The 132380-nt window shown below is 39.7% G+C and overlaps 4 protein-coding genes across 5 annotated transcripts; 3 read left to right on the forward strand and 1 right to left on the reverse strand.

Moving 5' to 3' along the window:
- The first annotated feature begins 13707 nt into the window (after positions 1-13707).
- On the forward strand, positions 13708-19687 carry ankmy2a (ankyrin repeat and MYND domain containing 2a). The gene is made up of 10 exons (XM_031758589.2): positions 13708-14113; positions 14549-14613; positions 15413-15551; positions 15654-15752; positions 16201-16361; positions 16747-16961; positions 17314-17449; positions 17640-17768; positions 17954-18083; positions 18725-19687. The coding sequence occupies exons 1-10, from the start codon at positions 14047-14049 to the stop codon at positions 18862-18864; spliced, it is 1281 nt and encodes a 426-aa protein (XP_031614449.1). The 5' UTR covers positions 13708-14046; the 3' UTR covers positions 18865-19687.
- A 131-nt stretch (positions 19688-19818) lies between these two features.
- LOC116334983 (leucine-rich repeat-containing protein 72) lies at positions 19819-29666 on the reverse strand. The gene is made up of 9 exons (XM_031758551.2): positions 29572-29666; positions 24634-24818; positions 22493-22554; positions 22326-22399; positions 22179-22248; positions 22022-22103; positions 21194-21307; positions 20978-21067; positions 19819-20895 (listed from the first exon to the last, which is right to left on the reverse strand). The coding sequence occupies exons 3-9, from the start codon at positions 22505-22507 to the stop codon at positions 20798-20800; spliced, it is 543 nt and encodes a 180-aa protein (XP_031614411.1). The 5' UTR covers positions 22508-22554; positions 24634-24818; positions 29572-29666; the 3' UTR covers positions 19819-20797.
- sostdc1a (sclerostin domain containing 1a) lies at positions 29609-32276 on the forward strand. The gene is made up of 2 exons (XM_031758582.2): positions 29609-29916; positions 31227-32276. Exons 1-2 carry the CDS (start codon positions 29712-29714, stop codon positions 31670-31672), a joined length of 651 nt encoding a protein of 216 aa, XP_031614442.1. The 5' UTR covers positions 29609-29711; the 3' UTR covers positions 31673-32276.
- An 820-nt stretch (positions 32277-33096) lies between these two features.
- Positions 33097-88105, forward strand: crppa (CDP-L-ribitol pyrophosphorylase A). Of its 2 annotated transcripts, XM_031758565.2 has the most exons (10): positions 33097-33501; positions 35427-35700; positions 40509-40658; positions 49908-50012; positions 51256-51301; positions 53334-53431; positions 61505-61582; positions 61680-61772; positions 68455-68580; positions 87387-88105. In XM_031758565.2, exons 1-10 carry the CDS (start codon positions 33266-33268, stop codon positions 87480-87482), a joined length of 1302 nt encoding a protein of 433 aa, XP_031614425.1. In that variant the 5' UTR covers positions 33097-33265; the 3' UTR covers positions 87483-88105. The 2 variants fall into 2 exon arrangements, with proteins under 2 accessions (XP_031614425.1, XP_031614426.1); XM_031758566.2 differs by lacking the exon at positions 49908-50012.
- The last annotated feature ends 44275 nt before the right edge of the window (positions 88106-132380 follow it).

Genomic DNA, 132380 nt, shown 5'->3' on the forward strand with positions numbered 1-132380 from the left:
CATCAGGTCTTGCTGATAGTGTGGACTCCCTCGCAAATAATCAGAGTCTTCACTCTCAGCAACATGAGCTCATTCATTTGTTTTATTTTGTTTTTAGGAAAATAGTTCTTTCTGCTTTTGGACTGGATTGGCTCGCGGCAATCCTTTTAGAGAGGGACTTTCAATCTGATAAGGTCCCCACAGGTAGCCTTTCCTCCACCCATTGAAATCTGGAAAAGTCACCTCATATTTGTTTGTCCGGAAATTTGTCAGCGCTGTTAGTTCACTTTCTTCCAGGCCTGCTTCAGAACAAAAATGGGAAAGAAAGAGAGCTGATTATTAGCTCATCAAAGTACAAAACAAAATCACCTGACAGGTTCTTTTTTTTTCTTCTAAGTGCACTGTTACAAAAACTATGGGCCCTTTTAGATATGTCCATGTTTATCAAAACTCCCTCTATTAAAATGAAAAACAACAGCCCCAAAAAATCTTAAACAATCTTAAATTTCACCCATTCAATGCACTGAAAACCTCGTCAAAAGCTGCACCGTTTTACACACAACCATGTCCCCTTTGACACTTTACCATACTTAGATTCAGCCTAAAATATAAACATGTTATAACAATGTGTCAACACTAAATTATAAATTTCTTGTCCAAATCTGCACCTCTGAACAGTCTACTTTGCTTCCTTTCCTCAAGGCCTCAATCACACACACACAGGAAGCTCCTCTGCGTCACTCACTCGAGCTAATTTGCATACTGAATCATATCTCCACAAGTAAACTTGGCAAGAGAAATACATGTTTAAAACTTATCACATTATTGAATTACTTTCATTTTCTTTCTATACTAATCACTTGCTTTGGTCAATCAGTGCAAGAGCACTCCTAAGTCACCCTTTTAAACTACTTTAATCACTTCTCTTTTGGTTTTGTTTCATAACTCACTCCCTTGTCATACAGCTTCTTTTGAGTTATTCCACACGAATTCGTGATTGAGGTGAGAGACAACGACCTCTGGTCCAAGTGCGTCAAAACAATGATTTTATTAAACACATATGTGGAAAGATACACAGCCCGATATTGTCAATGCAGATCTCCCGTCAAAACATACTTTCAGCAGAGTTTTATTATGTCAGGGTTAACGCCCCTTCTCACGTTAGACAAAACATCACATGCATAGGTTTTAATTAACGACAGTTCAACAAGTTTCCGTGTTCAACAGCGTTTTTCCCTATATGGTTGTCTGGCTCCTCCAGATGCTTCCTGTAGACCCCAGATCACTAGTTGCTAAGCAAAGACAAAGCAAGATGTATTTCACCTTTACCCTACAAATTGTACTTAATGTCTGTGTGTAAGCATGTTATGCATTCATTCACAGCATTCAAGTCATTTCATCAATATATCAGTTCAGACATAACGCTGAACGACGCTTTTAACCTTCATTAGACTGTATGCTTAACTCTATCATGAGCACAAATGCAATGTGTGTAATAACATGATTGAAACTGTATGTTTAATAAATGGAATAAATGTTTAATCAAATGCCACTGCTCAAAGCTTAATAAAAGGATATAAAAATAAACATGATATAGAAATGATATAATCCCCACAGTTCTGTATACACAGATTTCAATATTCGTGACAGACAACAAAACAAGTCATACTCACAACCGGGAGAGGCCATCAGCTAGTACATTTTCTGATCCTTTTATATGCCAATCTCCAAGTTGTACTCTTGCAGCAGCAAGGCCCATCGCATGAGTCGTTGATTGTGGTTAAACATTCAGGCAAGAAATACAAGTGGATTATGATCAGTGTACACTACAATGGGTAATGTGCCGGACCCCAAGTAAACATGGAAGTGCTGAAGAGCTAGCAACAGAGCCAATATCTCCTTCTCAATGGGGGAGTAACTTAACAGATGCTGGTTAAATTTGCAGTGGAAATAACAAATGGGGTGGTCCAATCCCTGCAAGTCTTTTTTGCAACAGTACTGCTCCAGCCCCAACAGCACTGGCATCAACCCCTAAGTTGAATGGACGCGTCAAGTCGGGTGCAGTTAACACGGGAGTGTGGCATAAGAGGGATTTTGTACTTTCAAGGTAACTAAGCAAAAACAAGTAAGTGAGTAAAATTAGTAAGACAAGTACTTTATCACTTCTTCTGAGGTGTCTTTTAAGAGAAGCCTTATCATAAGTGTGTTTCATTTTCCTTTCTGAAATGGCAATGTGCTGCTTAGCCAGGGAATTGGCCTGACCCCAGTCCACACTTCCTGCACCAGGTGGGGACCATTAACGCATTACCACATTCTGTTTTATGAAAAAGGGTTGTTGTTCATAACCAGCTTGATCAGCACTTACCACAAGCTTAAAACAACGCTGCAACGATTCATCAGCCAACTGGGCAGCCGACAGATTTTCTCTGGGTAAAGGCAATGGTATTTCTTTCACAGATGGACCAGGCTTCTCAGGGTTTACCAAGTCTGGGGAAGACAAAACATTGTTTTCGTCAGGTAAAGCAGCACCCTCCTCAGAAAATGAGGTCATCAACATAGAATCAGCGAGGGTAACGTTGCCATCTTTACGGGCCTGGGCACGAGTAACCACACAGGCTGGGTACAGCTTTGGGGTCACAGGAATATTTGGGGCATCACAACTGAGGGGCTTATCCAGCACCTCCAGACATATCATTTCCAATATATCATTTCATATATCCATATATACCATATATCAATATCATTTCCTAGCAACATGGCCACCCCCTCAATGGGTAAGGTGCGACGGGGAAAAATCCCGTGACGAGTTCTGATTTGATATAGACCTGGTGAATGGGTCTGGGAGCATAAACCATCTCTATTCCACGCAGCACAACATTAAACCCGCATGCACTGTCTGCTGAGAAAGGTAAAGCACTAGAAAGGATTAAGGTCTGAGACCCTCCGGTGTCTCTCAGTATGCGCACCGATTTTAGATCAGTGGATGTATCATTTAGTGATACAAAACCATCAAAACAAGGGTCTGGCACCTTACCACCACAATCAAGCACCTCAGGATGGGACGCTGCTTTCACAAAGGCAACACCTTTGGGTTGCTGAGAATTCACTGTTTTGCGTTTCGGGGCCAAACAGTCCGCAATGACATGTCCCGGTTTGTGACAGTAGAAACATTCATGACTCTCTTTAGAACCTAAGGTTTTAGCAGTGCGAGCCTGCTGCGCGGCACTAAGCTGTGACTTCTCGTTAATCAAAAACGAGGACTTATGAGTAAGCACATACTCATCTGCAAGAACACTTGCAGTTGCTAAAGTGGTTACCTTCTGCTCATTCAAGTATAGCACTATACTCTCTGGAAGGCACTTTTTAAAGTCCTCCAGCAACATCAATTCACGCAATGAATCGTAATCATAGACTTTTGATGCACCGCACCACTTGTCAAATAGGATGCCTTTTTCCCTGGCAAACTCCACATACGTTTGGGAGGGAAGTTTACTCTGTAGCCGAAATTTCTGCCTGTACGCTTCAGGGACTAATTCATAGGCCTGCAACACAGCTGATTTAACACTGGAATACTCTAAACTGTCCTTTAAAGGAAGCGCGGCCACCACCTCCTGGGCTTTGCCAATCAGTTTACACTGCAATAAAAGGGGCCAGATCTCACTAGGCCACTGCAAAGCACCAGCAATGCGCTCAAATGCTGCAAAGTAAGAATCCACCTCAGCCTCTTTAAAAGCGGGCACTAAAGAAATGCACTTACTAATGTCATAAGGAGTAGTACACACGGGGGCAGAACCTGGACCATCAGCGGAGACAGATGAGGCTCATGGCTGAGACTCCAGCTCCAGCTTACGCAGCCTCACTGTTTTGTCTGCCTCTATTCCCAGCCTTCTGATCTCAAGCTCTAATTGAGCTCGCCTGACTTGAGCCTTCTCCTCGGCCTCCAACTGGAGCTGTGCCAGTCGCACCTTTGAACTTCTTCTGAACTTCCAGAGGAAAGGGGATCATAGCGAGGGAGCGTGCACGGGGTCTTCCCCCGCTCATCTCCCACATTGTCATGACCAGAACCATCTTTATGGTCCCCCTCAAATGAGGAAGTTTGACTAGGCTCACCAGAGACCACAGGCAGTTCAGGCAGATAAGGGACTTGCACTAGACCAGCCTCCACCAACTTGTCTACTACCCACGCTTTCAGGTCACTCTTACGGAGTGTTTTAGAGACCTGGAGCTTAAGGTGTTCTGCAATTTGCAGCAATTCACACTTGCGGCAGCTATCAAGGAGTACAACAGATGGAGCTTTTAAGAAATCCTCTAAACAAAATGCAGCCGACATGGCGCTCAAAACAAGGAAGAGGGCAGAAGAAGAAAAAAAACAAAATGGAGCAAAACACACGTTCTCTTTTTCACAAATGGGAATTCTCCTTATGGGGAAAAGGAGATCCCGGACGAGCCCCCACTTATGTTACAGTAAAAACATCCACAAGTCCTAGCACACTTGGATTTGCATAAACAAAAGGGCAGTCTCACTTCCTCCAAGGCCCAGGCCCGTAACACTAAGCCTATCGCTGCTGTCACTGGACATGAGAAGCTCAGATATCAAATATCATCAATATCTCAAATATCAGACCATTTTGCTTTTTACTCTAATTTTTTTAAACAAATGACATATTTGATATAAAAGTCTTTACAAACAAAAGGAAAAGTCTAGAAGAAACAGTTGCCATCTTCAGTGAATAATCCTCTTAACTATTGCTTGAGGCCCAAAGCATATAAACTTAACACAAAAAGCAAGGAAATGTATTTTTGTTTGATTATTTCTTTGTTCTGCTCTTTTTGTGCTAAGTTAATTTTCAGAGATAATTTGCTGTTGCATTCCAGGCACAAAATTTTAAGATGTAAAAATAACTAGCTGATCTTATAAACTATATAATTAGTCATTTCAAATTTATACATTTTAAAAGCGAGGGATGTGTCCAGAGGGTATTTATGGATTGGTACTGAGATCGTATCTGGCAATACAGAAGATCAGATTAACGCTTTGAATGTGAGTTTCCATTTAAATGGAGAGGAATAATTTGCAATACTTAAAACAGGATTTCCACAGGCTTTGCATACTGAGGAAGAAACATTTGCACAAATAGGTAAATGTGTCAACCACATACCTATCTTTCTGATCAATCACGTGTGCTGACCACAGACAAAAACCTTGTCAGTATCATATTTCTGTCCAAAGACTGGATCACTTCTAGCATAGTAACAACTGCAGTGCAAACCGCAGAAATTTACGAAACTGACATTTGCTAACAAATGTAATTTTGGGACAGATCATGAAGCAGTTAACATTAGGTAAGACTCTTTTCCATTCTCTTCCTTCATTTTTTTTAACTTTACGTGACTTTTTAACAAACTGCTGGTGACCAATACAAAATGAGAGCAGCCAAAAGTGCTTTAGTTTCACTGAACCTTTAATCCTTAAATGGGGGCAGCTGTGGCTACCAATCGTAAGGTTGGTAGATCAATTCTTCATCTTCTCGCACTGTGCAACCATTTGAGTGTGTGTGAATGATAGATAGAGATAAAGAATGATAGATAGAATGATAGACTGCAACAGATTGGCAGCCTGTCCACCCCTATGACAGCTTGGAAGAAAATGGATGACTGGATTGTAATTGTAATCTGGACTATACATGAGTTAGGAAGATGTGCATATTTCCTAATATCTGATAATTACCATTTTCAATAACAGGTAAATATTTAAGGCAGAATTTAAAAGTTCTGCTCTAAAGGATATTGGATTTTTAACATATGAAGAAATAAATGTTCTTACATTATTCTTATGAATGTCTTTACAGTCTTCGAAACACACCTAATTCTACTTGCAGGTTAGTGTTACTCCCAGTATCTCTGAAAGCTTTGTTGTCATTTTCTCCTCGTGTAGTACCAAGACTAGCAAATCCCTGTCAAGTTCTGACATGATCAAATTTGCTACAATTATTATTATTATTATCATTATTATTATTATTGTTATTATTATTATTATTATTATTATTATTATTATTTCTGTTGATTTGTTGTCTTAATTGCAGAATTAAGTAGCAATTTGTTATGCTGAAGTAAAATTATGACTTTTCTTCCACAGGGATGTGTTCTCTACCTTTGTGTGCCTACCGGATCAGTTACCTCTTGGTCCAAAGTCCAAAAAGTTGGTATGAGGCACAGAGCTACTGCAGAGAGAAATGCATCGACCTGCTCACCTTCGACAGCATGAAACAGATAGAAACGATCCTTAATTTTGTTGAGGACAAATACGATGATGCTGTGTGGTTTGGGCTTTGGAAAGGCCAAACTCAGAGATGGCACTGGTCTATGCCAAGTAAAGATTTCTACAATTATTTGCCTTGGGGCTCCAAAACAAATTATAACTGTGGTACATATAAAAATGGGAGTTTGTCTTCAGACCCCTGTCATTACACCAAAAATTCAATATGCTTTGACGGTAAGAGAGTGCCACATATGCAACATATTCCACTTTAACACAGACCCAGACACACACAAACACACACCATGACCAATAATAACAACCGCAACAACAAAAACAATTTATCAGAAGTAATGCAAATTTTAACTGCTCTCCCAGGGTGGGGAAGATTTCTGCACATCAAATACATTTAAAGATCTCTTCCAACAGTGTTTATAGGACATTCAAATTCTGCTTTGAATTACAGTTTGAAATGTTCCTTGTCATTTATTCATTGTCATTGTCATGTCATTTAAAGAGGTGCACATTTAAAGCGTGAATCTTAAATACAGACTCAATATGCAACTATTTCTTTGTTTTCAAACATCATCTTTAGTGTTTAGTGCTTAGGTATAGATAAAGCACTGTGTGTGTGAGACTTCACACTAAGTGATTTTCTTTCTTTTTTTGTTTGCTTTTCTGTTTATAGAAAACAAGAAAGGTGCTGAGCAGTACATTCTCACTTCAGCAAGAATGGGTTGGACTGAGGCTCAGGACTACTGCAGAACCAACCACACAGACCTGACCAGTGTGAGGAATGATGCAGAGCATCAGACAATTCAGAGTCTAGCTAATGGCACGGACGTTTGGATTGGACTCTTCAGAGACCCCTGGGAGTGGTCTGACCTTAGTAACTCCTCGCTGAGATACTGGCCAGTAGAGCAGAAAATTTGGAATGAAGGAAGTGAGAGCTGCGGTGCCTTGTTGAAGAATGAATCTGGTAAATGGGGACAACTGCCATGTTCTGATAGATACCCATTCTTGTGTACCTGTAAGGTCAAAGGTAGGTACTTAATTTACAGCATTTCATATTTTTTTTACTGTGTAAATATCTGAACTGAAAACATAGAAGTGAGAAATGAACAGTTATCTGCTTATGTGTGTTTCTTTCCACTTGTAATAGAAACCACAGTCAAAGTGATCAAAGTGAGAATCAGCCTGCAAGACTCTGGGCTGGATCTAAATAACCCTACTGTACAAGACAACATCCTGAAGCAAGTAAGTCTTGCAGATCTTTATTTTAAGTGTGCTGCCTCGTACAGTCTGTTCAGAGAATAAGAAAATACAATATTAATGACCTACTTAAAAAAAACACTTTCCTGATCCTTGATGTCACAGATGCTAAGTTCTACAGACTAAAGATATTGAGGAATGATCAAAAGTTGTATCTAAATCTACAGCCCTGACAACGAGAACCCTAAAAAACAGGACATCCTTTATAATATCTGGGAATAAACCAGGTCAAAACTCACTTCTTTAATGATGATTTACTTGCTATTGTTGTTATTTGGCACAATGGCAAGTTAAATAGTTGATCACAGAAAATTTGGACATGGAATGTATCTATAAGATCTGAAGATCATATTATGTATTTTTGCTTTTTGTTGTTTTTGTTCTTTTAGAACATTTTGTGTAAGATGCCAGATCTAAACTGTTCTTGGTTTTTTGTTTTTTTTGTTTTTTTCTGTTTTCTAGCTGATGGCTGCAACTGGGGCTAACAATTTAAAACTGAAGTGGAGAAAGCAACCCAGTGGAAAGGTTTTTGTCAAAGAGATTCCCTAAAGCAGCAGAGAGTGCAACACCAGTTTGCTGATTTATTGATTGGTTTGATTTGATGATTTTGCCACACATACAGCAGTATGCTGAATCCAAGTAACAATAGAGCCAGAGTAGAACCATAACATACGAGTATCAAACAAATAATCCAATCTGACACTTTTCCCAGGGTTAATACATCAACAATCTTACTTAATTTACATAAGTCACACAGGTATCCAGGTCTGCCAACTTCACAGACTAGTGGAAGGATTTCTGTTTGGAACTCTGTAAATAAAGAGCTCCTCTTCCTGATAAGTTTGGAGTAACACACAGTTCATGACTGCAGTTTTGCTTAAATTGAATGTAAATTTGTAATTTTGGCTTTCATGATATTTCAGTGATTCTTCTTTTGCTAGCTTACAAATAATTATTATTTATGTATTTATTATTTTCAGTTTAATTAACATCTTATAGCTTTATAAATTGTTATATCTTTTATCTTATTTATATAAAAAAGACACATGCACCATAAGTAAAACCTCCAAGATCTTTACATACAGTTGGTCTCCCTGCCAAATCTAACCATCTTCATTTTCAGAGTTCCTAAAAGTCTCTGATTAATAATAAGAAAAAAATATAAGAACAATAAGAAGAAACTCTAACTATGTGAACTGATGTGTATATTACAATGTAAAATCTTTAAAGGCCATTGTCCGGATTACCTTTATTACTTCAAAAAACAGAATGTTTTTTGGTGTGTTTTCTTTTTAGGAACCGTAAAGACAACTGAAGTATTTCTATGCTTCCATAAGACACAATCAGTGGTTTTATTTATAGGAAGTATGTATAGAATTCCTTCTCTAGCAAAGATTTAATTTGTTAGCAAAAGTCCTTTACAATTATTATAACATTAACAAATTTTGCAACAACACATTTACACCTATTTACAGTTACGGTCACGAGTAAATATATAAAATCTGTACAATCAGGAAGCCACAAGAAGTTTTATTGTGTGTGTGTATATGTGTGTGCATTGCCTGGTGTTATGTAACATACTTATCCCTGTGTAAAATAAACAAAAAAAATTGAAAATAAAAATAAACAAGACAAAATTTGTCTCTAAATTTTATTGTATCGTTTTGAAAAATGCCTGAACTCTTTGTAAGTATTTGGACTCAAATTTATTCATATTCATTTCATTCCTAAATACCATATCAGTGTTTTGAAAACTGGAAACAGCGTCTGCAGACACAACTTCACCCACTGCTTCCTGCAGAAGTTCTCTGATGACTCGGCAATACTCGGCCTCATCACTGATGGGGACGACAGGGAGTACAGAGAACTGACCCAGGGTTTTGTGGACTGGTGCGAGCAGAACTACCTCCAGATCAATACTAATAAAACCAAGGAGCTGGTGGTAGACTTCCGCATGTAGAAACATCCTCCACTGCAACCACTAAACATTTAAGGTATGGACATTGAGACTGTGGACAGCTACAGGTACCTTGGTGTTCATCTGAACAATAAACTGGACTGGACTCATAATTCAAATGCCCTCTACAGAAAAAGGCAGAGCAGGCTGTACCTGCTGCGGAGACTCAGGTCTTTTGGAGTGAAGGACCCACTCCTGAAGACGTTTTATGACTCTGTGGTGGCCTCAGCCATCTTTTATTGTGTGGTCTGCTGGGAGGGCAGGATCTCTGCTGGGGACAGGAATAGACTGAACAGGCTGATCCGGAGGGCCAGCTCTGTTCTAGGATGCCCTCTGGACCCAGTTGAGGTGGTGTGTGACAGGAGAGTGGTGGCTAAGCTGTCATCCCTGTTGGACAACAGCACTGAGCAGCTCTTTCAGTGGCAGGCTGCGGCACCCACGGTGTGGGACCCACTGCTGTCAGACTCCACAACAAAGACTTCAACTGACCAAACACACACATCCACACATGTGCAATAGCAATAACACTAAGTGCAATACTCTTTCTGCCATCGTTGTGTTATACTCAATTGTATATAGCATCTGTATTCTATTTTATTCTATTGTATATAGTATTTTATTTTATTTTATTCTATTCTATTGTGTACAGTTGTGTACAGTATCTTGTTTTTATCTTATTCCACTGTTTTTCTAATTTTCCTACGTAACTTTGCACTGTCCACTTTCTGCTGTAACAAAACAAATTTCAAACGTGTGGGACTAATAAAGCTTATCTTATCTTATCTTATTTGGGGCTCTTTACCCATCCTTAACCAAACTTCGTTCCATCTAAGTTTAACCAAACCTACCTAACCTACCATAGCACTGTCACATTTTTATGGGGTCAAATAAACATCAAACTCTTATTAAAAGCCAGCTATACTAATTTATTTGGGTTATTTTTAGAAGAGAAAGTGTTTTGTACAATTCAGTGCAATCCACAAAATAATAAAAATAAAATTATAAATTCTGCTCATTTATGCGCTTGATGACAATGAAACCTTGAACTTACTTCAGCATATGTTTTAAATCAATGTTTTTGACCAAACGTTGATGAATCATTCAAAATGTATTTCAACCTAGCATATTTGCCATTAACATGACTGTGGTTGCTCTGGGGGTCGAGCTACATTAATTTTACTTTCCACTTTGTAGTAGAATTTCAAGGAAATGAAAAACATTGAACACTGGCACAAGGATTACCCTAGAAAACTAAAATGCCTACAGATGTTGACTTTCTGAGATCTTCTTAAAAAACTTTTGCATCACGAGTTCATGCACCATAAACCTCACTACATCAGTAAACACATACATAATAAATTAAAAATTGCATTAAAATAAAATAACTTACATAACAAAGTAGGTCTCCTGTCTTTAGTATCTTTATTCTCACTATTTTGTGATAGATCATTACAAGAACATTAATCTGAAGAGTGGGTGATCTAAGCAGGGTGGAGAATTTCACATCTCAGACAAACAACTCTGCCTCAGCACTTTATCACCTCCAAAATAATCTATTAAATCTCTACCAAAGAAATAAGCAAATCTCTCAGTACTTCCCGAAAAAGAGCTAGGATGTGCCAGGTTTTCTCCTGAATCTCTTTGCATATTAATGTCACAAACCCAAATTCAGACAGCAGAGTTTGCATGTACTCAGGCTTCAATCTCTTCAGAGGAAATTACATTTATTTACTTTCATTCCAGCAGTCTAGCTCCACTTGCCTAAATGTGATCATTAGATTTTAAGACAATATTATTTAATGATCAATATACTACATATAAAGTGAAGTACAAAGGAAATTCTTATTTAAACAGAACAATTCAGTGAAATAGTTCTCGGTACAATCAGACAGAATCTTTGTGGAATTGTTTTGGATCAGTGCCATCTGTTTTCAAATGCCCTTCCTATTATTCGTGTCATTGGTGATCCTTGGAGAATTAATTTACAATATACATAGAGTCAATGGATTAAAGGCTATATGAATGAAATTTTGGTCAACTCAGACACCTCATAGCAAAACCTGCCTTTTTTGTGTGATTTTTAACTATTAAGCTTATGGATTATTATTATTATTATTATTATTATTATTATTATTATTATTATCATTGGCTTATTGTTATTGGTTTATATTTAAACACTGATTCCCTGATGTATTTTGTTTTACTTCTCTTTTTCTGTTTTCTTTTTAATCACAGTACTTTCTTTTGTGTAATTTTGACTTTGTTGAACTCTTTTGTCTTATTTTTTTTATGTCATTGAACTACAGTCTGTATTTTTATTATTTTAAATTGAGTAAGTCCCAAATACACATTTGTAAGGCATTATTTTAATCTTGAAAATACACAGTGCATTAAATAAATGTAACATTAAATAAATGCAACATTATACTCAAAATACTAAATTGATTAAAAGGTTAAACAAGGGTATTTTTTTAATTCATATACCCTAAACAAAGGACAAATCTAATAACTGGTTGCTGCATTCCAAAAGTTCCCCTGTGTAATATGCCTGTGATGCAGTGGCGGTCCTAGCCTGTTTGGCGCCCTGGGCGAACACTCCCTCTGACGCCCCCCCTCCACCACACACACACACACACACAAAACATATTAAGGATCGTACATTAACATAAAACTGTTGTCCACACACACATATGAAGACAGAGAGAGTATGCATAGTATGCAAACGGCTACCAAACAGACATCATAATTCTTCATACAATGAGAACAGGACAAATCAACAACTGACAATGACTAATTAATATTAAAATCTGTAACATAATGTATTGTTTGGAGTTTAATCTGTTAGTGTTACTATTTTTACCATTTCTTCTTGGAGCAGCTGTAACACACGTAATTTCCTTAGGAATTAATAAAGTATTCTGATTCTGACTGTTTCAGGATGACCTGCCATTATCCAATGACACATCTGCTTACCTGTATCTTTTGCTCGTTTCTCCTCCTCTTCTTTTCTATTTTTTCTAAACTGAGCACCTGATGGCTTTGAACTTTTCTTGTCCATCTTCCATTGGTTTTAATTTTGCACTCCAGTATGAACACCCGTCCTTCAACCCGAGGATCACCACAACATATCCTAACAGACCTACACCGTAGTTCACAGATTCACTTTGTCTAGGGTGCATTTCTGAGATTTCACACAACCCAGGATTCAAATCATGAATACATAACAGACTTGGATTTACAACATTAGGAATGAAATGTGCTCGATTTGGAAGCAGCCGGGGCTCCTCCCCTTTCGACGGGTTATGTGTGAGACTTTAAATCATCAAACTGTAAATTTTGAATTGTCATTGATCCCTTTACCCCGAGTCCTAAAGTCTATATTTATTTTCTTACTCTTCTTATATTTATTGTTTGTTTACTTGCACTGCTGTAACTGGAGCCTCGTCGTCTCGTCTCTCTATATACTGGACTGTATGTAGCGGAGATGACAATAAAGTTTACTTTGACTTCAGCAGCGAGCAGGCGCACCGAGGGCTCCCGCGCTCACTTTTCGTGTATAGAATTTTGAAAAAACATCGGTGCAAATTATAAGTCTGTATCATAATGTCTGGTGTTTTCGTGTTTGTTATTTTGTTTTATTTTGCTAGTTGGTTATTAGATGCCGCTCCAGTCAGCCAGAGAATCCCCCGCCGCCCCGCCCTCTCCTCTCTGCGCCGCAAGCAGCAGGCGCACCACGCAAACGGAGGGCGCCCTTACTCCCAGCAAATGGGCGATAGAAAACTGATCGATGCCTGTGCCATTCCCAATATGCGCTGGCTGCCGTAGGGGCAGCATGAGTACGAGCGTTTTTTTTCTTTTTTTGCCGATGCCCGTGATGCCGCCCCCCATCACGATGCCGCCCCGGGCAACCGCCCGTGTCGCCCGTATCTAAAACCGCTACTGCTGTGATGCCTGTGATCTTATGCATGTGTGCAACTTGTTTCACAGTTTCTACAATTTATCTAATATAATCTAATCGACATTAAAAAAAAAGCTCACCTTGCGTTTAAATAAAATAAATAAATAAAAAGTTACGAAATAAAGACAAAAAATAAGCTACAAAAGGTATTACTTTTCAGATAGACACACAGGGAAAATTTAAGCCTGACGATACCGCTTCCAAGCTTTTGACATGTGGTCCACTAATGCGATTTAGCTCTGAATGAACTTTCTAGACTTCCGTGGAACTGATCAGCTTTTTTAAAGGGGGGTTAACTCTTGTACGCCAATGTTGTGACAGACAGTGAGATAATGTAACATTATATCTAATCCTCATATTTCTTAGAGTTTTTTGTTGCATTGTTATAAAAAGTCAAAAAGTCCAGACGGTGGATTAAACGTTGACGTATTTTTGACTGTGACCCATATCCTCCCTACTCGGGGTTGGCAGTGGTACATTCCAGATGACAGCTCGTTCTGAGCTAGCTTTCATGCCTGAGCGTCAGCAGCATACTGTTGGAGCCACAGATAGAGTAGAGTTAATTCATAACTTGGTGGTTTATTTGTGCCATAATTGTCTCATTTGAAACATATATTGACCAGAATGTCTGCTCCAAAGAAGGGAGACTTGTCACCAAGTGAAAAGGAGCTGTTTGAGGTTATTACTGCAGGTAAGCCGGCTAACGCTAATCCCTGAAAACATCATACAGCAGTTGGCTCCTGTTCGTATGAGAAAATATGACTGAATTAAATAACTGACACACACGTAAAGCCGTGATGCATGTTTGCAACTCCTTTATTAATAGCAGTTCACTTTAAAATTAGCTGTGGCAAAGCTTGTGAATAACTGGTGTTAGCTCAAAGCTAATCATTCGGGCTAAAATGTAGTCCCACCTCAGTAATGGCAACTTACAGGATAACATGAGTTTTAAACGTGATCTAAGTGGACCGAACTACATGGCAGATGATAGTGCAGCATATAAAGTGCACTATAGGAGCCTAATTTAGTACAAAGTATTTGAATTTAATTTATGCAGCTGCATAACTGGCTGTAAACCGTAGTGTTGTGTGTACTGAAATAATACTGAGGGTTTTTTTGTCTTTAGGAAACGTTCAAGAGGCCTCAAGGTTGCTGGGCTGTAAGGATGTTCGAGTCAACTGTTTGGATGAGGTAAAAGAGCATTTCTGATCTCAATATCGAGAAAAAAAAAACATGCACATGTAACAAAGCACGTTATCTGTCTCGTCTCTTTTGCGTATTACATCTAATGTTCACCTGAAATGATAATTTTTAATTAGGTTTAATTTATAGTAACAGCGTATGCACTGTTAATTCTTTTCTGAGTACAAAAACTACGTCTGGAGTTACAAATTGACAAGTTACAGGACATTTTTCAAAAGCTCTTCTCTACCTTGTCTACAAGGTGAGGGGGGGCGAGGTTATTATTTCTTGTCTCTTATCCTTTTGACAAAAATAGCATTCATCTCTAATTATTATATAATCATCAGGCCAAAATGTTCAAATGGTAAAATAATAAGTACAGACACTAGCTGTGATTTCTCCTAAAAAGTAAGTCTTTTCATTTCAGGACTGCAGTTTATTTGTTTTAAGGAGTACACATGATGAGCTATTTGAGAGAAGCTTAAACACATGTATTGCTGAATAATTGGACCAATTATAAGGTACCACTTGGAAGGGCTTTAGGGGAAGTTTTTTCTTGTCCACCTGTCAGAACCAGATGGTTGTAGTTTGATGTTTTTTAACTTCACGGTACCTGTAGCAGCTGGTGAAGGTAAATGGAGATGGACAATAAAAACAAGCATTTTTAACTCTGTTTAGTAGCAATTGTAATAACTGTTTGTTTGTTTTTTAAATTTATGAATTATGACTTTTTTTCGGTAAATATTTACTTATTTCTGATCTTTGCTTATATTGGCAGTTTTTCTCAACTTTTTTGTCTCATCCACAGTATGGGATGACTCCTCTCATGCACGCCGCTTACAAGGGAAAAGCAGACATGTGCAAGTTGTTGCTGCAGCACGGTGCAGATGTGAATTGTAATGAGCATGAGCACGGATACACAGCGCTGATGTTTGCTGGCCTGTCAGGTAAAACCTTTAGCATTTTGGTGTTAATCGTTCCAACAGCATCACTGAAGAATCAGTTGTTTTTTATGAAGTGTTGTGACTTTCCTCCTTTTGTGCCTGTAGGAAAGACTGATATCACATGGATGATGCTGGACGCAGGGGCAGAAACGGACGTAGTTAACTCTGTTGGAAGGACTGCTGCACAGATGGCAGCTTTTGTTGGTACGTTTGAAGTAATGGTTCAGTTTCAGGTCTCAGTGGTCTACACACAACGACAAAAAGACGGAGACAAAACATTTTTAGTCAGAAAAAAACATTATAGTAATATTTTTTTCTTCCTTTTGTCTGGAAGAAAAAAGCTAGAGCTTGGCATTAGCTTCAGTTTTTTTTTCTTATTTATTTATTTTTCTTTTTAATAACATCCCTTACCTACATGACCTACATTAGATACATATTATTGGAGCTGACTGATCTTGGGTATGATCACAGTTTTTTTGTTTGTTTGTTTGTTTTGTTATATCACTTCAGGTTTTGCTAACTGGTACATTCCACCATCAGTGGCCTCCATACACACTGAAGAAGTCTTAGAGTTGCCTTTAGTTTTAAGTTCTGTCTGACTGGTTGTACATTTGCTAAAACAAATGAACAAACTCCTTTGTTCTCTCTTTAGGGCAACATGATTGTGTCACAGTGATCAACAACTTCTTCTCTCGTGCCAGACTGGATTACTACACTAAGCCTCAGGGTTTGGAGAAGGAACCCAAGCTACCAGCCAAACTTGCTGGACCTTTGCATAAGGTCATCATGAGCACCAACCTGAACCCTGTCAAGGTAAAGCTTCACTGATTTCTGAAAGCTCATGATATAAAAATATATAATTGATGCAGCTGTTGTTATTACCCACTGGTACAGATTAAAGTGCTGCAGTCTTTTATTTATTCATTTGCAAATATTACTCTGATTTTTTCTGGTTATGGGCATTGTGCAGCAAACTTTCAAATACATTTTGTCACCAAGCAATGGGGTATAGTAAAAACAGTCAGTTACTGGTTTAGCTCTGATTGACTGGTCAGCAGCCGGGATGTCCTATGGTGCACTTGGAGATGTAAACGGAATAGAAAATCAGATTTTCACATTGCAAATTATGGGCAAAGACATTAAATATAAACTGCATTTCTTTCACTAAGTAATTTCTTTTACTTTTCCTGTTTTCCAGATGGTGATGCTGATAAAGGAGAATCCTTTACTGGCGGAGGTGGAGGCTCTGGACAAATGTCGCCGTGTGATGGAGCTCATCTGCGAGAAGTGCATCAAACAGCAGGACATGAATGAGGTGTTGGCCATGAAAATGCACTACATCAGCTGTGTGCTGGGAAAATGTGCCTCCTTCCTCAAAGACCGTGAGGACAAGCTGGATGGTCTCCTTAAGAGGTGTGTGATCTAAAAATTATTTTTGTTAGACCTAAGATTTTTTTTTTTATGTGTGTTAAATAAATGTAAAGGTAACACATATTAGAATGTGTCCTTAATTTCATTTTTTGAATGCTTCTAAAGCAGCTTTTCGTGGTACGGCATTTGTTTTTGTCAGTGTTGACCAACATGGACTGTAACAACACTGATGGTTATTGTACCCAATCTTACACCCAAGCCTGATCCTCAGTGGAGCTCTGTCTGCTAATTAATTTTGATTTTAGATTCCAAAACACAGTGAATTAACTCTGAAATTATTTTTAGGATGACATCTGCTGTACAGTTATAAATACCTCTAATCCTTGTTTTCCAGCTTGCTGAAGGGTCGGGACTCCGATGGTTTCCCTGTGTATCAAGAGAAGTTTATCAGAGAATGCATTCGCAAGTTCCCGTACTGTGACGCTACTCTGCTGCAGCAGCTGGTGCGGAGTATCGCTCCTGTAGAGATTGTGAGTTTGCAAATCCAAATCATCGGAAAGCTAAATGGATCAAAAGGCTAAATTAAGCAATGTGTATCTTTTCATGTAAAAAAAAAAAAAAATCAGAACTTAGTTTTGAATGGGTCTCATTCAAGTTGAATGTGTTTTGTAATTAGCTATGTGTGGTTGATTTGTGTCTTTTTTTTTTCTTTCATTGCAGGGTAACGACCCCACAGCTCTGTCAGTGCTGACTCAGGCCATCACCGGTCAGGTCGGCTTCATGGACGCAGAGTTCTGCACGACCTGTGGAGAGAAGGGAGCTGAGAAGAGATGCTCCATCTGTAAAATGGTGAGCGTCAGGGCTAAAACAGATTGTCAGTTTCACCTCAACAGTGAACCTTGTTGTTGTTTCTTTGTTTTAATTTTAGGTGAAGATATTTCTATTATCTTTTCTGAGAGTCCTAATCTTACTTTAACTGACTGCTTGGATTGTTCACCTATGTTGATATAAATGGTTGTTTATGTCAAAACCAGGTAATCTACTGTGACCAAGCTTGCCAAAAGATGCACTGGTTCACCCACAAGAAAATTTGTAAGAAGCTCCAAGAGCAGAGAGAGAAGCAAGAAGCAGAAGCAGCCAAACTGAGAATGCAACAGAACAAAGGTACTTTCTCCATCATAGAGCTAAAATAAGTCACACAAAATAGTCAAACAAACATTTGTCCCGCAGAGGCATCTAAAGACATTACTAAATGTTTATAATAATGGTGTTCTAGTAAAGTAGCATCAGTTCCATTTTAAGGTCATTTTAACACCAATATCTGACTTTTTTACTTAAAATCGTCTGCTTCAGGATCAGTGTGAATACTGACATCATGTTTCAATATTTTTTTCAATTAAGTTTTTTTTCTTTACTTTTACATTATTTTATGTTATTTATTAATTTACGTTGTTTATTGAGACATAGCTGAGATACAAATTGTCATTTAAAGAAGGAAATTTTTTTTAATTTTCTCTGCTCTTGGCTCTGCATGTTGTCATAGAGGGATATCCTTAGTAGTCATCCCAGCCCACCTGCTGTCAAATCTGATGGGTGTGAGGGTCAGCCAATCAGCAGAAAGTTGCCTTAAAGGAAGGATGGACTAAGGGGCTGCAGTAAAGCCCAGTATGAAATGAATGAGGATTTTTTTTTTTTTTTTTTTTGTAAACCAACTGTCATCAAGAGTTGATCAGGGATAAAACACAGAGCTGCATGTGATTAAAATAGGCCCAGTTTGAATGACTTGTGTCTTGTTTGTCTTTCAGAGGAGAGTAAAGCTGTGCAGGATGCCACAGACTCCATGCAGGAGCTTTCAGTAGAGACTAGCAGTGAGGTCACCCCCTCAAACACTGCAGCAGAAACAGAAACATCAGACCCTGCAAGCACCCCAGCTGCTGACAACTGAGGAACATCTGACAATTAAAGCCAATGACCATCTTCTCTAGGGTCTATCCATACACCACAGATGGAGAGCAAACTGGTCGTAAGACTAAACGCCAGATAAGGACTCGAAGAAGGACTCATATTTATTAACAACCTGAGGCTCTCACCATAATGGCAAGACACATCCAAGGAATGCCGCAGTCTTTGTGTCCTTTTTCTAAGTTAACTTTTCAGATGGAATTGTTATAACATGTGAATGTGAACACTGTGTAGGCTAAAGTGTTTGTGGTAGACGTCACTGGGAGGGATTAGTAATGGCTCACATCCGCTATGGAAAGCAATTCTGCCTTAAACTGTAGCAAACTGTGTGGGAATGAAGTAGCCAATCAGAGTTGTTGTTTGTTTGCAGTTATTTGATTTATTACTTGGGACGTCTTTTGTACTGAAAACATTATGGGAGCTGTGAGCAAATGGCATGGCTGCACAATGTTGACCAAAAATGTATATTTTTAAATATAAATGACATCAGTTTATTTTTCGTGAATGATGAGATGTGACTTTAATTCTCAGGATTTTCCAAATTCTGACTAAATGAAAACATTTCCTCCAGCATCCACTGTTGAACAAGGACATCATGTCAGAAAGCCAAGTGTCAGTTTGTCTTGAAAGATCTCACTGCTGTGGTTTTGATGTTCTTTCATTTGTTGTGCACCAGGAATTATTAGAGAAGCTGAAGTCAAAATATCAAGTTCAATAAGGCTGTTATTGTTCTGAGAGCTGGTGACTTCCAATATGTCTGACAGCTTGATCTTAAATACATAAAACACTGACCAACTTCACTGAAATATGCTGTAGATTTTCATTTTTTAAGTGTATTTATTTATCTTTGTACACTCACTTCTGAAAGCATCCGAGTGTGTTTAGTGCACACACTTGTACGGTCAATGGATAGCCTGTAAATCCTGTGAAACGCACTTACGCCTGATCACAAATGATCACAAACTGCACATTACTTTTGTGTTTCCAGCTGTGCTCGGTGTGCCCTGTTGATTTGTTTTGAGTCTTCCTGAGGGCATGACAAGCGTATTCAGCATAGCTTGCCTTTTTTGTTCAAAATACCAATTAACACTAAACTTTTACCCATAAACATTAAAAGTTACCAAGATGCATTCTGGGACTTGACACCTTTTCATAGCTTAGTAAAGACGTATGGAAAATCATTTTGGCATAAGCATAAATGTCAGCGATGGACCAGAAGGCAGAGCGGTTCTGCTAATCAGAAGGTGGTTTGATTTCTCCAGTATGCATGCCAGAGTTTTCTTGAGCAAGATACTGAAACTCAAATTCCCCCTAATGCATAGATCTGGGTATGAGTCCTTGATGAGGCAAAGACATCCAAGGATTAGAATAAAGGGCTGTATGAATGCAAGCATAAAAACATTGTGCATTTCTGCATCAGTAAACATTGTTTGTGCTGCTGTAACTTTACTGTATGGTTTCCCTTGGTGGTATTTAACATCCAGAACTGACTGCATTTGAAAGAGCATGCATATCTTCTACAAAGAATCTGTAATTTCGAGCATGTTGTCGAGGAAAGAATATGGTGCTTCCTGGTGATTTGAAACAAAGGCTAACTTCAGTAGACACTAAACCACATTCTTCTGTCCACTAACCCAGTCAAATAACATTTTGGGGTCATTTCAGATTTATACGTTTTACGGTCACCTTCTTCCTGTGATTGTTATGGGTTTTGGGGGAAATCTTCAGTTGTAGCTTCTTCTTTTTTTTAATCTTAAACCTTTACTGTTTTGGTTTACTGGTACTGTAGGCTATTCTAATTAACATTTGCAGTGCAGCTCTTGCTCTATTTTGAACATATCACAGAAATAATGAGAGTGGAGGAGAAATCTTTGCACTGTGTAATGACTGAACTCCTTGCATAGGAAGTTAGGAAGCTATGACTGGTGTCTTCCAAAAGCCACAGACTGGAGGACGCGGTGACGATCCTGACTGTAAATCTGGAACGACGTCTTCCTCTCTGCTGGCTTCACTTCTGATAACACAACAGAGACAGTTCCAGTGTTTGTAATGACAAACCATGTGTCAGATATGCCAGAACATCTGAACATCTTTACCTTTTCCATCTAAGATCTGGAGTGAGGGCAAGCGGTGGATCACATGGTGGCGATAGCCAAGTTCATGAGAAATGGGATTGAGGAAAAAAGCTGCATTTTAAAATACACAGTATAGTCAAACCTCCACATTTGCAGATGGATCTTTAAAGCATGAACAGACTTTCTCAGGCTAGGTTGTTGATCTGTGATGGGTGTGGTTGATGGTTGAGGACTCACTGGCATTTTGGAGCTGCTGCATCCTCCTGAGCTCGTGCATCGTATCCTCCAACCCTCTGATCCAGTTGTTGTGAAGAAACAGAATTTGCAGGCAGGTCAGATGACTTAGAGCACCTGTGTGGAAGAGAAGGTTTAAAATATCTGATTCATGACTACATATGTCTTCTTTTCTAGAACTTTTTCTTCAGGTCCCTACAGAATATCTAAATGCACAAATGTGTATGTCGAGGTGAAATAATTACTTTTAATAATTAAAAATAATTTATGCATTAACTCCAGCACATTTTAGAGTAAAATGTTTTTTTTCACCACTTTATATTTATCTGATTTGTGTAGTAACTTTAAAAAAAATCAAATAACTTAATCTAAATATGCATAAGTAAGTATATAAAAGAAAATAAATTGTTAAATGTTAAACCATTAAAAAGATGTGAATGTGTTATAACAGAGGAAACTATGTATTATTTCAAAATAAAAGTACAAAAGTGTTTGCCACAAATGTGTTCTTGCCTCCCCCAGTATTTCAGGGAGTTTCACTATTTAGCTTAATAACGACCTTATATACATGATTTTTTTCTTGTAATTCAGGTGATGCTCTTTCTTAGAAGAAAGACTGCAGCACTTGTTTCAACACCTAAAAATTAAAGTACCTAACTAAATATGCTGCGAACTGTGAGTAAAAAATGAAAAATATATTATATACATATTTTAAAAATCTGCCATTTGACTGTCTTTTGCCACAGTAAAAATCACATTTTTGTTGTTTTTTTGTTTGTTTGTTTGTTTGTTTGTCTCTTTTTTTCATTCAGGGGAGAATGAGAGGTTAACCTGAGACAGACTTGATGTTGTTATTTTGAAGGTAAAGCTCAGTCAAGCAACAGTTGATGGAACGGCAGCTGAGCTCTCTGATCTGTAAGAATTAGAGAGAAATAAATTTAATCGTCTGTTCCATCCTGTATGCAAAAAAAAGCTGTAAGTAGATTACCTTGTTGTTGTTCAGCCACAACGTCCTCAGAAAGTGAAATCTTGATAAATCAGGAACACTGGTGAGTTTTCTGTTTAACACAATGGAAATGTTTCCTCTGTAAGTTAAAGATATACATATTTTTAGAATAGCAAATGCTTTTCTTACTCTGTGGCAAGGCTGAGTTGAGAAACATCGCAGTCCCTTCTTATTCCACGCTTCTTGAGAGAGTCTTCGATAACCTGTGGGTAGTAGGAAAAGGAAAAAAAGGGGTAAAACTTACATTGATGGCTGTGAAATGGTTGTGAGTGGTGTTGGGGTTAAAGCCGATTCACCTTGCCCACTTCCATCGTCTGCTATATTTCCTGACCAAGGCACACCTGTTGCCAGGATACACCTGTTGAAATCACAACAAACACAAAAGTTGCTCTTTATTTCAAAAAAAATATATGATATGTGATATGTGATGTTGTTGGTTTTGCTCTCATAGGGCTGTGGGACTTTTTGTTCATTTTTGCACAGGTTAAAGAGTTTATATTTGTAACATCTGCAGGACAGCCAGAGATCCAGCAGAGGGCAATGCTTCACCAGACCTGAGTGGTAAATTCAGTAGAATTCATTTAGGTTAACACAGTACATGTAGCAACCTAAATGAATAGTCCAATTTTTCTATTATAGCTGGTTGCATTTCAGCCAGTTAGTGCAGTGATTCACATTTAAGTGACAGCAGTTTAAGTCTCCAGATGTGGAAAGTCATGTTTAAAGTACTTTTTTCCCATTTACTTTATCTGAAATTTGATTGTTTGTTTATATTAATGTGCTTGCATGAACTATGTGTGCAACAAGGATGACTTTTAGACCCCAGATACTACCCTCATGTTTAGTGTCTGTTAGTCATAAGTAGAAACTGTCTCTTATGCTCTCAGACACTTAACTGTTATTTCATGTGACTGGGCATGAAACAGAGCACTAGATCCCATTTGTGACACTGACAATGGGAACATTTGCCAGGTTACTTGTTCTACATTTCTTTGTCATGCCTCACTCATCTTCACATTGTTGGAAATTGTTTTACTTGCATAAATGTAAAATCAGGCTACACTGTTACATCTTCAACATTACATAAACATTTGAAATAGAAAATATATGTATGTAAAGTTATAATAGTCATTTTCATTTACAAATATTTACATTATTATTTTATTTAAGTCCTTCATAGGCTTCCATACATTAGACTAAAACTGAAATTATGGCTATTGAGGAACTTGTGTTTGGTCACATCTATTCTAAATCTAATCTTAATTGACTTAATCACTTTTGATTAATCAAAGTACTAATATACTGTAAATAGCCTCAGCTCGGGGTCCATTTGAGGGCTTTTCAATCACATTTCATAATCTTCTTTATCAGTGGGAACAGGCTGATGTGTAAAGTGGTTGCATAAAAATGAAAACTGTCAGTGGGAAGCATGATGATGACAAGAGTGATACCACCCCCCTCTTTGTTTACAGAAGCTGACTAGCTTTGTTTACCACAAATGCCAGAAATGCGAAAACACCTTGTTATAAATGGTAACTTAAGACAGCTAGCAGCATTTCTAAAACTCACAAATAACAACACATTTATTTTCCTTACATTGGCTTTTTCTACTTTTCCTTTTCAGTATAACATTTTGAAAGTGTAAAAAGCAAACTGGCTAAACTCTTTATTGGATTCCACTACGACAGCATGAAATCTTGTTGTTCTAAGCATCTCGGAGGACCTGCCAGTGTTCCTGTGTCGCATTCTCTTTTATCTTTTTGTGTAATCCCAGATTATGATGTTGAAATTTAGGGCTGGATCAGGTGACCCTGAATCCTCCATTAGTTACACTGCATTAGGCCTAGGCTGCTGGGAGTTCCCATGATGGACTGAGTGCTCACTCAACTCTTTTCATTTCAACATCATTTCATTTAATCATTAGTTATTATTCATCTCTTGTCGTCTTCCATAGTGTGTGTTTTATGCTGTCTTCCCAGCTGGTCACGGCAGATGACTGCCCCTCCCTGAGCCTGGGTCTTCTGGCTGTTTCTTCCTTTTGAAAAGGAATTTTTTTCTTCCCAGTGTCGCCAAGTGCTTGCTAATAATAACAGTGTAAATACCAGACAAGAGACAACAGGTAAACTCAGGAGATAACAGCAGTGACTGAGACACCAGCCACGCTTTGTTCAGCTTCTGCTGAGAACTTTTCCAAACTGTGTTGCCACATTGACCCTTCCTTCTTGGCTTTGTTCCAGGTGTTGTGCATACCTTTTGTACCCCTCCGGTTGCCCTTGCCACACCTCTCATTACTGCATACGGGCACTTCCTGGTCATGCACACACTCCTGCTTGTCAATATGCTGTTAACCCGGCCACCTTTAATTTCCCATGAGGGTTGGGGGAAGCACGTTCCTGCTGCTGAGTTAGAGCGTGTGCAGAGAGGGAGTCGCTCTCACCTTTTTTTTTTCTTTTATATGGTGAGGACACAAAAGACAGAGCCTATCATGTTTACCCTTCGGCATTCACCCACTCCCATAAGAAGCTCAGAGGGGCGTCAAAGTGTAAATAGTCCTCTGAGAAGAGTTGGCCACGTTGTCCTTTATTTTCTCTCGGAAGTAGAGTGAATGAGCCCCCGGTGTTCCTGTTTGAGGAAAAACAAAAGAGAGAGGAAACAATAACAGAAGCTCAGTGTCAAGCTTAATGACAGAAACCAATCACCTGCGGAAGGGATAGAAAGGAATTACATTTATTCAGGTGTGGTACTACACTGCAAAAACGCCACTTATGAACGAAGCTTCCAATTTAATGTCCATCTCCAAAGTCATATTAATCTGTCTTGAGAATTGTATGCAGTCAGTTGCATTGATCATGTTACAAAATCCTGAAAGGTGTTGAGCAGGCCAGTCAACGTCTTTCTCACAAACTGGGAAAACCATTTCATTATGAATGTTTCTTTCTCTCCTGCCCAGTTTCATTTTTCTTTTCACTCAAACTTTTTTCTTACTTTCCTCCCTTATTTTGTCTTGTTTCTTTCCTTTATTGTTTTCTCCTTTTATCTTTCCCATTTCTATTTTTCCTTACTTTACACACAATTTGTTTTTCTCAAGTCTCTTGATATTTGTTTCATCCTGCTGATGTTGTTTCTATTTGTTTTTCCTCCTTAATTTCCTTTTTCCTTTCCATTTTTATCATTCTTCTTTCTCTTTCCCTTTTGTTTCTGCCTTTCTGCCTTCTTACATTCATTCATTTGCCCATCCTAACCCACTTCTTTCCTAAATTTTTGACAATTCTTATTCATTTTTAAACAAATTTCTAAAATTTAGATTTTTAACATCATAGTGCATATGAGTATTTCTTCCATCTGACTCAGCAGAAGTATGACATCCTCAGGCTGTCTCTCCTGAAAAGGGAGACCAGCCCTAAAAAGTGTTTGTGTTATAATAAAAGCAAACAGGTAAGAGATCTTGCATATCAACTTTCATTCACATGAGCAACAATTAGTGTCTGTGCATGACACCGCTTTTCATATCTGTAAGACAAACCTGGATTGAGTGTTCCCCACAAAAGTAATTATATCTCTTGTTGTTTTGTACAGCGAACACACAAAGACTCCAGTTAGTCTGGGCACTCGAATCATTAGACGTGTAACTGACAGGAACTGAGGGGTCGGCAGAGGGAGGATACAGCAAATTACCCACACACAGTATCAGCTTTCATCACTGAATTCAAGGCAAGTCCCAACGTGGAGTATGTCTAATGTGACAAACTGAGCAGGAGGTACAGCTTAAACCGGTGTCTTTAACCGTCAGCCTTGCAGACATTTGCAGTAAATTTTCTAGTATCACTACTGAAGACGAGCACTTTCATCTGCACTTATAATTATCATGTTTAGTCATGAGTGATGCATCTTTTTTCCTTTTTTAATAAACTTTCTGTGATTGGTCTGGAACACAGAAAGTCAGACAGGTTAGATTTTTATTTTATTTTGGAGAACATGCTGTAAAATTGTTCATAGCTCAGTCATTTTTACCTTTATTTAGAGTCAAAGAGCCTATTATTATAATTAATCCATTATTTTCATTTCCAGCTCAACTCTATTTTTATTCTTGGACTTCAGTAGGAGTATGAGTCACCATTCTTATGTAGCTTATACTGAACGTTGGTTCAGTCCGTAAGTTCATGCACAGTTTGAAGCCAGCTGTTTTAGCTCGTGTTTTTTTAAGCCCGCCGTTCCTTTAAGCCTGCTTTGGCTACTCCTCACAAAAAAGAAGGTTTGAACAGCAGGTGGATGAGGCTGTGTGCCTGAGGTTACCATATAAGGGACATCCACTCTTTGACGTGATAAATAGCCAAGAGTAATTTTTATTTTTTATTTTTTTTAAGGGTAAAACTGAGTGTTAAGGGCAGTTTGAATCTCGAGATTCTGGCTCACAGGGACTCTGCGCATACATAGACCTCATTATTATGAGGTCCACTTTAAAGACTACCTTTTTCTGGACAGAGTATGTATTTTTCAGCCGTATGCAGTTTGGATTTGTCTTAAGTTTTAAATTTCACTGTAATTTAGAAAATCAAATTCACACACACATGGATAGATGGATGGATGCCACACTGTGAATTATACTGACTTTGCTTTGCTGACTCCTGCTTCTCTCGTGCCACCATTAAGTTCACAATTGAGGTTGTTTGAGTGCCATGAAATAGCATGGAGGTGGTGTGATGGTTCGCACTGTTACCTCACAGCAAGAAGGTTCTGGGTTCAAATCCGGACTGATCCTTTATGTATGGAGCCTGGCCAGCCTGCGTTACCTCTAGTTATTTGAACTTCCTCCTTATACAAAGACATGTAGGTTGAATTAATCAGTGACCCTAAATTTGCTCTAGGTGTAAATGGTTATCTGTCTCTATGTGAAGGTGGTATACCGTGCAACTTGCCCTATGACAGCTGGGATAGGCTCCAGCTTTCCTGTAACCCTGATTTAATATGCAGAGGCGAACGGATTTAGCACAGACATTTATGTTCTTCCCAGGATGAGCCTAAAATTTGATGACCCTAAAACTTTTGCTGTAGTACTATGTGATCAGGTCATATAATTAATTTGTCAAATCAGTAATGATGTTTATAAGCTAATATTTACATTGCCATTGTGCTCACTTGTAATGATCACATTTAGGGGTAATTAGCAAATTTGAGGAAATCACAGGCCATCTTCCCATGAACCTCTACCCAACAGTCTTTTCATGACTAGATGAGCTGCGCCCTGCTGGCGCAATTGGAATCAACTGGAATCCACCTTTTATATGTTTGTGGTGAAAACACAGACGTTCCTGAACCTCACATAGCTACTATCAAACCTGTTGCTTTTTCTCTTCTTCCATCCTTATATAGACCACTTAATGTAACGTACATTACTGTGCTTGGTGAGAATCACCAGGTTTGGCCTGAAGTGAAATCCCGATGGCTTTAGCAGATATCATTTACATTGGGAAGAGGCTCTGCACTGAAGAAATCTACCACTTTCCAAAGAGCTTGGGAAAGCCAATATCAGCTGCCATGACCGCAGTAATGGCACCGTATTGGGAGCTGAAAGTTGACCTGGAGAAGCAATTAAAGTCAAAGTTGGTAAAACAACTCCAAGGTCAGACATGGTGCCCATTTTTTCATGAGGAGGGTTGTTGTTAATGAGCCAGCCATCCACAGGAGCCAGCAGGCAGGGGCCTTTAAGCTGGGTAGTGTGGTGGCAGAGGTTTTGAGGTGGTTCTGGGGAGCCATGAAGCTTTCCAAACACAAGACTGTCTGATGATAAAAGATCTGGAACAACCAATGACCCCAGGAAGCACCATATAAGCTGTACAGGTGCATTAAGAGTTTTATGATTTATTTCTACATCTTTTTCAGCTGACATAAAAAAGCCTCAGAATTTAAGGTATAAGACTTTCACCCAACAAGGACCACTGCTATTGATTGCTTTCCAAGATGCATTTCAGCCAACATAAGCAATTACTAACAGTACACTATTTTTATGTGTTTTAGAACTTATGTAATAATGCTGACACTTAAGCGCATTTAACCAAATTGGGTCTTCACTGCTCTGTTATGTTGTATATCCAGTGCAGGTCTGGAATATTTGAATATTTGTGTTGCTGAGAAAATACTATCTAGTAAATAATATTTAATTAGAGCAAACAGAAATCTGTCACGGTATTCAGAGTTGAAGTAATCTCAAATAAAAATGCAACCACTAATTTAGAAACTATAACTGTACTCTTGTGTGAATAAGCAGCAAATAATTGACTTTGATTGGTCAAAAATGTTTATTTAAATCAATAATTTTTCCTCTCCTTTGGACTTAAAGTGGCCCATAGACCTTTTTAAGCACCTTATGCCCCTTCATGCCACTTATGTTTAAAGCCTAGTGTCATATATACCCATGCAGGAAAAGGATACAATGATACAAACCAGGCGGTGCTTTGCTTTTTTATAATATCAACAGCAGGAGTCACTAAAAGCTAATCTGTTTATTGTGGGACCCCAGTAGCAGCCAGTCTTATAGAATGACACCTCAGTGAAACTATTACTTCAAAACATTGGCACACATTAGAGCCCATTTTTTTTTCTTAAGGAGAGGAACAAATCTGATTTAAGAACGTTTTGGAAGTCAGAACCATTCCTGATCTCTAATAAAGAGGACTACTCAGCTGCCTTTTCTTGAGAATGGAAAAGTTTTATATGATTTATCTGTTTTGACTTATTGTCTGTATTTAAGACGTATAGCTAAACTATTGCATTCAGCCAACTCAAATTCAGACAAAAAGCTGAAATGGACTTCCAGTCTAATCAGCATTTCTTGGCTTTTCTGCCCTCCTGTAGCGGATTAAATTAAAGGTTAAGCTCTCTGATATTTGATTTTGGTACGCCGTCTCCAGAGAATATATGCAAACTTGTAATCTTGTTTCCATTCACTTGATTCTGGTATGACAAATGAGATTATGAAGAATTATTCTGAATCATGATTAAATTTCTTTAAAGAAATCCCAAAGATAGTTTTACCCTCACTGTGCCTGTAATTGCTGTTCTTATTTTGCCAAGTCAGAAATTAGTTTTTATGCTGATAAAGGTCAGGGCTGTGGAAACTTGGGAACATTATATTCCTGTTTACTGCTGTTTGTTAATTTAGCCCAAACTGCATCCGAATGTTTTAAGTGAACCAGCAAAACCTGTTGATATGCCAACTACTCACACACACATAATCCCATCACGCTAATCACCCTTTCTGCATCTAGTATACTGTTTAGTTCTCCAAAATAAAAAAAATTTAAAAAGAAAACTGGGCGGGGTTATGTTACTGGGGTATACTTTTGGCGACCAATCAAAACTTCCCGATGAAACGCACCTGAGAAGCTGCCAAAGCGAGAGGCGGGCGGGCTATATAAAACCACTGCTCTCACATGTGTCCCCCAGCATCGGTTCGCTTATAAGAAGTGACTGCTTCTTGTTTCCAACGCTACACTCTCTCCGTCCCCAAACGCAGCCATGCATCTCAGCGCGCACGAGTCTTGCCATTCCCTCTTCTTGTTTTGCATCCTGCTGAGGAGTTGCCAAGCCTTCAAGAACGACGCAACGGAGCTCCTGTTCTCCCACGTGAGCGCCCCGGTTCCTGAGGTCCAAAGCAACGTCTCCTTGAACCGTCCACGAACCGGCGGGAGAGGAGCGGGCAGCGCGGCGCACGACAGAAGCGGTGAGTGGAGTGAGGGGACGCATCCTGTTTCAGAGGACCAGAGGATGCTCCTCTGCTTTGGTATTTTTGGAGTTTGCAGTGAAGTTTATTCTGCTGTAAACTTACTTTAGAAAAAAAAAAAGTTCTGTTTTGTTTTTTTGTTGCTTATTATAGATTTCTGATGTTTGGAGGTGTTTCGCACGATACTCTATATCCTACCATGTGTGCCTTTCGCACATTGTACACTGTTTCTGCAGTTTTTGCATCCTAAAGAGCTTGAATGTTTTTATCTTATCTCGCTATTCTTCTTTATGAAAAGGTGTTTGCAACTACAACTAAAACCAGTTTATGAAGATCAGGTTTAAATACATAATGCTTTTTACACCACAAAGATCAAATGTTGAGTCTTTTAATCAGGCACTTAATCCCATCATCATCATACTATTCCCATTTACACATTCCTACATTCTTAAAAGGGATTATTTTACCCTAAATCATCATCACCAGTTTGCAGACATGACTGGAAGCTTATCAGAGTGTCTAGACTGGAAGGACATGGAGCAAATTTAGGGGTGTTATAAAAAGGAAAGATAGGCAGTGAACACCACCACCACCACCAAATGATCAGTGTAACACACACCTGGTTGGCTGGGGTCCAGACAGGGATGCGAGGCTCTATCAAGCCAAGCAGCGGACTGGATGAAAGTGTTCTCCCATACCATTGTGGCGGATTACTAAACGGGGGAGGGGGTGAAGTGGCAAACGGGAGGGAGAGATCACGCTGGAGCCTTCCTTCATTCATCAAACACTGTCACTGAGAAGGGAGGGCATTGTATATGGAGTTGTTTCAATGGACTCAAGCTTGGGTTACAGTGACAGAGGGGAGAGCAGTGGGACACTGTTTGTAGCCTACGGGAGAATAATGCTGCTGTACAGAAGTAAAGACCCGCTTCCCAGATTTAAAGAAGAGAGTTTTTCTGTTTCACAGCGCTGTAATTACTGAAGTAGAAATGTCAGGGTGCTCCTCTTGTATCGTGTGACTTGCCAGAGGCTGCAAAAGGGCTTATGACTAGTACAATGGGAGTAATCTTCAATCAGACCAAAAATTAGAGATGCAAAGTTGTTCTGCAAGGAAAGCAAAAACTCTAAATATAGCACTTGATTGGAGCTTTGCAACTGTGAGAATTTCTGCTTTTATTTTTCACTTTCAAAAGTTCATGGAGAAATCTGAGAAGTAACTAATAGTCAAATAATTTGTTGCAGCCCAGTTTCTGTCTAGCTGCCTACATCTCTTTCTTTGTATTCTCAGACCTCTTTGTTTCTGCCTACAGAGCAAAGTCAAATTGGATGCAGAGAACTAAGGTCCACTAAGTACATCTCCGATGGTCACTGCACCAGCATCAACCCCATCAAGGAGCTGGTGTGTGCAGGCGAGTGTCTCCCAGCTCAGATGCTGGAAAACTGGATTGGTGGAACCCATGGCAGAAGGTTGTGGAGTCGACGGAGCAGCAACCAGGACTGGCGGTGCGTCAATGACAAGACCCGTACCCAGCGCATCCAGCTGCAGTGCCAGGATGGCAGCACAAGAACTTACAAGATTACAGTGGTCACCTCCTGCAAGTGCAAGAGGTACTCGAGACAACACAATGAATCCGGAAACAAGTTCGAGGAGTCTGCCCTGTCGCCACCGAGGCTCCTCCACAAACACAAATCTAAGAGCAAGAGAAGGTCGGGGAAGAACAGGCTGAGTGAAAACTGGCACGAGACTGAACCCTGAGAGACACTGAACATGCAGAGTGACTCTAAACCTCAAGAAGTTTTGTCTCAGTGATGTTAAGACACAACATCCAGAAACAGCAGTTGTGGATTATATGTGTGTGATTGGGACTTGATTTATGTGAACTGGTTCCTCACCATGATGAAGAACTCCAAGCAGGACTCTGAGGACTTTTCTTGACATCTTAATCCACATGCTTAAAGCTAATATGACCAGGACTTGTCAGAATGTTCTCCAGCCATGAGTCATGCACAGACTGTCCTCTAGACCTGTGCATGCGTTCATATAGTCATTTGATATGCAGATGGAGATCTTTAACTAACGAAGCGCCAACACCAGTAAACACTACCCAACATCTTAAAAGAATATTGTGTAAATAGATGTACATATATTAAATTCATACTTTTTTAAAGTATGTCCATTTGTATAAAATTTTACCATGTAAGATTTATGATGTAATATATTTTATTTGGCAGCGTACCTGATAAGTGTAGATTAAGTGCAGTCAGCATGTGGGTGAAGTCTCTGGAAAAGCTTTGTCATCAATCAGTCGTGTAATAATAACATTGTATGAAATAAATATCCCTTTTTATCATATGTGTTGTTTCCAGTAGAAATTTTTTGGTTTGATGTGTTTCATCTTCAAGGGGGCTCTCATTAAAACTTAAAAAAGCCTTGGACATAAAATGCACCAATAAATTTATATTTTTCAGCTACAGAAAGCTGGATGAATTCAGCACTGGCATTTAGCAGGATTTCTCCTACAAACACATTTCCACCTACCTGCAGTGTAAATGGTTTTGAAACATCTCAGGAATTAGGACGTCCCAGTCCTGACCAGTGGTCCGGCGAGCAGGAGCTGGCAAATATTTCCCGTAATTTTTTGGGAATTACTCCTTTACTAAAATGGGAAGTTAAACACTGTAACGTTTAAATTATAGTAATACAAACATGAAAGAACAGTACATGAAGCTGATTATGATTTTTCTGGATTCAATTAAATTATTTGAGTATTGTTAACATTAGAAAATTACTGGGGTGTGTTATTAATTGTTATTATGTGTTATTAAAAAGTAAAAAATCCCCTGGACTTTTTTGGAAACCAATAAGATACACGTAGATATGAATGCATGAAATAAAAAGTACATTACAGGTGCACAAATGTATGTATTTCTAAAAGTTCTCACTTTTACATCCTACGTTTTCCTCTTTTTCATGGACTACATATTAAAGGGAAAACTTTGTTTTCTAACTTTTCCTCTAGTCACATAATCTTCACAATCTGAAGTTCACAAACTGTCACCTTTAATCCTCTGTTGTGAAGTGTAGTTAACTTTTTTCAAATCAAAATGAATACTCTACGAGCTGCTTTATTTGCAACTTTCAAACACTTTTATTTTTTATTTTGAAGCGTTCACCGGAAGTGTGCGCCATTGATAATCTGCCCGCTTCACAGCAGTGTTCCCTTCTTTTCCATCCACGTTCTCGGTTTCTTACCTACCCCGCCCATCAGAAGGGAATGGATAGCTTTGGAAAGTAACCTACACTGTAACCCCTCACACCCCTATCGTTAAACATACTGAGGTCAGTAATATGAACACGCAGGGTGATAACTGTGAACCGCACAGGCCCGCTCATCCCGGGATTTTCACAATGCGCGAGGCCGGGAAGAGCGACCACCACTCGGCAGAACGTTGCGTGGACTTCCCTGTATCGGTGGTTCTTCCTGCCGGAGGCACCGGAGAGAGAACGGGACTACAGACACCAAAACAGTTCTGCACGTTTCTTGGCAGACCGCTCATAAGCTACACTATTCAGGCTTTCGAGAGGTAGGAAACAATTACGATAGGAGAGACAACAAGATTCAGTCCCTGTTAGTTATTAGGGAGACACGGAAACAGAAGGAAAGATGCCTCGGCTACTTCCACCATGGCCGTATTAGTGGCTCAGGTAGCCCATGGGCAATAGTTAATCGTTGGGCCCCCACAGTGCACAGTACAGTCAACATCTGATCAGTCATTAATAATCATATTAAAAATATATATAAATACTGAAATCTTGGGGGGGGGGGGGGGGTCCAGGTTTCGATTTAAAAAGAAAACAGCTTTTGGCAATTTGAATATTTATGCTTTGACTTTAGCAAATATGGTGGGCATATTTTCTGTGTTGTGACATTTTATGCACAAAAATCAACTGATTGTTGATCAGTTCTATTTTCAGTACATTTCCTGGCTTGCATTAGTTATGAAAAGAATTTAAAATAGAAAAATAGCTCATTCCCACTCATGCATTTTCAGCCTTTCTACACCAGTCATCCCTGTCCTGTTGAAAAGAAGCTGAACTGAGCCCAAAAATCCAAATCTGGTCACTTGTTTTACACAGTCCTGTATTTGATGTGCAGATGTGGCATGCATACGTGTTATGCTTTGCAGGTGTATGAACCCTAAGATCAGATGTACTGGTGCAATGTGAGGAAAATAATTACTTGGAAATAAGTTGCATAATATTTTTTGTGAGTTATAGTAGATTTTTCTTTGTATGCATATTGTGATTAGCTAAATTTTGCACAACTGGCAGAGGGGTCGAATTAATTACATTTTCTCTGTCATGCTCCTTCAGCTTTTCTAGCATGTTAATTCTACCTTTCTTTTTCAATCTATAACAGTTGGTTAAGCGTTTGTGCCCTTTCACATGCTTTGTCCAATTTGGTGTCTCATTCTGATATACCAGAGACATTTTTTGTGACTTATTAACTTTTCTAGGAGTAAAGTCTGCTTGCTCAATTTTTCTAAAGTTTGAATCCAAGGTTCCTATTTCTCTCACATTACGATTGTCAAAGCATTAGGGTGTTTCTGTTCAGCAGACAAACATATTTTCTACAGATTTTTAGCTCAATAACTAAAGTGATGAAAAGATGGAGCTACTCTGTGTTGTGATCGTTCTTTGACCTCCATTACAACAATACAAAGACAGCTGGTGTTTGAAATCTGATGCGTCTCCTCTTAGCTTGTTGTCAGTTTATGTGCCTGTCAGAAAATTAACAAGCAGAAAAGGCACAGCCTGTGTGGCCCTCCTCGAGGTTATAGGGAGGCTGCCAGGGGTTAGGGGTTGCCAGTGTGCTGGTAAAAACTTGATTATTTGAACCTAGAACTTCTATTTTTCTTTATGTTTTGCATGCTTTTTACAAACAGCTACAGTTGCAGGCAGTACCTTATTAGCTTGCTTTAACATTAAGATCTAAAGCTTTTTTTTCTATAAAAGATGAGAAAATATATTGTACTTATAAAAAAAAGGTGGTGGCTGACAGATTTTTGAACTAGTGGACATCCACATGTCCCCCCACTTCACTTCTTTATGCTAAGCTAACTGTCTCCTGGGCGTACTTTCCTATTTAAGTCACGGATGTGAATTTAATGTAAACTGTTCGCAAGAGAGACAAGTATATTATTTTTACCCAAATGTATATGTTTTACTAAATAATAAGAATACTTTAAGTTAAATAAAACAAAAACAAGCATTTTTAGCGTGTTAATTTTCATATAAATATTATACATATTTATATTATACGTGTTTAGTTTAAGTGGTCAGAAAATGTCGTCCAGTGTTTTGGGAACTTTTCAAATCTTTCCTGACTTTTTCCAGATTACACAGCCTAAAAAAACTAAATATTTGAATACTTGCAGTCCCAATTCTCCATCTGAGGGCTCAGCTTACAAATCAGGCATTTCTGAGCTGATGTTTCTTTTTCTTGCAGTGTGCCATGGATCCAAAGCATTGTGGTTGCTGTTGCCAAAGAAAACATGGACCTGATGATGGACGTCATCCAGCGGTTTAAGCACAGAAAGGTTCGTGTGGTGCCAGGGGGTTCGACACGTCACAGGTCGATATGTAATGGAGTCCTGGCTCTGGGTGAGGAGGAGAGGCCAGCAGTGGGCAGACCGAAGGTTGTCATCATACATGATGCCGTTCGGCCTTTTGTGGAGGAGGATTTTCTGTGCAAGATAGCAATGGCTGCCAAGGAACAAGGGGTTAGTGTGATTAAAATGATTAATATTTAAAAGATTAATCATGTATTGGAATCTAATCTGAAATCCACCCAACATGCGGTTACATTTGCTGCTTATTTTGTGTGTTGTTTGGAACAGTGTTTTCATCCTTAGATTGTCTAACTTGAAAACCCCTGAATTTAAGAACCAAACACAAACTCCAGCACCTCAAATCTGACCTTTCCTGGAGTAATCTGTTACATCGTCATGTAATCGTCCTCTGTGTGTATGTTCCTCTTTTGCTTCTGCCTTGTGATGATTGTTCTTAAAATATCTTCAATGTTAATAGCCAAAAAAAGGGGGGGGGGGGGGACATTGGGGCGACCGTGGCTCAGGGGATTGGGAAGCTCATCTGTAACCGGAAGGTTGCCGGTTCGATCCCCCTGCTCTCTCTGTCCTGGTCGTTGTGTCCTTGGGCAAGACACTTTACCCTACCGCCTACTGGTGTTGGGCAGAGGGGCCCATGGTGCGATATGGCAGCCTCGCTTCTGTCAGTCTGCCCCAGGGCAGCTGTGGCTACAACTGTAGCTTGCCTCCACCAGTGTGTGAATGTGAAAGTGAATGAATAGTGGAACTGTAAAGCGCTTTGGGTGCCTAGAAAAGCGCTATATAAATGCAATCCATTATTATTGGCTGTAATGCCAGTAATGCTTTATTAACAAAAGTAAAAAATAATAAACATGACATCTGAGGAATCAGAGGTATCAGTCATGGCATGGAGGCATGGACAAGTGAAGTGTAAGTGAGGTGGTCTGGGCATCAAAGCAAGAACAACAAATGGAAACCTGGAGGTGTCATTCCTAGGCGGTAGAGAGAGACGATGGTTGGCTCAGGCCTATTTGAGGTATAATGCGAGCCCTGCAGATGAACCCCTGTCAGTGTGATGACTCTGTCCACCACCGGGCCTCTGCAGGAGAAAACCTGGTCGAGCATACAGGAAAGGTACTCGGCCTAACTCTCTCTCTTATCTATAGGGAAAAGAGTACAGAGCTGGGGAGCACACAGTTAGGCAGACAACACAACACAGGAAGACTGTAACAATGTATACATGAGAGGTAATGAGGGAAGGAGAAACAGGTGGGGAACACAGCTGAAAGCAATCTAGACAACAACCAGGGGGATGGTTAAACACAATACAGGAGACGTACACAAGATACAAACAAACCACTATCAAAATAAAACAGGAAATAAAACAACTAAACATGGAAACAGCAAGGCAGTGGAACAGTAAAAGACAAAAGAAAACACAGAGACAAGACTGGAGGAACAGAATGGAAACAGCAACTGTTAAGAATAGCAAAGGAAATACTAACCCAAACATAGAACCACAAACCTAAACTGCACGTCTTGAATAATCAGCTAAACGCAAACAAGAGCCACTGGGAAAGTATAATACATAAAACCAAACATATAAACAATGTTACATTTAAAAATAAACAACAGTCAAACATAAATCACATCAAAAACAATGACAAAAACAGGATATTTGAAGATGCTACCTTGAAGTAGGAAGGAGTCATTATTTAAAGCTAGTTTCTAAAACCAAACTTCCTAATTTTTATATCGTGTTTCCATCTTCTCTACTTGTCCTGCCACCACCACTTTTGAGCCTTACACTGCCATTACATTAATAATAGTGGCATCATTAGTATGGAATGTGAGCCTGGGTTTGTGGTGAAACACAGTGTCTGCTGAGCACACACATTTATTTTCATTACAAGTGTGTTTTCTGTTGTTGTAAACAACACAAGTATAAAAAGGATGAATAGTAGTGTCAGCGATGACTTCGAAGGCCCTGGTTCCGGAGGTGAATTTCCCATTGATTTTCTTCACTGAAATTTCATAAAAACATTTATAAATCTATTAATTTTAAGTCTTAAACCGAAACAACAACAACAACAAAAAAAAGATGCAAGGTATGCAAAGACATATTTATTTTTAACAGTAAAGGAACGACACATCCCATCACTAGTTACAAATCCCAGTGTCCACAACAAACAACTTCCAACCTTGTCAAATGTAATCCTTTTCATTGCTGCAATGTTAATATGGTTAATATTAATGTTGTATATTAATAGTTATATGTATTTTGAAATACAGAATACAGTCAGAATAAATTAAATATTCTTTATAATCAGTTAAAACACACAGATTTCTTTTGGCAAGTTTCACTTTGCTGGTTCGTAGTTGTGTATTTAAAGCTCAGAAATTGTCACATCATGAAAAATCTGGTAGGTATTCAGGAAACCTCTGTTTTCATCACAGGAGCTACTGAGAGAAAGATTGTAATCCTTCAAAAAAGAGGAAAAACCACAAAAGCCAGTCGTTCCTCATGGTTGGAAAGCATAGCGTACCTAAATTCATTTAGGTGCATTTTAGGTTCATTGCAACTTTAGTGCATACTTCATTTTTTCTCATGCTTTTAGTAGAAAACCAAAGAATGGCAATTAAAGCACATGGTGTAAACACATCAGACATCCTGCTAAACTGCAGTTTGGGTCAAATTTTTCACCTGGTGGGTTACTACAACCTGTGTTTTATTTTTCTGTGAGGAGTACTAGAAAATTAACCACACACTAAAATACAAGAAGTTCAAGTTCTCCCGTCAAAGAAAAACCAAATTGTTTTTGATTGCACCTTTCACTCGCCCCTTTAAAACCAGATGAATCCATCTTCTCATAAACTGTTTATGAGACCAACAGCTCCATTGCTCCTGGCGGTGGTGTTTATGTCACTGGTAACACGCAGAAAACATTTAGGCCGAAGCCACGGCCTCGTTGGTGAAGAAACACACAGATTAGCTTCATTATGAGTCATGATTGAAGCTCCCAAACTGAGAGAGGTTACACGGGTTATGAAAAAAGCAAGCGCTCCCTGATACAGGTCAAACATTTATGGTGTTTCTGAGAGTCCATGTGTGCTATGTGACGTACGTTCACAGCGGGCGGTCTGGTCTTCATTATCCTGCCTGTGTCCACGCTCATGACAGAAAGCTTGTCTCCACTAAAACGTAACAGATTAATTTTGATTCTAACAGCGTGTGTAACATGCAGAAACACATGTTTGCTTTCCTTTCATTTGTTTCTTCCACACAGGCTTGCTGAATGCCTACTCCTGGAGTCTGTCTTCAATCTGCCACAGAGAGATGAAAATATTATCTCAGAAGTTTTTATTATTTTAAATTTCCAAGGGAGGCAGTGCAGAGTGTGTAGTGCGTACTCTGGCTGTTCTGGTTAAGATGGATTTATTGTTACTGTGAAGCTGCCAGCTCATGCGATCAAGGAAATGTTCTGTCCTTGAAATTTTCACTCTTGGCTGAAAAATAATCAGAATTATTTGATGAAAAAATATCTGAAGTGAAGGCCAGTTTACTACTTGTATAGTAATAATTCATGATTCATGTACATGTTTAGTAATATTGTTTTAAAGGTCACACTTTGATCATAAAGGGCAAAAGTTTTAATAAAGCGTTGACATTAACTCACTATAGAGTTTTGCTTTGACATAAGGTAACTGCATGTGATAGACCAACTCTGATTTTCCGGTTTTAAGTGTTTCTGTCTGTTCCTCTCCCTGTACTGTAGAACTATATAGTCATACAGTATTTGGTCAGACTGATTTGTGGCACCCTCAGCTCATTGCACACTGCCTTGTGTGAATATTTTTGGTTCCCTTGAGTGTGTCTAATGACTATAAGCACATTCCAACTCTAATCATCGCTTCATAAATATGTGTACATGTGAATGTACTTATTCACGACATTCACCTTAAATATTTGGATTTAATTGTGCCTTACTTATGTGTTTGGAAGCAAATGTGATCCTTGTCTTATTGAGGATTTTCCTGTCTAGACATTTTAATTTTTCTGCATATTTTTGCATGAATATGTTGATAGATATGTATCAGTGTGCTCCCCAGTATGTTTTCTTGTAAAAGGCTTTTTGTTTTTTTCTCTAGTCTCCCTTCAAAAACTATTAAAAATTGTTAGAAGCATCTGTGATAGTTTTTACAGCAAGCTTTATGGCAGTCAGGTATATATGTATGGAGAAATGTTCCATACATATGCATTTATGATTGATTGTGTTTGCAGGAGCAACAAAAAAAAAACCCAAATCTGTTTTTTATTGTGCTTAAAAAGGAAAGACAGTGCATACACAAAGACACGAACATGCAAGTGACATCGAGGGAGTCATTCATTCCATCAATGTCATCCATTTTTTTCTGTTAAAGCCATTCTATGCAAACCTGACGATGATCAGATTTATTATTGACGGAGGAGGCTGAAGCTCAGGTGGTAGAGCAGGTCACCTACTAAATGGAAAGTTGGTGGTTCAAACCCTGTCTGCTCCAGACAGGCAAGTTGTGTAAAGCACTTTGAGTGCTCAGAGTAGAAAGTGCTATTTAAGAACCAGTCCATTTACCGTTACGGACCCTAGCAAACACTTAAATGTATAAACCAACTTCAAGATGAAACAAAAGGACTAATTAACTTTTTTGCTTTCATATTTTGCCTGATAATCTGTCAGACTTTGCTAAAGTTTTGAGGACATGAAACTGTGTGCCCTCGTTTGTTAATCACTGTGAGCTAACTGTGAAATTACATTCCAGAGCTCAAAATAACACTGCTTTTATAGCATGAAATTATTTCATGTTCTTTTGAAGATAGTTTGGGACTGACTTCATTGTTTACAGAGCTTTTCTTGTTCTCTTTTTTCTCTTAGAAATTCTGTCCTTGTGAACTATTGAGCACAAATACGGTAACCTAAATGCTTTGTCTTTTGTCCAAACAGGCGGCGGGAGCTATCCGACCTCTTGTTTCCACAGTGATCGCCACCACATCCGAGGGCTACCTAGACCATTCTCTGGAGAGAGCCAAGTACAGAGCCAGCGAGATGCCTCAAGGATTTACATATGATGTCATCTCTCAGGCCTATCAGAGGGTAGGACCTATACTCTGATGTGTCTTTAACAAACAAATGGGCTGTTTGAGGCATCTTGTTTTGGGTCTCTCTGGTTTTATGCAGTTATATGCATGATAAAAAGAAACCTGACATTCTGTATTTAGCTAAGATTTCAGTTTACAAAAAGAAAAAAACGAAATACTTGGCTGTCAAGTCTTGCTGTAAACACAGGTCTGTGTGCGACCATTTCTGTAACACCCACTTCACACATTGATTGGTCAAGTGTGGGAGGTGGAAAAACAAGCTGGATTTGAGCTTTCCTTTTTCTTATAGTTTGTTTTGTAATTCCTTTTGTGTGAAATGGTATAAATACCATTTCAGGACAGACCGTCTGTAACTGTCTGCCTTTTTCACCATATTTGGCTCTTCTCTGTAAAGGCTGGCTCCTCACCCCACTTTCAAAGGTGACTGAGGGTACACATCAGTTTAAATATTGATGTTTAACCACAGTTTATCTCTTTCAGTTTTGGTCTTTGTTTTTCCACCTTGTGCTTCATACACAATAAGAATCTGTTTTTTTGTTAGTTGGATGAAATAATGGATAGAAGCAAAATTAAATAACAATGACAAAAAGGAAAATGGTGCTGAGGGAGATGGAAAACTAAATAAAAAACCTGTCTTTGAAGGTTTTCAGTCAGTCATTGTAGTCTAAGGAGCATGGAAAGAAAAGCGTGTGAACTTCTTTAGGTTTCTTGAACATGTTTCACCTCTCATCCGAGAAGCTTCTTCAGTTGTAAGAGCAATTGGTGGAGACCCAAATTTTAAGCCCCACTCCCATGGGTGTGACTCAGTGGTTCATCTGCATCTAAAGGACAAACGTCACTCTTTCGAGGATGCCAATGTTCACAATTTGGGCAGAGAAGACAGATGGTTTGAAAGAGGAGTGAAAGAAGCCATCTATGTCCACTGTGAACGACCATCTTTGAACAGAGCCGGTGGCTTACGGCACCAACTGTCTGCCATCTATAATCCAGTTTTGAGATCCCTGCCCAGACCCCTTAATGTCCACTAGCATCCTGGGCCTGTTGACCTCAGGAAATCACATGATAGGGTGGGGCTAGACTTCACAATGGGTTCACCCGAAACCTTGATTGTGACGTTCAGACCTTGGCTTGTGTGTGGTAGAGGATCAATAGGGGGTCCATGACCCTCTTGGGGGACACTCCCATAGGGCTTAAAATCTGGCACTCGCCACCAATTGCTCTTAGAACTAAAGAAGCTTCTTGGATGAGAGGTGAGACATCTTCAAGAAATCTAAAGTCCAGACACTTTTCTTTCCAAGCTCCTTAGACTATTTTGCTAAAGATTAATTTTAGCTGTCAGTACAATAGTATTTTTAACCAGAGAAAATATTACTTGATGCCACAGAATTGTCGCAACTTTATAAATAACAATAGAAATTTCCTTAGCCCAACCTCATTGATTTTCCTGTGGGGTTCCCCTACCTTTTAAGATACTTCCTTTTGATTTGCTGCTGCATGCAAATAGAAAGTAGTGGTCCTTCTATGCTCGCAGTCGGAGCTTGTTGCCTGAGATGACTATATTAGGGATATCTGCTCTCATTGACATCATACACAGCTCAGTGTAGAAAAACAGGACATTGGGAACTGCCTGAAGCCTGACCGTTAGGGATTATTTGTATGATGCTGACCTTATTATCCAAAACTTGAATGAAAGAAAAGGCAAAACAAAATAGGTCCCTATTGCCAGTCTTGGCAGCCGGGGATCAGTCCGCCAGGGCCTCCGCTCCTGGCCGCCGCCCAGCACACAATGCACCCGACCCCTATGGCGCCTCCTGCGGGTGGTGGGCCTGCGGGAGGATGGGCCCATGTCTCCTCTTCGGCTGTGCCCGGCCGGGCCCCTTGGACTAAGGCCCGGCCACCAGATGCTCGCCCTCGGGCACCCTCCCCGGGCCTGGCTCCAGGGCGGGGCCCCGGTAACCCTATCCCGGGCAGGGTAAACTGTTCCCTCGATGTTCTCTTCATAAGGGTTGATGAGGTCCGCCCTGAGTTCCTGAAGACTCTGGACGTTGTAGGGCTTTCCTGGTTGACACGCCTCTACAATGTTGCGTGGAGATCAGGGGCAGTACCCCTGGAGTCTGGAGGGTGTGTTTCAACTACAGGGGGCTCACACTCCTCAGCCTCCCTGGGAAAGTCTATGCCAGGGTGCTGGAAAGGAGAGTTCGTCCGCTAGTCGAACCTCGGATACAGGAGGAACAATGCGGTTTTCGTCCTGGTCGCGGAACACTGGACCAGCTCTTTATCCTCTCAAGGATACTTGAGGGTGCATGGGAGTTTGCCCAACCAGTCTACATGTGTTTTGTGGACTTGGAGAAGGCATTCGACCGTGTCCCTCGGGGTGTCCTGTGGGAGGTGTTGCGGGAGTATGGGGTGTCTGGCCCATTGCTACGGGCCATTCGATCCCTATACAACCATTGCAAGAGTTTGGTTTGCATTGCCGGCAATAAGTTGGACTCGTTCCCGGTGGGTGATGGGCTCCGCCAGGGCTGCCCTTTGTCACCGGTTCTGTTCATAATTTTTATGGACAGGATTTCTAGGCGCAGCCAAGTGGCGGAGGGCCTTCACTTCGGTGGCCTCAGAATCTCATCTCTGCTTTTTGCGAATGATGTGGTTCTGTTGGCTTCATCAGGTGAAGGCCTCCAGCTCGCACTGGAACGGTTCGCAGCCGAGTGTGAAGCAGCGGGAATGAGGATCAGCACCTCCAAATCTGAGGCCATGGTTCTCAGCCGGAAAAGGGTGGAGTGCCCACTCCGGGTCGGGGATGAGTTCCTGCCCCAAGTGGAGGAGTTCAAGTATCTTGGGGTCTTGCTGCGGCTGCAGTGATGCAGACGCTGCACCGGTCCGTCATGGTGAAGAGGGAGCTGAGTGTAAAAAGGAAGCTCTCAATTTACCGGTCGATCTACGTCTCTACCCTCACCTGTGGCCACGAGCTGTGGGTAGTGACCGAAAGAACGAGATCGCGGATACAAGCGGCAGAAATGAGCTTCCTCCGAAGGGTGGCTGGCCTCTCCCTTAGAGATAGGGTGAGAAGTTCGCCATCCGGGAGGGGCTCAGAGAGAGCCGCTGCTCCTCCACATCGAAAGGAGCCAGTTGAGGTGGTTCGGGCATCTGACAAGGATGCCTCCTGGGCGCCTCTTGGGTGAGGTGTTCCGGACATGTCCCACCGGGAGGAGGCCCCAGGGCAGACCCAGGACACGCTGGAGAGATTATATCTCTCGGCTGGCCTGGGAACGCCTTGGTGTTCCCCCGGAGAAGCTGGAGGAGGTGGCTGGGGAGAGGGAGGTCTGGGCTTCTCTGCTTAGGCTGCTGCCCCCGCGACCCAGCCTCGGATAAAGATGGATGGATGGATGGAAAATAGGTCCACTTCAAAATCTGCAAAAATTTCTCGCAGGACTTGAAAGGTAATCCAAAATATGCAATTTAAAGTAAATTCATGTTACATTTATATAAATCACACATATCACAGCATGGACGGTCAAGTCCTGCAGGCATGTGTGACTTATTTGTGGTGTCAAATAATTACTAAAAACCATCTGTGAAATCTTCTAAAAGGACAGATTGAGATTTATGCACTAAAACTTACATGACTTGGATGACAAAGGGCTTTATGATTCCCATACATCATAACAGACCCTTATAGTCCTTCATTGTTCAGCTGATATGCCAGAACCTGCAGGGTTTCACTCTGAAGAGCTTGTGGCATGGGTGCTATCACTTTCTCTTGGCCTCATCTGCATCTAGGAAAGAAATGACACACGATTATATTCTGCCACAGTGCAGAAGATTAGTCTGTGGAACAAAAGTGAACCAAGGCTAAGTTGGAAAAATGGTAACATAGGACTGAAATTACATGGAACGTCTAGGTGGATTCAGATTAATAGTCTCGCCTGTATAGGGTGTTTTACTATGTGTACCTGAAAAATGGAAAGAATTATACGCTGACGTAAACTGTAAATGCGTTAATTGTTCTCTGAAAGCAGAGGTTTATTGCTAAAACATAGCGGGCCAACGAAATGTGAAACTTAAGTAGATGAAGTTGACCTTATTTATTTTTCAGACCCTCCCAGTTTGCTATTTCAACCTTTACTTCATTAGATGGTTCTTCCGATAGCCACTTTTTTCAAGGGCACGGCAAACTTTGAGCTAAGACGTTAAGTATGCCTTAAATTGGAGTGCCGTGTGTCTGCAGTTATTTTTACTCCTGGCACATATGGATCTTCAGATTGCTCTGAGAGGCCTGTTGGCTTTGGCCTTCTCAGAAAATGAGCTCACTTTTCTGCAGTATTTTCAAGGCACACTGGAGAAGGAGGAGGTCAAGTAAGATTGTGTCCCCCTTGCCTCCTTTTCAAACTTTTCAAAAGAAGGGAAAGTGTAAGGTATCTGTCAGGTTAGGACTCTAGGACATGCACATGAAAAATCTCTAGAGCTGCTCATTTGTAGCTTGACATCTATTGAAAGCAGAAGAACTCAGGGCTGAAAAGACAAAAGGGAGGACACTTTATCCAGTCCCCAGCAAGAGCCTTTGTACCAGGAGAAAATGCTAAAGGTTAAATTACCACAAAACCAAGAGCATATTGCTGCTGTAATTTCTCTCTGCAGTTCCATGGTCCCAGATATAAAAGACTCCCCTCTCTTTTATAGCTTGATAAAATATTACCCTGCTATAATCTCAGGTAGCCTGAATTTGTCTTTGTAGTAGAGAAGACCTCATCGCCTCAATCCAAACTTGCATGTGATCTTCGGAAACAAAGCCAGCAAAGCACAAATAAAATATTCATTGTTAAAATTAACTCTAATGAGTTTAGGGAGGGAAATGACACAGAGTAACACGGACATAAAAACACAAGAACATTAGTCTAATTGCTCTAATCAGCATAGTTTCCAGAAAGAGACAGCAAAAAAAGCTCATATAAACCCATTGCACTCTACCTGCTCCGACCCAAACAGCAAGCAGACACAGTTAGTGAAGAATTTAGCAGCTAAATATGGAGGTATTTTCCTTGGAGTTGATATTGTTATTCAGTGCTGTTTAATGTTGCTTCGTATCTGCTGGATTTGTTCTTAAGCAACTCTTTGCTATAACCCATAGCCTTTTTTGCCTAATTAAAGCTAAACTTTTTATTTTTTAAACTGAAATAATAAAAACTAAGTAAACAAGTACTGTATTCTTAAGAAAGCTAATTAATATTAAATGTTTGTATAGACAATGACTTTAGTTTTAGTCTTGGTCAATTTGGTCAACACAAGAAAACCATCCTGAGGAGGCTTTAGTGATTATCTTTATTGCAACTGGGACCTTAAATGACTATGAGTCAGTCATTTTTAATGTAATCCATGTTTTCAGACACTTAAATTGTGCCCCTGAAAACTACAGTACATGGACCGAAGTACAGGGGCACACCTTTTAATCTCTGAATTCAGGTCTTTTCAGTCCCATTGCTGCAGATGTATACATTCAGTCACCTAGCCATGCAGTCTGCCTTTACAAACTTTTTGAAAGAATGGGTCAGTCTACAGAGTTCATGAAATCCGAGTGTGTTACTGTAATACATTGTGTAAGTGAAGTGGCAGACCACGTAGAGTTACAGAGTCACTGAGTGCTGAAGCATACAGGGAATAAAAGACTCTGGTGACTAGGGCTGCCACAAACGATTATTTTGATAGTCGACTAGTCACCGATTATTTTTGCGATTAGTCGACTATTCAGATCATGCATCCATTGGATGTAAAACGTACAGCTTATTTCACCAGCATGCATCTGCTCTTAAATAACTATCATTAGCTTACAGCTTTAAGTGTTTAAGGTATGTGCTAACTAAAAATAAAGACAAGATGATAGTTTATTAAATTTTAATGACATTTGTAGTTTGTTTGGTGGAGTTTAATAAACTCAGCCGTCTGCTCCTTGCTATCTAAAATATAACAGGACACCGGAGTATATTCTCGAGCATCTCACACTTCTGATAATCAGTTGTCTGCTTGACATTTATTCAGCTGTGTAAAAACTATAACTTTAATCTCAGCCAACCCGATTAACTCAGGAACAAATAAAATACTAAAAAAAGCCAAACAATATCATTTTTAAGTTATCTAAGTGACTTGTATATCATGTTTAACCTGAGTAGCGAAAGACGGCGGTGGGTTTGAAAACGATTTGCCGGGAGTCCGGTGTTCTCACCGGCTCTAGTGAGCCGTCAACCCCAGCTAGCTATCGAGCTGGTGGGTAACAGACGTCTCCAAAAACGTTGGAGCGCTTTTGAAAATATGTGATGTCTTGATAAACTGAGCAGATATTTGAGGTTTACACAGCTACATTCCCGCCTGAAAATATGTTGAACGTTTATTTTGTGACCCAGAAAGAATAATAAGAGTAACATTAAAGCTAACTAGCTGCCGCCATTGTTGAAAACTGAGCAGGGCCGCGGTATGAATTCTGGGACACAGCTTCTTCTTCTTCTTCGGGGTTTAACGGCAGCTGGCATCCTTGTACATGCAGTGCTGCCATCTTCTGTTTCAGTCCGTCATTACACTCTTAAATCCTACTACTTATTCCTGCGTCTTTGGGATCTTACAAAGCTTCAAACGACGCGTCGACTATTAAATTAGTCGTCAACGATTTTAATAGTCGACGTAATCGTGACTAGTCTACTAATCGTGGCAGCCCTACTGGTGACACTGTAATTGCAGAGATCCTATCCTACACTGGTATTAACATCAGCATAAAACTGTGTGCATGGACCTTCAAGGCATGGGTTTCCATTGTCAAGCAGCTTCTGTAGGCGTGATGTGCAGATGGCTAATACTTTTTTCCATGTAGCGTATCCTCCAACCTAAACTAAAACTCACTCTGAAACATATAAGAGCAAAACTAAAGCTAAAGTCTTTCGAAGCAATGAAAATTAAACTGAAAGAGGCAAAATTTCTCTGGAAACTAAGTTGAATTGCAAGCAAAAATTAAAAAAAACCTAAACTATAAAACTTAAACCAAAAAACTTTTTGAAGTCCTTACACTGCAATGTAAAAAAGATACAGTTGTGAGACATATATTTTTGCCATTCCTTTAACAATTTATTCCACACTTTTTAATCCATCAGTTAAGCAAATGATCAGACCAAAACCTCAGAGCCTGCTAGCCTTTTAACCTTGACAAAATGACCAAAAAAAAGCTCCTTTAAACGCTCTGTACACCACATCTTCAGCACTAAATAAAACACATCACATCTCCCACAACAATGTGGGAAAATGTCTTATGAACCTGATGAAACCAGTGTTGCACATTTTAAATCTTATTTCAGAAAGATAAGAGGGCTACAATTCCAAGAGCGCATTAGCCAAAGAAAACAGCGTCCTGTGAAGCATCCGTTGAAAAATGTGGTGACGGCAGCTTTGTTTTATGAAACCTTTACTGTGTAAACATTGTCACAGTATGGAGAGTGAAATGAAAGGCTCCAGATATGGAAATCTTTTCAGCTGAAAGTCTAACCTGTGTTGCACAAAGCCAACTTATCTGAGGAGCGCCCGGAGGAAAGAAGTACCTTATTAAGCAAGTTGCACATCATACCAGCAGTACATAATAAATTAGATTGTACCTGAAGTCTTTTAGTAATAAAAATGTAAGATAATTCTTAAATACAGGTGCACTAAGTTAACTAAAATCTTTCAAACCAATGAAAAGAGTCAGCGCAAGAAGTAGCTATAAGAACTGTTTTATATTTGGTGCTTCTGCTTAGCGTAGAAATTGTAGAAGTCATCATTTAGTTTACTGGTTTAAGAATTTGGTGCACAATGAACTTTCTCAACAACTACATGTTAAATCTCTATGAAATTTGGGTTGGAAACGAAATGTCTCCAGGGGGTTGTTTATTATGATTTTGGTAATTGGTATAATCAAGTTTAGGTTCCCCATAGGCCATGGACAAGCATCTCAAGGTGTAATGACCACATGTCCACAAATACTGGGAAGAATAGTAGAAGCCAAAAATCAAATTTTCTGGCTGATGTGAAATTTACTGAGTTAATTAATTCTTAACGTTCCTCAGAGGATAAACACTTTCCAGTTTGGATGTGTTTTTGATGTCCCAAGACAAGATATTTCTCTCTGGCAGCACATATGATTTAAAACTCCAAACAATACAAGAAGTGATTGATTAAGCCACTCAGTGGTTGTTCTTCAAGCTTTTTGGTGTTGATTTAGGCAACATTTGCTTTGCTGTAGGTGTTGAAGATTGGATTAATGAAGAAAAGTAATGCTGTTTGCTTTCTGCATGGGCTGCTTTTCACAAAGACTGCTTGAAAACGGCTCTTGTCTGGTATAATTCTGATATTAGCTGGCATGGTGAAAACAGTTTTGGCAGTCACTGTCAGAGATTTCACAACAAAGGCATGAGTCTAATATTTTTAGCCCCTTTACTATAGATTATGTCTAAAAGATGGATGTAGCCATGATGACTTCATCAAACGACTGGATAAGTGTGTTTTAACAATGCTGTGTTTTTTTTTAAGGTAGAGATGACCATATTTTGCTGCTGGCAGTACCTGCTAATTGGTGCAAAATTCAAGCACATACTATTTGGATGCTCTCTACTTCAAAGCACACTATATTAATTCAATTAAAAAGGCTTTAAAAGGTCCCAGCACCACAAACACAGGCTGATAGTTGTGGGTACAACTGTTAATCATAGTGGTCCACAACCTTATATAAGAGAAATAGAGGCCTTAACAACATTCAGACTGGTGAGTTATAAGTTACTCACTGAAATATTCTTAATGAAATGTTATGAAGTAGGAAACTACCCATACCTACCTGTAAACCTGCTTATTTCTGCTCTAAAGTTGGGCATTTTAACCTGGTAGTTTATGGGAACTGAGTCAGGCAGCCTCAAGTGTCCAGCTGGGGGAACTGCAGTTTTTGACATTTATGCGTTGGATTCATTTTTCAACCCTGAGGTTTCTGCTTGTCCTTTACTGGCTCTTTAAATATGAGTAATCGTCCTGTTACTCAACTCAGATTGTGGTAAAAGGAGGATTACAAAACAGAACATTTTCAAACTTTTGTACAAATCTGTTAGTAAGAGCATATTTTATGTGAAGCAGAGCATACACTGTGGTGAAACAACGGCACGTACCTTCATTCCGCTGAGTTTGGTGGAAATACACTGGTGTCAGCGACTGTCCACAGCATCTGCTCTCTCTTGTGTCCCCTCTGTAGTGCAGTGAGTCAGACTTTGAGTTTGGCACAGAGTGTCTCCATCTGGCTCTGCAGTACTGTGGCACCAATGCCAAGCTCATTGAGGGTCCGCCAACACTGTGGAAGGTGAGCTCACCAGGGGCCTGCTTTGGGTTTGGGATCGAGGATTTTGTGACATTTTGGCTAGCACAACTGCACGCCACCGATTTATCAAATGAGTAAAGATAAATCATGAATTGAAAGTTTGTGGGTGCTGGCAAAAAAGGAAACACTAGTAAATTGACTGTGACATCCAGGATAAGCATATAGAAATTAGGCTAACTACTGTATTAACGTTTTCTTCTCAGTTTTCTGTGTGATCCATTCTTAATGATGCATGGTTTTTTTAGTTAGACGTAATGTTAACTTGATATGAAGGCAATTTGGTTTTACGTGCTGAAGGCTTTGCTCCATTATATCAGGTTCAATTTACCTTGTGGTGCTCAAAGCAGCACAACAGTGACCCACTGAGTCAGAGTTGCGATGGATTGCTAACCCTTTTTTTACCAGGTAGTTTGAATATTTATGGAGTAGAAAACTAAGTCAAGATGTGTTATGAAACTGTGAGATAATGCTTTACAAAACAGAGTGTAGTCTCAGATGATATTTTCTTGCACAAGGGATACATTTGTGGTGTTGTTTGAGCACCTCAGTTTTACTTTCAAAGTAGGAACGTCTTCTATGGCAGATTAACAGAAGTGCTATCTTCTTTAGTCAAATTAATTTTCTAAATACTTAAAATGCTGCTTTTTAAACTGGAAGTTACAGAGTTACTATCATATTGTCTCATTTGAATAATCTTTAGAGATGTGAAAGTGCATCATGACATAAAAACAATGAGCAGAAACTGGAGGAAAGTCCAAATCTGAGGTCCAAATCATTCAAGCTACATGGGTTGTTGTTGTTGTTTATGGAAAAACACATGTATGGCTTTAATAATGTTAGTCTTAGTCTGTGTGTCTGTTCATTAACTACTTTGTTGTAGCTTGAAATATATCGACAGCTTTTCAATGAATTTCTAGTGAAACCAAAATCTTCATTTGTGTTTCACACTGAAATAACTCGCAGCTATTGTTTTGTATTTGATGAACACATTAATTTTACTCAAAGAATATTTCTAATAATCTGAGAAAACCTTTAAAAAGCAACATAATCAGCTCAATTATCAGTGTAGCTCACAGATAAGATTCCAGTGAGTTTCAGGGAGCAGATATCTAAAAATATCTGCATGTAAAACTGAAACAATATGCACAGATCTCCATAAATAAAATGTTCCTTTCTCTCATTTGGGTAAACTGACTGGATAAACCCAAGTTATTTTGTCCTCCAGGTGACCTACAAACGGGATTTGGCTGCTGCAGAGTCCATTATCAAAGGTGAGTTTCTTTTGTGGATGTGCTTTCATAGAACTTCCTGTATGTACAGTACAGAGTACAATAGTTTTTCATCCTCTTACTTATATAAAATGTGTATGTTGACAGGTAGACATGAATGGTTGTTTCCACTAGGTCTTCTCACACAGGTTAAATGGTCAGAAATAAGCAGTGTAGGAGTGTCTACACTCTTTTTGTGTGGTCTGGAGTTGTGAATAGGTGACATTGAATTAAAATAGGCTATTGTTTTCAAAGGAAGAAATTCTTTGTAGTATTGTTTAGCCTGGGATGAACACTGTGGATTTACACAGTCAGTGAGTACTATAGAAAGCAAGTCAGGACAAGGGAGACTATCATAATCAGAGAAATGGAAATAAACACAGCACTATATTTCACCCCGCCAGCACCTGGACCAACAAGTACCTGTTTGATGATGACATAAGTGATTTTTCTCAGAGCCTCTGAAGTGAATGAATTCATTGTTTGATTTTTAGAAAGGACGTAGAAAAAAGTTCTCATATCTGTCAGTACGAGAAACAGACGAGAGTTTCAGTTTGTGTTTGCATTTCTGTGTGATCGCATAGAGCCACCACAGAGAGTGTGTGTGCGTGTGTGCGTGCGTGTGTGTGTGTGTGTGTTTGTTTGTTTGAACATTTATGGCTACACTACAGAAGGCTTTCAAATGAGATAACAATATAGTTAGTCTTACTTTTTTTTGCTGCAGCAGTAGTGTGCAATGGGATGAATGTCACTGTGAAATTGTGTTATTTTTATCTATGAACTTTTAAGTTTGATTTGTAGTCCTACTTTGAATCCCCATAGGGCCTACAACACTGTAGGTGACGCTGTTTGCCATCACAAAAATTAAGATAAAAGTCAAATTGAGATAGTCATGTTGCACTTGCTGCTGTTCAATATTTGTTAGCTTCAACTTTAATGAATTCAGGAAAAATAATAAAACTTCAGAAATATTTTTTTTTTCTATAAATTAATTGTCATAACTATGAAAAGTAGTAATCAGGCTTAGTCTACAATGCTATGTTTATAGCTATTTTTTAGCATTTTGAGCATGCAATATTATTAATATGTTTTTTGCCCTGGTGTGGCAGACCCTTGGGAATAAAGGAGCACTGCATATTACTACCAAATAGAAAGCGTCAGCTCAAGAATCGCAGTACTGTGTCAGCGTGTAATGTCATAATTAGCTATGTAATTAGCAATAACATTTGGTGCTCGCCTCTCCTGATAAACTTTTAAAGTAGAACAAGTTTGCAAGTCTATCTTTCATTTTCATACTGAGGAAAGAAGTTTGACTTTGAGTAAGTTTATTTTCTTGTTTTGAAACTATGGCAGAGTGTATGGATCCTACCATATTTTAGTGCAGTTTGATTCAGACCACTGACTGGCTCCTGGGTAATGAGTTGCTATCTCAAGTAGAGGAGTTCAAGCATCTTCTGCTTTTCTTTACAAATGAGGGAAGGAGATGAGAAATTGGTGCAATATCTGCAGAAGTGAGGGCTTGCTTTGTTGTAATGAAGACTTGTTTGGTTGTGAAACCTATAGCTGTCGATTTGCTTGTCAGTCCACATTCCCACCCACAGCAATGGCCAAAAGCTGGGGGCGAGCCTTTCTCTGACTGCTGCCTATTTTTAACTGCTGCTTATCCATGGTACCCTCCAGTACCTGAGGGTCTGGGTGTCTATAAGCTATGTTTTCCCACACAAACTGACATCAAAGATTTCAATTTACAGAAATAACTCTAGAGAAAATTATTAGTACACATCACTGATAATTGTACCGATCGTTATGTTGCTACTATTAAGTCAATGCTGTTTTGATAATCGATATTCAATTTCAAATCCTAATTATTTGCCAGGCAAGCCTGGTTGTAGTGCATTCATGTTAATTGTTGCATGTTAATTTGTCAAGTGTACCTCTTGTAATGTGACAAGATTGATTTATTTGTCGTTCCGAGTTTTGCCATTTTTTGTGTATGTGCAGGAGTTTATAAAATCACGCATGTCTTCTCTTTCAGAGACTTTATCACGATCAGCATGCGTTATCACAGGTGGATTGGCAGAAGCTGTGAACCTGGCAGATGCTCTTCGGAAGGCTGTTTCAGCTCTGGATATGGTACGTATGGGCAGTAACGGCTCATTCAAGTGTTGTTTGTGATGACAACAAAACTGAAGAGCCTCACCAGTTTACCATTATGTTTTCCTCTATCTCACCCGTATCCATCTCCTGTCATATACCTCAAATCTCCCCATAAACTCTATGCGAGCTCCACTTGGGTGGCCCAGTGGTAAAACTTGTGGTCACACCTCTAATGGAGCCTGTCTGGGACTTCCACACTCTGCAACTTTCCTCCCTGTCATTTTCTCCCCTCATCCCCAGCCTCCTCCTCTGACTCTGCACGCAGGAGAGCAAATGACCCCTTCTCTTTAACTTGTAGCCACTTTGTGGGCACATCAAATTCCCACGTTGCCTTCAGTCCATATAGCAAACATCCTCTATTTAATTTGTAAAATTGTTCCTGATAGACAATGGCCAGTAGATAAACTGTTTCTCAAATACTCAGGGCAGCCCCTCTGATATCATCAACTATGCCAGATTCAAGCTCAATTTGAACTTTAGTGGGCCGTTTTGACCATGTCTGCATGTTTTATTGAATTGACTACACTGACTGGCTTCCATTTTATTGGATGACTAGATATGTCACCCAATAAAATTGAATAATTGAACAAACAATTGAACAGATATACCTAACAAAGTGGTCAGTTTAAGTAGCTGACTTATTTGATCCCAACAAACACGTTAAATTAACGATTTTAATGGATGACTGATGATTTGAAAACAAATAATTGTTGCCTAATAAATTAGAAATGTAAATGTCTTCTTAGCAAGCAAAAGTTAATTAACTCAGTTTAAAAAAAAGTTTACATTGTCTGCGTACAATACGTTGTCTTTTTTGTTAATATACCACAAAATAGTGTTGTGGGAAAAATTGATGCAGCAAAGTAAAATAAAACTGATTTAAGAAACTAGAGGGGATCAACTCACAACCTGCTGGTTTCAATTCATTTATTTATTTAAAAGAGGCAATGCACTTTCACACATTCCAGTTTGGAGCATGAAACTGATGTGCTGTCATTAGTTTCTGCACAGTTTAGAGCTGCTGCTAATTTTCAACCCTTGTCCCTTTCTGGGCTTTTACATTCACAATACACAAACAAATTTACAACATTCAATTACATGAAACCAAAATACACTATGATTACAAATCCACAAAGAATTTAGTATAAAATATATTTTTTTTAAAAGCGAGAGAAAGATGGAAAAAAAGTATTATTTTTAAGAGTATGAATAGTTGTAAAATATAATATGGTATTCTGGTTACATAACTATAGAGCAAAACGGTTGCTGAGCGCAAATGTAATAGTTCAATAAGGAGAGATCATTAAAAAGAAATGAACATGACTTATTAATGTACAGAATTTAGATAGAGGTATTTGGTAATTTGACTCCGATGACCCATCTTGGCAAAATGCACCCCAGTGATTGGATTAGGGCAGGACACTCCAGAGTGTAGACGCTGGTGGTGGAGATGAAGATAGAGGCATGAATGGTGCCTGAGTGATGACAGGCACTGATAGGGATTAAGTGGGTTTGCACAAAATTGTCTGCAAAGGATAATGACAGACACGCAGTGAGATTTAAAGTACACAGTGTGAATGCTGATTGAACTGAAGAAGGCCAGGAGAAAGATGATTGGACTAGACTAGGGGTGGGTTTTAATAATCGATTCATCGATTAAAATCGATTCTGGCTTGGATAAAGGTTATCCTTTACTGTTTTGCTTCCACCATGATAAAATCACACTTCATGCACAGCTCTCTCTCTCTCTCTCTCTCTCTCTCTCTGTACTTCAAGAACAGTTTCCCGTCTAAAAATCTGTTTTCTGCATTATTCGCTTGCTTGTTACGCACAAGTCTACTGTTGTTTACAGCGCTGTCGGCCGCTGTTTTTTTTTTTTTTTTTTCGTTTTACATACTTCCGAAAACCTAATTTCTGCCGTTCAATACTGAACAAATTTAAACTTTTTAAAATTATGCAAAATGCAAAACGCTTAGCCGTGTCTGTAATAAAACCGCTGTAACGTCAGAGGTAACGTTCATATGTTGATTAATGGTTTTCTTTCGTTTTTGATGTACTGCAGAATATTTTTATAAAATCCCAGGCCAGGAAAACCACCTTCATGTTTTTCTGTGTTTTATCTTCAGCTACTTTGACACAAAGGCATCTGCTGTGACGCTTACACCTTTGATAAAGTCTTGCGTGTGTCAGCTTCCTTTTTATAGATACAAAAATATGTAAATGTACTGATCTGAATTATAATATTTCTGACTGTCAAAATTTCCCAGATTCAAATCGAATTTAATTGAATCGAATCGAATCGAATCGAATTGAATCGAATCGTGGATCGAATCGATTCGGGACCTTGTGAATCGGAAACGAATCGATTCTAGAAATCAGTGATGATACCCAGCCCTAGACTAGACCACAACAAATTTGTGACTTTAATCAATTTATCACAATTAATTGCAATATTATCATAAACAGGCTGCAGGTAATTGCCAGCTTTACCCCTTTCAGACACACACTGATATCAGACTGATATGATTCACAATATCATTTTGTAACATAAAAATAACTGAAGTGAAATAAATGTATCTTATTGGATAAAACAGATATTGACAAGTAGAAATATATGTTTTTTCAATAGTCGAATATCACAGAATGTTAAAAATCGCAATTATATTGTATCATGAGTGAAGTACTGTATTAGTACTTCACTGGGGTGTGGTGTGAGGTGATTTCCATCTCTGCCACAAAGGCAAATAATTATGGCTCTACAATTCCACATTGTTGGAATTGCAGCAGCTGAGAATGAAAAAATGAATACTTTTTTAGGATAAAATAATCCATGCGTGTAGGCTTTAAGCAGTTCAAGAAGAAGAGTTGACTGATCACTTCTCTTACACTATGAATCATCTGTATTTACATCAAATGTATTTTCATAGTGTTTATTATACACTGGAATTTCACATCCATCAGTTATTACACATCTATACATTAGAGTAGAGATTCCCACACATGGCATCATGTTTAGTAATGTGTTTCCTGTATTTTTTGATATGGTATAGATATTCTCTGCACGTTACTGAAGACAATGGAGTGCAGTGGCACAGCACGCTGCAAGTCATGATTCCATATTTGTCAGTGATCCAAACCGTTCATCCTCCTTTAAACTTGCTCCAAGTCCCTCCTTAGCCGGTGTCAGAACGAGCGGATCTTGCTGTCTGGTGCTGGAATGGGCCCCAGAGATGGATTTGGGGTCATGTTGTCCTCCTTGGATCGGCTGATTAGAGCTATTCCCGTCTGTATTTAGGTGGCCGGTGGGGCTGTGTTTTTCCGGCACACGTGTTCGGAACCAGATACATCCTTTTCAGGGAGTCTGTGAGGGAGGAAGAAAAATGGGGGAGATGAAAGGCAAGTGGAAGAAGCAGAAGATGAAGAATTACCTTTGTCCCAGTGCCATTGCCTGAATCTAATACAGGGATAAGTGGGATATGTGTGTGCAGGTGGATGATTTGGCAGCATGTGTGTGCAAGAGACAAAGACAGTGCAAGTAAAAATATGATTAGAGATTCTTTCAGCAGGATATTATGTAAGAGATAAATTTGATGCAGTTTAAAGGGCCAGTTCACCTCAAAATCACATTTACTGATTTTCCACTGGCCTGTGGTGCTATATGTCTATCCAGATTTGTTTAAGTGTTAGTTGCCCAGTTTTACTGGCTGTAGAGATGTCCAAAACTGAGCATCTCTTAAATGTAATGGAGCTCAGTGGTACCTTGTGGTAAACCTTGATGTGAGTAATCTCATGTGGAAACGACCTGCCAACCAAAGAGTGAAGAATGAAGACTAAGAAGAGTGCAGAATGAAGCGTGCACCTAACCATGAAGAGAAGCTTGTGGTTGTGATGGCGTGATAGAATGTAAACACTCGCAGTGTACCCCACACCTGAGCCACAGTCTTATCTAACTGTGGTGGCTGTAGATAGTATGAAAAATAATTCTCCCATGAACTTGCTCATTGCAATGTTCAGATTTTTATAAGCCACGAGCTCTGAAAAGAGACATTTAATTTTGAAAAACTCAGCAACACTTTTGTTGCACAGTTTTTCAAAATTAAATTTAGAAAAAAGATTGATATCTCTACGAAACTGGGTAGCTCATCCCAAAACAGTCTGCATACAGTAGATACGTTTTATTGAAGGACACAGGACAATTATGTACATTCAGTTTTGGAGCAAACTATTTCTTTAATCACAGAAAGTTTACATTTCTAAAAAAATGTATAAAAGAAGACTCTCTCATGTTAACTACTAAAAATACCGTGCCACCACCAATGTGTGAATATTTTTAAAACCTTAATAGAAGCACTTGCTCTTACATTCCCAGATGTTGTTTTCCATACTAACATCCATCCATCCATCCATCTTCATCCGCTTTATCCGAGGCCAGGTCGCGGGGGCAGCAGCCTAAGCAGAGAAGCCCAGAACTCCCTCTCCCCAGCCACCTCCTCCAGCTTATCCGGGGAACACCATATGCGTTCCCAGGCCAGCCGAGAGATATAATCTCTCCAGCGTGTCCTGGGTCTGCCCTGGGCCTCCTCCCGGTGGGACATGCCCGAACACCTCACCCAGGAGGCGCCCAGGAGGCATCCTTGTCAGATGCCCGAACCACCTCAACTGGCTCCTTTCGATGTGGAGGAGCAGTGGCTCTACTCTGAGCCCCTCCCAGATGGCCGAACTTCTCACCCTATCTCTAAGGGAGAGGCCAGCCACCCTTCGGAGGAAGCTCATTTCTGCCGCTTGTATCCGCGATCTCGTTCTTTCGGTCACTACCCACAGCTCGTGGCCATAGGTGAGGGTAGGGACGTAGATCGACCGGTAAATTGAGAGCTTTGCTTTTACACTCAGCTCCCTCTTCACCACGACGGACCGGTGCAGCGTCCGCATCACTGCAGCCGCAGCACCAATCCGTCTGTCGATCTCCGGCTCCCTTCTCCCATCACTCGCGAACAAGACCCCGAGATACTTGAACTCCTCCTAACATTTACTTACATTTGTGACATTGGATTGTTGAACACTAGTGTGGTTATTTTGGCCAAACAATGTAGCTGTTTTGTCATTATAAATACTTAATACTGTCATTGACATGATATGCAGCGCACACATGCCTTTGTTTAACCTGCTAAGACCCAAACTCTTTCATGGCATGCATTTTTAATCTCTCTTTGCTATTTGGGCTGAATGGGACCTGATGAATGTAAAAACAAAGAATTACTAGATTTTTTTTTTCTTTTCTTTTTTTTTTTTGGATGATTTTTCTTTCTGAGAAAAATCAGATGCACATATGAGGACATTCGTTTTAAATTTTGATAGAACAGTGGCAGTATAATGTCCTCGTAAGTGGATATCGGGCCCTTGTAGAGCAAAATTTTGTATTTTGGTCTAGACAACCCAAAATGTGATGTCCACATATGTGGACACCAGGTGATAGGAGGTTAACCTACTTTACTAAATATGAAACAAATGCAAATAGTTTTGTGTCCAGTATATCCAGTGTTTGATTCCTTCAAGTGACCACATCTAAATACACTGAAAAAAGTTAACATTGCGATAAAAACCTTAACCTCTTCCAAGAAAATTACTCTGCATTGAACAGTGTCATTAAATACCCTACTATTGCTTTCTTGTTTTATTAAAAACACATTTTCAGTATTTGATTGGAGTAAATTCGAAACAAAGACAAACTCAGACAAGTAGATGTTTTATGGGAGGAAAAAAAACACATTAAACTTTTTTTTTCCAAATCAAATGATCTCCTCTTTCTTCTCCCTGGTATCGTTTAATCTTGACACATGTTGTTATTTTTATATGCCGTACACATCAAAGGGAAACCTCAGATCCATATCAGCTTAGTGAGGGTTTTTGATAATTACTCTCAACTCAAGAGGATTTGTCATTTAGACAGAAAACAAGTAGTATGATTGGACAGACAGTATACCAGCAAATGTGCTTTTTTTGGCTGTCAGCCACAGATAGTTTTAAATAATGGGTTCTAAGCTTTGCTTGCAATTTGCCAACAAGTTGTTTTTTTTAAACTAGATGATTGATCTTTGAATATATTTTAGGGCCAAAGTGTCTGGTAGCTTTAATAAACGTACCATATTCATACTGTCAGCAGTATTTGTATCTTGCAGCTGTTGTTAATGTTTCATCTTGATGTCTGTGAAGGTTCTCAGTCATCCAGGTCATTGTAGTCTAAGAAGCTTGGAAAGAAAAGCGTCTGGACTTCTTTAAGTTGCTTGAAGACGTTTCACTTCTCATCCGAGAAGCTTCTTCAGTTCTAAGGTCATCTTGATGCATCTCTTCATCTTGATGCAAACACAAGCTTAAATATGTAATAAAGTACCTGTGTCTGATATAATAATTACCTTTCATGCTGGAATCTGGACTTTAAGCACATAAACTTTGTTTAAGAAAAGAAAAAGATAAGAGTATGTGATACAAGTCACTTTGTACATATGCGACAAATAATAAATAATGTATTATTCTTACACAAAAAATTATGTAAGAATTGGACATAAGTATCATAAAGTCAGTATAAATAGCTAGTCAATAATGTTACAAAGTAAAAGCTGAAGAATTGAGATGTCTGTGTACCTTGTACTTTTTTGTACCTTACAGAAAAAACAATGCAGGTATTATTACAAGATGGAGTCTATTTTATTCATGAAAGGTGGATTCCTCTTTTAAATCTTGGAACTGAGCAATTCTGTGGTCACCATCTTGTTGTTTGAAGGAATAGTGGTGAACCAGTGACAGGATCATGGGCGGCCAAGGCTCACTGATGCATATCGGAAGAGAAGCTTGTGGTCTGATCCAACAGACTAGATACTGTAGCTCAAATTGCTGAAAATGGTTCTGATAGAAAGGTGTCAGAATGTGTGTGTGTGTGTGTTTATGTGTATGATATACCTTATTATTTGTGCTTCAATCATAATGATTTTGGTATAAAAATGAGAATGCTTTCTTAACACTTTTAAATTTCACATTAACTGTATGTCTCTGGTTTGTTTAACTGGTCTTTTTGGTCTTTGGGGTTCTGTGGCTTCTTGGTTGTCTAGGTTTAAACTAAAATAAACACATCTACTCTGCAATTTCATGGCCAACCTGTTTTAGATCATGTCAGATTTTTTTTACAACCCTGCAAATCGGACCGAAAAGATTTTCCTCCTGAAGCTGGGGGCAGTTATCTTTCAAGAACAATTAACCATTGAGCATATGGTTCCCATAACCAGTTCACATTCTCATTTACTTTCAGTTATTTTAATGAGGAGAACAGCGACATCTCAATGCCAAACATAGATTCTGAATGTTTATTTCTGTGTTTATTGCCTGAATGTTTGACACTATAGTAACAAGTTATATTTTTAAGGGAACAACAAAAATGAATTCAAAATGGACATTGTGGGCTATCCGGTTGCCTCATTTTATTTGTATGCCAGAGCCAAAATTAAAAGAAAAGATCAGAACCTAAATGTCCCATTTCTCTAAGTAAAAAGGCTTTTACAGTTCTTGGCTGCATGTCGGGCTTCAACTCAATTTGCAGCATAATGAAATTTAAGTTGACTTACGTATGATTGCTGTTCCCGTTTTTTGCATATGACAGAATTTTTCTGCCAGTTCAGAAGTATAAGGAGCCCAGAAATTGTTTCTTTTTATACCCTGTCTCATTTGTTCTAATACATTTCTGACTGCAGTTGATGGAAATAAGCCACTCAGTTATGTGATCTTTAGGCACAAATCTTTTCTTTTTTTTATATGCCTTTTTTCTGTAATCATGGAATGATTCATGGCAGAAAAGCAGGTGGATGTACTCTTGCAACAGATGACTGAAATAGTGGCTGAAACAAAAACCAGAAGGCTCTTGACCTTTGAGCGTTGGAGTCGATCAGTCACTCTAACTGAAATGCATTAGGACTTTGGCACTGGTGGACCTACCTTAAATCTTATCAGTCAAGCAAGATAGATCGGCTGAATATTTAACATGAGGGTATCTCTCTTTCACAGGAGTTGGACGTCGTCCCAGATCTAATGGGAGACAACGCCAGGTGTCTGTTAAAGGAGTGGAACTTCATTCAGGTTTCTGTAAGTTCTTATTCTATTTTCTACAACTTCTCTGTGAAATTAAAAAATGCCGCTGTAAGCAGTCATGAATTTTTTTGTTTTTGTCTTTCGTCTTTAGGTCAGTGACTCATGCTTGTCTGAAGTGGAGGCGATACTTGTGGCTTTAGAGGCAGAAAATCGAGCTCTTCTCCACCCGGTGGTTGTTATTTGGGTGAGTTGAGATGTAGATCCTACAATTGTACATCTCACAGTTAGAGTGTTAATCCGTGTCCATCGTCTTAGTGTGGCATTTTTCTAGGTTCCTGCACTAGATGAAAAGCTATGGGGGTATCTGAGATGTAAAAAAAGAAATCCAGGGAGAAATTAAAGACTCTAAAATTTAATGAAAAATCATCCAAATGTTGTTGACACATTTGATTAAAACCACCAAAGTCAAAGCCTTGGGTGGTTTTAAAGGAAAATGTCAGTAAGAATCATCCTCCAGAAACCACAAGTGTTGATGCCAAATTTCAGGGCATTAACTTATTAACATATTTCAGTCAGGACCCAAGTGGTGCACTCACTGACAGATGCAGCCATCCTTACTGTGATTTCACATACAAATCTACTCTACGTCCCCCACAACTCTGTTTCCATTCCTTGCTGGGACCTCGTGTATTCTTGTTGTTGTCATCTGAGAGACATATTTGTAAACCAGTAAAAGACAAAGAATGTATTGCTAGCAATTACAGGGACAGCACAGCAGCTCTTGCGTGCAGTTATGTGGGGAAAACACATCATTTCTTAAGTCATCACAGCCATTCTCAACTTTTTAACTCCTATAAACTGTGTACCTAAAAAAACAAAATACAGTTCAGGAATCTAGTTAACAGAATCTGGGAAACCTGCTCTTGATTCTGTGATGTACAGTCTTGCCTTGAAAGCATCTACAGGAAGTGTCCATAAGAAGTATGCACACTGGCTTAGTTATTACAATGGACATATAAAGTAAATGGGCATAACATAAAAAAAATGCTAGTTGGTTTAACAAGTTATTTTTATTTTCTCAACGTCAAGCATTATTTACACAGTCAGTTCTGCTGCCTGTATAATTTTTGGCTTCACTGAAACTAGACAATAGTTTCCTTCTCCCATCTCTGCTGCCTCAGATGTTGTAAGCCAGCGAGGCATGAAGAAGGTCTAATGACATCTGGAACAACCATAATTCAGTAACTTTTAGAACCAACTTTAACAGCAATACGTAGAAGTAATCATTTTCTGATTGACTTTATCAGTCTCTCATATTATTTTGGAGGAATTTCTCCCACTTTTTTTATTAATTCATGCACAGCTCTCTTAAGTTCCTATCACAGCATTTCAATCTGGATGAAGTGAGGACTTCAGTGTGATGGACTGAAATCAGCCATTGTGTTGTAGATTGCTGTTGTGCTTGGGATCACTGTACTGTTGGAATGCCAAACCTTAGCTGTTGGACAGATGGGCTCACATTTGTTTCTAAAACAATTTGGTAAACGGAGTTTATGGTCTCCACGGCCATCACCCCTCCACCATTGTGCTTTACAGTCAGTATGACGTGTTTGTGCTGATATGCTGAGTTTTCTCCAAATGTAGCTTTGTGCATGATCTCCACTTTGGTCTTGTCTGTCCAAAGGACATTGTTCCAGAAATCTTGTGGTTTGTTTCGACGCAGCTTTGCAAACCTTAGTTTTGCTACCATGTTCTTTTCTGAGAAAAGAGGCTTGCTCTTAGCAACCCTTCCAAACAAGGCATACTCATTCATACTTGTCTCTTTTTTTTCTAATTGTACTGTCATGAACTTTATAATTTAACATGCAAACCAAGGTTTCTAGTGTGTGAAATGTAGCTCTTGAGATTTTTTGCATTTTCTCTGAACATTGTATGAGCTGACCTTGGGGAGAATATGCTGAGACATCCACTCCTGGGAAGATTTTGGCGTATTGTTAACTTATACCTGAAAGCCCCAGACCAACAAACTGTCAGAACTTGTGCTTTTAAAGAACCTCAGTGACATCCATGACAGGCTACTAAATTGGACAGATGGATGGAGAGAATGAAAGATATAGGCTATATCATACAAATGTCATAACCAGTGCATTAGTACAATAAAAAGGCTTCTAGGTATACTTAGTTCAGTTTCTTTTTAACAGGAGTGGACCTCTGCCAGCTGTCTACTACGGCTGGATTCAGAGGTAAAGGGAAAGAGAAAGGGGGGGAAAAGAGTGCATAGAGAGATGAGGACAAAAAACAAACTATTCGAACGAGAAGACAAAAGTTAACAGCATGGATTAGTGTTATATACACACACACAGTGAATGAAAAGAGGTGAGTGCTGAACAAATGCTCTGTGCAACATGTTAAGACCCACAGGAGCCTGAGCCTATTGTAGCATAGCTTTGTGTTGTGTTGACTTACTGTTATCATCATGATTCAATCCAAAATTGATCCAAATGGGACAGAATAATTTTCCTTTTACAAATCACACTTTTTTTTAAACTACTCACAGTCACACTTTTTCACAGCTCACTGAGCTCAGCTTCCTGTCCGACCAGTGGAGATTGCTCCAGTGCCACAATTACAGTTTTTCCACACCATTTTAATAAAGCCTGAATCATGAAATTGCCAGAAAATAGCATTTTTTTTAATCTGAAGCATTCAAACTTGTCATTTTAACAAGTTTTTTTAAACCCAATTAAATATTAATTTTCATATATAAGTTTTAATTTGTATTATATTTGCTACATCCAAGAAATGATACCAATGATGTAACGTGTCAAACTCACAAAAACTGCATACTTCAAATATGATACATTAACATTAGGGGGTTCTGTTTTTTCAAGTACTGAAGTTCATACCTTTGGGAGTTTAAACTGTTATAATTGATACTATTCAAGCCCTGCCACTCTCTTTTCTTGGATATCTACATACAGTTCAACTCACTTGTAATTCAAAGAAAATATTTTTTCTTTTTTATATGTAGCGTATTCAGTATGTACTCTTTTTTTTTCTTAAACGAGCTATTAATACCATTTGAGGACTAAAGGTGTGTTATTTGCAGTTGTGTGTTTGTTAGGGAAGCCACCTAAAGGGTTACAAGTTTGTCTCTTTAATATATAAATAAAAGCTCATAAATCTATAACATGTCCTTAAAGTCATACAGTATATAAACTACTGTATGTCTGTGCATATAATGTCTCAGTGTCATTTCCCCACACACCTAGTGCAGCACAGATTAAGTTTCATTGAGGTACATGTACTGCGTAGCAATGAAAACCTTTTCCTTTTTTTCTGCTTGTAAAAATCCAACCTGTGGTCCACCTCATGTCCCTCGTGGAGCTCTGTAGCTGTTTGGAAACTCTACACCTCCCTTGAAAGCACCTGTGCACGACCTCGCTTACTGCTCGCTTTCCTTCAAACTGTGTCTGATCCCACCAGAGCAACACTGACCTGAGAGCTCACTGAGGAAAAAAGAACAAACTGCTTTAATCTGCTCTGGGAAACATTTAAATGTTTGTGAAAGGTTTGTTTACTTTTTAATTTGGAAAATGTAACTCTTCATCTAAAACAAAGAGCCAGCATCAAAAACAATGCCAGGTAATGAGAACAACATAAACCCACAGAGGCTGATTTCTGTGACAAAACAAGCCAGATGCCATGCAGAATTGCTCCACTAAAGCCCCTGTTCTTACTTGTGTTAGTTTTCAATAAAGATTGAAGCACATAGATTCAGATGTGTAAACACTCGGTTTGAAGCTGGGGGTTTAATGGGATTGACTCCCTTCCACATCAGAACAAAACCAGGTTCCCACAAAACTCCCACTGGTAAATGTTGCTAGTTCATCCTAATCTTATTTTGTTCTAACATTTATTCCGATCAGCCACAACAATGAAACCGCTGACAGGAGAAGTGAATAACATTGATCATCTTGTTACAATGCAATGTTCTGCTGAGAAGCCTTGGGTCCTGAGATTTATGTGGACGTTACTTTGACGTATACCACCCACATAAAGATTGTTGCGCACCAAATTGCAACCTCCTGGGATGAAAAATTAAGCCAATTAATTAACTGTAGTTCCTTGGGAGGCCACTTGAGGCTATCTCATAAGGAGGTTCAGTGCTTGTAGACTGCAGTGTTTAAATGCCAAACTTTAAAGCAATTAAAACACATTTTTAGATGCATCCATTCTCTGCCGCTTATCTTTTTCGGGGGGGGGGGGGCTGGAGCCTATCCCAGCTGTCTTGGGGCAAGAGGCAGGGTACAGCCTGGACAGGTTGCCAGTCTGTCCCAGGGCTAACACATAGACACAGACAACCATTCGCACTCATATTCACACCCGCATTCACACCTATGGGCAATTTAGAACTTCCAATTAACCTAGCCCCACTAACTGCATGTCTTTGGACTGTGGGAGAAAGCTGGAGTACTTGGAGAGAACCCACATGCAAACTCCACTCAGAAAGACATTTTTGAACTCAGGATCTTCTTGCTGTGAGGCAACAGTGCTAACCACCATGCTGCCCTATTTTTAGATCCTGGAGCCAAAAAAAGACTCTATGGATGTCTTTCACCTTCCAACAACTCTACTGAGGCGGATATTTTTAATAACTCCATCCATCCATAAACAGCAGTATTGTTTCTTAGGCCTTTACCTATCTAACTGGAGTCACTGAACTAGATTTCGCCACCATATTTGTGCTTTTTGTGCCTCCTAGGTAATTTTAAGTTGAATTTTAATTAAACAATTAAGACACAAAGCTGTCCAAGCAGTCTGGGATTTGAAAGAGAAATTCTAGTGTTTTTTATAGTGTTTGTTACTTTTCTGCCTTTCTGCATCTGTGTTTCTTACTGCCGAATGCAACTTGCAAACTTTTAGCACCCCCCTTTTGCACAAAAATGGTTAAAAGAAAAAAACAACAAAAAACATGACTATGGACAAAACACTAGAGTTAAGGATTGAAATTGTTGAATCCCGAACTAGTCCATCTTTTGTGCTGTGGAGCAACCCACTCTGTTGCTCCAGCACTGCCGCCCAATGAGAAGGACCTGCAGAACACAAACAACAGCCCAAGTTGCTGACTGGGCTCCAAACACCAGAGTTTGTGATTCAGTAGATCAGAGTTCTGTTGGCAGCTTAAAGGAGCCTGGTTTCTGTATATTTCTGTTGTCACTTTCTTTTCCTTTTGTTCTTGTCTTCTACGCTGTTGTATTAATGAGTGGTGTCCTTTTCTTATTACATGAAGAAGATAGAAGTTATCACAATTAGAATTAGAATGAGAAGAGCAATCAATCAGTCTATATAGACCTAGTACTTCCTTGTGTAACATGCAGTGATGCCCTGGTCTACAGTGAGACTGTGGATTATAAAACCACGCTCTTCTTCTGATGGTATTTTTGGATTTTAGATTATTTTTTGTTAACCAAACTGCTATTTAAAGGATTGATTCATTGATTGGAATATAAAAAATGCCTTTAGAAATTTGCAGGAGAAAACCAAGAGGGAGAATTAAAGTGTATTCTATTAAAGTAAATCACATCTGTCATTTTCCCCCCATCTCTGCCTAACCTAATTTCATCAACATTCAAATGTGCATAAACTCAGCCTGGAAAGTTGAGAATACGACAAAACATGAGGCAGTCCCCCTAAGTGATTTGGTCCTGCACCAGAATGTCTATCTTTTTTTCTTTTCTTTTTTTTTGCCTGGGGCTATTATTAGATTGCATATGCACCCTGTTATTTATCCCAGGCTTGATCACATGGTTGTAATCACTGAGGGATCATAGAGTTTCAAGTGTTGGTGTTAGCCATATGATGGTGGTAGCCTCAAGGGGAGAAAAGGAGACCGGATAATGGAGGTCACTTTGTTTTACTTAGTCTAAGATGTTATGGCCTTGAGCAAGACATTTCAAAGGAAAAAAAACATTACTGTTGAGTTTACGCTATAAGAAATCACCAATCTATGATAAACATTTGTCTGGAGTTTATTACCATTATTATCAATAATATTATTATTGTATAATTATCACTCAAGCAGCTTGTACTTGATTGACTGTCAGGTTGTTGGGGGCTCCTTAAGTATATTTTATATCTGCTTAGCATCCCCTCTAAGTCATTATGGAAGGTACCCAATAACAATAGTGTCTATGTTCAAGTTTTGTCATTTTATTTCTGGTAAAAACCAATCTAATAAGGACAAATAATTCTGTACTCTCATTCTTCATGAGCTAGCTCACTGTTGAGGATTCTTGGCCTGAATAAGACAATTTGGTGTCCTACACCTGCGAATGTGCTGAATAATCAGTTTTCAAGTTGGAACTTCAGCTGATGACAACCAACATTTGATTGATATTCAAGGAAAGTGCAATAATTGTACGTTTAAAGCAGATGTCTTGACATTTTTGAAACTATTCTCCTGACTATTGCATCTCACTGCCGCAGTTTTTAACGATATGTGACAGAATAATTGAAAGGAATAAATCTCCATTTAAGTTGCTGTCAGCAGTATGGTTATGGAAATCGACTAAAGCTTTAGCTGCTCATAGAGATGACACAGTAACCTGAACCATTGTATCTGGATTATGCTGCCCTAATTGAGGAAAATAAAACCCAGAGGTCCATAAGATTTACAACTCAATTAGAGTCATTATATCCCCAGACAGGGTTGTGTATCAACCGACCTCTGTTTACTCTAAGCAGACGCTCATGCTTCCCTGAACTTCCCCAAACATAGCCCTAAATAAATAAGCCTATTGAGCTGCATCATGTTTAAACTACTGCTTGAACAATGTCCTGTAATTGCTCCAAAACGGGGCGTAATTGCTATTCTTTATTGGCAGTTGTTTTCTGATTGGGTGCGGTGGTCTTTGTTTTGATAGGTGCATTTCAGCAGGACTGATGAGCTCCCTGTCAGCGAGAGAGCACCCACGGCAATCATGGAGTTGGCCTCAACAGCCAAGCACAGAAATATTCTCATTTATGGCATCCAGCTTAAACAGTCAAAGGTAAGAGTGTTGCCTTTTCTCCATCTTCTCCATTCTTTCCTTTTATTTCTTGTTGAAGTGAACTTAAAAGTTATTGAGAAATGCACAACTAAGTAAGGCCAAATTCAAAGGAGTGGAAAAGTTATTTTTAGCTGTCTAGTTCCAATGTCTTGTCAGACTTTTGTCTTTCAGGTAATGTTGCTGTCTTAAATCACCCATCTGTATATTTCAGGATGCACACACATCCTCATTTGCATTGGAATAAATGTGTGCCCAGTGTGACTAAGAGGTCAGGATATAAACTTTAAATCCTGTTATGAGTTTTGTTTTTTGAACTGAATGACAGGGATGAAAAATATGCAGAGGTGCTTTAGTTCCAAAGCACTGTGCAGTTGAAATGAAGTACATGTAGGCCAAGTCACAACAGTTAATCTGTGTGGGGATCCTACATAAGGCCCTCCAAATGTGTACTGGAGTCATTAGGATGGATGTGGCTGTCAGAGTTGACCTGAAATCCATATCTGACTGCTTACTTATTGCAGGATTATATAAGGAGAAATTATTCTTCCCCCACAGTGAGAAATATCAAGACTCATGCTACTAAAGCCATCAAATCACTGTTTTTGGGCCAGATGTGTAAAGCAAACCTAAGACAATATAAATGAATGTTCATGGCGTTATTGGCCTTAAGTATGACATTCGTTGTGATTCATGTTCCTGACAAATGAGGTTTCTTGGCAGCTGCATCACTTGACAAATAAATGGTAAAAGCCTCTTTGCCTCAGGCAAGAAGATGTTTGAGCAGGTCGGGTTTGTTCACATTTGTGAGAGAAAAAAAAAGAAGAAGAAAAATGTGACGGGTGAGCTGATTTTGTTCGTGGTCAGTGAGATGGTATGTCGCATCAGGTCTTGACACCGCACCGTTGTCTAATTAAAAAGAGATGTTTTGTTTTCTCGGTAGTGAGGCATGCAAAATGTCGCTGCCCCACATATGAGATTGATTCCACTATCGGATGTTGGGTATCATGGTTTTCCTGAGAATTGCGAAGAGTAACGCTCTTAATTAGTCATCCTGTTTAACTCCTTAGAGAGAAAAGGGGAAGGGAGTGACAGAGATAATGTGCATTTCGCCACGATTAAATTCTTATCGTTATGAGATAGTGGAACAACAGAATACAACCTCCTATAAATCACTGTTAGCTTTTTGTTATAATGAGGATAATTCTTCCCAGATGTCCTTATTCATACTTGCGGCGATGCCTGCCAACACACGCTCCATCAGTCGTACACCGTATATGAATATTGCTTTTATACCGAAGTTTGCTTCATGTCTTTGACTTGAATAAAAAATATCTGAAAGCAGACACCACTACTAACATTGCTGTTAATTTGATTTTAATATTAGTAAAAGATTCATTAGCTCCACGTGGATGATTAGTCTTTAAATAAACAGAGCCATTAAAAAGAAGCTGGGGTGGCATGAATTCACATGAGTGAACATGTAACTATTATTAGTATCTTTGCCATGATTTTCAGAATTTTATCCAGAGAATTATGATGTCTACAGTTTGGTCGCATGAAGACCAGCATGTTGTGTTTTCCCCATGACAACATGGTCTGGATTACATTTCCTGTTCCTTGCAAAGAAAGGTCGAGTTTTCCTGTTTGGATTATTCAGAATGTCTTTGTAAGGGAAGCCAGTGCAGACTGCAAACATTTAGTTATGCCTCTGTCTACAGCTTTATACATATATCTTCCCTGTGACACTTGATAGCTCGCTTTCTATTATTAAACATTGTTAGTGTGCATTTTTTGTTTTTTATGACTCTGTGTATGTGTAGAAATTTCACCACTACCACGCAATTTCTTAAGAGTTCCCTCCATTCTGTACAAAACAGCTCCGTGGTCTAAATTCTAATATCTTGCTAAGAGAATGCCTGGCTGTCCTGGTTTCTAAGATGGGATGGAGTTTATCTTGCTTATTAAAAAACCTTTATTTCCTTTATTTTCTTTAAGGAGAACAAAATTAGTATTTGCTTCAGCCACTGTCCAAATTGCTATTTTTACACATCCGTATTGATTTCAACCCAACATTTCACAATTGGTGCTTTCCTGTGTAGTATTATGTAATGGCTGAGGTCATGGTGTACAAATCGGATACACAATCTGTCACAATTTGAACTATGACTACTGTTAATGTGTGTAACACTAATGATGAAGGATTATACTCCTGTATTATCAGCACTGAGGTGTTCCTGGAGAAGATGGATAGCTGCTCTAGGGGACAGCAAATCAACCAGAATAAATTATTGTGTAAAAAATCATATATACACGGAGGGAAAAAAACTACAAAACAAGATTCTGCTGATGCTTTTTTGCTGACCTGTTGTTTTGAGGTTTGGAATCATTTTGGTGTCGAAAAACCACTAACTTACTTCATTTTAATTTTGCCTCCTTGTTGTCTTACTGAAAGAAGATCAGTACAAAACCTGTGCTCAAGGGGTGTCTTCAGTCTAAAACTACAGCCAGGAGTAGGTTAGCTTAGCTTACCTAATAGTAGAAATATGACTAAACCCTACAGCTCAAAGTGCAAAGTCTAAGTTTATAGGTCAACACATTTCTTTATTCTATGCAAAAATTACAGCTTTACTTACTTGCTACTTAGCCAGGCTAATATTGCAATTAATATCAAACAATTCCTTTAAAGTAAACAATTTGGTTAATGTAAGGGAAAAGGTCATACTATTAAAACATTAATGCTGTTATTGAAAATTAAAAATAATTATTAAAAGGGATTCATTATAGAAAAGCTAACCAGAAATATCATAAGAATGGGTTTAGTTTTAATTTCTCTTCAGTGGAGTTTAACTATTTGGATGTTACTACAAAGTAACATGTGGTAGTAAATACTACTGACCAGAATGCAGTTCTATGAGAAATTTGAATATTAGAGCCACATTCCTGTAAAAATATTTATATAAACATTTAATAAGATGTTGTAGCTTTATTCTCAATTTGCCATCAATAGTAAAAACATGTGTAGCATCACCAAAGTGTCTATTTTCCAATTTTTTACACGCATCATTGTTAATCGTCCATAAATTTTGGGTGTCTTTTGTTCCTCCCTAAATGATTTCATCCTTTACTCTGACATGACTGCTCGTTGTCAACTGCACACAAGTGAAAAGCACAACTGGGGAGTACATTTAAGTGTCCCTCACTTCTTATTATGCATCGCACTGAGGAATTATTGGACGCACCCACCGCTTTGGAAAAGAAAAGCTGTTTGGCTAATTGAATTTTAACCTTTTGACAGCTAAAATGCATGAGCACATGGAATTGTGCTCGTCCCAGTGAGGTTGGAAAAATGATCCACCTCATTGACCTTCGGTGATGTCTTTTTGGATAAAAAGTGTGTTTTTCTTAAATGAGGCCCGATTGTGGTTTTACTTTATAACACCCAGCCGCTGAAGCACAATGCATCCAGCAGCACGTTGCCATGCATGGTTCTTCGCTTTGTCAACAGGAGAGAGTGAAATGGAGTCTCGGGCAATGAACGGCGCTCTCTCTGAAAGGATCAAAGAGCTTCTCTAGAGTTCTTTTCCGTTTGTGCTGTTGCCTCTTTGAAGATGCCCGCAAGCCAAACATCAGGTGCAACAATGTGTAAAAACCTCAAGCCGATCTGAAGACGTTGGCTGAGAATGCGCAGACACCGGATCCTCATAAACTAACACGATGTTGTGAAAACGGTGACGGTATATGCTATCGGTGTCTGCTGTGTTGATAGGAAGTGTCATTGGATCCTTTCTCGCACAGGGTCCTGGCGACTTGTCATTTGTTGAAAAGGGAGTTGTCTCAGTGATATATGGGTGTTGTAATCCCTGCAGTGAGAGCCCTGATGTTTACCCAACCCCATATTTCCTCCTCCTCAAAGAGCCCGAACCGGGAACCCTAAACCTGAGAAGAGATTAGCCGGCCAGGAAGAAAAGAGAGGGAGAGAAAGGAGAAGAGGGAGGGGAGGGAAGAGGAAAAGAAGAGGACTCTATAGGCCTATTCTCCTCTACCTGTTCAGATCTAGGTCTGAAAGGCAGACAGGTGAAACCGTACACGACCAAGTGAAAATCTTGCTGTGATGCCCGTGGAGTTGTACTCCCGCTGAAGTCTGGGGAGATTAGGGAAGGCTGCTGTCTCTGTGTTTTCAACTCACTCCTGACTATTTCACATCAGAATGGTTCTTAATGGCGATGCAGAGCATTGGATAAAAGGAAACAAGTTCAGTGAACTGGATATCTCTACTAACCACATATCACATAATCTTTGAGTTCTTAAAGGATTTTTTAGAGAGTTGGGGTCAGTAGATAAATCTGAGGGGCAGCAGTGACTCTGGTATCAAGCCAAAGAGTTTAGGAACTGTTATGATTGATGATCGATGTAAACAAAGGTATTTATGCTTGTCAAAAAAATAAAGTAAATGTAGCCAGGAATGTGAAGGGTTGTTTTACTACACAATTAAACGTTCCTACCTTCGCCCATTAGTAACAGTGTCTAGGCTTGTTTTTTAAAGGTTTTAAAGATCAAATTGTTTTCTAAAAATCCTGCTATGCTAGATGCCATAATACTACACAGGACTGATTGTCTTGATGAAAGTTAAGAGATCAGTAAATCAGAATATATACCAAATTTTATTATAACTACTTTGGTTCTTACTGGTACTTTTTAGTACAAATATCAGCCTAATAGTAGTCCTACTGAAATAACTGGAGTACAACTATAGCAGATGTAAAAAAAACCTAAAAAAAAACCAAGCCAGCAGATCACCAGACATTAGAAACAAACAAGTGAAGCTCTTTCCGTGACATCTCTGTGTTTGCCTGCTGTTGGGGTCAAGAGAAATCAAGGATGGTTGCTGTCTCCGCTCACTGCTAACCTGTCTCTTAGATGTGACTGAGTGTCTGGTGTTAATTTTTCTGTTGGAACGTTAAATGTATTCAATTATGGGCTACGATTGCATGCAGTAGTCTCGTCTGACAGTTTGGTCCCGTTGAAAATAAGAGATAAATTGTGAGTCAGAATGATAAACACTAAATAACATCATATAACTTAATCCAAACAGTGCAGAAAACAACACAGATAAGAAATGACGTGGCATTACACAAATCTGTTTATTGTTACCAAAATGTTTCTGAGACAGATTTGGCAGGTCTTCCAGTGGATTCAAAGAGTAAAAGTTCTGTATCCACCCTGCCCCTTCACATAATTTTTCCCCTGTTGTTGCCTAAGTACTTGTCTTTCTTCTGACAATTATGGCGTTTTTACTTTAAGATCCCTCTGGAAAAGTGGATGAGAGCACTTGGCTCCTTCAGTTGAATCCTGACATCTCCATAAAGACAGAAGCCTGGGATCACTCCCCTCTTAGTAATGTATTTGTAGAGTTAGGGTCGAGCCATTCACTGCCTTGACATGTGCAGAATATCAAGCTTGATCTTCCACACTGAGTGCTCCAGATGTGTGTTGGTATGTGTGAAACTTGACCGCTGGAGTTTGGCTCAAGGAATTAGACATACCAAAGCGGTGTTTACTCAGCTTTGATTTCTTAGATTAAAAAGACCAGCAGCGTTGTGTTTGGGTTGATGTGTCTTGAATCAGGGAGAATCTTGCAGACAATTGGAAAATGACATTCCAAGAGGGAATATATTTGAAACAGAGAGTTTATTCTTATGGAAGATCGGTTTAAACCAGTTCTTCACAATGAGTTTGTAAACATTCAGTCACGCAGGGAAAGAGCAGAACATACATGTATATTTGTTTTGCCACTTGGTTTTGAGCCCTTTCTGACCACCCACGGTAGTCCTGGTTTCAGTTTACTTCCAGTTATGTGGTTGGGAAGTGCAGCTCTGCTGAAATTATGCTTTCATTTAACGGGCCTCATCAAGGATTGTTTTTGTGCCACTCACCTTCTTACTCTGCTCGTGCTTTTATTTGCAGAGACCTTGGCACACGTGCTTGCGTGGTTGTTTATGGTTGAAAATAGCTGTGGAATGGCACGTAACAATGTAGCCGTCTCCATCAGTCCTTATGGAAAATTAGAAACAAGGCTTAAAATCCATATTGCTTTCCTCCGAAAAATAAAAAAATAAAGTACAAATTTCTATTCGTTTTCATCCACATCAACTTCCACGTACACTTGGCTAATAGCCTCAGTCATTAATGGGGATGACAGCACTCACGCTTGATATCTGCACAGACTTTGATTACAGCATCACATCTATCCAGTGTTGGGGAGTAACGGAATACATGTACCGCCGTTACGTATTCAGAATACAAAATATGAGTAACTGTATTCCGTTACAGTTACCGTTTAAAAAGGTGGTATTCAGAATACAGTTACTTTGTTGAAATAAATGGATTACACTGCGGTACTTCCGTGTTTCATATTGTCGCGGGTCAGGACTGTTTGGGTTTGTTTGACAGCTACGTTCTGTTGTTCCAGGCGGCAGCATTACGGTTGCCATGGTTACAGGGTGACGCGCTCTCTCTGCGTGTTTCCTGGGTGAGAGCGCTTTTTGTTGTTGTTGTTGTGCTAAGCTAAAGGCAGAATGCTACAGGCATAGCTCTAAAGCATGTAGCCTGATGGGCAGTGTAGTCCGTGCTGCAGGGAGAATGGACTACCATACCCGTTATGTGTCTGTGAGCGAGGGAGGGAGAGAAAGGAAAAGTCCGAGCTGTCACGGAGCAAAAACGGGAGCTGGAAGCATGTAAATATAATAATAACCAAAGCAGCCAAGAAGAGTGCCTGAGGAGCCCATTTGTAAGTAAGCTATTAAGACTCAACTGTACACTGTGTTCGTGTTTTCCTCCGGAAAAAATAAGTTCCGTTGGAGAAGCCTTTCAACGCCTCTCTCTGTCTCCCGCAAGCAAAGTTGACCCAGACAACAAAGTAAAGCTAGTTTTCGGCTACCAGCCCGACAGGGAACCAGACGTATTAGCCAGAGGCTCCTTTACTACGGTTCGGAGCCGCGGACCTTCAGTAACAGTAATAAATCACAGCAATAAGGACATTCATGTAGTTGTAAACAGCATGATAATATATTAAGTATTCCAAAGTATTCAGAATACGTTACTCTCATTGAGTAACGTAACGGAATACGTTACAGAATACATTTTGGGGCATGTATTCAGTATTCTGTAGTGGAATACATTTTAAAAGTAACCTTCCCAACACTGCATCTATCACAACTCAAAATTGTATTCAAACAAATGTTAATTAATGCATGCTAAACTGGCCTCATGTTAGAGCTACTGGATTCAAAGAATAATAATGGAGCCAATGTTTTGAGTCTATATAGAACTTAGAATTAAGCTTCTGATTCCTCCCTTTATAGCTGCCAGAAGCATTAGAACCTTAATGGAGGATGTATAACCAACAGCCATAGTTCAAGCAGACCCTGCTATTTCTACAGCTGCTAGAAGGACAACATGTAGTGTTAGAGTCAAAGGTTACATTTTAAAATGCTAGACAGTACTCAAGGTAAAAAAAAAAGCACCCCCTCTGTTAATTCTAAGGTTTTATATATCAGGACATAATAAAAATCATCTAGTCCTTAGCAGATTTTAAAATGAGGTCAATACAAACTTACACGAATGACAGCACATGACAAACTTATCCAAAATGCAGAAGCAGTTTGTGTAAAGCTAAGTATACCCTACATCCTCTGGAATTAAGAGGGTAGGTAACAGCCAGGTCCTGCTAACCAGATGCACTTGATTAACTAATCATTAGCAAGTGTGACCAGATCTATAAAAGCAGAAGGTTCAACAGTTTGCTGGTCTGGAACATTCGGATGTGTGTTAACACAATGCCAAGGAAGAAAGATGGTGATCATAAAAAAGCAATTGTTGTTGTTGATCAATCTGGGAGGATTTATAAGGCTATTTCCAAACAATGTGAAGTTAATCATTCTGCAGTGAGGAAAAGAAATCCTTTTTGTTGTACTGTCTGTCCAAGGAGGTCTTTGCTGTAGCTTTGATGAGCACTGCTAGTATCTGTTTGTGTATTGTACTAGGACTAGGTGATATGGTGGGGGTGGGGGTGAGGGGGGGATACTTTTTCTCATGTAAGCTGATATCAATATGTGTCACAATATAAATCAAGTCACTATTTCTGTTAACCCTAAAGGTTTCTTTTTAATCCTAATTTGATATATAAATATAAGGTTAATTTTTTTCCTATCAGAAGTTAAATGTGATAAATATACTGCAACATTGTACAACTTATGTTTATATTGATAAGACTTTTGCATGATAATTATGGCATTGTTTTATTGCCTAGCTCTGTGTGCACCCATGAAATCGATTGATGGAGTTTTCTTGGTGCTAGCATCGAACCCACTCACCAAAATACGGCCACTTCTGGCTACAAAGCCTCAAGATGATAGTGGCCATTTGAAGCATGCAAATCCACAAACTATGATGTTATGTCTCTGGACCTGCAGCCATCCTTAATATACAGTCAATGTGCCCACCCAAAGATTTTCCACAGCTGACATGTTGAATTTGCCTGGTAAAAATGCAAAATCAGTTTTTCCAAGAGTTTTCTCATGAAGCCGTGTGTAAAATAATTTTTCTTAACAGTTTCTTGTAGCAATTCTTTTCACTCTTCATCTCTCAAACCACATGGGTAGCATCCACCCGTTGTTTAGTCTGCAGCACACTGGTATTTTGACAGGAGTATAAAAACACTGTGTTGCACCTATGTTTGCATGTTTAGCTTACAGTCGACTGCAATTACAATCGCATGCTTGCATTAGCGCTGGAAGTGAGGGCACCGAGTCTTGGCCAGGATGCATGCTGCTGAAAACCCAGGTAGTAATAAATGTCTTGTTTTCTAAAATCTGCCTGCACCTGCAGCTGACCTCAGATGACCTGCGATATGGAGTGTATTTAGCCTCCCTGGGTTTTGTAAATGATACAATGTGATCAGTAAATGAGGCTTCTGTGGCGAGTGTGTGTGTGCTTGTTCTTCTCTCTCAGCGCACGGAGGATTTGGTATGTCCCAGTTCATAACTCCCCACCCATGCCTTCATGCTTTCATACCTCCTCAACTAAGGATCCATTGTTCTTGCACACTGTTTTGAGGTCTGTCTTTCGGTGAGTTGAATTCAAACAAAGTCATCTCTCACCAGAGCTTGTTGAAAAACTTCTCACTGAAGGGCTCCGGTGGAAATACAGACCCCCTCGGTGTCCCATTCTTAGCAGAGTTTGCCTTTTCTCAGGAGGGTACACAGAAGGAGAAATCGCACATGGGACATGACTAACAAACTGCTTTGTTTGCCCGACGGATGCCCCTAGACAGGATATTTTGGAAACCCTTGTTGAAAGAGCTTTTCCAGTGTACCGTGAAAAGGTTGTGTGGCAGCAGTTGTTCTCTCAATGTGATCTCAAAAGGCAGTTATCAGGACAAAAGTTCTTTTTTTTTTAACCTGTCAGCTCTTTTGGACTTTTGGAAAGTCTGAGGAAGCCTCACAAAAGTAGGGCGGGATACAGACTTATTCATTTTCCTACATTATAGTCCCTTTCAGATGAAGTGAGGCAGAATGGGAACGATGGGAATATCTAAAATACAGACATTCAGGCAGCAACACTAAATACCTCAGCAAAATTCAATAAAAACACACTCCCTAGAGACGCTTCATCTCTGAGAAGTACGAAATAATACTTATGTCACTGTCATCTCTGTCAGCTTTAGGTCCCAGTCTCTTAGCTTGGATACAGACGGCTTTTAAATTTATGGCTGAACTTTCGGTGTAAGCCTGATATATACTCTGAAAGTTGTTTAGACCTGAAGCTCAGCAGTAAATATTAGCACTGTTCGGATCTAAATATTTGGATGTATGTGTGTGAACGTTTTCTTTCTTCTCTGTCTTCTGTCACTTTAATCCAAGTGCCTGACTGAAGTTTGGCAGTTATTGGTCATCTTTTATTCATTCCATCTCAGTAGATTGAAGATAGAGCCTCTGTTCGTTTGTCCCATAATGTTCTGCGGTCAGTATCTCCATCATTATCATATCTGGAAAGTATGTTTACTAATGTGAAGCACTTTTATTTTTAGTTTTATTGCCTTTCTTCTTATCTCCTGTCATTGCATATTTTGTTTTTGTCTTTCAGCTAGATTTACTATCTTTTCTCCAAGCAGCAAAACTGAACATTAGCTTCCACATAACACTGCACATCTTGGTACAGATCACAATTATATACGTTTCCTTTCCTTGCTCTTTCCTCTATCACTTCCATGTATTATTTCTACCTTCCTGTAGAGCACAAATTTACCATGGATCTGAAATGTTATGTGCAAGAAAATAAATTAATCTTCATAATTGATTTATGTTGTTTTCTAAGCACAGAATGCAAAAACGATGCCAGGACTTTTCTTAATACTCACTGTCGTGGGTTATGTTGATCAAACAAAGGGAGTAGTTTAAATGGAAGAAAAAAGTATAAAGTGTATAAACAGTAGAAGTACACTAAAACTACATTTTAATACTAATGCCTGGAATAAAAGTACTCTTCATGCTGTAGCAAGAACTGAATAAAAGTAATATAAGTTTAACATTTTGGTAAGATGTTTCAGTTTTCTTCCCCCTTTGTGCATATTCTTATTAAATTTCTTTTCTTGAACTGCTCTGTAATCTTCATGCAAATTCTATAACACAGTTCTTCACTGTTACTGTTTTAACTTTTTTTAAATTCTCATCTACATCTATTTTTTTTAATCCCAGTAACCCACCAGTCTAATGGCTCAGTGTGCCACTAATTATATGCTGCTAAACAAATCCACTAAACCAATCCGCAGAAACGTTTGTCAAATTATATCCGAAAAGAGACCCCAAAGTTTCCAAAATTAACTTGACACCAAGGAATAAAAAATAAGATAAAATGTATTGTATTGGTGTATTGTTCCTTGGTGCTGCTCTCAGTAGAGGGAGTTAGTCATTCTGCCACAGCTCCTGATTACATCAATGAATCTCTACAGGACATTAGCGGTGTAAGATTCGGGGTTCTAATCAGACTGACCAGTAATTGAACCTGCTATCCCCCTCTCCTTTCTCAGTTTAGCCCCTAGCTACTGCCTGTCTTCAATGATACACGGAGAGGAGGGAGAGCAAGAGGACCACAATACCCACTCAGGGACGAGCTGTCAGAAGCCCTGAAACACTATCCTCTCTGTGTTAAAAGCACTGGGTGTTTTTAGCAGTATTATATCACTGGGATTCAGTAAGGCAGGTCGTTTGGGGAGAGTTTTCCTGAGAAATGACTTCTATTAAAGAGCATTGCTCACCGAGGCTCACATTAGGTGATGGTTTTAACTTTTAAGACTCCCAGAGTGGAGAACGCTGTCTGGCCACAATGCCAGTAATGATACTGCCCTCAAGTGGATCCTACAGCCATTTGTACTACAGCACCTTTATGTCACAGAGAAAAATGCAGAGACAGTAAAATATCAGGATGATGAAAAGAGGTGATAAAAACTCTCCTGATGTTCTTGGCCACTTTAGTTATGGTAGCTAGTGTGACTCTAACAACTCTTTCCAGTTCTTTTAGCTCGGGGTCAGTGCCAAGCTTTTCCATAAGCTGTTTTTATATTAGGACCTGGTTCTTGGCATTTTATAAAGGGAATATGAGTGGACCAGAGGGCTGGGGTTCTCAGGAGAATGACAGAGATGTGCAAATTGTCACAGCTAAAAGCCCTAATTTCCTGAAACCTTTCTGCATCAAAGCGGGCCCTTCTTGTGTGGCAGAAGTGCCGCTGCGTGCTCTTTAAGATGGAAAGGTTGATTGCATCAGTGGCATTTAGAAGTAGAGAGTTTGAGGATCGCTTATTGTGTGGTCCACTGATGCTCTCCTCCCCCATTCTTCCCCGTTCCCCTGCTACGCTGGATTTCAAAGACCTGTCACCTCATGACTTATCAAAATCCTTCCTTTAAACAGAAAGCAAAAATAGAAGCTAATGATTGAAGTTCCATTCTGTAAACTTGTGGTTGCCGTGTGGAATAACAAGCCTGTTGCATGTGTTGCATTTGTACACATGGGAATGATTGGGAACATTTTCCCTTTAGTTACTGCCCTGTCATAGGATTATACAGTAGATCGCATTGTTTATGTGTCAAAACAAAGCTGTAACTTAATTTTCTAATGGCCCTGCTTGCCGCAGCTGAAATCCGCGTTTTTGTTGCACAAGGCTAAAAATGAAAAGAAAACCCTTAAGATCTCCAAAACTCTCTCCAGCTGTGGTTTGTATCCAGTGGTATTTTCCCCTTGATACCAGTTCATATATTGTTTGCTCTCTGTTTTAAAATATAAAATCTGTGAAGAGAAACTACATAAATGCCATCTTGGCCACCGAGAGATTGAACGTGTCACTAATGGATGTAGCAGACAGTGTTGGGGGGAAAAAAGTGTTTCAAAATGTAAATGTGTCGCTTTCGTATTTAATATGACATACACTAGCGATCGTCCTTCCACTAATGTGAATAAATGATGATACTTTTGGCTTTAAGTGAGGATTTGTGGCAGTTAATCATTATGAAGTGGAAAGTGAGGTTCCCTCACGACTAATAATAATAAAGTGAATCTCGTAAAATCCAGTCCTTTTAAAATAAAATAAAATACCCTCCTGCTGTCTGCACTTAGACTTTGGCACATGCGGATTTTCTGCCTTTGGAACATCTGAAGATTAATTCCACATTGTAAACAGGTGAGGAGTGCCTATTAGCTCAAAAAGGACCATCAATCAAACTAATTTGCTTGTGGGTTTCATCTCATGGGGGCTCAGTTATGCTTTGGCTTGAGGTTTCATCTCATGTCAGTCCAAATGCCCACTCCCGGCCTGTTTGTCTCAGCTCTGCCACAGTGAGAAAAATTCAGCTTCGAGTTAACTGGTTTATTCATCTACATGCGGCTGGAAGAGAGGCCGGGTCCGAAACAGTGGAAAACCATCTCAGTCAACGCTGGAGGACATGGGCTCTGATGATGATGAAGATCTGGAGACATGCAAATCCTCCAGGATCACATTCCACCTCCTAGTGTGTGTGTATGTGGGCACATGCATAGGCTCATGCACACTAAAGTGTCTATGTGGTCTGTGCATGTGTTCACTCTTCTGTAGGCATCTGTCCCAACACATGTAATCCTTCTCATGGATGTTTGCGTGCCCATAACAATGAGCCAGTGAGCTGCTTTATTCATCCTGGATGGTCCACAGTGGAAAGAGGAGACACGAGCTGTGGCACCCCCGCCAGCGGCAGCTAAACAGACATACCAGCTCTTGTCTGTCAAGAAAATCTACTTACTGGAGTAAACTGCGGCTCTTCCATCAGTTTGCAAGTTCCTCACACTCAAGTCATATAGATTTCAGCCTGAAAGCAGTTTAATATGCAAATGTCTCTGAGGGCTTGGAGTTTGTTGTTGTTAAGTAATTCTACCTCTTTCTTGTGCCTTTTCCTCAACCGCATTTGAAGCCTGAGTGGCAGTTGTGACTACTTAAAGCTGTGCCACGAGTCAATGAAGAGCTAAAGTCGTATTTGTGTTCCACTGTGCAAGCAACTACTGGATTTAATAATGATGTTTTATGAAGCGTGATTCATATTTCAAAGGCTGCATATCTGGAGTGGAAATAATTCAGCACTGGGTCTTAGGCAGGCTTAAAACTTTGATCCTCCTTGGTGATCTCGACTTGATTTTTTTCTGTGTGTTTTTGTGTTCAAATTAAAATGTTTTGGGGATTTTTATTGGGGTTTTTTTTTTTTTTTTTTTTTTTTTTTTTTTTTTTGTCTATTAGAAGACAGACTTCTATAATTGAGCGATTAGTTGTGGTTTAATAGCCATAGCTGTCTTCAATTTGCAAAGAGACACCCGGCATTCTTGCTACTTTCCCAGGGTTCTCGTCCGTACACTTGGGTGGTAATCAGCTGATAATCGTGCTCATCACATTTATCATCCCCACAGTATTTCAGATCATCCAAACACATGTAGCATTTCAAAAACCTTTCGTGTGAACATGTAATTGGTTTTAGATAACAATTGAAGGAATGCTTTCATCTAATAAACAATGAAAAGACGCAATCACATTTACCAAAACTTTCGGTTTCTCGCTCCGAGCTCCTGACTGATGAACCAGTGCATATTCGTAAGTCTATATGAGTAACTTTGTGCTATCAGCCACATTCTGTTGACTGCTTACAGATGTACTGCCCAATCTCCTCGTCTCATTGTACCATAAGATTAAACCACAGAACAATGACTTGGTACATGATAAAGAAAAATGTCACCCTTGATCTTATTCCTCAGAAAAATCAAAAGGCATACTAAGAAGGGGTGGTATATGACAGAATGGCTTTGGAGCCCATTCATCATATTTTAAACCCATATATTATTTATTTATTTTCTTCCATTTCCCTATGTTACTTTAATCAATGAAGCTACAATTGGTGATCTGTACTCTAATACCTTAGTTCCCCCTTCGGTTTCTTGGTGTGGAAAATCAATGTCATCTGATTCCTCCTCCTGCTGGTTCTGATTATTGAGGAGTGCTCTACGAGCTCTGGATCCCGGGTTTTCTTGCTCCCATTAACCACGGTCAGGCCCGATTCCATGCTCATCGCTCTCACACCTCGTTGCACTCCCATCCAGTCCCTGCACAAGCTGGCTAGTGGAGCTAGGCTGTAAGGTCAAGAAAGGACAGAGTGACAGAAAGCTTATTTTCTGCTCCAGATGCGTTAAACTGCCGACACCAATCTGTAATACTAAATGTATTTTGAAGCCAGGTCCAAATATGTGCTAAACAGGATGTTCCAGATCACAAATCACAGATGATTTGTCATTTTAGCAGGATATATTTTTAATATATTTTTATTTTCCTCTATGTGGGTGTTAGAAAATTAAAAGCTTTGTGAAAAGCCTTCCTAAATGTTTTTATTCCTTTCTAAGAAATCCTTCCTTTAGAGAGTTGGCTGATGAAAGCGGCTGCAGACCCAGGAGAATAGCCGTCAGCCTGGTTGGTGTTATTTTGCTGAAATACTGCAAGTCTGATTCAAATCGGTTGTAAGGGATAATTTGGCATTACTAAAACCTGGATTCTGCATGGTAGGTTTGACCATTGTTTTTGTCTGACAGTGTTGCACTTTGATAGGTTTGTTTTTGCATCTTAAACAAGACAAGCGAAAGAGGGAATAATGATAAAGACTTCCTGAACAAAGCATGGTGGGTTTCTAAGTGACAATATGTTGAGTGGATTATATAGCTTTTGGTGGTATGTCTTCCACTGCAAACATTGCAAATATGTGCTGTGGAAAAATGGAAAGCTTTACAGACAGTAACTAAAGGTTGAAGGGCTGAGCTAGTGATTACTTATTATAACAAGGGTTGCATACCTCTGCCAAGGCAGAAAATTCCCTCTACACTATGCATGAGTTCAGTACCAGGATTAAGAAGAACATCTGGACCCAGTATAGTCTCTGATATTTTCTTGGGAACATCAAGACGATATCTCACAATTTCTTTTGGTTGCAATCGCAGTGAGTTCGATGTGCCCACTTCAGGCCAAAAACAAATTTACTGCCACAGCTGGAGGAGTTTAAGTATCACGGGGTCTTGTTCATGAGTGAGAGGAAAGTGAAGCAGGAGATTGACTGATGGATTGGTGCAGTGTCAGCAATGATGTGGACCCTGTAGCGGTGAAGAAAGAGCTGAGCGTGAACGCAAAACAGTCGATTCATTGGTTGAGCTACGCTCCGACACTCACCTTGCGGTAGTGTCCAAAAGAATAAGATTGTGGATACAAGCAGTGGAAAATAGCCTCCTCCTGTGGGTGTCTGGGCTCAGAGATGGGATGAGGAGCTGGCTATTTGGGACTCAGAGAAAAGCAAATACTGCTCCACATCAAAAGGAGTTAAGGTGCTCAAGCATCTGACCAGGATGCTTCCTGGGCACCTCCTAGTATGTGAGATGTTCCAGTCATGTCCTTTCCAGGAAGAGGACCTGAGACATCCCCAGGATATGCTTTCAGCTGGCTCAGAAGTGCCTTTGTGTCCCCGTAAATGGGCTGGAGGAGGTGGTGGGAAAGAGGAAGGTCTGGATGTCTCTGCTTAGACTGCTGCCCCTGAACCCAGATAAGCAGCGATAGATGGATCTGATATGTTTTTATGAAGAAATGATGCAAAATACTTAACCTCTTACAAGAATAAAGAATCCTTTCAAAAATTCATATGGAAAAACTTTTCATGTAAATTTGCCAATAATGTTTTAAATACCCTGCTAATAAAAATGAACCAAACCACTGCTTTACACAGCTCACGCACATAATGTGTGTATGTTATTAGAAATGAAAGTTAATGTGAAAACAACATCAAAGTCTTTCATAAATCTGGTAACAAAAGAAGAACCTAAGCAGATATACCATAAACAGCCATAACATCAAAATCTGAAAAGCAAAAAATAACATAGTGCAGGTGACATACCTGTGGACATACAGAGCCATACCACTGAAGATACAGTATGGGAAATAGTAGCTGAAGCTAGGCTTGATGTTTGCTCTGAGTGTTGATAGAGAGGTATAGAGAAGGTCAGATGATAGGGTGCCAAGGGAGGAACTGTGGTACTGCATGAGGAAGTCACAGTAAGACAGTGGTGAAGTGTGCAGTAGGAGTGACAGATGGGTTTAAAGTGGGAGTCGGAATACTTCAGGGATCTGCTCCGAGCTCCTTTGCGATGGTGATGGACAGGTGAACAGATGAGGACAGGTAGGACTTTCTGTGGACTATGATGTCCATAGACAACATTGTGATCTGAGCAGGTGGAAGAGAGCCTGGAGGGGTTGAAGGTATGCAATGGAGAGAAGAGGAACAAAAGTAGAAGCAAGACAAAAGTACATGTGTCCAAAAGAGAGGGAGACAGTTGGAAAGGTGAAGATGCAAGGAGACGAGGTAATCAAGGTAGAGGATGATGATGCATGGTTTATAGACAGTGGCATTAGTTTAAAAAAAAAAAAAAGACCAGCAGGTGGAGTTGATGTGAAGATTTTGTCACTGGGAATGACAGGATTAGAAATGAGTATATCACAGAGTCAGTTCAAATTGGGCGTTTTGGAGACAAAGTTAGAGAGGCATGTGCATGGTGGACATACTGGGCAAAGGATGTTTAAGACTGATCTGCTATGCAACAGAAAAGAGGAAGACAACAGAGAAGATTAATGCAAAGCATTAGTGTGACAGGAGGTGATGCTTGATAATGTTGGTGAAACTGAGGGTGAAACTGAGGCAGTGGCAGTCCCTAAAATGAGGAGCTGAAAGATCTCATTACAGTCTAATTTTCTGCTGGGAAACATTGGATCCTTTGGGGTCTTGACATGTGCAACCTATCTAAACATTGTTTCTGACCAAGCAAAACCCCTCAGCCTCAACAGTTCAGTGCTGATTTGTCAGCACGAAGGTGAGCTGCGCAATATGAAGGAGGTGGTTTTTACTATGCCATAAGATACAGGTGCTGTAGCAAACAAAAAACATGATTTTTTTTGGTATATGAGTAGAAAACATTTTATTCCATTACAAAAATGTAATCTTTCCCAGACTTTTGCTTTTCTTTTTTTCTCTCTTTGTGGTGTTTTATGTTCTGAGTATACTCTGTGCTGCGTGTTGTTGCACATTTTCTTTCATGCTTAATGCTACATCAGCTACATCAAAAGCCATAATAAAGTCCACAGTTTATATATGAAAAAGGGCAGGTTGAGCATGAAGCATAAATCTGTGTAAGGAAACAAGCCATGGTTTTAAAAAAGCAAAGCTCCTTGAACTCCATTCCCTTTGAAAAAATGGAAAACAGGTCACTCACTGACATCATCATCATCAAAGTAGGGAGTCACTGCAGCCTATAAGGAATGAAGTCAGGGGAGTGAGAACCATTTAAAGTGCACTGCACAGGCGGTCTGCATAGAAAAAAGAAACAGATACAGACGAGAGGAATCACGAAAGCAAAACAACCACAACAGTGGAGCCTGTCTTAAAGGGCCAAACTGGTCTCCTTTTGTCTGAACGTGTGGTTTACTGCAGATCTGTCCAATATCATGCACCATAAATATCAAAGGAGATCTTACCGGTTCACGAGCTTGAGAGAGCTTGATTTTTAACCACATTTCTGAAAAAAGAAACTGGTTTACTTCTGTTCCGTTCTGATCTTTTTGCCCTTTTTTGAAAATTGCTTTCGGCTGTTGATTGAACAAGCTGCGAAACTGACACGCTAGTCGAGAAAATCCACCACCAGAATTTGCGACTGTTAATATCAAATTAAAGCGGTGAATTCAGAATGCCATGCAGTTCATGCCGTGTTTAGATTTTTCTCTCGTTAGGGGAATTCTTGTGGAAAGCGTGCGTGTAAATTTTAAACATCGAATTTGTCACTCGTGTCTGTGTAGAGCTGAGCACAGCCAAGCCATTGATGTTACAAATCCGACTAACAGATCTGTTTCTTTCTTTTGTCATTACTGCAAGTGGAACAACATGGGTGTGCTTGAACATTGTTTCCAACTGTTTTGAATTGGCTGCTAAAGCTCACTGGATGCTTCTGGCTGAATTTTTGAGGTTACAAACCCTGTGATGACTTAAACACACTCATGTCTCCTGAGAAGAGACATAAAAGTGAACAAATGGTTATTTGAACTGTTATGTTGGGACTTTATTCACACTAGCAGCGTGTTGTTGTCTTATTTTAATTGTATGTTCTTTAAAAAATGACCTCACTGTCTTTTGTTTTTCTCCTCCTGTTGTCTCTTTGGCACCAAGCACTGGGAGAGGTCAGCGTCGCGGGTCGCCGAGATCGCGTCAGCCTTAATTCGGGAGAGGAGCCCTGCCCTGGTGGGACAGCTTCTGCAGGCATGAGGGAATCAGTACAACCGGAAAATCCCCACGCTGTGACTCATGAACACTCCTGGGATGAGATCGTCGGAGACTTTTCTTTTCTTTTCTATTTAACCTTGAATCAGTTACTGTAAAGTTAAACGTGTAAGTGTATAGACCATCAAGAAGCAGACTGAAAATGAGACGTTTTTCTCTGTTGTTGGCCTGTTTACGTGTGTGTGTGCATGTGTATATCAAAAAAAATTACTGTGGTTCATCATAGTAAAAAAGAACCATGTCATCAGTTGGCTTATTTTTTATTTTTCAGAATTTGTGTCCTCCAGACAAACAGTGTCGCTCTGTCGCACTGACGATTAAGATATGTGGCGCTTTGGCTGCAGACGATTCTTGTTGTCGGATCAGTTCAGTTCTGGTTTTTAATCGCTTTAAGAGTTATTTTGCTGCGGTTGTCACAGATATGCAATAACAGGCCACATCACTTTGAATTATTACTGTGGAAATGTGAACTGCAGCGCGTATGCCAAAAAAGCTGGGTGTCAAATTCGCTGCCTTTACCACTGGATGAAGCGTTTTATGACTGAAACATGAACACGGAGCTGCTAATATTTTTGTACTTGAATAAAACATTGAATATGGCAAATGTTGTTCTGAGTCTTTCTTGAACATAAGTCATTCAAAGGTGTCAGGAAAGAATAATATTTGAGAGTAGGTATTACTAACACTGTTTTCAGAGAAACTTGATTGGTAATTAAAGTCCGTGAAGTCTGCCTGCGACCGCATGCATCAGTGACGCCCTCCGGTGAAGCCGCTTAGTGCAGAAGAAGCTCGTGTTTCCTTCAGTGAGCCAACTCTGGTGAGCTGGTGGAATCCTATGTTCTTCTTGGAGAGACTTGGGAATAATTAGCATTCATTAAAAGTATGTTATTATTATGCAGTGTGGCTCTGTTCTGCAACTTCCCCGCTCTTCCATGGGATATACAGAAAATTGACAGCAGGGAATAAAGAACGCAGTAGATATCAATGACAGCAGATTGGTTTTTCTTTATATTTAACCTTTTATCATCGAAGTATCATACAGGCTGCCTGCATGTATTTTTTTTTTACTTTTGGCTGTAAAATTTTAAAAAATGTTATCTTTCAGGAATCTTTGGATTTTCTCTCTAGCTCAAAGTGGTTGAAAAGTTACAGTAATGTGAATACTGTAGATGGTAAAATCTTTATGTCTTGATTGCTTTGTGCATCTGTGAAGGTCATCTTCTCTTCTCTCCAAAGCCATTAAATTTGAATTTTGTCTCTAGGAAAGAACAGTAACAGAGTTACGGTCATTTAAGATGTACTGGCATCCCTATCTTGGAGGTTGCCTGACCAATCACCTGTCTCCACAGCTCCAGCTGATTTCTCCAGTCAGCCTCACTGCAAATAGAGAGGACAGCTTTGATAAGTCTTGGCCAGATTTGTTTGTGCTGCAGTGTTCATGCTGGGCTTCTGTCCTGAAACACCATGAAAATGTTCCCTGACTTTGTTTTCAATCCATCTTTGCTTTGTTCTTAAATCCATTTAAAATCATACCTTAACAAGATTAACCAGAAACACCAGCCTTTATAGTGAAGAGCCACAGCATTAAAACCACCTGTGGCCCCACCTCACAGCCCCTGTAACAGGTCAGATCTGTTAGGGCATGGACTCCTCAAATCCTCAGAAGATGACCTTTGATATGAAGCAACAAAAAGTAAGCACCAGATCCTTTAAATCCTCTGAGATGCCAGGTATGACTTCCGTGGATCAGACATGTTTTTCCAGCATGTTTTCCAAGATACTTCATCAGATTGATATCAGGGAAATTTGGAGGTTAAGTCGACACCTTCATTTTTTTTGTGTAATGTTTCTCAAACCATTCAAAAGACCAATATTTATAGTGGATCAGAGTGTGTTAGTATTCTGAAGGAGGCTAATTTCCCATCAGGATGGTGCACAATCATAAAAAATGTTCAGGTAGTTGGTATGTGAAGTCATGGCCACATGAAAGCCAGAATCCAAAAATTCCCAGCAGGATGTCTTCTATAGTGCATCCTACTGCCTTTCCTTCCCACAGATAAACAAAAGAAAGAAAGAAAAATGCCAGGCTACTTACTTCAACTCTTCACAGTCCAGTTTTGACATTTGTACATCTAATATAGTTAATGTCTATAAAACAGTCCCGATCAAACATTTAAGACCACTTGAAAAAATGGCGAAAAATCATATTTTGCATGGTTGGATCTTAAAAAGGTTTGAAGTAGAGCTTCGACATGCAACAAGAAGAAATTGGAATGAGACAAAACATTTTTTGAGCATGCAATTTATTGAAAACAACACTTAACCTGAAACAGGCTGTTTTACAGCTGATCGAAAGTTAAGACCACATGTCTTTAAAAGGCCAAATCTGTGCAAAAATGTGGATTCATTGTCATTTTCTGCCAGGTAGTCACACTGTCATGATGTTCTGATGGTAAAGGCAAAAAATCTTTCCCTTTTTTAAACACGTTTGGGTTGTAGAACTGCATAAGAGGGTTCTCTCGCAGCGCACCATCGCTGCTGAGGTGAGACACAGTAAGACAGTCATTTGGAATTTCTTAAATGATCCTGAGGGTTACGGAACAAAAAAGTCAAGTGGAAGACCCAAAAAATTTCACCAGCACTGAGCCGGAGGATCCAATTAGCTGTCTGTCAAGACACTGGACGATCCTTGACCCAAATTAAAGCCGTTACTGGTGCCGACTGCAGCCCCATAACCCTCAGACGACATCTGAGACTGAAGGGCTTCAAAAACAAAAAACGTCTTCAAAGGCCTCGCCTCGTTGAACACCACAGAACTGACCGTTTGGACTTTGCAAGAGAGCACCAAACATGGGACATTGAAAGGTGGAAGAAAGTTTTATTCTCTGATGAGAAAAAAATTAACCTTGATTGTCCTGATGCTTTTCACCGTTACTGGCATGACAAACACATCCCACCTGAGATGTTTTGTGCCACAGTGGAGGGGGCGCCATAATGGTCTGGGGTGCTTTTTCCTTCAGTGGAACAATGGAGCAGGTGCATCAAACAGCCACTGGCTATGTCCAGATGTTGCAGAGAGCATCCCTCATGACTGAGGGCTGTCGTTTTTTCAGCAAGACAACGCTACAGTACACAATGCCCTCAGGACAAGGAACTTCTTCCAGGAGAATAACATCACTCTTTTGGACCATCCTGCATGTTCCCCTGATCTAAATCCAACTGAGAACCTTTGGGGATGGATGGCAAGGGAAGTTTAGAAAAACGGACAACAGCTCCAGACAGTGAATGTGCTTCGTGCGGCCATCTTCACCACTTGGAGAAATGTTCCCACTCACCTCATAGAAACCCTCGCATCAAGCTTGCTGCAGCAAATTTTTGAAGTGATCAACAATAATGGTGGAGTTACTGAGTTCATGTTTGGAACTTTCTTTTCTGTTTTGGGGGGTTTACGGGTGTTTTTGGAGGTGTGGCCCTAAACTTTTGATCAGCTGTAAAACAGCCCGTTTCAGTTTTAGGGTTGTTTTCAATAAATTGCATGCTCAAAAAAATGTTTTTCTCACTCCCATTTGTTCTTGTTGCATGTTGAAGGTCTACTTGGAACCGTGTTAAGATCCAACCATGCAAAATCTGATCTTGTGGTTTTTTAATATCTGCATTTACTTTAACCGTCCTGAATTAACTAATTTTTCCACGTGCATGGACTTTTCTCTAAATCAGACACAAAACAGGTGTTGCATCCTCTTGGATTCTGGTTATTGGTGCATACTCATTAGACAGCTTTAAACCCACCTCCACTTAAGACTAGTTGGTTTGGAAGGGCACCTAATGCAGTGGACCGCCAACAACAGCACAAAAACATTTCTAATTAATGTTACATGGAAAATATTAAACACGGTAACCACAGTTTATATTATTTAATAGATTATTTAACAAATGAGTCATTAAAGTTTTGATGTGCGTGTGCTAAAGCACAGAGGATGTTCATGTATATATAAAATGTGAGTCATTCTCAGGCTCATTCTCTATCACCAGAGTGGTGAGAAGGAAAAACAACCTTGGACATCAAAGAGCCTTTAAAGACTGTCGAAGCCGGAACATTCCTAAGGTCGTCACAAAGGCCTCGCCGTTTTGCATACACTTCTCACACTTCCAGGGCATCTCCAGTTTCCTGCACTTCTCCTTCCTCTACAGCTCACTGGAATTCCAGCTGTTGATAGAGAGTCGCCTGAGGCGAGAGAAGCTCCGTCTTCGCGTTCAGATCCCTGTAATGAACTCCTCAAAACATATACTTATATTTCAGTTCAGTGGCAACCATAACCCGCAGTGACATGTGATGAGAGCTGCAAGCAACAATATGCAAAGTGCAAAAAGTACGAAAACCCAGACTCGTCTCTGGAGCTCAGATTATGGGATGAACACAAATCTTCTGGCAGATACTCACTTTTTGGTGTTTTGGTGGAGGAGAATGTTTTTAAACATGCAGAGAGATCATAAATTATTAATGTGTTGAGATCTGGGCCTGATCAGCATTATTGTATGTATGAACAGAATGAACCCATTCACAGAGTTTCTCTCCTTATGTCAATTAAAGATTATTAAAGTGTTGTATGGCTGTGCTAACTTGTTTAAACCTTTGTCTAAAGATGTATAATACATGTAAACTGAGGCACCAACCTCCCTTTTTTCTTAAATGTTAATCCTCAAAGAATTCTTACCTTTTTTCCATTTTTCTTTTGGACCGTTGAGCTCCTTGGAGATGTTTTACTTTTTTAATGGCTCATTGTTCTAGTTTTAAATCTCTTAACTCTACTCTGTTGGTTCACTCCAGCTTGCACTCATCAGTCAACTTAATATCCACCAGCAGGAGCAGGCAGCCTTTTTCACTGAAATGCAGAAACCATCAAACTCCATGCAGACAAAATCTGCATCCAGAGAAGCGGTAGAAGCAGAATTGAAATCTCTCCAAGTACTGAATGAGTAATGGTGCACTCCTGAGCATTCAAGAACTCTCTATCTTCACTTATCTCAGTGTTTCAGACCTGGGGCCTGGATAGGTGCAGCATTTTGAATCAACAGCTTTTACATTTTGACTAAAGGTTCTTCACCCATGCGTTGCTGCTGTGTGCAAGACACACAAAAAGTATTGCCAGGCTTTTTACCCCAAAGTTTACCATCACAGCCAAATGCTACTTTCTTACAATAATCTGAACCTAGTTCTAACTTAAACTAATTTAACAACATGTGGTTAGAACATGTGGTTTCCTGTGATGAATGATCACTCACTTGTGTTGTTTGAATGAGTATTTTTTGTTGTTGTCTTGTTTGTTGGTGAAATCTGCAGCCCACAGTCTTCATCTTTTTAACAGACATAACCACGCACGCACGCACACACGCACGCACGCACGCGCGCGCACACACACACACACACACACACACACACACACACACACACACACACACACACACACACACTGCGAGTGTGTTCTTAAAGCTGTCTTGTTTTCAAAACTGTAGTTTTTTTAATTGCTTGCATGTGATGTCTTCATGGGAACGTGTATTGCAGTTGTAACAAATAACCTGGGCTACACTCCCTCATAAAGGGCTGCGCATACTATAAATAGTATTTTATTTATAGTTTTTTAAAATACTTTATTACATGATTATTACCATGTTAGTCTCTCCCTAGTTGTAAAAATCAGTTACCTTTGATCATGTTCTTCAGTTTTTGTTACAGAAAATGTAAAACATGCATTTTCTGTAATGATGCTTTGATGTGAAGCTGGTGAAATATTTACATCAACTTCAACAACTGACCGCTCTTGCTCCTCCTAATACAGCTACCACTTCCCACCTTCACAGGAGACATATTGTCCTAATTTCAGTTCAGTCCCTAAACAAAAAAGATACTTTCTTTGTTCTTTTGAAACAGAGACACACAATAGGATGAAACTATTGAGAAAGGCCAGATGATTCAGCTGCGGTGAAACATGTGGAAAAAAGGGGGGGTCTGATCTTACAGTGGGAGGAAGGTGGGTGAGGCCGAGTGTGAAAAGTCAGTCTGAGTGACTGAAACTGCAGGAGAGAGAAGGCCAGGCTGGATGGGATGACAGAATAACTAATGTGTGAAAACTAAATTTGTTTGAGTATGCTGACACCTGGTGGACAGAGCGATTAAACTTGATGACCAGTTCAGTCTGGGTGTTTAGATATATTTCCATCACTAGAGGGAGATATTGGATTTACTTTTCTGTCTGCAGAAAGGCAGATTGTACCTCCTTCACTAAGAAATGCTGGATTTTTTGGTCAGGCTGGTTACAAACCTGTACTTTTGTGATACTAAAAGAGGATTTTCTAGTTATTTAAACTTGCAACTACACACTTTGTGGTATTTCTGTTCTGTACTTTGGTCATTTAGATAAAATCTATTATGGTGTTGGAGAGCTGTTGCATATTCTTTGACACTGTTTACTTGGCGAATCTGTCCTGTATAAATATTTGAATAAATGCCCTTTAAGTGTATCTTTTTACAATAGTAGTTAAAAACCCTGCAGGATAATTCAGGGTGGTATTTGATGACCACTGTCCCTTTTAATTAAATGGACTGTATAAAACATAACTGCCCATTAAATAACTCTGCAAAGAGGGACTAAGAACAGGCCAATGAAAAATATGTTTCACTACAGTCAAACACAATTACATAAAGATGAATTATTACTAGCAAAACAAGATGCAGACAAGGGATAAGGCAGAAAAACAGAACAAGTTAACAACAGCAACAGTAATTTAGGATTTAAAAAAGAGTGGACTTCATATTTAGACTTTAATGACACTCCCGGAACATCAGCTTCTGTTCTATGGGAAGCAGGGAAAGCTGTGATGAGAGGTAAAATAATTTCTTTCTCATCACATAAAAAGAAAGAAGAAAACAAAAATATTCAGGAATTAGAAAAAACCATCAAATCACTAGAAGAAGCCTACGCGTCCCACCAAGATCAGGAAACACTGAACAAAATACGCAAAACAAAACTAGAATTAAATGAGATAATTGATAAAAAAACAAAATTCTTAGTACAAAGACTACGCTTACAAAATTATGAACATGGTAATAAATCCGGTCAATTTCTAGCAAACCAGCTAAAAATAAATAAAGAAAAAACAACTATATGTGCTGTTCAAGATTCATCTGGGAACACAATATATGACCCGAAACAAATAAACAACATTTTCAGGGATTTCTATAAAACGTTGTATTCACCACAAATAAACCCATCTAAAAAGGAAATTGATCAGTTTTTAGACAACATAACTCTCCCAAAATTATTAGACACTCAAGCAATGGCACTAGATTCGCCACTGACACCAGGTGAACTCCAGGAAGCCCTGATAAGTATGCCCAATAATAAGGCTCCAGGCCCAGATGGCTTTCCTGCAGAATTCTACAAAGAATTCTGGACGATTCTAGCACCAGTTTTTTACAGAACGTTGTTGGAAATCAAAGAAAATGGCAGACTTCCATCAAATATGAATTCTGCAAACATTAATCTCCTGCTAAAACCAGGCAAAGACCCTGTATATCCCTCAAGCTATCGTCCAATATCCCTTATAAATGTAGACCTCAAAATAATCTGCAAAGCTCTCTCGAAGAGATTAGAGAAAATAACCCCCCTCTTAATTCATCCTGACCAAACTGGTTTCATAAAAGGTAGGCACTCATCAACAAATACACGTAGATTACTTAATTTGATAGACTACTCATACAGTAAAAATCTTGAAACTACAATATTTTCTTTAGATGCAGAAAAAGCGTTTGACAGAGTTAACTGGAAATTTCTATTTGCAACTTTACACAAATTTGGTTTTGGAACCTCTTTCATCAACTGGTTAAAAATATTATATAATTCCCCAACAGCTTGTGTCAGAACAAATGACCAGACATCCTCCAGCTTCTGTCTCCTGAGGGGCACCAGGCAGGGATGCCCACTCTCCCCTTCACTGTTTGCAATTTTTATCGAACCACTAGCAGCAGCAATAAGACAGAATTCAGTAATTAAGGGCATAAAATGCAAGAACGTGGAACATAAAATCAGCCTTTATGCGGATGATGTGTTACTCTTTCTCCAAAATTCACAAACCAATATCTCTGGGGTGATTGAACTGATAAACTCTTTTGCAAGAATATCAGATTACTCAATTAACTGGTCAAAATCTACAGTCCTTCCGATTAATTGCTCCTTCCATAATTCCTCTTCTACTCCACTGCAATCGGAAATATAAAATATTTAGGTATTAATGTATCTCCCAAGCTTGCAGATCTAACTAAATTAAACCATATCCCACTTTTAAAGAAGGTAGAAGGTGATCTGGCTAGGTGGAAATATCTACCCATATCACTCATGGGAAGGGTTGCCGCTATAAAAATGATGGTATTACCAAAAATAAATTATTTATTCTCAATGATCCCAACTAAACCGCCGCAAGATTGGTTCAGATCTCTAGATTCCTATATGTCCAAATTCCTTTGGAAAAATAAGCCCCACGTATAAGCTTAAAAACACTACAAAAGACCAAGGATAAAGGAGGATTAGAACTACCTAACTTTCAGCACTACTTCTTAGCCAACAGGCTTCAGTTTATCTCAGGATGGCAAAACATACCCTCTTAGATGAACCTTGGCTAGATGTAGAACAAGCACTTTGCAATAATCTAGAGATTTCAGATCTACCATTTATCAGCTCAAACATCCAACGACATGAATGCTTCAAAAGCGTCAACATCAGCTCCTCTCTGACAGCGTGGTGGGAGTTTCTGAAGTTGACAGAGTCTTCATTAATCCCATGCAAACGTACACCTATCTGGAACAACCCTGACATATTACAAAACAATAATATGATAAACTTTTCAGATTGGAGTAGTAAAGGAATCAAATATTTAGAACATATACTAGAAGGAACAGAATTTATTTCATTTGACAGACTAGTTACACAATATGGGATCAACAAGAAAAGATTTTTAGAATATCAGCAAATTAAATCCATAATAAAAAGAGATTTAAACCGGGTCAAGTTGAACTACAAACGCCACCAAGTGTGGTTCAATTTCTTACTCTTAAAACCCCAAATTACTATCCAAAATATACAGAATGCTTTCTAAAACAGATGAATCAATATCACTTCCTATTGCAAAATGGGAAGCGGATTTATCAGTTAACTTTGACCAAAACTTCTGGTCTCAGATTTGCTTAAAAACCTTTCATCTAATTAGAAATCCCAGTCTTCAATTAATTCAATACAAAATACTACATAGAGTGCACTATACAGGTCATCGGATGTTCAAGATGGGCTTTACGTCTACCAACAACTGCTCACACTGCCAAACCAATTCACGGACAATTATATCCACGCACTTTGGTTCTGTCCACCAGTTCAGAAGTTTTGGCGCGAGATATGTGAAGACTTATCAAAGTGTCTGAAATGTAACATTCCAACTTCCCCTTTAGTATGTTTGTTGGGCAGCTTAGATAATGTCACTACGGAAAAGAATATAGCCCATATGGTTTTCACTGCCCTATGCATAGCCAAGAAAACAGTCCTCATGAACTGGAAAAATAAAAATAATCTTAATTCTAACCAATATAGAAATTATCTATTAGATTACATTAGTCTTGATACAGCCTCTGCCACCACATCAGATCAATTGCTCTGGGCTCCTTTGATCAGCTCCATCACCTAGTGGGGGTGGGGGGTCTTAGTTTGGTCCCACCTTCACTGTTGTGATTGGTGTGGGGGTAGGGATAGGCTTAGGGCATCGGGGGGTTCCCCGGGAGCATCTTCCTTGGGGGGCTCAACCCGGGGTAGCGGTCATGGCCAATTAGGGGCTCTGTTGGCTCTTAGGTGACGGTTTCCTCGTGGCTGCGTGCAGCAGGGCTAGGGGGGGGTCTGTGCTGACGGACGTGGGTTACTGACCTGGTAGCCTGGCTGCCCCTGGGTGGGTCCGGGATGGGCGTGAGGTTCTGGGGCACTCCGTCTCTGGGCTGGGGCCCTGGCCAAGCCTCAGGGCTTGGGTCCTGGTTGGTGTGTTGCCGGGGTTGTGGGCGGGTGGGTGTATGGGGCCCAGTCCTGGCGCAGGGTGCCGCTTGTGCATCGAACCACCTGGGGGCTCTTCAACTGGTGGGGAGGTTGTCAAATCCTGCAGGAGATTTCCTCTCTTCAGGAACTCTCTGCAGGAGGGGAGATACAGGAGAGGTGGAGGAAGATCTCAGCCTGGGCGTCTATTGTCTTGTGTAGTCTGGAAGATGAGTGGATGATGGGGTGGGTGCAGTTTTCTCTGTGGTGGGGTCAGGTGGACTGTCCCGGGCTCTGTGGGGCCGGGCGGCGTTGCTGCACTGGGCCCCGGTCTGGATGGGCCTGGGCCCCCCTTTCCCTGGCGGGTTGCAGAGTATGGGGGTGCCTACTGGGGTCAGCGGGGAGCTGGCCCCAGGAGGGGTCACTGCCCCTCCCTTCCTTCCCTCTCCATCTCCAGCTGCCTCCCTCTTCCCGCTCCACCACAATCACCACACATGCAGGGCCTTGGGGTAGGGGTGTGTCACCAGGGTGCAGAGGAGACATCCCCCCTCTGTCCCCTTCTGGCTGCCTCTGCCTCAATTTTATCCCACAACTTAGACATTCACATTACTCACACTTTCATTACACATACATATAGGATCTTGGGGTGGGCACGCTACACGGATGCCAAATTACCATCAGGGTGTACACTTCACCCCTGGCGTCGTTGCCCACCTCTCAATTTTAAATACACGTAGACATTGAGGGCTAGCAGGAGGGGCTATACGCTTACCTGCTGCTCTGGCAGGTAGCTCCATGCCCTCCTGGGTTTTAAATGCACCTTAGAACACACATGCATCAACACTACATATGAGCGGGTGGAGGGAGGTTTGAGTCTTCCCACACCCCGTTCTCTGCGGCCTGCTGGAGGCGGGGGGCTAGGAGGAGGAGTTGGCCGTCCGACTGGGGTCTGGAATGTGGGGCCTCCCTGCTGCTGCGGAGTCGGGCGGTCTGCTTCTCCCCACCGCAGGGAAAGGGTAACACCACCTGGGTCTGGGCGCAGTTTCCCCTCCAGGGCAAGGGTACCTAGACCCGGGGCTTAGAGCACGCTTGGGGAGTGTGATTGTGTGTACAGCGTCTCTTCATGTCTGTCTCCACGTTGGGTGAGTGTTGAGTAATTGTATATGAGAGCATGAGGGTGGGAATAGATGTTTGTATCTGTGTGTGCCTGTTTGTCTGTGTCTATATGTCAGGTTGGGTATCAGATGCCACCTCTCTGGGGACATCTCAGGCCCTCCAAGGTTTGAGGCCCATCTCCCCACCACTTCCCCTGCCGGTGGCAGACGCCCTCAGACATCGGTGCGTTGGTGGTTCTTTGTGTCCGGGGTGGCGCCCAGGTACCCACCGGCTCACTCCTTGGCGGCTGCTTATCGGGGCATGGAGCCTGGGGCTCGCTCGGGCCACTTCGGGGATGGGGTGCCCTTGGCCTCTCGGCCCGGGGCTCGGTCACTCAGGCACAGCTGGCTGCCGGCGGAGCTCACGGGCACGTCACTGCAGCCCCCCCCCGGCTTCTGCTCCGCGGCTGCTGAGTGACCCCTCATCTGGGACTCTCCTCAGCTCTTCTGGGATAGTGGCACGGCTGCCCCTCTGTTGGTCTTCCTTGGTCTCTTGTGTTCTGGGGGCCTCTGGATGTCTGGAGTTTTGATCTCCTCCATACCTGCTTCATGCCCTGGAGGTCGGGGCAGTGGCCCCCACACCCTCTAGCAGATCATTACATGAAGGAACCTTTTTAAAAAAACAAGCTGCTCATGCTCACAGGTGCACACACAGGTGATCACACACAAACCACACCTTTTTGGCTCCTACCTCAAAGCACACACTCGCTGTCGATCTCACGTGCTGCACAATAATGTTTAATATTTAGTATTTACTGTCATATTCCCATATATCATTGTGATCTTGTTTATTACTCTCGTTTTCTTCTGCTTGCTTTCTTTTTTTCTTTCTCAACAGGTGATCCAGGTGATCGATATATGTATTTTTTGTCTGCTTATTCTGTTGGTTTTTGTTTTTTGCCCTTTTTCCCCGTCCCTCTTCTCAGGTTTTTTTTTTTTTTTTTTTTTTACCCCCTCTTTCTTTCTCCCCCTTCTTTCCACCAGTCAAGTCTGTCCCGTATTCAGCAAGTGAAAATAAAATAAACAATAAAAGGTGAATCAAATGGACCATTACGGCAAGGGTGGGATGGTCCATTTGGTAAAGTAAATCCGTTGGGCATCTTTCTTCGCCTTTAGACAATAATTCTGATGGCAAAAGAACCAAACGGGACAGGTTAAAAAAAATAAAAAAAAAAAAATAAAAAAAAAATAAAAATAATTTAGGATTTAGTATATGACAAGTCCCAGTTGTGTTAAGCCTCTCTGACTGGTTTATATTAAATACTTTAATGATGATATTTGAACTGAAACTTATAAAGATGTTTTACTAATAGAAAAGCTATTCTCATTAGCTCTCACCTCTCTACTTTCAAATCTTTACTGAAAGGCTAAAAACACTTCTTTGAATCGAGATTGTAATAGTTTGATCCATTTAACATTTCCTTTGTATCTTATTTTTTAAAATGAGAAAAAAACTTATCCAGTTCTTTAATTTCTTTAGCCTGTGACTAACCTACAGTGTTACGGTTGTAGGTGCTGCCAGACTGGATGAGTTCTGGTTGTTTTAGCTGCTGTAATGTGCTCTGTCTGTGTCCAGTTAACTTAATGCTAACCAGAGACACAAACCTTGGCTGGAGCTGTTTAGATAGCGCCACTGCTGGTGCTGCAGAGAGGAAGACCAAATCCAGATCCCACAGTTTGGCTGTCTGTAGGTCAGCCAGCTGAGCCAACCACAGCTCTGATTATTGCCTTGTACTCTTCTGAACAACCAGATTTTTTCCCTTAACGCCTGTACAGTGTGTGACAGCAAATAGGACGTCTGTAAATTTAGGTTCCAGGTGTCTCGGTTCATCCCAGTTAAAGGATTCCCAAATCTGGATCAGAGTAAAAGTGACAATTCTATTTCTGCAAATCCAAGCACAGGCCACGGAGAGACAGAGAAAAAGTACAAAAAAACCGTCTCCTTCCTGGATACTCGAAAACAAACAGAGCGAGGAGGTCAAAAGAGCAGACCGAGAATATGAGGGGTTTGGACAGGTCAGGAAGCTCCGTGAGATGAGATGCCAAGTAAAATAATGCAGGCATGAAGGTGTTCAAGAACTGGACCTTGTTAAGTCACTGCAAACCCACAATGTCTGGCATCCTGGACTGTAAAGCAAACTCTGATTTGTTGGATTCAACATGTGTTTGTTTTTGCTGTAGTAAAAACCCTAAAGCAGCAGCTGCAGCACTTTGATTTCTTCCCATTAGTTCATGCAACACTAATGTTAGAGGCACATGAAGTCGCTTCACATTAGAGCACCTGAACCCGAAGAGGAACATCTGTGGACAATAGTGCCATCTGCTGGAGATTACTTTTCAATTTCATGGTGGATTTAAAACAAATGCTGCCTGCTCAAACCGCCAAATGCAAACAACTGCATGCAAGTTTGTTGTGTCACATTCAAGATGCAATAAAAGGTGCTATAATACTCAGATTATGCTTCCCTTAAAGAGTCATCAGACTACGGTAACAGATGGATGTTGAAACAATCCATTCCTGAGACACTGCAGCGTAAACATCATGTAGAGAGTTTATAAAGAAACTGGGAAGCTAAGCTGTGATTTTGGTGCTCTGAGGGGAGGCTTACAGACATCAAAGACTCATCTTGGGAAAGTCCAGAACGGGGGAATTCAGTGACACTATTGCTATGAATTTATGTTGCATTAAGGTTGCACTTTCAAAGCTGTTTTCAAGTCTTTTGGACATCCTGTTTTAAGTTTTTCCTTTTTTTAAAAGCACAAGATGCAAATTCAGCTTTCAGTTAGGGTGTTGTGCATATTGCCTATATCTGTGCACCCAATGTCTCATATAACAGAAAAATCTGTATTTCATTTGTTAAAATTCACTCTGAAAATGTTTAATGAATGCTGTCTTGTGTTTAACATACCTGCAATTCAGCTGATATCATAACAAAGCATATTACTGTAAAAAAAAACGTTGGTTAGGCAATTTTGTTTCATTGTATTTTTCTCCTCTGTATGATGAAATCACCTTTCTGAGTTTATTTTTGCTTTCTTTCAGTGCCACAGTTTCACTTCAACACATAGTTTGATCTCTGTTGAGTCCCTACACCGAGTTGTAATTGTAAAAATTGCACATACGTTGTTTTCTTGAGGCCAAGAAATCCTTTTGAAAACATGGATGTAGCAATAAAAAAACAAACCCTTAAATATGAGTGATGAGTAGACGTTTACAGGATCAGAAAAACCTCTAATAGAAAAGATAATACAAATTTATTTAGCCTGAGTTTAGTCTAAGTTAATTTTTTTCTCTACTTTAGTTTAAAGACTTCAGTAACTAGAACGGAGGGAAATCTTTGGATTTGTTGGTCACTATAAAAAAATTGAGTTAAGTCTTTTAATGTTTTCTAATCTTCTTCAGCACTTTCATGGGAAATTTATTGTCTTTATCTTAATCCTCTTTGTCCTGGAATGCAAACAGGCAAATGCTGCAACATTAAAAAGTGGTGACAGCGATCAGCACTGCGGGGGAATAACTTCCACTCAGTCTTGCGTCTTTAGTTACCGTACAACAGTAGAATTTGGCAGGTTTTGCTCTATTGTATTTCTTTTATTGTGCTGTCTTCTCCAGCCCCCGTACCCACTCCTACATATTTTCTCCATCCCTCCAAGATGACTGTTCCTGAGGGCTAGATGAATTCCACATTTCTCCCCCTCCGAGCTGTCACTGCTCCACACACAGCTGAGGCTCGCCTTAAAACTGAGACTCAGCAAGACGTGGGATCTCGCTGACAGCTACGTCTGAAACAACCTGGTGGAAATGGAGATTCAGTCAGTCACTGTGAAGCTTCATCTGATGCTCTGCTCGATGCAGCCTCGAGTAGCTACCCAGGGTGCGCGAATGTGGACAGGTCTGGGGGTGCATGGCGGTGCTGTGGTGAACCACTGCACCTGGTGCTGAGTGGCAATATTGTGAAGATCTGCCACAGCTCGCTGCAGATGAAGGGACGGTTTTACTTAGTATGCTCAAATTAAGGTTTTTTTCTTAGCCACAGAGGTAATGCAGCAGAATCCAATGCTGAGAAAGAAAGAAAGAGCCAAAGTCAAAATTGGATTCACAAGTACTTCTGAGTCATGTGCTACAGCATTATTACTGGAGCATTCACTCAAAGCCTGCAGTTTAATGTGTGTAATGGCAGAGTGGAAAAAACACTTCTTGTAAAATACTAGGAATAAAATGTACTTGAAAGTTCTTTGTAAATTGACTTTTTTTCTATTTGGTATTATTTCTTTGTCATTAGGTGAAGAATGGAAAGAGAAATGATATTAGCCTTTTTTGGTGTGTGTTTTGAATGCGAAATCCTAAACTACAACGCAAGCATCTTGACTATGATTATTTCATGCTAAACTAAAAACAGGTTGTTGTTTTTTTTTTAACCATGTTTTACATTAAAAGTCTTTCAAAAAGGTAATACTGAACTCTGTACTTAAAGCTGTTTTAAAAGGATTTTTGACCACTAGAGGGCAGAAATATGTCTTAGCCACAAAACTATATTTACTAGCATAAACTAGGGGTTGGTGTAAAAAAAAAAGAAGTCTTATCCGTTTTTTAAAAAAAAGCACAATGCCAAGACTGTGTGTGAGAGGTAGAAACTGAGACTTTTGTAACTGAACCTAATGCATATGTATTTTCTGGGAGTTCCTTCTCAAGGCTCAAATGGGGAGGAGAATATTTAAATCAAGTGCACAAACTGATTTGCTAATGTTTGTGACACATCATGTACCACTAATTTCAACTATTTGATGCTGAAAAAAAGCACATCTTATAATTTGCGCCTGATATTGAGATGAACTGACTCCACTTGTGTTTCTAAAGCAGCATAACTTTTGTAAATCACCAGTAAAACCAACCACAACTATGAACAAAGTTCACCTGGTTCACCTGATGTTTGTGTTTTTTTATGTCCAGTGGATGAAATTCAGTATTTACTTTCTTTTTGGCTTCAAATTTGGCCTCAACCAACTACTGGAGGGAATATCTGGCTATTTAGCTCGAAGCTGTTGTCAAACACACATGTATCTACAAGCTGAGAATGTGCCATATTTGATGACCTGGAAGCCAAATTTACAGAAGGCTCTGCAGCTAACTTTAGCATATCACCAACATATAAGAAATTGAACCCAAGGATGATGATGAAACATTTAATGAGACATCAAGAGCTTCATTGATATGTTCTTTTGGTCATTAATTAAGTAGTTGGAGAACCTGTCAGAGAAATGAGGCTTTTTCACTCTGTTGTTTGACATTTTAACATAACATTTTTAACTGACTGCACTGACGTTTCTAGTTAGCACGCCACTTCAGCAAACAAACACTTTCTGTCCAAAACCTTAGTAAATAACCATAAAAATTAATAATTTAACATTTCTGTTTAATATTGTGTATATTGAAATGCAGTGACAGTGACCTCACAGATGTGAGAGAAAAATTACAGGTTTTTATTTGAAAAAAAAAAAAGGTACAAATACTAAATTCCATGAACTGATACCGGTATTGGTTCAAACATTTTGTGCAACATTCTGACATAACTGCACTAGCACATCAGAGCAAAAGAAACATCCTTTTCATCCTTTTGCCCTTTTCATTTACAGCTAGAAAGTGTGTGTAGACCAGTGCCAGTATGCTTAAAATCCATCCCCAACCATTAGTCCACACCAGCACAGATCAGTTACTTCAAGGCTGCGATTAGCTACAAATCACAAATGCACCACCTTCGGTGTCCGCCTGGCTGACAGACCAAATAATATTTGTTGTGAAGCTCGTATTCCATGTATAGTAATGTAATCTCGTCATCTTCACTTTATCTGAATCTCCTCTGCTCGTCATGTACCGCAGCCATAGAAAAACAAAGCAGCAGACACTCTCAAACTTAGCGGAAAGAGAAATAGTGCGCATGCATTGAATGATTTATTTATTTGTCCCAGTAGAAAGTTGCTCTTCAGTCTCTTGATAAACATGGCGAGGGTATTTACATGCATGTGCAGCCAGACCAGCTACCAAAACATAGAGAGGCTCAGATTACGGCACAAACAAAGGGAGTGCAACTTCATTTGCTGCTTAGGATGCCATTACTCCATTTTATATTTGCAAATAGTCGTGAATAGATTATATTAATCTTCACAATCTTTTATATAGATCCTGTCATTTCTAGCTGAGCTAAGCAAAAAAGAACTTCTGGCCTTATTCAATGTTTACTTGTGCTCTTTGCAGACTCTATCAGTCAGCAGGTCTGACATCCAAACACTGTGTATATTATGAGTGCCAGAAAGAGGGATTAGATGTAAGAAAGAGTTTAGCAATAGGGTGAATTGGTCCAAATTAGGTCCAACAATTATCTTCAATTATGGCAGTGGGAGGACGCAATCGCACATCAGCGCTGATTATTTGTGTTTGGAGGCGGAGGGTGCTGTGGGTTAATGGGTGCTCCATCAGAGGAGGGAATGACTCATCTTCTATGTGCGTTTCTGTAGGGTTTCTTCTGGGTCTGATGTTATAAACAAGGATGTCCAGAGTGGTGAGCAGGTGAAATGTGACAGCTGAAAGAATGTGAAAACTATTTATTTAGAAGAGAGATGGGAGGATTAGGGATTAAAATGAGTGAAGTGAGCAATTGAAGGGTGGAAAAGGAAATAGTGATCGGACAGCAAAGGCTTGGGTAGTGAAAATAATAATAAGCAGGCAGAGTAAACAGAAAGAAACTATAGGCAGAGGAAGAAAGGTTTAATGAACCATAAAAAGAGAGACAGAAGGAAGAAATAACAAGGAAAGGATGGAAGGAAATGAATCAAAAGCAAGATTTTGGCAGAAAAGAAAGCAGAGGTGTGGCGTCAAATCCAAGAAGCAAAAAATAAATAAAAGAAAAATGAAAAAAGAGACTTCTGAAAAAACTAAAAAGAAGGAAATAAATGCGAAACAAAGAACAAAGGAAAGGGAAAGAAGGAAGCAATGATCTAAAGACACAAGCCAGGGCAGAACAATAAAGCCTAAATGTTTATTGAACAAAAAAACCCTTGAAGGGAAGAAAAAAAGAGACACAAAAGAGAGAAACAAAAGAAAGATGATTAAAAAATGCGAGGAAAGGGGGAACGGAGAAAGAAAAAAAACTAAATACTAATAGTTTAGTGGAGCAGGCAAGAAAGAAAAGCAATCACATTTGGAAGCGAAGACAAAATTTAAAAAAATAAAGGAAAAAACATATGAGGGTGGCCGCTAAGAGCAACAGTGAAAAACCAACAAAGGAAAGTAAGAAAGCATGATGGATAGGAAAGAATTAAGGAAAGAGGGGAAGAAAGAAAGAAGGAAGAAAAAAGTAACTGAGAAGAAAGAACAGATAAAAGCAATGAAGGAAAGGAGAAAAGACAAAGAAAGAACAAAAGAATAAAGCCGAGGAAATAATGATGAGAATAAAGAAGAGGAAACAAGAAAAAAGGGGGAAGACAGTAAGGACAGAAAGAAGGAATGAAGGAAAAAACTGATCTTTTATGGTTCAGCTACTGAAACACTTGCTGATACAAGCTCATATTAAAGCAGAATTAGAGTTAGCACAAAAAGATGCTTTATCTGGAGTTACGTGATTTCTTTTTACTTTCGATGCCAGTAAAGTTCAGTGAATGGATCTGAAGCTGAAGCAGAGCCGAGTTAGTTGGAAGCAGCTGTGGATTTGGCTTTTGTGATGCGAGCTCAGCCCCCCCACCCTTCGATAGGATCTCCATCATGCTGACAGCCATGTTGCAGCTCTGTTCATGATTCAGATGATGAAATATCAGCAGGGCTCGGTGGCTCCTCTGTGCATTCATCTCCTGGGTTGTTTTCTTTGCTCCTCAACTCCTCCGACGGCGTTCAATCAAGCCCACCTCCAGTGGGCGAGACAGGACGTCCATCCATTAAAGCTCTCACACACACACACACACACACACACACACACACACACACACACACACACACACACACACACACACATATGTGAACACACACTGTAATAATCCACATGGCCATATTAATAAATGTTGGATTGCCTGTTTGATTAGCAGTGAATAATTTGAATCCAACAAGCACAACTATTAACCTTCTAAAAATTTAGTCTTAAGAGGGACAAAAAAAGGTGAACCCATTCGTCTTTTAGCAAGTAACTAATTATGACAGGCAGCAAATGTGCAAAAATCTTTTACCATCACAATATTTTTATAATTAGGAACATCCTGGAGCAGAGTGATGTTGATTAACTAATCCATGTGGTTATATAACAATAATTCTTTTTAAATCAACATATCCTAATGTCTGAAACATCTCAACTTGCTGAAAATGCTGTAGTAAAAATACTAACAGGAACTAGAAAAAGAAACTATATTAGCTTCACTTTGTTGGCTTCAGAATCCTCACAATCACTCAACGGCTAAATTGAGAGGCCCCATCGAATTTTAAATAGCTCAAAGTACCATGTTATTCCAAAAAGAGCACTTTGTTCTTACAGTGTGTTCAGACCGGACACAATTCAATCCAATTCAATGTTGTTTATTACAATAGTTGCCTCGGGGGACTTTGTAAAGACACAACAATAACAATCACACAACCTCCTGAGAGCAAGCTCTAGGTGAGCGTGAGAAGAAAAAACTCCCTTTTTAGAGGAAGAAACCTCCAGCAGAACTATGTTCTGATTGGTGACAGAGGGCATAGTGTTTGCTTTGTGTTATTCATGCAAACAGAGCCACTGAATTTTTTTTGTACCATTTTGGAACCAGATTTTCAGCCCTAACAGCTAAAGGTGACCTACTTCTTTCCAAAGTCCAGTGATGGAAAGAATTAAGTATCAATAGCAAACTTTCGGAGCGTACCAGAGTCCTACGATTTTGCTCCTTTTTATTCAAGTTCTCCCTTTTTTCTCTTATATCAAAGCAAAACCGAATCCTACAGATGCAGCAGCCGGCAACTGGCAACACTTATCTAGTCCTCAATTTCCTATTATCAATAGCATCATGAAAAACCCACAGTCTATAAGACAATCTCATAGCATCAAGCTATTGTTTCACAATGGTTTTGAAATAAATTAGATTACACTTTTTTTATGACCTTGGGCATAATTCTAGGTGTAACCTACGGGTGGAGGGTATTGGGTTTGGTGGGCTCGAGAGATCATTTCTCCTTTTTGCAGATGAATATGGTTCTGTAAACTTTATTGAGCCATGACCTCCAGCTTGCGCTGGAGTGGTTTGCAGTGGAGTGTGAAACAGATGGGAACAAAACCACCTCCGAGTCCGAGGTCACAGTTCTCACATGGATAAGGCCAGAGTGCCCACCTGGTGGACGAGTTTGTTATCTTGGAGTTTTGTTCATGAGTGAGGGGAGAGTGGAGCGAGAGACTGACACACGGATTGATGTAGAGTCAGCAGTGATACAGATGGTGTACCGGTCTGTTGTGGTGAACAGAGAGCTGAGCATGAAAGCGAAGCTGTTGATTTACTGGTTGATCTACGTTCTTACTTTCACCTTTGGTCATGCGCTCTGGGGAATGATGGAAAGAATTAAATCGCTGATAAAAGCAGGCAAAATTAGTTTTCTCCATAGGGTGTGAGGCGCTCAGTCATTTGGGAACGATTAAAAGTAGAACCTGCTACTCCTCCATGTCAAAAGAAGCTACTTGAGGTGGTTCGGGCATCTGACTTGGCTGCCTCTTGTGCTCCTCCTAGGTCAGGTGTTTCAGGCATATCCCAGGGAGATGAGGCCCCATGTTTGCCTCAGGACACGCTTGTGAGATTACACCTTTCGGCTGTCTTTGGAAACCCTTGGTTTCCACCCAGAGAGCTGAAGGACGTGGCAAGAGAGAGGGAGGTCTGAGGGAAGTCAAGATCTGTATTCACTTCTGCCGTTGTCACCCAGAGCAACGTGAATACAGCCATATTTGTGTCATCACTGCGCCTTTGCGTGGAATTTGTACCAAAGGAAAACTTCACTTCATGTTTGATCTGAAACAAACCATGAGATTGCAGGCCTGCTTGTTTCCTGTTGAATCAGCTCTCTTTTGGTGTGTTTACTTTTAAGACTAGGATTAAATCTTTCTTTCCTAACCTCAGTTTCCAGGGGACCTCCAATGATGCACACTACCGTATCATTAACTTTGTGTCTTCTCTCTGTTCTGCTGTTTGTGTGTTTTGTTTTTTTTTTGGTTCTTGCTTTCCGTAGCTCTCCACGTCAGAAACGGCATGTTTCTGATCTGTGGTTGGCCCAATCAGTGTGCTCAGTGTTTGTTTATTGTGCCTTAATGCTTCTTTCTCCATTCTCCCCTCACCCAGACCGGATGAAGCAGACACCCGCTATCCCTAAGCCTTGCTCTATCAGGAATAAAGAATTTTCCAAACCTACTTTTGACAAGAACTGCTAATTTTTGTAAGGCTTTCCAATTTAAATTGCCCCAAGATAGCAGTTTTCAAGATTTGGTCCTACAGGAAAGCCTGATTGACATGCAGTGGCTGCAGTAATGGTATCTGGAAGAAAAGGAAGTCAGATGACATAATGTGACATAGTCATAGTGTTAAAAACGCCATGTAAGCAGGAGATAGGGGTGGATGGATGGGGTCAATAAAACACTGGACTTCAATATGGGTTTTATTTTTCTCTTTCAGACCATCAGGTGCTTATTTTTGTAACCCTGATAAAAGGCGTAAAGACACCTATACTGATTTATTTTCTTCAAAACCTATCCATATGAGATTAGATTGGTAAAGGTGCAGTGTCCTTTTGGTAACTTCACACTAAAAGCATTCAGACTTCTGCCTTTCCAGTGTTCACAATGTTATCCACCATAAAGAGCAGTATATTTCCATTCATCATCCTATCTGGATGCATCCTATCTACTCTGAGCTGTACGCATTGTCCTGTTTAACATTTGCCTGTAAAACTGGCTCTTTCTTTTCTTGGTAATCTTTGCTACCTGGCAAACGACAAGCTTTTACCCGTCCGTCTCAGGGTTGTACATTTATGTCTAAATATAGTTGTTTTTTCTGCGCTTAAAACAAAACAAAAACCACCACAATATGAAACTTTTATAGAGAGAGAATTTTTTAAAAAGGAGCTAAAACAGAAGCTTGTTGTGAATGGCTGTCCCAAACAAAGAACAAATGATTTGTTTTCAAATTTATCTGAATTACTGCGGCCATAATTTCAAACTCAGCTGCACTCCCACACACATACACACACACATGCATTCACAGACTAAGTACACCGTAGAGACAAATTCCCCCTTGATCTTTCCCATGAACATGTCTCTCCGACTCAGGACTCCCTCGGCTCCCTCCGGGCCACGGTGAATGACTCTAACTATTTTCTCCACAACGAAAACCTCAAACACAACAACAGCAAGTTAGTCATCGCGACCTGCCATAACATCTTGATTTGTGTTATAGCGTGGGAGCTGCGACGCGCACACACAACACCGTTCTGCGCAGCACCCTTTGAGGGATCAACTAATCAGTTGTGCATGAAAAAGACTCCCGGTTTTGGAAGCTCCCTGCATCTCTCCCCAAAAAATGATTTATGAGGCCAAATCATTCACAGCACTCACTTCCTGTCAGTGAAATCTCCAGACGTTCTCTTCTGTTTTATACTGTCACGTCCCATCTAGATGGCTGCCTGTGGAATTTAGTGCACTGCTGGATTAGTCTTGTCCGCACATGTGTTTCGCTGCGGGAAGCTCTGTGCTGTTTGACTGTCCTCGTTCGCTTTTAACAGTTTTTCCCCCCTTTTTTATGCACAGACTCACTTCGTGTTTTCTTTAAATTTCTTAATCTTCTCCTTTGGCAGTGAGTTAAGCATTCGTACTGACAGAAATACAGTGTCCTGTAAGACTTTCAGGCTCCTAAATTGTTCATAACCTTGGCTTTAACTTTGGCTTCATCAGTTGGCTTGACGACTTCCTTTCCGATGCTGCTGTGATATTTTATGGCCTTCTGGTCAGGCACTTGAAGATGCTGAAGCACTTGCGCAAGAGCAGACAGAAAAGACAGACAGAAAGGTAATATTTCAGTGACTTCAGTATTAGTCCTGTCTAAAAGATCCACTTTTGCTTTTTACATGCGAATTAACTGTTCACCTCCAAGTAGCGACATGCTCTAGTGGTATTTATTGATATGCAACAGCTTCTAAGCACCTAATTGGCTATTTTGGAACTCACCCGACCTGTGATGGCTCCCTCAGCTGCCAGCTCTCCTCCCAAAATGGCTGTCCCAACCACAAGCCTTTGGTTGGCCTAGCACTTTTCATAGAGCTCGGCCGTAAATCCTTTTTCTTTTCCCTTCTCTCTCCCTTGCCCTCTAACGTCTTCATTACCCAAGTTGTTTTGTCAGCACACCATTGGGTGTAACAGAATACCATACTGACCAACATTTAGGTCATTTCCTCCTCTTAAGAGCAGATATTGCTCTGCCGCAAAGGTAGCCGGATTGCCAGATTGGAGCCCTGGGTTGCCAGATTGGGGACCCGGCTAATCTAATTAGAGAGTGAGGGAAAGAGGCCCATGGGGCCCGCAGGACTGGGACTGTGGTGGAGCCAGGACTGGTTCCCCCTTTTGAAAAACTATGCACTGCAAAATACAATGTGGTAATGTCTGCGGGCCTAATTCTTCCGGAGGGGAGAGAGCCGGACTCTGTGCTGCAGACAGCCACATCCCTCGCTTCAGAGAGAAAGAAGGGGGGCAGAAAAGAAAGAGGGAGCAGAAGAAAGAGAGTCCGAGGATGATTTATGTCCTTCTCTACAGACGTAGAAATAAATCCAGGGACCTAGTGCGGGGGGGGGGCAGGCCGTAAAGCACGAGATCAATTCAGAGCTGCTTCCCTTTTTCTGAAAAACCCCAAATGAGCTAAAATCTCCTCCCACGTCAAAGTCAATCGCTTTGTTTTATGTCATCAAGGCCTTTTATGATAGTGTTCCCATTCTTAAGGGTGGGGGCGTGGTCGCCTGTCTGTTGACATATGAGGTTCAGTCTCTGGAGTGAACCCAGGGCTCACGAAGCTGATAATTAGGGTCTTCAGTAGTGAACGTGGTGATAGCTGCGTGGGAGGCCCCTTTAAAAGTGCACCTCTAATTTGAGCCGTAGAAGTTATTGGGGTTATTGCTCCTCGCTTCACCTCCAGCTCTCAGTGGTGTGTGTGTAGCCTGCAAGGTGTCTTAGATGTCACTCACATTTTTATGCACGCACATGCACACACTCACATGTGTGTGCACCTCCAGGTGGCCGAGCGCTGCGCATATATTTCACACCCACTCTTCTACGATCAATTTCACCTCCTTGCATGCGTCCAGTTAAGTGTGCAACTTTTACAAGTGGGAGAGGGATCAGTTTTCAACTCCCCCAGAAATCCCAGCTTCTTTCCATCTCTATTAAATGGACCCGATGTTGACCAGTAAAATGATCGCTATGCTTATATGTGACCCCTTGAATCTGTCTACAGCACAGAGGCAAAACGCAGCCAGAACATTTCCAAAAGGCAGAATTAAACAAGTGTATATATACAAATGAAGTCAAGATTCTCTTATTTTGCTAAACAGCTATGTCTCACACAAAGTTACAAAGAAATGTCATAAAATAAAATGTACTCAGTGGTACAAATATGCTTTGGTACAAGTGAATAAAAAAAAGAAATACAACAAAAATTAAATGGTATGATATTGTTTAAAATATTAAAAGCAGCAACACTGTAATACAATTTTAAGGACAACATTGAACTGTGGGTTTGTGGGTTTCTTTTAACATCGCTTGTTTAATCAGCAAAACTGAATTTTGAGGAGACTTTAAAGAATAGAAATCAAAAATGAATAATAACAGCGGACCCGTAACAGAATAACAGAAACATTTTTATAGTCAGTTGAGTTTTTTTTAACTTTCCTTGCAAAGGCTGCATGATTCAACAATAAATAAACAAACTACAGACAAAAAAAGAATATACAGTAAATAATATTATGAATAAAAGCTTTACACTTTTCGTTAACCTCAATCATTTATTATTATCTATCTCTTTAGATTTCGCATTTTTTGCTTTACTTTGGACTTGTATCCTGTATTTGATCCAACTTTATACAATAAGTAGGTTAATAGCCTAATATTATGAGCTCATTTTCTTTTATACTTCATTTTTAAACTTTTCTATCTATATTTGTTTTTAATCGCTTCTTAAATGAATCAGTCATCTTCACATGTAAAGTTCTTGATTGAATGAGCTTTTTAATCTTTGTCTCAACGGCCTGGCTGTAGAGGATGACATATTTCTTTTTCCACTTTTTGAAGTGTGCGATCAAACACGAGGTGCCTCCAAGACCCACCAAACCTTATGATTACTGATGCATGTTGGCCAGTTCAAGCCTTAATCCAGAAAAAAGGAAAAGAAGATGTACAGAACCACTTTTGAGATTTTGCAGTCACGTGACCTTGAACTTGTATGTCATTTTTAGACGGAGGACAACATAAGGTCAACGTAGGGCTAATAAGGCCACAGTCACACAGACCTAGAGACTGGTCATTGACACCGGTCATTATGGAAATTTGTATTCCCCAACCAGTTGGTAAAAACCTCCTTGGGACAGCTTTGGACGCTAGCAGCCACTGCTACACAAACCAGAAACACAGACTTTTATTTCATAGTACAAGCTGCAACTTTTGAAAACTGTTGCATCAATGCTTAGACACAACTTTTATTTTGAAGGCACATGAACATTATCCATCATTGATGAGAGTTTGCACAAAAATCAGTATTTTCCATGCAAACTGCAGGTGACTATGGCAACCTGCCAGCGACCAAAACAATCGTAAGTTTTTGGTGCAGCACTGAGATTTACAGGAACCACTTGCTAACCAGCTGGGAAATACACCCTCGTAATGGCGAACAGCTATCAGGCAATAGGCATTATCACACATCAGCTATGCGACTTAGCTCTAGAGCTGGCTATTCCTGACAAGTTGATAGGCCTTCAGGTCGGTTATAAATGATGTATAATTAACTGAATACATTTAGTTCATTGGTTAAAAGCTTCAACCATGCTCATGTCCTGGGGATTTTCATGACTAAGATGGTTAACGTGTGAGTTAGGGTTTAAATAAATAGCAAATGTTTTGCATAACATTTTCATACAACGTTGATCACAGTCAAATGAGCTGATATCCATCATGCCACACAGCAGACTAAATAATTTGGCACTAGCTGTCATATGACACAACTAAAGAGTCAGAAGTCTTTCTCAAGCGTTGATAGAGACCAAAAGACGGTCACAAGAAAACGGAATAATTGACTTGGATTCATCAAGTGGCTCCAAACTAAGGCTAACTGTGCCTTTTGTCTGGTGGTTGTGTTAAAAGGCGACCATTCACTAATGTGACAGAAGCGGCAAACACTAATAGTGCTGTTTCAATAGAATATGTTTAATTCAGCTGAATTATCAGTGGTTTTCATTTTTAAACAGGAAAAATCATTGTGCAAAATTTTGTTTACCCCTTACGTTTCCCCAGAGCTTTGATTTTGTCACCATGGAAAAAAACGAAGAAAAAAACAGAACATGCCCCTTTTCAAACAGTAAAAAATATTTTGAATACATTTCACAAACTGTGATTAAAATGATGAATCGATTCCTCAGAACAAATCGCAAACATGCTCCTTTCTGATATTATTATAAACCACACATATCCATTGGTTATGTGAGGAAGCTTTCAGTTTACAGTGGGCTGAACATTAATTTCCCTCATTATAATATAATCGCAGGGATCCCAGGGGAAAACATTTTTTGGTGCAACACAATTTCTGGCACAACAGCCCGTCTTCCTCTCTCCTTCTTTCTCACACGTTGTAAGTCCCGGACCAAACCCCCTCATCACTCCTCCTCTCAATCTCTCTGACGTTGACTGATTGTGCTTTGTTGTGATTAAAGCGGCCAGATGCTCTGGAGAAACTGGCCAAAAACCCCGTAAACTCACAGCTCTTTTTCTATGCCTGCTCTTTCTTGTGGAGAGCAACAGGAATGTCAGCCATCTTCCCATCAGCACGGGATGCCACAACATGCTCGCTTTTAAGAGCGTGTTTACAGTGAAACGTTCCGCTGATGTGGGATAGATTTATTACTTATTTACTCTCCGGCTTGGCCCGGCTTTTTGTTGGTCCCACTTCTGATCACTTTCGATGCCTCACGCCAGACCACGAAGTGATGGTGGCATGTAAACACATCCGAGGAGAACTAGAATCAAGGAATGTGTATGTTAGTGTTTGTGTGGGTGTGAGATTGAGGCAGGGAATCAGTGCAAATATATCCATGCAACGTGTGAGTGAGCGCTCGTGCACTTTTCATTATTTGTTAATTCCTAAATCTGCGCGCCGGTGTGCGTTTGCACATGCACTTGTGCTTTTGTGTCTTTAAACTTTGTGTGTGTTCCTGCAAGTTTGAGTGTGAATGTGTGCGATCTGCCTCCCACTCAGTGTTCCCTAATTAGTCGGATGTAATCAGCGCTTTATAAAGGATCAATCAGGTGGAAGATAAACATGGCTTGGTTGTGTAACACACTTCATTAGGAGAGAAAATGGAGCCTGTGATCACACAAACAGCTGCACTTTTTGATATTTCTAATGTTCATTTAACTTTCACACTCTGGTTCAGGGGTGCAAATTTTAGCAATTTTCCTAATAGGCTGTCTATAATAATAGTTTTGGTTCATTATAAACTGGGTCGTATGTTGTGTTTTTCATAGTTTTGGAAACATGGTTTAGCAGGAAAAGAAACACAAACAGACAATCGGGTATGTTGTAATGAATCCAAGTTTAGCCAGAATATCTAAACCACATTTTAACCACATTTGGAGACAGAACAAAAGCAACTGCACTTGTCAGTATGGTCATTCCTTATTATAATACATGATCGTGAAGCAGGAAGTTGGTCTGTAAACTAGGATGGATGTTTACATTGGATAGTTTGGGTAATAATTTAACTGTCCGCCTTTGTTTTTTGCTTTCAGATATGTTTGGTTAACTTTGACGTTTGTCTAACTATCTGACTTTTTCTGTTTCTTTGTTGTTGTTGTATTGTTGGACTTCTTTTTGGCCATGTTCCACGATAACATATATCTGTAACTGACAGGGTAAGTAATCAGTAGGAATGGAGACATAAACTAGAAAATTTATAGTGATTTTGTTGCTTGAATCTAACCACACGAGTGAGACGAACCTAGCTCTCGGGTGTTGGAGTTGTGCGTCTTGTATGCCAGCCATCCGCGCCAACCAAGCCATTTAAGTTTGATACAACATTTAAATATAGGGCTTTGTTTGTCAACTCAAAAAAAGTTTTTTCAACTCATCGAAAATAATTACGTTGGTATTTTATTTGTAGCTACACTGTTTGCGTTAGTAATCTGTAATGTTTTTTATATTAATATTGCCAGTGTTGTGCAGATTAAATGATGAAAAATCAAATTGCAAAAACCAACAAGTGGGACATAACAAATAAAAATCACATTTAATTTTGGATCGCTATAGTCAAAAGAAGATTGTTTCCATCTACGGCAACATAGCGGGCCTCGGTGACGACAGTGATGACATCTGTTAAGTCGGGCACAGCATAAACATGAGTAGCTGGGGTAGAGGTGCAAAGCGGCCTGCGAATGAGCAGAAACGGCTGGTAGGTGCCTTAAATAGTGTCCATTAACTGGATGCAGATCATTTGAACCATCAGCTGATGTGGAGCGCCCATTTTTTGTGGGGTAGGTAACCTGTCACTGCATTGCCCACACTCAAGATTGGATAGCAAACTGATTATGATATTGTGTTTTTAGTAAAGGGTTGTAGTTCCCCATCCATCCATTTCAAGGCAAAATATCTGTGATAAATAAGTTGAGTCAGAGCAACATTTGAAAAAAAGGGGTGGGAGGACTAACTTCAAGTATGGTTTTCTGCATGACTTTATCGGTGTCTCACTTTACTGAGTTTTGCAGGCATTCACACAACGGTCGAGTCAAACTGCAGTGACTCGATTCTTTTCTTTTTCAGCTGTTCTGTTTGCTGCTGTACTAACGTTCATTATTCACTTATAAATCTTTAGCTGTCAAACATATGATCTCAGATTAGGAGTTCATGATTGACTCAGTGACTGCAATGTGCCCCAGTCATCATCATCATCATCATCATCATCATATGAGGTGTTTGTGCTGATAGGCAGCCTATCAGCTGATATACTCATACCTGTTTTTCACCAGATGTGACGCTGTGCTTTATGGCCAAATATCTCCAGTTTGATCTTGTGTGTCCAAAGGACATTGTTCCAGAAGTCTTTTGGTATGTTCTTCTTAGAGAGAAAAGGGCTTTATGTCATGAACTTTAACATTTAGCATGCCAAGTGAGGCCTGTAGAATCTGGGCTGTAGCTCTTGGGTTTTTTGCAGTTTCTCTGAGGATTGCACAGTCTGACCTTGGGGTGAAGTTTCAGGGACATCCACTCTTGGGAAGACTGGCAACTGTCTTGAATGTTTTCCACTCTTGAATAATCTTTTTTCCCCTCTAGACTTCAAATTCTTGGAAATGTAAACCTTTCCCAGATTGATGAGAAACAACAAGCCATACACCTGAATGCTCCAGACCAGCAAAATGCCAAACCTTCTGCTTTTATACAGCCGGTCACACACATGCTCATGATCAATTAATGAAGTGCGCCTGATTACCAGCAACCAGTTGTTACGTCTCCTCTTAATTTCCATGGAAACAGTGAGAGTGTACTTAGTTTTTCACATGCAAAGTCAGGTGAACATTTGTTTTCACACTGCATTTAGCACGCTTTTTCATCCTTATGGTGTATTAGCACATTATCCTCACAGTATTAGTCCAGTCTATCTTGCATGTGTCATGTACACCAACATGTAATCTGTACCTTCTCTCTGTGTTTGCACTGTAATTATTTGGTCTTTGTAGAATGTAGTGGAATTTTGGACAAATTGCTGAGAAAGTTATCTGGTGATGGACAAGTGAAAATAAACAGTTACCTCAAAGGGAATTCATTGTATGCAGCTGTTTGTATACTTGGCAAATAGCTGTGAAGCATGCGGCAAACACACATAATGAATTTTAAACTAAAGAGTTTATTTATTCAGAGTTTATTTATTCATTTCACAGAACATCCAAAATTACAGTAACAGTGAGTTTTTGTTCAAGACCAGTCTGTATCCAAAGGTCCAATTCTGTCACAGTGACGTGATTTTTTTTTTTTAGGCCTTGATGGTTTTGCAGTGGTTCGCAGGAACATTGTCAGGTCACGGTGGCCGGGACATTTTACACTCACTGCTTTTAATTTCAGTGTGACTTGTGAACCGTTTTATTTTTCTTGTTACACTTTCTCGACATTGCAGCTTTAAAAATAGAGACGTAAATCAATTTTATGGAAAACTATCTGGGATCCAAAGTGGCAGGCTTCCCACTCTGGTTCCTGAGTGAGTCTGTTGCTTCAGACTGACAACATCCCCATTGTTTCCTGCTGGATGATGAACTGCAGTAACGCAACTGTCAAACCCCAGGTGTTGTTCTCTTCTTCTCTCCCTTTCTGTCTCTCCTCTCCTTTTCACCATTTTCTATCTTAGTATGGAGTCATTTTAAGCTTTGTGTAATCACATTTTGCATAAGCACGCACATTTTCTGTCTCAAATGTCCTGCAGAATATCTGCAGGGAGTATATGTAGTAATCATCACCAGTGAATCATGAAATAATGTTCTGTATTGATGTTTCTGCCTCTCACTTTCTGGCTCATTTTGTTTTGGAAAAAAGCAACATAAAATCCTTTTTTGTCCCCCTCAAGCTACTCATTATCAAGCTGACATGGTCAATACTGCAGGACAACAAAGCATGAACACCCTCGGAATGCATGTAAAGTGTATAACAGGTAATTATGGTTGGTGAATGCTTGCAGCTAGCTACAGGCTGTTGCACCTGTCTAAGTTGAACCAGCTCACAGTGGAAGGTGGAGAAAAAGCAGAAAGAGAAACGGTTAAAATGTGTGTGTTCACCTCTGTCCAGCCCTATGTTGTGATACCAAATGCAATGGAACATAAATTATAGGAAATCACTGGAACAAGGTGACCGCACCCTGCCTGTTCTCATTCATTCTCACACTGTAGTGAGCAAAGTAGTGTAGTGAGGTAGGTAACTCACTCACTGCTTGTCACATATGGACGCTTGTACTTTAAAGGATCCCTAGGCATTCCATTTAAATTTGATGGGTACGGATTATTTTTCATCCTGTAGGTTTAATGTTATGAAGGGCCACACTTTAACTCAACCAATCAAACTAACCAAGTATTTTGTGATACCTAAACATAAACTGCAAGTGATGACAAAAGCAAAAAGCAGTGAAATGAAGTGCAAAACACAAATCATGGTCGCTTAACTCACCAACATTTAACTTAGCCCACATCCACGCCTGTAACAAGTGTGCAGGCTGCACCAGGCAATGGACTTCAAAGAAGTATAACAGGAATCACTACTCAGCCATCCAGCTGTCTGTGCCCGTGTCCACAACAGAGTAAAATCAAGGCTTAATGTAAATAGACCCAGTATCTTTTAGTGTCTACATTTGGCAGAGCACTAATTAACATCTTGTAAGTGTCCCAACAAAACCAGGAGCATCTAACAGGATGGCATAATTTGATGCCCCAGGATTAGAAAGTGTTGCCAAGGGCTTAGTGGAAAAGTTAGTGTACTGTCACATTTCACTTGAATTCTACAAAACTCTTTCCAAGACTTGGGCCCAAACAGGATTGCGTTCCAATGGCTGGTTTCATTTCTGGACCTGGCTCCCTGTCTGCAAAATACCAGAATTTATTAGGCTCAGATGCCACTGAGGCAGACTTTTTATCTCTCATGCAAACAAAGTGTAAACAAAGGCCATGCAATGTTAACAGCATTTCATTAGGCAAACGATGACTCTTGTTTTTAAAATGACAAACATTATAGAGGGTAGTTAGTATCATGTTACTGCTATAACAACTACACTGAAATAAATATTTGCTGTTCAGTGTACTATCTTCAAGCCGATGACTGAATTCTTCCAAAGACTCACAGAGATTGTAAAGAAATGATTAGCTGATTGTGGTTTGTGACACAACAAATAAAGAATGGTCCTTTTTAAGTTTTAAGAGCGGCTATGATGTAGCAGCTTTAAATCAAGCTCAAAAAACAAAAAAATGTGTGAACAGTGTGTTAGCGTGCAATAAAATAACTGTTTTGCAATTTGCAAATATTGTAAGACAAAAATTTTATTAATCAGCTCTGCCTTCAAAGGTGAAAAAGGTGACATATGAGTCTGCATGAGGTGCCAGGAGATTACTTTAAAAGGAGAAAGACAGGCTATTATGAGCCAACATATATTTGCAACACAGCATTTAGTTTATGTATGACTTTAAATTTAGATGAAATAGGTGTAATTGATAATTATGTAATCCTTACTATTCATCACTAGAGGTCAAAGTTGTTATACTTCTGTATTACAGCAGGTTTGTGCTCAGAATAGGTATTATTATCTTTAGAGATATATACCATATTACTGTTGAGTGTAGTCCTTCAGTGCACATTAAACATTGCAGTTCCTATGCGGTCATGGTTGGTCTCTTGCATTCCAACAGGAAGTCCCTCCTCCTCCTCCGCCTCCTCCTTTTGTTTTAATGAAGCCCCTGGGAGGTTCTGGAAAGCCCTGGAACTGAATGCAGTCCATCCCGTCCAAACCGCCGCCTCCTCTTCAGTCCCAGTGAGCTTGGACCAAACCCTGCACTACCTCCTGCACACTACCCTGTTTCCACAGCAACTGCAAACAGGACGAGGACAGGGTCCTGTTGAATACAGGGCTATGATTTCAACAGATGTCACGACACGCAGGCAACAGAAAGGCTCGGCTCTGGTCAGTTTATAGCGTGACTCCCCATGGAAACGATCCACGGGCAACACATTTTATATATTATCAGGGTTTCTTTTATGGGTCATCATTTTTAATAGGGCAAAACATGAAGAGGACCTCGGCTGGCTTAAAGTGTCACCACATAAAATTCAGGAAATCGATGCTACGCTGTATGACAACCTATTTAACCCTGCTGGTATTTGCACCCTTACAGCATGCCTCTGTATCCTCCTATTGTCCTGGCCATGCGTCATGTCCACAAAGCTAAAAGGCTGTTTCTCCAGTCTCTTGATTGGGCGACGACTTGGGATTGTTCTGGACCACAGTCAGGGGAAATGCTTGGGAACTCCACTTCCCAGCGTGAGAGGAGACCGAGAGCAGAACAGCTCCCGGGAGGCTCAGCCAGTGACCCCTCTGAGTGCAAAATATGCAGAGGTCACAGGGTTTCTATTGGGCAAGAGCTAAATCAGACTGACACCGAGCAGCAATAACCCTTGACTCAAGAGCTGCTGGGGAGACATGCTATTTATTTGCAGGCAGATAAATGTCAAGCAAACAGTGTTGAATTTTTAAACATGCCTTCAGCAGAAAACAATCTGTGATGTAAACTGAGCAGAGTGAGGAATTTCAGCTCAGTCAGAACACGGAGAGGAGATGCCAGAGGAGGAACATTTTGTATCTCTTCACGATCATCTAACAATTTGCACTTTTAGTGATTGGCAACCTTCACATAAATATTGTATTATAAAAGATCTAATCCAATAGATCAAATATATAGTGGGATAAGCCAACGTTTACTTTTAAAATATGGGCTTAAGATTAGGCTTATGATCACATTTTAATTTCACTGATATTATTGTGACAGAGACGACAAGCTCTCACATGCTGAAATATGTAGTAAATTATAATGTTTCAGTCTATCTAAACTGTTGCCTACAGTGGCAGGTATCTATATAAATAATGAACGTAGGATACAGACTAGAATATTTCAACAGTTCCATTCAGAATCAGAACTGAAGAAGCTTCCCGGATGAGAGGTGAAACGTTTTAAAGCAACTTAAATAAGTCCAGACGCTTTTCTTTCCAAGCTCCTTAGACTTCCATTCAGAATCTTTAATGATCGTTATGCCCAAAATACAATGAAATTATGTGCTGGCCCATTCAGTTTAAAGAGAAACATGGAAAGCAATTCAAAAAAACTGAAAATATAAAAGAAGATTGCTAATAAATAAATACAGATTAAGCAGTTTAAAAATATAAATAAATTAATATGTGCATATATGTCTGTGCTTGACTCTTTATTGATTACACAGTTGGATATTGCATAGTTTGCAAAAAGTATGTTTATGAATGATCACTTATATTGAATTAGTCACAAAAATTACTGCCACATAAAAAACCCCATAAGCATAAGAAGCTGAAAGAATTCACACCACCTAACTATTGGACACTTTGTCACAACACCAGGAATGCTTAACTTACGCTAGCACTATAATAGCAAGCTATTATTGCTAGCTTTAACAGTTCTATTATTGTGTAACTAAACCAGCTTAGTCATTTTCATGGATAATTGCACATTTCAGTAGTAGTTTATAATACGGCCCATGACTAATATATTTAAATATATTTACATACAAATACCTATACTTAATACTGGTAGATATAGTCAAATAAGGTGGTAACAATTATGATTTTGCAGACACAAATGAGACTGTCAATAACTTTATGGCATGAGAAACATCAGATGTTTTACAGGAAATAAAAAAAATTGTAATGTAAGTAATTTAAGTCATAACTTCCAAAATCGACAATATTTCCCCCTCACATTGTAGATAAGGTAGTTTTTGTATTATGGATCGATTTAACTTCCTACTCTTTCTCTGTAATTATGCATTATTTTGGAATGCATGATTTTTGACTATCCGATTGCACTCTGATAATAACTTTGGGGTAATGTGTTTCCCCAAAGTTCCTGTAAAACACCTGGTTAATGACTTCTTAAAATGAAATACAGTACAATTACTTATTCTTTCCTGTAAAAACTTGAATTGTTACCCCATTATTCAAGTGTAGCTACTGATAATTATCTGTAGGTAAATATAATTATATCATAATTTGATAAAAGTAATAAAATTCCATTTAATTCTAGGGGAATAAGAATCTCAATTGTGGGTCATATATTGTTGTGTTATTGTGTTGAGAATCTCTTATTCAGCTAACTGTACATTAAAAATAACAGTCTAAATGATAAAATAATGAACTGTAACACTAACAGGGGCTATTGTGCCTGTAGGGACTTTGATTTCGTTGCTATCAAGGTTGAATCTGAGATGAGTGGTGGTGTGTTTTTACTTAAGTAAATGATCCGAATATTTTCCACAACTCCTCAGGGCCAGAAATCGAAATATTGTGCACTCTGCACGCTTCTCTAGAGAGAACAACAAAAGATACCAGAACTCACTAGCCAATGCCGCGTTTTCTGTCTATTAATTTGGATTAGAAATCAGTTAAGTGTAAATATCTAGACCTAGCTTAAAATTAGAGCCCCTTTCTATATAAACATAAAAGAGTGGTTCAAGTTGATATTCTTTAATGTCTATTTGGATCCATGTGTGTCACAACCAATACAGGTAACTTTTGCAAAGGACTCTGAAGCACTAGCCAGACCACAGGTTTTCAAAAAGGTTTATTTTATGGTATTTCAGATCAGGGGTAGGGGGAATCTCAGGTGAGCCTCTTTTAACAGAACAGAAATGGTCTTCTTCCAGACAGCAGAGATGAGAAATGGATTAATTATGGCCAGAGTAGTACTGAGGTTTTTTTTTTAACAGCGATTTTGATTTGAGTACTTTAGCTTTTTTTTTTTCCCTTTTTTTCTTTTTTCCCAGAACAGGCAGAATAGGGAGTTTTTTCAGGAAATACAGGAAGCAGTGGAGGGTGTGTAGGCTGTTGAGTTTCAGGTAAGTGAAAACATAACATGCCAGTTTAGGATTGCAGGTGAGTATTTTCCAGTAGCCCAGGGAGGTCTCAAAGGGTCTGGTGGCAAAGGAGGTCATAGTATTTTTGGCGTACTTGATCCAGGGTAACTGTGAACTCCAAACAGAAGGATTTAAGAAAACAACACATTGTAAAGCAGCGTCCAGGCCCTAACCATTATTTGTAGGATGAAACCCAGAGGTCAAACTCAGAATAGCTCTTAAGGCTAGAGGAAAGACTCTCCACAGCTAAGAAATTAACTGAAGTCCACTAATGTCTATGTAACTGGTAAACATGCTGAACTAGGAAGCTGCTTGTTTTAGTGGAGGTTGAAAGTTTATTTAGAACAAAAGATGAGCAAACTTAGAAGATTTGTTCAAGTTTATTTTTATAAGACCAAATCACAAACAGCAGTTGCCTCAAGGCATTTTATATTTTAAGGTAAAAACACTAAATTAACACAGAGAAAACAGAAGACCCCAACAATCAGATGACCCCCTCAGAGCAAACACTTTGGCGACAATGGGAAGGAAAAACTCCCTTTTAACAGTAAGAAACCCAGGCAGACCCAGGCTTAGGGAGGGATGGCCATGGTCATGTTCATAACCAGGTCATTTTGCTTCACGGATAATTTCCCATGGCAGACTGCTAATAGCACGCAAAGGTGGTAGGATTGCTTTAGGTTCCAAAAGTTTAACCTCTGGACAAAACTTTCATGAGAGGGCATCAGGCCTAATGCTGCAAGAACCACGGGAGTAGGTAAGGCTAAACCTGAAGTGACCAAAAAACGGAGACCACCTTGCCTGTCTGGAGTTTAGTTGTCTGGCGGATTGCAGATAGGAATGACTTCACCATTCGACCAATGCCTCCACTCCACAGCTGACAGCTTGCAGGTCCCAATATTTTTGCTTTGCTCAGCAGAATTCAGATGTTGTGAAAAGAAAGTGCAGGAATGTAACTTATCGTGTGGGCCTAACCACACCAGAGTCAGAGGCATCCACCTCCACAATGAACTGTTAAATTAAGCCAGTGGTTCCCAAAGTGGGGGGCTGGACTGGGCTGTCCAAATCACGGACAAACAGTATCCCACAGTTGTTTATGTTTCTAAACCCATTTTGCACAGAGAGACATTCTTTGAAAAAATTGATAGCAATGTTGAATACACGTAAAATAATTACACCATAACAATGTTTTTTTCCTGTTATTTAAAAGAGGTAGCAGTTTATTTTATTGCAACCTGCAATGTATTGCGGTTTACTTTAATTGTTTTAAAAAAAGGTTTCTGAGGTGATGTGAATTTTGTGAGGGGAGCAGCAACCTTACTGTAGTTCTTGATGAATCATTGGCAGAAATGAACAATTCTTAGGAATCAGTGCGAGTGTGATTACTGCGTACAAATCTGCACAAATGAACCAGAGTTTGATTAAAATGGACTAAACACCGTAGGTAGGTTCAGGAGTGACACCCACCATGTAAGATATTTTAGTCTGTCATCAGGAAAGGAAGAGAGAGACCGACTAAAACTAGGAAATAAAAAAATCTCACCAGTTTCCCAAGTCTCTGGAGTCTCTGGACTTGATCAGAGTGATGCAGTTGGTTCTGTTATGGGAGCCTGAGGTAAGTTTGCGTGAAATGACTGAACCATGCTACACAACTAACCAAGGCGTTCATGGGTAATTGGTGCTACCAAAAAGGGCTTGATCATATTGGCCAAGCAACATGCATTGATTAGTTAATGTCGCATTTGTGGCTGCAGAGTCCATTTGGCTAGATTGTTCTGTCAAAATCAAACAAGTAAGTTTTTCAAATGACTCTGAAGCACGGCTTAGACCACGGTGCTCAGTTTTTAAAGGGTATATTTTACTGAATTCAAATCAACTGAGGGAGACTCTGGAAAAATCTCAGGTGACTGTTCACTTAACCGGAACGTTCTTCTTCCAAAGAGGAAAAATAGATTAGTTTTGGCCAGAGCTGCACCAAATAATATTTTCTGCCCTGAGTTACACCACAAGGTAGAACCAGCCCAAACTCCACCTGAAAGTGCAGAAAAGGGGAAAGGCTAGAGAGAGAGAAAAAGGGAGAAAAAAAGCCAGCCACCCATGGAGTGTGAGTGCTCACTGCTACTGGGTTCACATTGAAAAGCTCAGTATAATCAACACATGTTTACACAAACACAGGAAACTAAGACAGTGCTGGTTGTCTTGTTGTTGAAAAAACACATTCATTTATCTTTCTATTCCCATGTTTCAACATGAAAATCACACTCATATGTATGCAATCATAGATCACTCTCATAACCCACCAGTGGAGGTCACTGTTCTCCTGCTGCACTTCCTGTGACCTTATGGACAGGAAGACTGCAGGACCTATAGGTCCTCAGGTCACGGTGTGGAGCGATTTGGTAGTGCTAAGGATGGATCAGTGTGGCAACTGAGCACAGTCTCTGTAAAACAGTCTCACACAGTGTGGTCTACACACTGGATATAAAGTCAAACACACCGATAATACAACTACAAAACACATACGTGTAAGTGAATATAATACGGCTGATAATCACAGCACAAGAAGTGACTGAACTATGTTAGCAACGTGATTCAGTTTGGATTTTAAGACTGATGCTATGGTTGCAGTCTATCTTGCTATTCTAGACGCGTTTTTCTATTTCTAGACTAAAACCACTTGAAAGTGTTGCAGATGCTCATGATCAAAAGCTTAAACCAACAAATTTGTTTTGATCATAATGCAAAGACATGCGAAGCTCTTACTATTCAGACCACCAGTAGAGTGTACGGCTGTAAAAACATGGCAAAATGGCATTTAATCCCACAGACATCCATCACGAAGTACCTTTGCAACAAACAAACTTACCAAAATCTAATTATTCGACAAAAAAGACAAAGAAAGATAAAAAGAACAAGACATGCAAGCAACAATATGTCAGACATATGTTACAAAGATACATGCTAAAGATGAAAGGATTTTCTTCTCAAATCCAAAGAGACATATTTTAATCACAATGTACAAATATATTAATGAAATGAGTCTCACTTTTTTTTACTTTCTTGTTGTAATTTCTCTGTTCCTAAAGTTGCGCTATTTTCACTGATAAATATCCATCAAAACAAGAACGCGGGGCACCGTCAGGCTGTATGAAATAAAATGCAGCTAATTCCTCTTCAAACTCAAACAGCTGTTTTCAGTTATTTTGATTGATTAGACATCTGGTCAGACTGAAATGTGAAGAAAGAAAAATAATGTGAAGAAAGTGTATTAATGAGGATGATATTGGTGTTATTTGTCCCACCTTAACAGGTGCAACAAAGCTAACAGGAGGGTGAGACATCAGCCAATCACAGCCACACCCACACCCCCTACACAAGAGGTTTACTCAGGACAGAACAAAGAAAACGCTTTAACAGCTGAAATACAGACAAAATGAAAATCGATGTTGACCTTACACAACTGGAAGTAAAAAAAGTCATTTTGTTTGAGATGAACATGTAAATATGATCACTGCAGCAAAAAATGTTGGTTCAAATTCAAATGCAATGTTACTTTAAAAAAACCCTGTATGCAGTATATTGGCATGTAAAAAGGTCTTTTGACCGTACTTTATTATCATTAGCTAGAAAATGTGATCTAAGCCTGCTTTTAGAGCACCAGGTTAAAGTACAAGCATAACTAATCTGGGAATTGATTCATTGGATGACTCAACAGTTTTCAGATATTACTATGTGGGATGAAATTCTTGATTTTTTTTCCCATTCTAAAAAAACCCAACAATAACAAAAAAAAAATTGAAGCCAGTAAAATATAGACAAACGCTGGAATCAGTAACATTACCAATGCATATATACCCATCCATTTTTGATTTGGTAATAAAGATTAGACTAAAGTTAGGAAAAGATCATCTTTTTGGCTGAAGTTGCTGTGGACCTTTTTCCCTGTTAAACCAGACTATCCTTCTTCTAATCATTTCCAAGAGGTGCCAGTGCCTGAGCACAAAAGCACAAAAGCTGAGTAGTGAAGGATATTTTACTGGAGGGTATTTTGAAAGAAAGCAAATGAAATCCACCACCCATAAACAAGTTCAACACCAACATTTTTGCAACTCATTGAACAACATTTCCGCGTTATGTAATAGTTTTTTCCAAAGCTGTTGCAAATCAGTCCTGTATGAACGTAGCTGCTAAGAGACATCGTTGTAAATGAAACTATCATTGATCCACTATGAAAATAATAATGATGCTGAGCAGAAATCAGACCGATGGCACTGGATTAGGTGTTAATGAGATTTACCAGCCCTAACACGTTGACTTGCATTAGTCAGAAAACAAGTCGGTCCCCCGTATGGTAAGTCGACGGAACAAATTCTCTGGGAATCATCCAGAAACCCCCAAGAACCCAAAGGGAGAAGGAAGCCGTTAAATCATAAAAGGTTGACTTCACTCTTCTGAATGATTTGCCTTATTGAAACAGCATGTTGAAGCTGGACCATCAGAGGGATGCTGGAGTGATGCAATACGACCAGAGCTCTTCCACAGTGACTGGACCAGGCCTGCAGCATTATGTGCTATAGTGTGGAGCAGGAAGTGTAGTGCGCAGGGTGGTTTTGGTTGGGCGGTAGGTGGGCAGGCGATCAAATCGAACAAATAAAAAATCACTAATGGGCCGGTTCACAAATTGAGAAGTCTGGAGCTGTTCCCCGCCTGGCAACCATTCCCACTCGTTTGGAGATGGTGAGGAGTGTGAAGGGGGCGAAATGAAGGAGGGCGTTTACAAATTTAGTCTGGGAGGAAACGAGCTTAGCACTGCGGCTGGCTGAAGCCGGTGCCGCTTTTGGTTTTGGCGGTTGTACTGGGTCCAGATCTAAATGGAGGTTTTAGTGTGGCGACCCCGGGCTGTTTGAGGTGTGGTCTGACTGGGTGCGGGGGCCCTGCACAGCATCACACACGTCTACTCAGGCTCCAATTCCTTCAAGCTGGAGGCAAAGGGGAACCATCACACCAGGCATTTCCAACCAACCCCCCCATTATAGATGATGATCTCACCCCGGCTGTCCACGGCCATTACAGACACAGAAAATGGCCACCTAAGAGCAGCAAGTGAGTTAGATGACACCATTAGAGGAGCATAACAGACTCTAGAGACACATTTTTGCAGAGGCATTATCATCAGCGCTGTGTTATGTTTGAAATAACACCTTTTGGGGGGAGAAAATGAGTCTGTTTTTAGCTTATGTTTTGAATCTATCAGATTAATTTTGTACATTTTTGTCAAAGGAGCCAAATAATTCTTTCAAGCAAAACAAAAGTAACAGGAAAAACTGGAGTGTGCGAGTGTTCCCAGCAGCAGCAATATTTAAAAAAAATACTTTGAAAAAAAAGAGCATCTATTAAATTAAAAAAATTAAAGGTTTCTGTTTAACAAGTGCATTTTAAGCAGAAAAACCTTCCTTCTCAGAGTTTAAACAATACATTCTTTCCCTATCATGTAAACAGAAATGCGTCGAATCTCATGTGAGTAAAAACACAAATGTATTTTTCCCATCTCAAGCCAGAGTTAGTCCGATTGAAAATGACAAAATGATTTTAAAGCCGTCACAATTTTTTCTTTATGCTGTCTTACTGTCACTCCCTGAGAGGGCTGCCGTTCTCTTTATGCAATTGAGCTGTAAACGGAGACAACTTTTACTGTCTCTCTTCATCATATATCACTGACATCCCGCGATCCTGCATACGGACAATATTCCTGACAACTGCTGTAAATCTGCGGCTGAAGCTTGAAAGGAAATGAGCAGCGACGACAGTTTCCACACCACCCGCATACATTCATCCCGACACAGCCACTGTCCCTGTTCTGTTATTACTCACAAAATCAGCTCAGTGTGATATGGTATTTGTCAACGAAGCTGTAGCACATTTAAGTATTGTCTCCTTATTAAGAATCTGAGTCCTAAAAATATGTTCAAGTTAAGGAGCCTGACAAAAATGAGGAAAAACTACTTGCTGCTACTAATTTGAAAGGGATTTTCTATTGATGACAATCGTGAAAATTGCTTGTCTTCCAACACGTTTGCTTGCAATTTTTATTAAAAGGGATAATAATAAAATTTCTTTTTAAATAAAAATCACTGTACTCACTCCATCTTGGGTAAGGAGAAATCAGTGTTCTACCTTCTGCAGGTTTCTACTTATTTACAAAGACACTTCGGTTATCACGTCCGTACTTCGCTGCACGCTTTAGAGGCTCACTGAGTGTTATACACTCTGAAATGTTTCCATATTAGCCGGAGACTAAAACAAGAGGAAAAAGTTTAATACTGATTACACACACACTGGGCCTTTTTAAATGCTCATATTAGACTCTGAAGCCGAGAGAGCCGGCATCAAAGCTTTTCTGTAGTGAAGCATATTACACATCCGGGCCCGTTAAATTTGGGAATGTGAGTGCAGCAAGTGGCAGCAAGAATAACTGAAAGGATTTAGTTTTATCATAAAGTCTGGTAAGCTGGTGTGCCAGCAGATTTCTTTTTAAATGCAGTATATAAATATATAGTGTTTTGTAACACACTCTAAAGTTGCTGCATGTGGACATAAAGGCAGCAATTATAACTTCTCCTAAAAAGGATATGAGCCCCATAATGACATATTTGTTACATATTAACAAATATATTAACATCTTTGTTCACTGCCAGGTGCCATATAAGGCTCATTTACATGCTAAATAAAGGAAATATGAAAACATACCGTTACCCTTCTCTCATTTTTTCATTTCTTTAATGCATACAACACACTTTCAACACATTATTTCTTTTATGCCTCTGTTGGATTTTTGTTTGCTCTGTTTGCTTTTGAGCATATCATTGCTTGTGTGCTTATCTGTGTAGTACCTCTGTATTGGCCTATTGCGTTTCCAGGTAAGATTTTTTCCTTCCAAGCTCTCAGGGGCTTTTAAATCCAACTACACAGCTTCCTTCTATTCTTTTCTTCTAATTTTTGCTCTCTTTTGTGTTTTGCCTACAAGAAAAAAAAAAAAAAGAAAAAAAAGAAAGAACCCTTAGAAATTTTAATAACATGTTAAAGAAAGGCAGATATACTTTTTCACTGTTTTACATTTCAGCAAAAGCCAGAACTTTCACTGTTGCTGGCTGGTAAAATTTCAGCAATTAGACAAAGTTTGGTAATTTAGCAGCAAATGACGATGTTAACTTTAAACACCACCACACACTCTTTAAATTAGTATAAGAAAAGGAGTAAAGTGGTAGCTGCATGTTTGTTTTGGTGACGGTGGCACTGAGCTGTGGTTGCTGTAATGTGTCCTGCCTGTGGGACTGACTGACAGCCACAGGTTGAGCAGCAGGTCTTTTACCTTCAGTTTCTGTGTACTGGAGAGAAAACATGCTGCCCCGAGCCCCGCTTTAAGATCATCGCAAACACAGCCTCTTGGTAGCCTCTTCTTTTGAACTTTTTATGCTTTACACACACACTCGCCTTAAAACGTCATGTCACATGTCATCACATAAAAAGTCAGACAAATGTGTGCTTTTGGAGGCCAACACAGGTAGCGGTGGATTTACAGCACCACGGTTTGTGCCAGTATTCAGAATATCATCATTCTTATTTCCAAATAAGAGTTGTTGGGTTTTTTAAAATTTCAGAGTTCGAACACATTTGAAAATTCATTTACACCATCATGTGACACTAAATATCTTCACTGAATACAAACTAGTGACGTTTACTTTTAGGGTTAGGCGCTCTTAAAGGCACAATATGTAACCAGTGTCAGGGATTACATTTAATTTATAAAAAAGAGAAGCTAATTAAATATATAAAATGTGTAAAATATTTAATTGCTTTTATGAGGGCAATAAGACTCTTTGATCCTTCATTTTTTTAACAATAAAAGATGTCAGCTTTAACTACGAGTGTATCCCTATTTTACACACCAACACTCTCTCACTTATTCACACACAAGAACATTTTGCCTCATAAAGCTCACAAGGGCCAAAGACTCGGACCGACTGAAAACACCCACGCCACAGGCCATCGGTGTAGCGAGACCAGCAATAGGATTGGAAACACGTGTGTAGTAATACCTGCTCAAGGCCCTGAGCAAATATATAGCCTGGGCTAACCTGCTAATAGCCTTAATTTGTAAGATAAACAGTAGAAGAGTTTGACACTCACTCACCTAAGGTGCCTTTCCTCTGCTGCGCTGCCTCTGCTGCCTTCAGAGGCTTTGGAGGGACTGGGGGGGAGCGACAGCGGCAAAGTTACAGCCTGCCTCCGCCATGCTATCTGTTAAAGTAATTTTCCCTCAAAGAGGAATTAATTTCCTTTCTCAGGCGGCTCACAGAGCCCCATGGCACAGCCTGACTGGATCCCTAGAGTGTGGAGTCATCGTGACCGTCTCCCTCTAAAACCTGGCTGAGCCATGAAAGCTCTGAAGCAGCTTTGACTTTTAATTTTGTTTTATAGATTATATTGATTTAATTTATCTTGTGTATTCTTTTATTTCATACTGCGGGCAGTGTGCAAGTGTGCTTTTGAATTTTAGAAAACAGAAATAGGAAGGAAAGGAGATATCTATCAGACGATCATTCATCTGTATTTCACCGAAAATGTAAAACACTTAAGTTACAATTTAATTCTATTATATGAACCATCAATATCACACAAAGTGTTACATTTTAAATTACGTGACTAAGAAAATGTAATTGCATAGAACCAGATTTTTATAATTCCCCCATTAGGTCAAT

Source organism: Oreochromis aureus, linkage group 11 (assembly GCF_013358895.1).
Source record: "Oreochromis aureus strain Israel breed Guangdong linkage group 11, ZZ_aureus, whole genome shotgun sequence".
Lineage (NCBI taxonomy): Eukaryota > Metazoa > Chordata > Actinopteri > Cichliformes > Cichlidae > Oreochromis > Oreochromis aureus.

What these genes read in the sequence shown, in the direction of transcription:
- ankmy2a (XM_031758589.2), top strand. Translation starts at nt 14,047, where the DNA reads ATGTCTGCTCCAAAGAAGGGAGACTTGTCACCAAGTGAAAAGGAGCTG. An exon ending in GAGTCAACTGTTTGGATGAG is followed by an intron (nt 14,614 to 15,412) that starts GTAAAAGAGCAT and finishes TCTCATCCACAG; the next exon opens with TATGGGATGACTCCTCTCAT. An exon ending in GATGCTCCATCTGTAAAATG is followed by an intron (nt 17,769 to 17,953) that starts GTGAGCGTCAGG and finishes TGTCAAAACCAG; the next exon opens with GTAATCTACTGTGACCAAGC.
- LOC116334983 (XM_031758551.2), bottom strand. An exon ending in TGTGGCTGAACAACAACAAG is followed by an intron (nt 22,104 to 22,178) that starts GTAATCTACTTA and finishes TAATTCTTACAG; the next exon opens with ATCAGAGAGCTCAGCTGCCG. An exon ending in CCAGATCTTAGATGGAAAAG is followed by an intron (nt 20,896 to 20,977) that starts GTAAAGATGTTC and finishes TTGTGTTATCAG; the next exon opens with AAGTGAAGCCAGCAGAGAGG.
- sostdc1a (XM_031758582.2), top strand. Translation starts at nt 29,712, where the DNA reads ATGCATCTCAGCGCGCACGAGTCTTGCCATTCCCTCTTCTTGTTTTGC. An exon ending in CGCGGCGCACGACAGAAGCG is followed by an intron (nt 29,917 to 31,226) that starts GTGAGTGGAGTG and finishes TTCTGCCTACAG; the next exon opens with AGCAAAGTCAAATTGGATGC.
- crppa (XM_031758565.2), top strand. Translation starts at nt 33,266, where the DNA reads ATGAACACGCAGGGTGATAACTGTGAACCGCACAGGCCCGCTCATCCC. An exon ending in ACTATTCAGGCTTTCGAGAG is followed by an intron (nt 33,502 to 35,426) that starts GTAGGAAACAAT and finishes TTTTTCTTGCAG; the next exon opens with TGTGCCATGGATCCAAAGCA. An exon ending in TGGCTGCCAAGGAACAAGGG is followed by an intron (nt 35,701 to 40,508) that starts GTTAGTGTGATT and finishes TTGTCCAAACAG; the next exon opens with GCGGCGGGAGCTATCCGACC.